Raw genomic sequence first — 144,179 nt, 5'->3', positions numbered from 1 at the left:
ATTCTTTGTGGCTGAGTAATATTCCATTGTATATATATACCACAGTTTCTTTATCCACTCATCAATTGAAGGGCATCTAGGTTGATTCCACAGTCTGGCTATTGTGAATTGAGCAGCTATGAACATTGATGTGGCTGTATCTCTGTAGTATGCTGATTTTAAGTCCTTTGGGTATAGGCCAAGGAGTGGGATAGCTGGGTCAAATGGTGGTTCCATTCCAAGCTTTCTGAGGAATCTCCATACTGCTTTCCAGAGTAGCTGCACTAATTTGCAGTCTCACCAGCAATGTATGAGTGTACCTTGGTCCCCACGTCCTTGCCAACACCTATTGTTGCTTGTGTTCTTGATAATCGCCATTCTAATTGGGGTGAGATGGAATCTTAGGGTGGTTTTGATTTGCATTTCTCTTATTACTAGAGATGTTGAGCATTTTTCCATATGTTTGTTGATTGCTTGTAGATCTTCTTCTGTGAAGTGTCTATTCATTTCCTTAGCCCATTTGTCGACTGGATTATTTGCATTCTTGGTGTAGAGTTTTTTGAGTTCTTTATAGATTCTGGAGATTAGTGCTCTATCTGAAGTATGATTGGCAAAGATATTCTCCCACTCTGTAGGCTCTTTCTTCGCATTGCTGATAGTTTCCTTTGCTGAGAGAAAGCTTTTTAGTTTGAATCTATCCCAGTGGTTGATTCTAGCTTTTATTTCTTGTGCTATGGGAGTCCTGTTAAGAAAGTCTGATCCTAGACCAACAAGGTGAAGATTTGGACCTCTTTTTCTTCTATAATCTGCAGGGTCTCTGGTCTGATTCCGAGGTCCTTAATCCATTTTGAGTTTAGTTTCGTGCATGGTGAGAGATATGGGTTTAGTTCCATTCTGTTGCATATGGATTTCCAATTCTCCCAGCACCATTTGTTGAAGAGGCTATCTTTTCTCCATTGCATATTTTTGGCCCCTTTGTCTAGTATGAGAAAATTGTATTTATTTGGGTTTGTGTCCGTGTCCTCTATTCTGTACCATTGATCTACCTTTCTATTTTTGTATCAATACCATGCCGTTTTTGTTACTATTGCTTTGTAGTAGAGTTGAAGATCTGCTATTGCAATACCCCCTGTTTCACTCTTCCTGCTAAGGATTGCTTTAGCTATTCTGGGTTTCTTATTCTTCCAGATGAATTTCATAATTGCTTGCTCTATTTCTGTAAGGTACGTCATTGGGATTTTAATTGGAATTGCATTGAATTCGTATAGCACTTTAGGTAGTATGGTCATTTTGACAATATTAATTCTTCCTATCCAAGAACATGGAAGATCTTTCCATCTTCTAAGGTGTTCTTTAATTTCTTTCTGTAGTGTTGTATAGTTCTCATTGTAGAGGTCTTTCACCTCTTTTGTGAGATTGATTCCCAAGTATTTTATTTTTTTCGATGCTATTGTGAATGGGGTAGTTTTCCTAATTTCTCTTTCTGAAGATTCATCACTTATGTATAAAAATGAGTTGGATTTATGGGCATTGATCTTGTAACCTGCTACTTTACTGAATTCACTTATGAGTTCTAAGAGTTTTCTGGTGGAATTTCCAGGTTCCTCTAAATATATAATCATGTCATCAGCGAACAGGGATAGTTTGAGTTCTTCTTTTCCAATTCGTATCCCTTTAATTTCTTTGGTTTGTCTAATTGCTCTGGCCAGAGTCTCAAGAACAATGTTGAATAGAAGTGGTGAAAGAGGGCATCCCTGCCTTGTTCCAGTTTTTAGGGGGAATGCTTTCAGTTTTTCACCATTTAGAATGATATTAGCCATGGGCTTAGCGTAGATGGCCTTTACAATGTTAAGGAATGTTCCCACTATCCCTATTTTTTCTAGTGTTTTGAGAATGAAGGGGTGCTGTATTTTATCAAATGCTTTTTCTGCATCTATTGAAATAATCATGTGATTCTTGACTTTAAGTCTATTAATATGGTGAATTACGTTTATTGATTTCCTGATGTTGAACCAACCTTGCATCCCTGGGATGAAACCCACTTGATCATGGTGCACTATCTTTTTAATATGTTTTTATATGCGATTTGCTAAAATTTTGTTGAGAATTTTTGCGTCGATGTTCATTAAGGATATTGGTCTGAAATTTTCTTTCCTTGATGAGTCTCTGTCTGGTTTAGGTATCAGTGTGATATTGGCTCCATAGAATGAGTTTGGGAGGGTTCCCTCCTCTTCTATTTTATGGAATACTTTGAGAAGTATTGGAATGAGCTCTTCTTTAAAGGTTTTGTAGAACTCGGCTGAGAACCCACCTGGTCCCGGACTTTTCTTTGTTGGTAGGCTTTTGATGACTTCTTCTATTTCAATACTTGAAATTGGTCTATTTAAATTGTTTATGACCTCCTTGTTCAGTTTAGGCAATTCATATGTCTCTAGAAACCTGTTGATGTCTTCGAAATTTTCTATTTTGTTGGAGTATAGATTTTCAAAATAGCTTCTAATTATGTTTTGTATTTCAATCCTGTCTGTTGTGATTTTTCCTTGTTCATTCCGAATTTTAGTGATTTGGGTTTTCTCTCGTCTTCTCTTTGTTAGTGTGGCTAAAGGTTTATCAATTTTGTTTATTTTTTCCAAGAACCAACTATTTATTTTGTCAATTTTTTGTATTGTTTCTTTTGTTTCATTTCATTGATTTCAGCTCTGAGTTTAACTATTTCCTGTCTTCTACTACTTTTGGTGCTGTTCTGTTCTTCTTTTTCTAGGGCTTTGAGCTGTAGTGTTAGGTCGTTTATTTGTTGATTTCTACTTCTTTTGTTGAATGCGCCCCATGAAATAAATCTTCCCTCTAAGTACTGCTTTCATAGTGTCCCAGAGATTTTGATATGATGTTTCTTTGTTCTCATTTACCTCTAAGAATTTTTTAATTTCCTTCCTAATATCTTCTGTTATCCATTCATCATATAATAGCATATTGTTTAATCTCCAGGTGTTGGAATAGTTTCTGTGTTTTACTCTTTCATTTATTTCTAACTTCAATCCATTATGATCTGATAGAATACATGCTAGTGTCTCTATCTTCTTGTATTTGCTAACATTAGCTTTGTGGCATAATATATGGTCTATTTTAGAGAAGGATCCATGTGCTGCTGAGAAGAAAGTGTATTCGCTCTTGGTTGGATGGTATATTCTATAAATGTCCATTAAGTCTAAATTATTGATTGTGTTATTGAGATCTATGGTTTCTTTGTTCAATTTTTGTCTGGAAGATCTGTCCAGTGGTGAGAGAGGCGTGTTAAAATCACCTAGTATTATTGTATTATGGTCTATTTGGTTTCTGAAATTGAGAAGGATTTGTTTGACATACATGGATGAGCCACTGTTTGGGGCATAGATGTTTATGATTGTTATATCTTGCTGATTTATGCTTCCCTTAAGCAGTATGAAATGACCTTCTTTATCCCTTCTGACTAACTTTGGCTTGAAATCCACATTATCTGAAATAAGGATGGATACTCCAGCTTTTTTGCTGAGGCCATGTGCATGGTATGTTTTTCCCCATCCTTTCACCTTTAGTCTATGGGTATCTTTTTCTATGAGGTGAGTCTCTTGCAGGCAACATATTGTTGGATCTTTCTTTTTAATCCAGTCTGCCAGTCTATGTCTTTTGATTGATGAATTCAGGCCATTAACATTCAGGGTTATTATAGAGAAATGATTTGGTTTCCTGGTCATTTGGTTCATTTTTAAAATTTTATTTATTTATTTGTTTGACACAACTTGTTTCCTCCTTTATTTGACAATTCCTTTAGGATAATTCCTCCCTTTGCTGATTTGCTTCTTTGTTTTTCATCTCTTCCTCATGGAATATTTTGCTGAGAATGTTCTGTAATGCTGGCTTTCTTTTTGTAAATTCTTTTAGCTTTTGTTTATCATGGAAGGATTTTATTTCATCGTCAAATTTGAAGGTAAGTTTTGCTGGGTATAAGATTCTTGGTTGGCATCCATTTTCTTTCAGGGCTTGAAAAATGTTGTTCCAGGCCCTTCGAGCTTTTAGGGTCTGGATTGAAAAATCTGCTGATATCCGTATTGGTTTCCCCCTGAATGTAATTTGGTTCTTTTCTCTCACAGCCTTTAAAATTCTGTCTTTATTTTGTATGTTAGGTATTTTCATTATAATGTGCCTTGGTGTGGGTCTGTTGTAATTTTGTGTATTTGGAGTCCTATAAGCCTCTTGAACTTGATTTTCCATTTCATTCTTCAGATTTGGGAAATTTTCTGATATTATTTCATTGAATAAATTGTTCATTCCTTTGGCTTGTTTCTCTAGGCCTTCCTCAATCCCAATAATTCTTAAATTTGGCCTTTTCATGATATCCCATAGTTCTTGTAGATTCTGTTCATGATTTCTTACCATCTTCTCTGTTTGTTCAACTTTGCTTTCAAGGTTAAGTATTTTGTCTTCAATGTCTGAGGTTCTGTCTTCCAGGTGTTCTATCCTATTGGATATGCTTTCTATGGAGTTCTTAATTTGGTTTATTGTTTCCTTCATGTCAAGGATTTCTGTTTGTTTTTTTTTCAGTATCTCTAACTCTTTATTGAAATGATCTTTTGCTTCCTGTATTTGCTCTTTTAACTGTCGATTGGTGCGATCATTCAATGCTTGCATTTGCTCTTTCATCTCATCGTTTGCTTCCCTGATTGTTTTAATTATGTACATTCTGAACTCCTTTTCTGTCATTTCTTCTGCCATGCTGTCATTGGGTTTTATTGATGTAACATCTAGATTTGTTTGCAGCATTTTCTTTCCTTGTTTTCTCATATTGTTCAGGTATCAGTGGACCGCTGAGATATTGCAGATTTCCTCTATTGACTTACAATGTCCCTGAAGATTTCTATATATATCCCCTCTTAGCCTTCAGTAGGCTAAGGTCTTGGAGGAAGTTGATAATGCGGTGCTCCACAAGGAAGCTGCCTCTCTAGGAGTGGTGGCCTTCAGGTGGGGTATAATCCCTGCTAGTGGGCAGAGGTGCCTCCACTTGTTGACCAATGGTCCTCTAAAGGGGACCTAGGCTGCGGGCTGAGGCAAGGCCTGTTTAGGCCTGAGTCTCTGGTTTTACCATCCTTGTGGGGAAACCTCACCCAGCAGGGAAGACTCACCCGGTGGGGAGGTCTCGCTGGTCAGTTCCCTCCTAGAGGTTCCCCTCAATTTATAGCTACCGCCTGGGCTGGGCTGCCTTCCTCTGCAAAGTTCCCAGGGGCCCGGCCCTACCTCCTGGGCCTGGGAGCCTCACCCTTCGCAGATGAATCTCCTTAGGCTGCCCCTCCTCAGAGATCTGCCCGCAGGCCTGGAACCTTCTCTCCGCCCTAAGCCTGTCTCTGTGCGGCTCTTCCACCCAGAAGCCTCCTAGATCCTGGGACCCTGCTCTGCACTAAATCGCCTGGCTATGCGGCCCCTCCTCTGAGCAGCCACCTGGGGCCCTGAACAATCGCTCTGAGTCCCAGAGACCCGCCACAGGCCTCTTCCTCCAGACAGCCACCCAGTAGTCCGGTGCGGTCACTAGGAGTCCAAGCAACTCACTGCGTGCCTCCACCTCCACCAACCACCTGTAGCCCTGGGCAATCAATCACTCCGAGTCGAAGTGACCCTCCCCGTTCCTCCTCCTTCTCCAGATAACCCCCCGGGTGTTCAGGAGCGGTCGCTCTAAGTGGCTCTGAATCCACGTGACCCGCTGCACGGGTCCTCTGGGCAACCGCCCGGAGCTCTGGTGCGGCCACTCAAGACCAAGCGTCCCACCACACTTCTCCTCCAGGCAGCCCCCCTGTGTTCAGGAGCTGTCACTTTAAGTCCAAACAACTCACCACTCGCCTTCACCTCTGAGCAGCCGCTTGGAGCGCTAATGCAGTCACTGCAAGTCCAAACGACCTGCCGCGCTCCTCCTCCTCCTACTCCTACTCCTCCGGGCAGGCCCTGGGGTTCAGAAGTGGTCTGAGTCCAAACAGCTCGCCATGCAGCCCCTTCTCTGGCAACCGCCTGTAGCTCTGGTGTAGTCACCCCGAATCCAAGCGGCCGCGCTCCTCTTCCTCCTCCTCCTCCTCAGGGCACGTCCCGGTGTCCTGAGTCCACACGGCTCTCCTCGCCACTCCTCCCCTGGGCAGCCACCGGAGCCCCAGTGGTTGCTCCGAGTCCCAGCGCTGTGCCGAGCGGCCTCCTTTACGGCGCTCCCCGTTGTCCGAGTTCACTGCTCCAGTGGGGGGAGGGGTGTCTCGCCGGCAGCTCTACTTCACAAAGTTCCCTGCGTTCCGGGACCACCGTCCCATCCGGGATGCCTTCCCAACGGGTGAGAGTCACCCGGCTGAGATGGGCCTTTGTACTTTCAAGAAGCAGCACCTGTGATTTGCTTGTGCGTGTTATTGCCAGGCAGAAATAGAGCCCTATATTATTACTTACAGATTTTCCAACAGAAGTTTGGAGTCTAGATTTTTATGAGAAATCTGCCTATTTTTAAATGTTGGTAATTAATGCAAAAAAAAAAAAAAACTAAAAACAAAAACTAAATTAAAACATTGGTCCAGTAAAAATGGTCTGCCAGCTGAATCCAACCAACAGTAATTTGTTCATAATCTTTTATCTAGAGCAGTCATTCTCGAAGTGTGGCTCAGAGGCCAGCCTTAGCATCACTCTCATTTTTCTTTTTTATGTTTTTTATGTCTCTTGGTATATATTGACACCTATCTTCATGCTCACGGAATTTGTTGCTATCTCTAATTTACTGTTAAAAGCATACCTCAAATTAATAATATAATTGATTATACTTCTGGTTCTGGAATTTTCCTTTTTTAATTTGTTCTTTTTATTTATACATGACAAAATGCATTTTGACATGTCATACATACATGGAGTATAACTTCCTATTCTTACAGTTGTACATAATGTGGAGCTACCCTGGTTATGGATTCATATATGAAATATGAAAGTTAAATCCAATTCACAGAATTTTCATTTTTTTTTATTTTTACAGAATGAATTTTGATTCATTGTACACAAATAGGGTACATCATTTCATTTCTATGGTTGTGCACGATATAGATTCACATCATTCGTGTAACCATACATGTACATAGGGTAATGATGTCTGTCTCATTCTACCATCTTTCATACCTGCTCCCTTGCATTTCCCTCTACATAATCTAAAGTTCTTCATTTTTCATAGCATATGTTTCTTTGCTGTGGTGTATGACCCATGTCATTAAGAACATATGTTCATGTAGTTCAGGGGTCAGGACACTTCTGAAAAGTCAGACAGTAAATGTTTAAGGCTTTGTATGTCACATGCCTTCTCTGTTATATATTCTTATCTCTTTTTAAAATCCTTTAAAAAAATACAGAAACTATTCTTAGTTCATGGTGAGAAAACTGGCCACAGGTGGGTATTGGCTTCTGGGTAATAGTCTTCTAGTCCTTTTTTAGTTTCTTCTGTCAGGGCCCTGGATGAAATCTCTGGTCAGTAGACACCCTCAATCCACATGTGAGTCCATATTACCATAAGTAATCAGGAAAAGGAACTCAGATTCTGTTGAATGACATAAAAATTTCCTGAACAGGCTATGTGCTGTGGCACATACCTGTAACCCCAGCAGCTTGGGAGGTCGAGGCAGGTGAATCACTAGCTGAAAGCTAGCCTCAACAACTTAGTGAGGCACTTAGCAACTCAGGGAGACCCTGTCTCTAAAAACAAAACAAAACAAAACAAAACAAAACAAAAAAAAATATATATATATATATATTAAAAGGTCTCAGTGGTTAAGCATCCCTGGGTTCAATCCCTAAACAGATTAGAAACATTTGATCATAGAGAGATTAGAATTAATGATAGGTATGATTAAGAAATTTCAACCCATAATATTAAAATTACTTTGTTAAGGAATTTTTGTATATTTGGTATTTTATTTATGCATAATTTTAAAGAGAATTTAACTTTTGAAATAAAAGTTCAACTTGTGATTTTGTGTTAAAGTTTTACTGTTTGAAATGCAACATATCTGTGAATATATAACAGCTATGACACAGGTAAAACATACATAAAAATAGTTTCCAGTGTATTTGAGTAACTATAAGTTGAATTTTTAATTTTGCCAATTTCTTTTTATCTCTTATTTAATTTTCATAGACAGCCTATTGAGTTTTTGTATCCTTGACCTCCACCCTCTTCTTACATAACACACACACATACACACACACACACACACACATCTCATTAGGACCCTTAAGGTAATTTAGGATTAATGCCCCTGTGAGTTTAATTTACTAGACTGAAATTTTTTAGGTACTTGAGAAGTTTTGTTTTGTTCTGGCAGAAAACTGAAGTATTTAAAGCATGGTACATTTACAATGCAGTTAAAAATGTTGGAGGTATACAATTAAGTTTGCAAATTGGGCTAAATTTATTCTGAACACTGAAACTTTGTTAAATTCATAAATAAAATAAGGATAATCGGCTGAGCTGAAAGCTTAAGCATGTGTGAGTTTAATTTACAGAATGTTCATTTATTATCCTAAGTGTAACCCTGAATGGTCTTTTCTGTGCACAAACCTGCTCTTGAGGGCATGTGTTGCTTACGTTGTTTCCAGATGCTGTTTTTTGCAGGCATCCTGGTCATTTGGTTGGTATTCTGCAGCTGGACATTCTGTTAGGAAAGAAAAATTAGCCTCAGTTTGTTGGAGCCACTGTAAATTGTGTTTTTATTGTACTGGCTTTTTCTTGTTCATATTTTTTAATTTTTAGATATGGACTATTCATCCCTGTGGTCCAGTATATCAAAACTTACCCTATTAGGCACTGCAGAATTTTAGAAGCAGGGCAGAAAGAGACCCAGGAATAGTTAGCTCCACCTTCAAGATCTGTGTGCAAATTTCCTAACAGCACCTCAGGCAAGAGATTGCACCGTTGCCATTGGAACAGCTTTGGTAATGGCAACCACAATCCTTGATAGAATCTTCTCATTTGTGGACAACTCCAAAAGTCAGGAAGTGCTTCCTTTGATCGTACTGAGATACGCCTTCCCATATTTTGCCTGCAATGGGATTCTGTCTGTGGTTATTTCTTTTCCAGATTTAATTTACTGGATTTAATTTTCCAGATTTTAATTTACTGGATTTTTTTTTTGGCAGGGGAGGGAAAATTTGAGGTGCTCTGCATGACATTGGGCAGACCTTTCTCCATGGGCAGTGTCCAGAATGGAACAGCATCGGCAGTGTGATCGGAGCAGCCTGGTCTAGAACCAGCTGCTGCCTTTCAGCTCGTCCCTCACCTCCCTCCTCACGCTGTGCTTCTGAGAGATCCCACCTGGCCCATCTTTCCTGGGGAAAGCTCCTACTAACCAAATGTTCCCAATTTCCTAAGTGGACTCTTCCCTCACTTTAAATCGGTTTTTTAGACCTAATGTTATCATTATTTCTATGCAGAATTTGTGGTTAAAATTGAGATTAAGTCTTTCAAATCAACACATCTGTGGGCTATTTAAGGGTTGAGTCTGCATAGGTCTTAAGATTTCAAGGCAGGGGAAAAAGAAACCACTCTTTTTCCCGACTCTTAAATATAAAAAACTCAGAAATATCTTTACTACATTAAAAATTCCCTGCTTCAGGGGACATGAGGTTCAGACCTAAGCATCACTTGGGCGATCTTTGTCAAGTAAGTAACTCCCCTGAGGCTAGATTTGCTGTGCAACAGGGCATTTACCACACTCATTTACATCCAGAAGGACTTAATACTGATTTAAAAAGTTAAATATGCAAAAATATGCAAAATTGAAAAGATACACAGGAAAGTTGAAGTTTTACCTGTAAAAGAAGGCAGATGGTGGGCCCCCAGGTGGTGACATGCTTTACCTACTTCTTCTGGGTACAGTTTTCTAATTGAGGTCGGAAGCCTGCTCAAGGAATTGATGCTGTGGATTTGTTCTGGATCGACTCTCCCAGTATTTTGGTTAAGATTATGTCCTTGCCTGTTTCAACTGTCCCTCTTAGCTCATCATCATTCGGATCCTTCAGGAAATGAGATCTTTCTAGGGAGGGATGTAATGACCACATCCACTAAAGGGAAAGCAATAGAATTTTTGCTGACTGATTATTTTTCCCTCTTACCATTAATGCTTCCTTAGGATGGTAATGAAAACCTTGAAATATGAACTCGATTACATGTTTTATAGTGAAGAAGGAGCTGCTATTTTATAGAAGTTGAATTTCTGGCCCGACAGGGTTTTAGTAGGTTGGCAAAAGTAAGAAAGGTGGTAAAAGAATCAATGAATGAGACACAAATCTCAAAGTGTGGACTCGGGAGAGATTTTTAACAGTCATATTTTGTTCTGATGGACTCTCCGTTTCCCAGAAGCAATGAGGATGTCCTCTGCTGGAGCAAGGCACAGAGGACCATCTGTCATCTTTAATAGCACCACTGTAAGGAGAAAGCCATTTCGGGCTCTTTTGTTTTAATTAGATGCTGGATAACTATCATCATTGTGCCTTCATTCTTTCTTCAAGAGCTTATATATTACAGCTTTTGTGGAAGTCTTATTTTATAGATAACTGCTTAAAGTCATTCTGGCTAAAGCAAGTAACTTTTATATATTATTCAGCAGAGGAAGAATTTTTTATTTTCTATTTTTTGATGTAATTAGAGGCGAGATCAGACCTATAATAACCTGACCTGTCACAAACAGAAAGCTTATCATGGTAAGTAACAGAAGCCTTCAATGGTTTGAGGTGGGTGAAGGCTGAAGGCTTCTTTCCCTCCAGCTTTGTCTCTAGGTGCTGTTATCATAAAAACATGTCCATTTTCCATCTCCCACTCATGCAAGCCATTATCAGCAAGCAGCCACAAAGCCACGGTCCAGCCTGTTCTTGTAAAGCCACTAAGATCCCCTTCTTTGTCCTTCAGACCCTGTCTTTCATTGCTTCATACCAACCAATAGCGAGTTCTCTGCATAAAAATTTGTCTGGAGACGACTCAACATGACTCACCAAGAGGCTGTCTCTGGGGAATAAGGGGATGGAATCGTCCATCATGCTGCAGGGCTGAATTCAAGGCCAAGTGCACCACTTGGAAAGGGAGGCCCCCAATGGGCTTGCTGAATTCCTCAACTCAGCCCACTGTGGGTAGACATTGCTAATTTCATCTCTAAAATATGATTTCTAATATTCTTTATGTAAATGATCCATCTCTGCAGTGTGAGTCTAGGTATAGTTGGAGCACTTACAGTTCAAATGCTATGTAACCATTCAGGATTAGAGAGGAACCCTAAAATACAAACTAAATGTATACCTCCCACTTTGAATAAATTGTAATTAGTACAACAGGAATATTCCCGAGATATTCAGTGGCCATGGAGCTTCACGTCCCTCCGTTCCCTTCATTCTCCTTTGGCCTTCTTTTTCTTCTTCCTTCCTTCCCCTTTTTGGTTCCTCCAATGTCTCCCCAACTCCCTATTTAAAATAGCAAGTGTTCATTGAACAGCTACTTGGACAATCAGAAGATCAGGGTTGGAAACCAACCACTACTGCCTTATTAGTGTTAGGGTGGCCAATGGAGACCATGACCTTAAATTTTCTCTATTTAAAATATAGATAATCCTCATCATAGAGCTGAAGCCTCTGATCTTCAGAATAGGAAATGATAATACCAACTCCATAATGTCATGGTAAGAAGTCAGTAACAGCCCCTGCAAAGTCCACGGAGCATGACGTGATGACAGGGCAGACACTTCACTTCCTTGATAATAGATTTCTCCTCAAGGAAAAGACCCAAAGATTGAGTGAAAAATCTGATCAGCAGAGGTAGAGGTAAGTAACCCGGAAGCACCTGTGCTGATCCTGAACTGCTTTCTGTGGGCTAGGGTTAGAGTTTGTTTTCCTGAGTGGACTCCAAACAGAGGGCCTGGTAAGGTAAGAAGTGGGTGGTGTGATGAGAACTGAGATGTCTAATATGGAAACGGATGAAGCCTTGTGTGACACGGACATATTCTTCCAACTTCTTGTGAAATTCTTTCTGAAAAATGTACATTGCTTTCATGTGTTTGCGGTTATCTCTTATTTTAGAGTACGGTGAAAAACAGAGGCAAGCATCATGGAAGACACAGGGCAAGAGCAGAGACAGGCCTCTGAAGGAGAGTAATGGCACCTACTCCAGCTTGCTCCTCGGATAAGTGCCTTGATGTCTGTAGGAAACTCATAGGACACTCCTGGGACATGTTCAGTACCTTGTATGTGCTGGTGTTTTGCTTTATCATTATCATTTTATTATTGTTAGAATAGTCTGCTCTCAACAAATGCTCATTTCCTTTCTCTTTTCTCATACTTGGGGCTTTCTCATACTCCGAACCCTCCCTGTTTTTAATTAGCTCTCAGGGATGAACATCCAGACATTGGGGTTACAAGGATTTCAGAAGTCCCTGCTAATGCAAGCCTGGCCCATACTGGAGACGCTGCTTTTCCTTGGCCCTTCAGGGCCCTGACAAAGTCTTTTTCCCAGGAGGACCAAGCTGGAAGCCCATGTTCACTTTCTCAGAATTCCCAAGGCATGGTCTTAGAGAGAGTTGAATCCAATAATGTTTTTAAAATAGCTACTTGGTTTGTTCTTTCTGAGTTTGAGGAGAGGAGGTAAAAACAAGCTTGGGAAAGACACCCACGACGGATATTTAGAGCAGAAAAAATAAGTAATTTTTGGTACTTAGTAGAGGCTTAGGTAGAAACAAAATCCTTTGGCCTCTAAGAATTTTACAGGTCAAGTTTCCATATTCAAAGCCTCATGAATAAATGAAGTACACGGATAGTTCTGTGTACCCAGAATTTATGATTTATTCAGCTTCTGTTTTTCTCAAGTTTGGGTTTTTCATTCAGAACTGCTTCTAGGTAAACCTGACAGTTTCAATTACCCAAACCCCAGATTTGTGTACTGAGGCCTGTAACTTCAAGTAATTGAAGCAGCAGTTCTTTGAGTTAAATCCAGACAATATTGTGATCCTTTGGGAATCTCAAATGTTTTATGTCTTACCTCAAACTATTCTTGTACATTGGCCAAGTTAGCCGTAGATAGTTTCAGAATGCCTGCTTTGCAGAGCCCAAACACTGGTGAGTAAACTGTGCACTATCAACAACACAAAGGCAAGTTGGACCTTCTGTGGAACCTGTGTTAGTCAGCTTTTCACTCTGATCAAAAGACTGACCTGAAGAACTTGGAGGAGGAAAGGTGTATCGTGGACCTTGGTTGGCTGACTCCACAGCTCTGGGCCTGCGGTGAAGCAGAACATCATAGAAGGGTGCAGAGGAGGGAAGCTGCTCAGTTCATGACAGCCAGGAAGCAGAGAAAATCTCAAGTGCCAGGAGCCAGGGATAACATAATCCTCAAGGCCATGCCCCCAGTGAACTTCTTCCTCCAGCCACCCCCTACCTGCCGACAGGTACCACCCATTAATCCGTTCACTTTATTAATCTGTCAAATGGATTAAGCCACCAATTAGGTTATAGTTCTCATAACCTACTCATTTCACCTTTGAACATTCCTGCATTGTCTCACACGTGGGCTTTTGAGTGATACCTCATATTCCAACAGAATATGAAGACCAGCACAGGTAGATATGACCCCTTAGAACAGCAGGCATACACCATCAGGAGGAACTTAAGCTAACATTAGAAAAGAAATCTATCCAAACAATGATCCCTACTGAGTATTTCTTATTTTTGGTATGTAGAATTTCATAAGATTATTCACCAATTCACATTTTTTTTCAGAGTTTAATGTAGATGATATATTTTGGAGCCATGAAACTCTTCTTTATATATTAAACTTAATTTAACCATCCAGATAGTTTCCTTTGCTGTGCTGAAAAATCAACCTGACTATTTATGCATACCTAAAGTCAGAATTTGTGACATTCCAGATAAACATGGAAATGAAATCTCTTAAGTACTTCTTTATGCTTATATACATAAAAACAGATATAAGTTTTTAAAATACTTTTTATATGAAGTTATAAGAAGAATGGAGTTAATATTTTTCATGTGTAGAAATGTATCTCTACTCAAATAGAAGAATTTATTCATTATTTGCAACCTCTTTTTAATAAAGTCAGCTCTGCCAGTTTTGTCTTATAGTTCTAAAGCTAATATCTTTTCTTTTATTGAAAACACATTTTTGTTGCATATACCCTCCTCCAAAGACAAACAATTTGTATGTGATGAGATTTTACTGGCTATGAGAAACTAAATGTCTTTAAAAAGGCAAATTGAAGGTGATAACAAAATGTATTTTTCTGAGGCTACCTTTCAATCCTGAAAGGAACATAATTTTTCAAAGGCCCCATAATCAGTTATGATAAAAGCAAAACACCAGAAATTAATTTACTTGACAATTCAATCTGGAAACTAGATAAACTTTTCTCTTTTCTTTAGGAAGCTATATAACTCAACATGTTTGGGAATGACCAAAACTACCAACAATAAAGAAAATGAGAAAATAAGTCAGACTGTGAGAAAATATTTGCAAAAACATCTGATAAAGGATTGTGATCTAAAATATACAAAGAATACCTAAAACTCAACAATAAGAAAATAGAACCAAATTACAAAGTGGACAGAAGTTCTGAGCAGACACCTTGCTAAAGAAGATAGAAGAATAGCGAGTAAGCCAATGAAAAGATGTTCAAAACCATAAGCCATTAGGGAATTGCCAATCAAAACAGCAATGAGGTACCACTTTAAACCTATCAAGTGGCCCAAATCCCAAACACTGAAAATTCCAAATGTCGGCAAGGATGTGAAGCAACAGGAACACTCAACAATCCTAGGGAGAATGCAAAATGGTACATCACTTTGGAAGATAGTTTGGCAGTCTCTTCCCGAAACTAAACCTACTCTCACCAGACTACACAACAATCACACTCTGGTTATTTATGTAAATGAATTGAGAGTTTATGTTTACACAAAACCCATAGGTGTATGTTCATAGCAGCTTTGTTCACAACTGCTAAAACTCGGCAGCACCCAACAGGTCTTTTGGCAGATGAATGGGTAAACTGTGGTACACCTGTCAGTGGAATAGGACTCCGTGCTAAAAAGAAAGGAACTGCAGATGAAAACATAGGAAGACATGGAGGAAGCACACCCGCATGTTTCTAAGTGAAAGCAGGCCATCTGCACAGGCTGTGTGCTCACGGGCCATGTGACCTTCTGGAGAAGGCAAAAATGGAGTCAGTAAAAGGATCAGGGGCTGCTCAGGGTGAGAAAGAGGTGGGGTACAGAGGCATCTGGGGGCAGTGGAACCATTCTATGAGATGGCACTGAGGTGGCACATATGCTGAGTCCTGGCTGAAACCTGTAGGATGCACAGACAGCACCAGGAATGAGCCCCCAGGACAACGACAGGCGGGGATGATACTGAGCCGTCAGAGTGGGTTCTCCCGCTATGACCAAGGAATCTCTGTGGCGTGGGCTCTCAGCAGCGGGGAGTCTGTGTTCAGGGTCAGGGATGTGGCACGTGGGAACTGTACTATGCCCTCACTTCTGTGAACCTAAAACTGGTCTAAAAATGAAGTTTAGTAATTAAACAACAAAAGAAAACTACCAAGCTTATCTTGTTCTAAATCCTCTGTTTTTGAGGAATAAAAGAACTTATGAAGCAGGGAGCAGCATGTAAACATGTCATGAATTCTATTACAATAATATTCCTAGAATTACAACGAGGGTTACTAAGGTAACCAACCACCCCCGTTTGCCTGGGACTATCCCCATTTGAATTCTGTTAAAAGCAGCATTCCCTTTACTAAGTTATAATTTAACTAGCATTATGCTGTAAGTCTAGGATATTTGATTAATATTAATTACCCTAATATGTTGAAAAAGATTTATAAGCAACAAATTGTATTCTAAGTCTGGATCTTTTCCCTTCTCATTTGACTACTTCTTCTTTTTTTTTTCTTTCTCCCCTGCTTACTCATTTCTTTTCCTTCTTCATAATAATGCAAAAATGTCAATGCCTTCAAATGAGAACATGCATGTTTGCATTTTCTCTTAAGAAATAAGCTCTTCCAAATTCTCAAGAGAAAAATCTGCTCGCTCAAGATTTCTTAAGCAGGAGTACATGTAAATATGCATACTTTTCAGAAGGCTCATGTTTTGTGGTTTTGTATTCCTAAAATAAAACAACATATTGAGAAGGGATGGAAATATTTCATCTCAACTCTGTTCTCTTTCAGTATAATGAGGGCAATCAGGAAAGTGATCAATGATTCTGGATTAGTCTTACTTAATCTGAAAAGGACGGGTGGTTTTTGAGTATACAGATACATGTTTGTAGATATAATATAGAAGGAAATATGTATGATGTGAGCCTAATCTGCTTTTTTCTAAAGGATACAAATATGTGTTTTAGATTTTTCAACAGTGATTTACAAACTGAAAGTCATAACTTATTAGCAGGCCATAAGGTCAATGAATAGATTGCAAATAGTAATTTTTTTAAAATAGAATAGAATGCTTTTTAAAAATAGAATAGAAATTCTCAGAGCATAAGGCACTTAGGGAAACTAAGTACCATTGAATAAAACTTTAGTCTTAGGAGTAGTTGCTAGGTTAAGATCCAAATTTTATTTTTAATTACAGTTAGAAAGAGAAATAGTTTGAGAATCACTGCATTAGCCCACTCATCTGCTTCTTTTGCCATTGGGAGAATAAGGTAGCAACAATACCAACTCCCCTGAATTTACCCTGTCTCCTTCCCTCCTAAGCACTTGAAATACTTAATGAATGATGTGATTGATCTCTTGTAAAGCACCAGTGTTCTTGTGTACTTTGCAGAGAGAAGTCACTGCAGATGGTAAACAGGAGCATGGGAGCGACTCACAGGGGGATACGAGGGAGCAGACCACCAAGCCCTTAGTGGATGTGCATGAGAGGGAGGGTGGAGAGGGAGCTGAGTTTTCCCGCCTCTGCCTCCTCCTTAATTGCATCCAGGGCTCTCTACCATTGCTCTCCACTGCCTGTCCTGAGCATGCATTCAATGTTTTAAATAAATCCCAACATCTGGGACAGAGAAGAAATATGCAAACCTCTTCCCGAAGCCGCAGAAAAGGCTGGAGAGTCAAGTTTGCATAAGCATACAGTAGACTTGGATTCTGACCCAGCAGTTCTTAGAACGGGCTTTTCCTCTGAAAGTCCTAAGGTCTGATGCTTACAGGGGTGTGGTCTTCCTGGGACGCCCTTTTAGCAAGTGAGGAGGAAGATACCCTGTGGGATTCTGCAGGCTCTTGATCGGAGTGTCCCACGGGAGCATGAACTTCTCAGCAAAAATCAGGAGAGTGCATCTACCTTGGGCAATCATTTCTTAATGGCTCAGTGACTCACTGCCTCCCCTTCGCCTATTGTGTGAATATTAGTGTTGATCCCCCAAATGGATGGTTTGCTCATTAAGGTTTCACAGCTCATACTTTATTGATAGCATTCCACTTGACAAGCTCTGGCACATTTAAAAACAGGTGGTTGGTGGCCCATGTTCAAAGAACACTCGGGATTGATGAGGAACTGAGCCTCCTTGGTAGGTACTGAACAGAAAAGAGGAGCAAAACACAATGAGAGTAATTCAACCAGCTAATATTAGTCCAGTTCTTGTTATGTTCCAGGACTTGCCACACCATTTAATATGGTTACTACAATTATCTCCACTTTCCAGAGAAAGAAATTGAGGCTCAGAGGAGTGAAGTCATTTGCTCAAGGTCACACAATGGCACAGCGGTCAACCTGGGATTCTGGGTACATTTTGCTCCAGAGCTGAGCACTTATTTCTTTGTTCAAAATATAGGTCAAAGTCTGCGTTCTGTCTGCTGCAATGAGCAGCATCAGATCACGTAGAGACCCACGACTTAACCAACATGTCACATGAGATGGTCTTTTCCTCTCTTGAAACCTGGTTTCTCCGATCAATTAGCGATGATGGCTCCTCCATCATTGATATGTGAGAATTCACTAGCATGAGAAAGTGCACAGGCTGCACGGAGTCTGTGCGCGGTGCACAGGCACGCCATGGGCTGTTTGCTCTCCGGAGCAAGCCTTGTCTATGGGAAGCACAGCACGGCAGTCTGCATTTACCGACCTGGGACTGCAGCCCTGGGCTCGTCAGAAGCACACTGGATGGAGTTTTCCACTGTTAGCAAAGACTGTTGGAGGCCTACAGTGGGCCTTGGCCCCACCGCTGTGGACCTCCAACCTGAGAGGACACCCCTTCAGTCTGCCTCACCTCGATGACATGCCCATTGGAAGATACCCCGTGGCACAGACTCCAGGCTGGACCAAGCTCAGAAAGAGTCCTTGACAAGTCAGTGCCTTTCCTTCCATGGCTGCTACTCTACTTTTAGGGTCCTCATTGGTTGCTTTTTTGTGACTTTCACAAAACACAAGAATAAGGGACTTAGCAGTGGCACACAAGAGTAGAACCTTGGTTGCCTCCCTCTGAAGGCCCAGTGACATTCAACAACTGGTTCATAACGCTCCACCACATGTCTGTTTGAGCACCTCCTAAGAACAACATCTGGGCACCAGGACACAGACAGGCACGACCCCAGAGGCTAGCCATGGAGGAACACAAAGATTTTAGGATGAGCTAAGTGAAGATTTGTTGCATGCTTTGCTAGGTTCATGCCCGCATCCTTTGCTATTTATTATTTTATAAATAAAACCTTGAAAATATTTTACCTTAACTCCTAAAAGACTTTAGATGTGAAAGAATGGGTAGGAGGTATAGTTAAAAGGAGTAATTTAACTTTTAAAGTTAAGATTCTACCAATGAAAATATTGAGTCTCTTTCATTTTTATTAATTTGACTTAAAGGGTCTTAAAAAATGCATTAAGGTTCCACACTGGTTCACTATAATTGTAATTTATGTTTCTTTCCTCCCCTAACCTCTCTCTTTCAGGCTTTTTTTTTTCACCCTTTATGTTCATTTGACTTCCTAGCAGCGTTACAAGCCAACACCTTTCTCAGTAACAGGGCCTGTGATAAGTCAATAATTATGTGATTTTTAAAAATGATAAGTTCTTCTAATTGCTTCAGCTAATAAAATGATAAAGAACTGATAAGCCTGAATAATGCTACTTAATTGCTTTTACAAAAGATAGAGTTGGCTGACATTAGCTATAGTCTTCTAACTTTGAAAAAGCAATACAGATGTTAAAGAAAATGACTCCAAATCCTTGGGAGGAAATCTTGTTAGCAGGAAAAAAAAAAATACATAAAAGCAATGTTTAACTCAACTCACTTGTATGATCCCAGATCTCCTCAAAGTTATTCTTCTCTAAAAGGCAATAAAGCACAGCAACAGAGGACAAAGTCAATAAACTAGACAATGATCAAAAATTTTAAAAATTGTTTGGTTCTTTAATGTACACCATCAAGAAAGTAAAAAATAAAACACAACCCACAGAAGGAAAGAAAACTGGGTTTCATCATATATCTGATAAAGGACTTGCATCTAGAATCTATGAAGCACATTACAACACTACAATAAAAAGATGACCAAAATTTTAAGAAGGGGCAAAGGATTCGAGTAGGCATTTCCCTGAAGAAGACGTACGAATGGCTTGCTAATGAAGGAAAAGGTGTGCAATAGCATTAGCTACCAGGGAAATGTAAATCAAAGCAAAGTGAGATCCCCTTCAGACCCACTAGGATAGCTGAAAGAAAGAAGACAGATACTTCTTCTTTTTTTGTATGGACTGGAACCATCACATGCTGCTGATGCAAATAAACGTGGAGCAGCTGCTTTGAGAAACAGTTTGGCATTCCTCAAATGATAAACATTGTTACCATATGACCCCTCAGCTCCACTCCTAGGCATGTGACCAAGATAAAGGAAAACATATTTCACCACAACTGTTCATAGTAGCACCATATAGCTGGAAACATAGAAAGTGGATTATAATAGAAACAACCCAAGTATCCATCGCCTGATAACTAGATAAGTAAATGTGGCTTGTCCACACCACAGAATATTATCTGGTGACAAAAAGGAAGCTCTGACACATATTTTAAAATGAATGAGCCTCAAAAACATCATGCTAAGGGAAAGATGTCACAAGGCCCAATATAGTATAATTTCATTTATGCATGTCCAGAGTAGGAGGTCTGATAAATACCTAAGGTACACTAGTGGTGGCATAGACTTGGTGTATGTGGAAAAAAGTAGTCATAAACGACTAATGGGAATGGAGTTCTTTGGGGGGATGATGAAAATGTTCTAGAATCAGCTGGTGAAAGTTACGCAACTATGTGAATAACTAAAACCACCGATTGTAAACTTAAATGGGAAATTATATGTTGTGGGAAGTGTATTGCCAAAAATCGTTATAAAATAAGACAATGGTTGGCTATTAAGGTTTTGTAAACTTTATTTCTTCATTTCAGAGCTTCCTTGGAACTCTCGAAGGTAACAGATGCTCTTTTAACTAGATAGCTTAACAGAGATAGTTTTACTGTTCCCTCTGTATTATGATATATAATTTCATCCTTTGCTTTCTCCTACATAGTAAAATTTAACCAATTTCATTTTAACTACTTTATTTTATTATATGCTCCACAGAGTAATCATAATTTTAAGATGACACCTTCTTTTATGCACCTGAGTATTTAAGGTGAACGCTTAATCTGTTTGGTTCTTAGAGTTTGGGAAAGAATTTCAATGGAACCACCCAGATTCTCCCCTATTCCACCTTCCATTATCCCTTGTTTCTAACACTCTCCCAGGAAGTTCCTCACATCCCCACTGGTCTTGTTCTAATTTATGCTCCACACTGAATCTAAGTTGTTTTCAAATGCAAATAGAAGCATGAAATTCCCCAGAGACAAAACTCTTCAGCACCTTTTGATTGTTCTTAAGACACAGAGGAGTCTCTCGGGCCTTACCTACCTCTCCAGCCCACCCCACACTTCTCTCTCCCCCTTGCTCACCCACCCCAGCCACATGGGCCTCTTTCTGTTTTCGGAGAGTACACACTTCTGTCAAGGAGCTTCTGCATACATGGCTCCCTACTCTGGCCTCTCTGGTCCTCACCACCTTGCTTCCTGGTTGTACCCCTGTGGTGTGCCGGATCTCAGCACCACTTAGGTTTGGTTCCATGGCACTGTTTCTTCCCGCCTTAACTCTTCCCTAGGACTGTAATTACATATTCATTACTGATTGAACAGCAGGTGGTGAGTCAGAGGTGACCTCCATCGCCATATCTTGCTACCTCCCTCGTCCAGGCAAGGGTGTCCAAGACGGGCAGCAATGGACTCGGGGTGGCAGAAAGGGAGGGCTCTGCAAGGGAGATGACAGAGCTCAGGAGAGTGAGCTTTGCTAACAGAGCATGGCGGTGAGACGCAAGGGCCACAGCGCCCAGGAGCAGAAAACAATGTGTTAGGCAAAAAGCTGGTGTCCAGCATGGTTGCCACGGGGACACCATGGGGCAAGAGGTGTGTCCTGGGTGAGGTGAGAAATAACACAGAGCAGCCTCTGAAAACCTGGCTGGGTCCCCTGTTGCAAAAGGTCTTTTGGATTATAGAAAGCCCCTGAGGATTTCTAACAGGAAAAAGATTGCAATAGGCCTTTATTGTAGAAGAATGACCTGGGGACAAGGGTAGAGGACAGATCAAAGGGAAAGAGACCTAACGCAAGGTGGCTGGTCCCCACAGGGGGACATGTCAGAGACTTGAAGCCAGAGAGCAGGGCTTATTGGCCTCCACAGGAGGCACAGTGAGTCAGGGCTCAATTATTCAAGAACAAAGTGAATCCAGCTCAGAGAGCAAATACCCAGGTGCCTCTTGCTCATCCTGTGACTAAAAAGAAGGGAAACGGTCTCTATTGTTGCTAGGTGTTCAGAAATGTCTATCTCGATTCTAAAGAGGATTATGTTTACACCCAAGGGTTAAATGATACAGACACTTGGTCTGTACACTTGGTCACCTTTTCTGTCTTTCCAGAATGCTGTAAACAGTGTGGCGGGATTAGCCACTATTAAAACTACACCAAGTTTCTTTCACAAGTCGCCTCATTTGTGGTCATCGTTGTGCTGACCTATGCATGCATGTACATGTATGTACGTGTGTATGTGTGTGTGTGCACAGGTGAACTTACATTCATATGTGTATATGATTAGCTGGAAGAGTCTCAAATCACAAGATAAAACACGAAACGCTTCCCTTTTCCCCATAGTTTCCTCCAGCAGGTTCCTTTAGCCCATCTTTCCCACTGGGTAGAAGGTACAAAATTCAAATTAGCATAATTTCATACTTTTAATCATGTTCAGTGATTTAAAAAGCCTACTCTGAGATATTAAAATTTATAGCCAGCTTACAATCCTTCTTTGTTTTCCAGCACAGGCTGGATTTGTGGTTATAGAAGTTAGTCAACCAGTCAGAGTTGCTGAGGGTCCCTCTTTCCCATTCCTCAGCTCCTTCTGTTGCTCTGGGGTGTTGGGGAGGACTAGGAAAGGGATGTGGTCATCGTTGGCATTACTCATGGCCTATGGGTTCACTGTGGATGGGTGCAGGCCCAGAAAATTTCCTTGAAGAGGAAACAAGTTCCCTGGGTGGGCTTGTCAAGCTCAGCCCTACGTTTCCTTTGACATCTACGTTGGCTTCCGACGCAGCCCTCTGCTACTTTGATCCATGTGGTGGCGTCTTTATCAGGTTTTCCTCACTTGGTCTAATTCTGGAAGCTGAAGATGAGTTGATAGACTGGGAAGTAACACAGGGGTCCTGGTCCCTTCTTGCCCACGTTGTCTTTTCATTCCACAGATCCAGGGCAGGAGACGCAAGCCTGTCATTGAATAAACTTCCAGTCAAGTAACAGAGTATCATTGTCCCCTTCTGGCAGCTACAAATGGATGCTGGAGATGATGATGCTTGGGACTCCCTTCCCTGACCCTGGGGAAGGGTGCTCCTCACCTCCCGGGAAGGTAGGAATCTCACTCAGTGAGCCTTCCCATGTTGCCACGTTTGGGAAGTGTCACCAACTTTGATGGGAAAGCTGTCAAACTCATCCAGCACTTTCCTCTCCAGGCCTTTGGGAAGCTCATGCACAGAGTGGGCCTGTTGGGAACTAGTCAGCAACTCTATTCCTGATGGGCCCCATCTCCAGAGTGGTCCTGCTGATTGCAGAGGCCTCAGAAGTCCGTTCTCACACCATGTGTAGGTATTCCTGCCCCTCCCCTTTCCTTACAAACGCCATTTCTTTCCAAATTGCTCTTTTGAGCAGGCGGATTCCTAACTCTTCCAACACAGAGGCAAACTTATTCATTTTTAGTCCTCTCTCTCTTCTATTTTCAACCCCAATCTTTACTACAACTTACAAATATTCTCAAATCACTTGTAGCCTAAAAAGGAGATAAAAAAGAGAAAGTCGTTTTCAACCTTATATATCCTTTTATCCACTTTATTATTTCATTCCTTTCTTATTTAGTGAAGTTCCTATAATAATAGTTTATATGTTGTTTATATTATTTTATTATTGTATCACATGTACTATATTATATATTAATCCTGTTATATTATTTTTATGATATAAAATAATCTGTCACAATAATCTATATATTGTATGCAATTTTCTTCTCGCTTAACTCATTTTTATTCTTTAATATATAATTTTTAATTCTTTTATGCTATCTTCCCAGTTTTTTCAAAAATACATTTTCATCAAGAAATTTGGGGAAAATAAAACTTTCTCAGAATTGTATCATCACATTTTTCCATTTTGAAATACTTCCTATTAGCCCGTTTTCTTTAGTCATCTTCCAGGAACTCTCCAGGAAATCTCTCTATGACCCATTCTTCTGTGCTTTAGCTGGGCCCAGCACACATACCTGGGCACATACCGACCTCGCTTTTTCCTTGATCCCACTGTCCCACCAGTTTGTACGCTCCTCTGGGGGAGAGAGTGTGCTTAGTTCACATCTCCACCATCTGACACGATGACTGAAACACAAGAAATCCTTAAAATTCCAAACTGTCAAGTATATGAAGATGTATATAACAGATTAAAAACTTTATTCATCCTAATGATACAGGAAGGGTAAACAGTGATCAATTTGGGATGACTTTCCCAGGCAGCATGCTGAGAGCCAAGGTGTCAGCCTTTGAGAGTGATCAGCAGTCTCTGAGTCTGGGTGGCAGAGGGGCAGGTCTCAAAACAGTATGAAATTAGGACTGTATACATTTTTGTTTAAAGATATGCAGTTCTATTATTTTAGTGGATACTATCACCATAGATGAATAGTGTGGCCTGGTAGAGACTGACATCAATAACCAGATGAAGCATTTGCTCTTCGCATCTAAGCAAGGTTGGGCTTTACGTGGATGGTGGCTGGATTGTGTAGAAGTGGGCATTTTCATGTTTTCCTGAGTACTTAAGTATCCTTTGGGAACCTATTTATATTGTCGCTTCACAGATTTTTTTTTTTTTAAATTGGTAATAGTAGACAAATCAGTGTTGGCCTGACTCCTTCTGGAATTATGGCAAATATAAATTCATAAAGTCAGAATTGCTGAGCCTTATTGTTTGCCATTGTAAAAAAACAGAATTTCATATCCTTTGGCTGGTTGAACAATTGTCTTTGTGCTTGGTGCTTGCGTTTTTGTTTGGTGAATGCCTTTGTTAGTGTTGCCTATTTTGGAAAGAAAATCCTAGTGGTCACAGATGTCATGTTTTAATTTCATCTACTGTTGTGGAAGAAAATTATGGGCTCTGGAGTAAAGCCCCTGGGCATGAAGCTCCATTCTATTACTGTTTTAGTCAGTTTTTTTACTTCTGTGACCAAAGAACTGATGAGAACAATTTTAGAGGAAAAAGAGTTTATTTGGGGGCTCACAGTTTCAGAGGTCTCAGTCCATAGTTGACCGAATCCATTCCTTGGGGCCTGTGAGGTGAAGCAGGTCATGAAGTCAGAAGGGTGTGGCAGAGAAATGTGGCTCAGGACATGACATTCAGGAAGGAAAGACAGAGAAAGAGAGAGAGAGAGAGAGAGAGAGAGAGAGAGAGAGAGAGAGAGAGAAGAGAGAGAGAGAGAAAAGGAGAGAGAGAGATTTTCCTCACTATGAACAAAATATAAACCCAAAGGCATGCTCCCAGGGACCCAGCTTCTCCAGCCCAGCCTACCTGCCTACACTTGCCATCCATTTAATTCCTATTGGAGGATTAATTCACTGATTGGGTTAAAGTTCTCATAATCCAATCATTTCATCTCAAAACGTTCTTGCATTGTCTCACACTTGAGCTTTTGGGGGACACCTCACATCTAACCATAATAACCACAGTCTGCCTTGGACAAGTTTTCTAATCTTTCTAAGCTTGACTGTAGAAAAAAGAAAAAGGAGTTAATAAGGATGACTAAACAACATCAGCTATATAAGGTGATTTTTTTCCCCTTTCTTAAACTCATGTACTGACATAATACTAGATGTATGCAGTAGAAGCATCAGATGAACCCATTATAATGATATGCATATGAGCATTTGGTAAGTATAATATTAACAGGATGAAATAGTGGGAGACAGCAATTCTCAACTGGGGTTGATTTTTCCCACCAGGGGACTCTCTGTCATATGTGAGAAATTTTGATTGTACATCTGGAGGGCCAGGAGGCTGTTAGCTGGCACTCTAAGTGGAGGCTGGGGTGATGGAGGGTGCTCAATATCCTGCAGAGTGCCCAGATGGCCTCCAGCAGCAGACACTTATTCTGCCCCCAAATGTCAAAAGTGCCAAGATTGGAAAGTCTGCAGTTAAGGAGGGTATCACCCATGGGAGGTACTACGGGAATCCAAAAACATGCAAATACAACCTACAATAAAGCGTTTTGATTGTCTGGGTTAGTTTTACAGGGTTAGCAACTATTTCTTCATCTACATGGCTATTTCTTGCTAGTAGGCCTCATGGGGGGTTTTGTTCCAAAGAAAGATTTGCTCCTTTGTTTATGGTATGAAATGTGCTTCTTAGCCATTCTGCTGAACTTGTTCAGGTGCGGCAAAAATTTTACGTTAAGTAACTGGGCATAGAATATGACTTGCTTTCACATTTGTTGAAAATTTTTGGTAATCACCCAATTTCCTGCTTCTAGTGCCATGCAATCAAACAAGATAAAAAGTTAGGCCTATTCCTGGTTTGTTTTTTCTTTCTTACTGGGTCCCAAGTCAAAATTGTGTTTCTTAAAGTGTGTCCTTGTTGAACAAGGAAATGATTCTGAGGATAATCCAAAATTCCAGGGCCAGGAGATCTCCTCTGTCCCATCTGCAGTGTAGTATCTGGAATCCTGCGGGGTAAGTCCAGGGAATCTGTATTTTCCAAAAGATTGCAAGTGGTTTGAAACCTTTGGATGTTTGAGAACCACTGGACTCTGATATATAAGAACTGTCACAGGGCAGTAGGCAGAGCTGTGGTCCTACGGTTTTATTTTTTGGATCAGACATTCTGTGAACCTGGAGTAGAAAGGATGGATCCCTAGAGCTCTTTGGTGTAGCAATTTCTTTATATTTTTTTGTCCTGAAAAGGCCTTCAAAATATTCTCCAACTGAAGATACAGTTCCATTTTCAACAAAGGAACCTGCTGTCTGAGCTGCTGGTCAAGCTATTAGAATGGAAGAGCCGTGCACAAAGGTAGGGCTCATTCTATATTTAGAATGTTCCGTGGAGCTGAATCTAGGGCCAATCCATTCTTATTCCTCTTAGAAATGCCTGGGTTTGTACAGCAGAGAACAGTTTCCGACATTCTTGCTGGGTAAAATTTTGTGTTATTTACGTGTCCCTTGGGAATGAGGGACACATCTAAAATCATATTTCCTTCTTCATATATCAGTTCGTTAAGTTAAATAACATGGCACCTTGGGTTCTTATTTTATGAGTGGGCACACCTTTCCAAGTGCCAGTGTAAAGTCTACTGATGCTAATTGCTATAGGAATTACATGTTTTGAGGAAAGAACGGGAGGAGGGGAGTAAATTAATTTGAACCTAATTTGCATTCCTTTGCCAACTTTGACTTGGGACCAATTTGCAAACTGAATTATCTCTCTAGCCTTGATGGAATTTATAATAACGCTGAAAGTTTCTTAACTCATGGCGGTGCCTTTTTAATAAAGATACATTCACAGCTGCAGTCTCAGTGCCTTGTAACATTTTGCTAATAATTGGGCTAATAAGATTTTAAGGTTAATTAAAAGAAAAGGAAAACCCATAAAGTCAGATGTGGCTCACACTGGTTGATGTGTAACAGTCTGACCAAGCAAAACTGTCAAGAGGGAAGAAGGAGGAAATTTATTTATTTATTTATTTGGATTTCTAGTAAATTTATTGAATTGTCCACCTGTGATGATTTTTTTGATAAAGTTATCACTTTTGCATTTCTCCTAAAATAATTGATTACCATGTAACAAGAATGATCGAATGCCTGTTATCTTGCTCCTTCTTACAGGATTCCTTAATACAGCCAAGGAGGTGGCACTTAGGTAACTATTCCACTAAATTGAGGGTGTGTGGGAACATAGAGTAAGTTCAACATCACTTCACGCTCCAGAGGAAACATGAATGCCCTGCTCTGGCTGACAGGGTCCAGTTCCCATGCTCAGTCTCAAGACCATAACTAGCAAGGTGAACCTCAAAACTGATTGCTGTCAGTTTTCAAAAGTTTGCTCAAAGCTTCCCTCTTCTGAACGTGCCTTCTTGCAATTCTGGTGTTGTCGTAGAAGGAGATTTTCCTGCAGCCTTGTAGAGTGGGGACCCTGGTCACGATGGTGGGCTAAGGTGCTTATGTTTCACGGCTAAGTGGGGGAAGCGTGTTTGTGATGCATGCTGATTTCAAGAGGGTACTTCAAGGTAGGATAACAGAAGGGAACAGTCTCAGCTGCAATGCTGTCTGTCCCTTTGTAATTAAAAAAAAATAAAGTTATACCTTCAGAAAAATGTAATTCAAAGCAAACATTCACCTAGTCTAACATGATGGTATAAAAATAAAGTCATTTAATTCTTAAAAAAAAAAGAAGAAGAAAATTCTGGTGCCTCTGCCAGGCTTTTAGCTGATTTGAATGACTGCTGATCTTCAAGTCCCTTCTGAAGATGATCTCCCAACCTGCTATAACCCAGCATGCAATTTGAATTCCTGAAGTTCTTGTCTTTTTGGAATGTTCTAGATAATTCTTTTGAGCATTCCACCCAGACTGTCTTCCCACATATCACACTAGGTTTCAGTTCTGATAGTTTCTAGTTTGGGTATCCTTTTCTTAGTAATTGGTGTCATCAGAAGAAGTTCACAGGCTTTCTAGTATGAACTTAAATTGGACTTCCATTATCCACTTCACAATCCTATCTTCGTCCCCTCCCCCATCCTCATCCTGTGACTGAAATTGTTGGTGGGCCAATGAAGGCAAAATACTTCTCAGTTATTATACACACATTCTACTCCTCAGCATCACGTTCTGCTTTGGGCAGGTTTGCTGTCTTTCTGGGGACATGTCAGTTGTGGCAGAGGCAAGTAGTTGTCTTCCAATGACTGTTCTCCTCCACACTATGAAGCTATCTGTGATGCAGTCTCTAGTTTTTAACTTGGCTGGGGATGCTTGGAATAAAACTTCCCTACAGTTAAGATGGCTTTTGTTGGGCTGGGGTCGTGGCTCAGTGGTAGAGTGCTTGCCTAGAGTGTGAGGCACTGGGTTCCATCCTCAGCACCACATAAAAATAAATAAAATAAAGTCCATCAACAATTAATATACATACAAACATATATACATATACACACATATATAACATATAAACACACATATATAAACATATACACACATATATATAAAGAAAGAATGACTTTAGGACTTCTCTTTGACTTCTGGAACGTGTCCTTACAGGGAATTGTCGTTTCTTTCCTCTCTCATTTTTGCTTCCCTCCCACCTGGATGCAATTGCTGGAGCTTGAACAACCATTTTAGTAGAGGTGACCAATATTTGCCAAGTCACATGAGAGCTCTATTATTGATAGGTGAATTTCAGATAGTTGTTGAGTACTGTCATTATCTCTCTTAAGAGTCCATGTAAGGATCTGTACAGGGAACTTAGACAGGAGATCTGTTTTAAAGAATAAAACTCATCAGGTCATGTCTTAGCTTGCATTCTGTAAAAAAAAAACAGGTTCTGAGATGAGGATTTAGATACTAGTGGGTTTATTTCTGAAATGAACCCAGGAAACACAGAGGGAAGGTATCTAGTCTGTTTCTGCTGCTATAACAGAATACTTATAAATAACTGTATTATTTATAAATGGCACAAATTTATTTCTGAGGAGTCCAAGATCAAGGTATTGGCAGAGATGGCTCCCCATGAAGGCTGCTGTCTGCCTCCAAGGTACTGCCTTGTTGCTGTGTCCTCCAGAGGGGACAGACTCTGTGTCCTTGCATGAAGAAGGGACAGGGGTAAACAGGACTACAAAGCTCCCTTTGACTTCTTTTATAAAGTCATGGATCCCATGTATGGCAGCTTCTCAAGCTGACTACTCACTAGAGCTCCCACATTTGAATACTATCACATTGGTGACTAAGTTTTAAACCATGGGTTTTGAGGACTCATTCAGAACATAGTAAAAAGGAAGGGAGACAATCTAAACCTAAGAGAGGTCATAGTTCTGGGATTCTGGGGTTCAGGGGTGTTAGGGATCTATGAGCGACAATATGAAGCACACCTCAGGATTTTCCCACCTTGTGGCGAGGAGGCTGGGGTGTTGATCTGCCAACTCATCCTTCAAGGATCAAGCTGCTCTTCAGAGGGTCACTCATTGACACTTTTGGCCCATCCATTTGGTTCTTGGGCTGAGAACACTCCGGTGAACAGGCTGAGAGGTGAGTTTGAGATAGGAAACCCTTAGCATCTGTGAACTGTTCTGTCAAGTTCAAAGTGCCCTCTGGAGGCAGCCCGATGGCTGTGAAGAAGCCACCAGTAACATCTGCAGCCTTATACACCTCAGATGTGCTGGGGCCTCACATTAGTCCCACTGTGTCCCATCTGCCACATGAAGAGAGAGCTGCCAATGTGAGGCCACGTGACCTGCACTTGACACTGGCGAGATCCTGGAGTCTCTAAGGCAGGCAGAGCCATGGACCACAGTGCTCAAGGAAGGGCCGGTATTTGAAGTGAAAATCACTCCAGTCTTGAAGGCTGGCCAGGATTTAAATAAGAGAGGGGGCAGCGGGGGCCAGGTGTGAGGCAAACACACAAGGGCAGAGACGTGGATATAAACGGTGGCAGGTACAGTGGGGGAGCTGTTGGAGGAAATCAGAAGTCTTGCATGGGAGGCAAAGTTGGAAAGTTTTAAGGGATTTTTTTTTTTTTTTTTCAGAGACCTTCTAGTTCAGGCTAAGTGTTCTGCCTTGACTTCCTGCCAAGACATTTCTTTCTATTTAATGGGACTAAAATTTATATATAATTAAAAATTCTAGTCCCGATTTAATGGAAAATATTACATGCTCTTACAGGGATAATTTTAAAGCAACTGTTCTCAACCTTTTCAATTCTATCAAGGTGGACATGAAAAATGATGTTAGCATGCAGCAGATGCTCCGGATAGGATATGTCTAATTTCCTGTACGTTAGCTCCACCCTTCGCGCCAGTTCAAAGAGGCTCTCAGAATGCAGGCACACAACAATAGAGGCGCTGTCACCATTGAAAAAGATATAATTAGTTAAAGAGAAAAGAATTTGCAAATATTAAATATTTAATACCATGGAGTTACAAATTATTTGTGATATGATTCAAAAGAGGTCGTGACGGGACCGCGTCTCTAACACAGAGACTGACAGCTAGTGCTTTAAAGCCAAGGTTGCAAATGGTGACCTGCAGGCAGAAGCCACAGCATGACATACTGTGATTGTCCCTCAGGGTTGGCCTCAAGGGTGAGGGTACCAGGGAGCTCCCTTTGACACTAAAACAAAGGACAGCAAACACTCTGTAGAACTCGGAGTCAAAAGGAGATTGAAACCCAGGGAGTTTGGTCAACGGGGTTGCCAGTGTCCAGCCCCCAGGACATTCTCTCATGGAAGTGGTTGGAGCTGAGGAGCTGCTGCCCACCCCTGGAAGTCTCCAGTTTATTTCCTCCAGCTTCCTTCTACTTCTTGCTGTTTTCTAATGGTCTGTAGGCATTTGAGTGAAAAACGCTACCTTTCGAGCATAAAGAGAACATCTGTTTGCTGGAGGCTCCCAAGGCTACTTGGTGCTTGACCTTAAGAGTCTGAGAACGTGACTCCTTTAGATAATTGCTAGCTAATCTTAATTAAGACTTCTCTAATTGCAATAGACTTCAATACCTAAGAAGAGTTAGCTTCTATCCTAGTTGGGAAAGTCTGACAACAAGGAGATTAGGTATTCATGTGTCAGATGGTGAAAGATCAGGAAGAAAATGTTTGCAGGATGAGAGACCAGCAGGATGTGCTGGTCCCCAGAGGGGAGGGAAGGCTTTCTGAAGGGGTGTTTAACCAGAGGCCTGAGAGGCCAAGGAGGAGAAGGAGGGCGGGCGGGGAGTCTTAAGTGCAGAGTTCTGGGCTGATGATGTGCTTGGTTTTGGCTTTTCTTCCCCACCTCACTTTTTTTTTTTTTTAATTGGAGAAAGGCCAGTGTGGGTGGAGCTCACTGCAAAGCTTATGGCAGATTAGTCAGAAGACTGGTTGGGTGTCACCTCATGTGGTACATGTAGTCAAGAAGATTGATTTTGTATTCTGAGTGGTCTGGGTTTTGAGCAGAGAAAGTGACATAATTTGAATGACTACTTAAGAAGATCACTCAGCCTGTGATCGTGAGAACAGTCCACAGCAAGGGGGAGAGTGGATGCCAGGCCCATTGGAAAGTCATGGCGATATGGCAGGTTGGTTTGGGTGGTAACATGGAAGTGGTGAGACGTGGGTAGACTCAAGGTAGAGGTAGAGCTGGAGAGGTTCATGGGTGTGAAGTGTGGCATAGAGAAGCTTCAAGGATGGCTCGAAGCTTTGGCTGAGCATCTTCATTCCTGGAATTCCTGGACTCCGAGATGGCAGAAGATCACAGGGGAGAAGTTTAGGGATATGGTGGCAGTTGAATAAAGACATTGGATTTAGAAGTGTTTACTCTTAGATGCCCATTCAATGTCCTAGTGGAGACATGACATGTGAATGAATTTTGATATGTGAATCTGGTGTTTTGGGAAAGACTAAAAAAGAAGAATTAAATTGGGGAGTCTTCAATATGTCTAAAGCTCACAGAACTGAGTAAGATCACTTTTCAGTGAGTGTGCATGGAGAGTAGGCCAGACACATTTTGGAGTGGTCTAGAGGGCAGGAAAATGGCAGGGTACATTAAAGCGGACGAGGATGCACAGGCCAGAGGAAGTGGAGACAGTGAAGTGTTGGAGACCAAATGAGGCGTTCATCAGGAAGGAGAGGGGCTTTGTAAAGATCAGGGCTGAGATGGGGGGAGGTGAATGAGCCTTACAGTCAACGACTGGCTTGATCCATCGCTGGCTGGGGCCAGTGCATGTTCAGTGGACAAGCACAGCTCAGCTGAGAGGAGAACCAAATGGGAGAGGGGGACGTGGAAGCAGCTGGGTGGACTATTGTATAATAGGGGACAGAGAAATGAAAGAGGAAGAGATGGTCATGTGCCCCATGAGACGGTGTCTCGCTGACCCCTTCTTCGGTTCTCTCACCGATTCTAAGGCACGTTGCTGTGACTCGTCTGTGAGTCACAGTCTGCTTCTGCTTTGCCTTCGTTCTGCTCACTCTTAGGCTTGTCCCTCTGACTTGAGGCTGTGGTCACTGTGTTCTGTACTTTGCTCGAGTGCCGTTTTCACCAGCCGCTGGCTCTGCTCACACACAGCGCGGAGCCACACTGGTTGAACATCCGCTCTTGTGTCCATCACTACCACCTGGGGCTTCTCATCATTAGCAGCCTGTCCCTGTAACACAGGCAACAATTAGTCTGTTAGGTTGAAGGAAAACAACTTTCTCTTTTCCTCTTTTTTCCCTCCCGTCCTTCCTTTCCTTTCAGTTCTGGAAATCAAACCCAGGACCTCAGACATAGTACGCAGAAACTCTACAACTGAACTGTCTGTATCTCCAGCATGGAAATGGCTTTTCCATCTCATACTCATGTCTTATGTCCCATCTCATGTCATACTGGAAGGCACTGTGTGTGGACGGAGGGGGAGAGGGCTTGATGGTCAAGAGTATCCCCTTGCACATTAGAATGCTGGACAGGGTGGGGTGTTGTCCACTCTTAGTCACCGGCTGATTCATGAAGTCTTGTCTCAGTCCAAAGTTGGTGCCCCTGGTGGAGCTGACACTTACCTTGTTAATCTTTGTAAATTTAGTGAATCCAATCAATTTTAAAAAGATCCGTTAAAAATGTTTGAGGCAAATAATTGTTATCTTCTGTATTCAGCAGGGATCCTGAGTCCTTTTCATATGGTTTATGGTTTTGCCACTCTTTAATTTCTAGGAAGGAGAAAACTTGCCTACATGCAAAAAGTCCTTGGGTTGGATCACTTACCTCTCCTGTCTGGGACCCCTTTCTGGTTTGAAGCTAGGCCTGTCCTTGGAAATGAAGTTAGCTAAGCAAGAATATTTTGAAACTGTTGGATGACTGAGATGTCTCCTCTCTTTTCTTTTCTCATTTCCTTCCTCTCCAGAGAATATTCTCAGGAGGTAGTTCCAAGTCTAAAGCAGAAACAGCTTTCCTTATTTGTCATGCTGATCAATCCACAGGAGTGATTTACCAAAGCCAGTGCATAGGCCTTCAAGTAGGGTCAAATAGCCACTCTCATAAAGGTGGCATTTTACATTCTCTTAGGATTACTGGCAAAATTTCAGTGTGGTTTTCCCAATTCACAGAGCCTTGAACTTGAGTGGGTGTGTGTGGGGGGGTTATACCTGTTAACTGTTTACTCTGATTCATCTCTAGTTCTCCTGGCTTTGCAGTGTTTTTTTTTATTTTTTAATTTTTTAATAATCATTAGCTCAAATTTGCCCCACAGGACAGGGTGCTCAGAGGAATTAAGAAATCTGGTAGCTTATGATCAATTAAAATTAATAGTCTTTAAATAATTTTTGTAAATGGCAATTATGTTAATTTTGATTATACCCTTTGGAAAAAGAATACTCACAGAATCAGATTTCCCAAATTCTTCTGGGATTATAGATTAAATTGTGAACTCAGCTACTCTTTGCAAGTTATATTAGTTATTTTTGGGCCCATTATCTACAGAGTAATAGTCGTGCCTGCTCAAAATAAATAAATAAAAAGAACAGTCTGTTTCAGAGGCAAATCAATCATAATTCTGGCTTTTTAGAAACACCAAGACTATTTAGTTTCCCTTCAGTTAAACCACTTTTCTGTCTATATTTACCTTTGCATGTCATCTAATTACCATCTTTGATATAATTAGGTGGCTGTTTGTAAGAAATGTGTAAATGAGAGTTGCCATGTTGACCTCCGTACCCTGCTCGCCACCATCTTAACTGAAACACTGGTCTTGTCACAGGGAAAAGGCCCCTAGGACATGCAGAGCACAGCCTGGACTTTGGAGGCTCACCTCTGAGCCACGCAGAAGCCCAAGACAACCTGTCCTGGCCAGTGAGAAAGTGGTCACTACATTGCTCAGGGAAAAGAAAGTGTTAACACATGTCTGAGGCTTTAATCAGAAACCAACTTAATGGACGAATGATAACCAAATAGGAAAGCATCCTCTCTCAACCCAGACTTGAAGAAACTTGAACCGCTCGGCCAGTTCATAATGATAATGTGTGCAGTAATAAGATGAGTGATTTATCAGAACTTCACAAATCCAAGTTTCAGTGCAGAGGCTTAGAAGGGAATTTTCCAAGTCTTTGGATCTGGCTTAACTTTCCTTGCCGAATTTCATTTGCGTTTGAGGTGCATTGACGAAACCAATGCTTTCATTCTCTCTTTCCAGGTAACTGATTAGTAATGGATCAGCTGCAGTTGGCTTTGATATAAATCAAAACCTTTGGAACCAAGATTAGGAGACGGAATTTATTTCCCCAAGTTTGCTTCCTTTTGTGCCTATCACCTGTGCGGGGAAGGAGGATTCTGGCCTACTCTGAACCTGATTTTTCAGCAACATTTTAAATGCTACTCATGATGATTTTCTTTCTCATTTTCCAAAAATAAAGGTATTCACCATGTAGTATCATGTAAGTGTGTATTTTATGCTACATGTCACGTTGAAGACAGAAAAGAAGATGGAAAACCAAGGCAAAGTGGGATAATTGGTTCAGCCGAGTGTTTAATCTAAGGCTTGAAACTTTTCCAGTTTGTAGCGTGTCCCTGTTATAAACTATCGCTTTGTGTAATTCCTCAGGACATTTCCAGGTACTTTCTCAAGATTGAGGGATTGATTATCAGTCCTCCCGATCTTCTTGGGACTTATTCAGCAAACAGGCAGAGTAAGGACGGACAGAAATATGGTTGAACTCCTGCTGGGATCTCCACAACATCACTCACACGCTGATACAATCAGAGACCCTAAAGTAAAGAGGTCCTATCCCACCATGGTTAAGATCAGCCCCATTTTCAAAGACACAGTTAGGAAGATGTTAACAAATCAAAGTGGGAAACTAGGAGCACATGTATTCTAAGTTAAATTCATCTAATTGAATCTTACTTAAGCTAGAATGAAATTGGAATCTCCAACCAGCTTTAGATGCAAATTTCATTTTATGATAAGAAGTTATTTTCAAAGTAATCTTGATGAGACTATATAATAACATTAAAATGTAAACCACAACTTGAAAGTGAGGTGATTAACTTATAAAAATTAAATTGCACACATTTACCCAGTTATAACAAGAATGCACATGCCCACTTGCTATGGGACCCACAAAGTCTATTCATTTCCTAGTGTTCTCATGAAGTGATTTGCCAAACCATTTTTTTCCAGGCTTTTTATTTTCTAGCCTTTTTCTGTGACTCTTTTTGGGGCCTTTCTTTTTGCATGGAATGAATGCAGTGACCAGTCCACTGAAAATTCTGACAAATTTTCAGAAATTCTGAAAAATTCTGACAAATTCTGACAAAAAAAAAGCATAGAACACAGACTCTCTCTTGAAATTTACTTTCTGTTGGAAAGACGAAGCACACCACAAGAAACATTTGAGGTGAGTGTGTGATCAGGTGTCTTGATCCTATAGGTTCTGGGAGATGACTTTACAAGAGCACTCTCTAATGAAGAATTTGGAGGGTCTCCTAGCCAGCTGGCATGTGCTTTCCTGATACAATTAGGTAAATGCTCAAAGTTTGTATGAAGTTGAGATTTGATAAATGGATAAGTCTGAAAAGGAGGTAAGGAGGTGAGAAAGCAAGATGGATTAGAAATGCATAAATGAAAGTGAGAACAAGGGAATAAGTCCTGAATTTACTAATTCAACAATTAAGCAAGTGCCTACTAGAAAAACGTGGCACTATATGACAGATCTTGGCTCTCATGAAGCTAACATTCCAATGTGATGTGGTGGACGAAAGAAAGAAAGAGAGAAAGAGAGAAAGAAGAGAGAGAGAGAGAGAGAGAGAGAGAGAAAGAAAGAAGGAAGGAAGGAAGGAAGGAAGGAAGGAAGGAAGGAAAGGAAGGAAGAAGGAAGGAAGGAAGGAAGGAGACAAGTTAGATTGTGACTTGCAATAAGGCAATAGTGGAATGTTAGGGAAAGACAGGAAGGAGGTGTATTCAATATTTCTCAAACTGTAATATGCATATTAATTGCTCATAATCTTATTAAGATTTAGACTCTGAATCTGATTCAGAAGTACAATATGGGGCCTGAAGTTTGCATTTTCCTTCCTCCCTCCCCCCCCCCCCCTCATTCTGTGTGTGTGTGTGTGTGTGTGTGTGTGGACTGGGGATTGAGCCCAGGGTGCTTACCACTGAGCTACACTCCCAGTCATTATTTTTATTATTATTATTTTTTTTAATTTTGAGACAGGGTTTCACTAAGTTGCCCGGGTGGACCTTGAACTTTTGATCCTCCTGCCTCAGCCTACCGAGTCTCTTGGATTACAGGCATGTGCCACCATGTCTGGCTGAAAATTTGCATTTTCAAAAAGTAATCTCAGCCTTGTAAGCACGAGGCCCTGGATTTCTATTCCCCAGCACCTGCAAAAACAAACAAAACAAAACAAAACTCTCAGGTGATGTCACTGCTATCTGTTCACAGACCACATTTTGAGCACAAGGCATTAGATGGTCTGAGGATCTGGGGAACAGGTTGGTTGTAGCACAGAAATCCTGGTAGTGGCAGGGTGGGAAGAAGGAGGAGAAGATCAGGAGAAAGAATTTGACCTTGTTGGAAGACCTAGAATACCCAAATGAACTGTTAGAACTTCAGCAACGAGGCCAGTAAACTGAAGCTGTGTAATTTGTCAGGCACATGCCGGACGGAGGCTGGCAGGGCTTAGCAACCGTTCTCACGTTGGGGCACACACCAAAAACCGTGCCTGGGCTGCACAGTGGGGGAAAGTAGGCTTCTGCTGGTGGGGAGTGGGAAGATCTGGATTAAAAGAACAAAATGCTAAAGAAATAGGATTACAGCCATCCAGCCTTGCCACGTGGAGACCCTGTCGACAGAGAGAAAACGGTGAGCAGGAAACCCAGCTGCACTGCAAGCTGGCAGTAGCTGGTGTCTGGCCTCACACCGCGAGGGAGGGTGGATCCACGAATGGGAAATCCCATCAGAAATACTAGCAGGCAGATGAACACACGCACCCAGCATTGAAGCCAGAGTTCCGCCCCAGTGAAGTACTTTTGAATCAACCCCAGGAGTTTAAAATGTATGAACAAGTATTCCTCGGAGGGCAAGAGCGTTAGGAGAGAGGAGCAAACGACAGACTGTGCTTTGGGGGAGCATTTGCAACCCAGGGAGGGGTGAAAGGAGGCGGATTGGGCTGCTAGAAAACATGGGAGGAGCAGGAAGCCAGCCTTAGGGAGTGTGCATGTCCGTGGGGACCCCAGAGGCTGCGTGACGATGGGACTGTGGCTACACAGTCACCATGGACAGGCTGGTCCTTAGTTCCCACCGCCTTGTGTCCCTCCCCCATCCTCCCAAAGCTCTCCATTAGACCACAGGTCTGTGGGGTGTGGGCAAGCATTCCACCTGAGGTGTGCCTTCCATCTCCACGGGCAGTGTGGCCAGGAGAGGTGACCAGAGACCTGAGTGCAAAGTCACCTCACAGGCAGCTGCACCCCGGACACGTCCTGTTCTCTGAGAACCAGCACCCCTTCCCTGCAGGAGGCGAGCCAGATGACAGCTTTCCTTTGTCTTTCCTTCTATCTTATAGGAAACGGAGTTCTGGGGACTCTCCAAGCCCTGTGTTAGCACTGCGCTCCGAGTGAGTTTTCTTGAGGGCTGCTCTTTTTCTTCACTCAAGGTGAACAGAGTGAGTGTGAACTACAGAGGATACAGAGCGCATTCCTGACACTCTTGGCTTTTGCATTCATTGACCTTCCTCTTGAGCCTTATCTGGATGCGGGACATAAGGCGACATTTTTGTGTTTACTGTTAGCAGTATGTTAAGAATATGGGAAAACCTGGAAGGAAGTGGTGGGCAGTACCACACTGCAATGCTAGGTGGCAGCCCAACACCACCTTTGGGGAGTCAGAGCGCCAGTCTGGGTCTCTACCTGGCCTTTGAACACACATGTTTAGACATTTTAAAAAGAACTTTAAGAGGAAGCTTTATGGAACTAAGTAAATGATAACGGTGACACATTTGTAAACTGCTCTTCCCCAAACCGTATTTTGGTTACAAATTACACATGCAGCTGAATGAGATATTAAAAACTCAAGACAACAGAAAAATAAGCAAAGGATATACGTAGATATTTCACAGGAGAAGAAATACATGTGGCAACTACCGTATGCAAAATGCTTCACTTCTAATAAGAATGAAAACTCAAATTAAGTGAGAACATTTTTATTACCTCTCAGTTTGACAGAATTATTTCCAGAAGTTTCTTCCTGGAGAAAAATTAGAGATACGGTCAAAGATTTATGCACAAGCATCTTTCGCAATGTTTTATTTATGATAGTCTGAAGACATTAATTCTTAGGAGATGCTATTTCAGAAGATGGAATATTATGCATTCTTAATTGATATGACTTTATATTTTAGTCAGCCTCTAACAAAATTATATTAATTATAACCACTTAATGTAAAAAATACAGACACATGATTTATAAAAACATACAGAGAAGAGGTGTAGGTTAACCCTCACTGGAGGGACAGGATTTGCGGTGCAGATTTTGGGTCTTCAGGAAGTTGGATCTCAGTGTCTACAATTAGCCCAGAGCTTGGGTTGATGGTCAGGCAGCAGGACAGTAATCAAATGGATCTCCAGTGGCTTCACCAAGCTATGGATCTGAAGATCCAGGGATAGAAATCCAAATTCCTTCTTGAGACATTTTTCTAGAATCCCCTGATGGTGTGTGTGCCTTAATGCCTCACTCAGGACTGCCATCAGGATGTCGATTTCTGTGACAGCTAAGAAGGAAAGAATTCAATACCCTAGAAAGAACCCAATCACCCTCCTGAGTGATTAGTGAACTAATATCATCTGTAACTATTTTGCTACATCGACAAATGTATAAATCTGCTCTTAATTTCTTTCTTAGCACATCCTTTCCTACCCAACACATGATTTCTTTTATCAGAAAAGTAGATTATAACTGCTTAGTTTATATGGCTTAAATAAGGACATGGAATAAACAAGACTGAGGGGAAAAAAATCAATAGAATTGTCTGCTCCAAAAGGTTGCTTGCTGCATTCTGCTAGAAATGTATGGATCAAATGTTCAATTTATTTATTTACTTAATTTATTGATTCAATTACCCATCACTTTCACTGCAGAAATAGCAGATAAAAATGAAAGAAGTCTTTGGCAATATGGCCTGACACTTTTGGCAACTGTAAAGTACAAAGAATATAGTGATCCAATCTTGTAATTCAATATCCAGTAAAAATTTTTTTCATTTTTAGAAGAGCATGTTTTAAGATAAGAGCAAGGTATGGCTCCCAAATAAAGATATAATTGTAATGTAAATATAATCAAAGTCCTGGTGCTTTCATGTCACATGCCTGCAATATGGTTTCCTGAAACACTGGTGGAGAGAGAATGTGTGTAATGGTCTTCTGCTCTCAGCAATTTGTACTTTTATTTTTTATGTAAACAACAAAAAATGACATCAAAATACTCTGTTAGAGGATTTTTCTAGATTCTCTACATTGACAAGGAAACAGACTTTGGGACCTCTAAGTTCTTTCTTAAAATTTTGTCATGATTATGAAAAGATGCAACTAACCAGGAGATTTTTCTGCACTCACTGAGATCTTTGGGTGCACACTATTTCTGAGCTCCTAGCTTGCTGAAGAGGTCCTACCCTTTGTGCAAAATGACAGGGCTGTTGACCTATTATAACTATTTCCATGGAGAATCATATAATATTGGTTGGGGGAGGAAACAGTAGCAATTGTCCCCTGAGTCCTCTCATTTCACAGATGAGCTTGAACATTTGAGTGGTTTTTCCAGTATAGGTCAAAACCTACTCCAATGAGCCTGATGAAACAATAGTTTTATTACAATGGAACACAAAAGAAGCACATAATATTCATTATTTTAAAAATTTGTGTACTTGGAATAAATGTTCAGTGTGCCTCTTAATTTGTACAATTAATAAAGTGGAAGAAAGAAGAAAGCATATGGATTCGAGCAAATGCAAATTTGAGGGGATACAGAACATTGGGTAAATTGAATTTCTGTGTTCCTTTCATAGTTCCCTTTCAGTGCTATTTAAGATTATCTTAATAAAAATCCACCCATTTCGTAAAGTGTTGCAGAATAACTCTTGTTTGTTTGAACCTACTTCTGTAACCCGTGCATCGGGGATTCCTGGACTGTGAAGGGTGTGGGTCATCTCTCTCTCAGGTCCCTGATTCTGCTTTTCAAAAACATGGAAGATGAGCCATGTTTCGTCCTGGTGTCTTAGTAACTTCAGAGTCTGCGGGAGCCTGCGGGGATCTCTTGTTCTAACCCTCTGATTTTAAGGGCAAGAGAATCAAGCATCCCAAATCTGGGGATGTTAAGTGTCTGTCTGAGGTCAACTCAAGGGCAGATCTGCAGCCAAGACCCATGTCTGTGGCCTGGCGGAGGGTGGTGATCTTCCTACTCAGCACATCGGTCTTGCAGGCATCTCAGCAACTGAATGCTTATGCTGTCTGGTTCTCAAAGACAGAAACTGGGTCATGTGCGGGGGATTTGCACTGGGCTACAGGCTCACTGTCAATCTCACAGTCCTTTCCTTGGATTGGGCAAACGCACCCTAATCCATTTGACCTTACTACCTCCTTCCAGCCGACTGGAACAAGGCATTCTCATCTCTCATTAAGCTCTGATCAAGAACACCTGCACTCATTGGCATTGATAGGGACAGTTAGTTCCTGGTCACCAACCAGCCTTTTCCCAGGAAAAGCTATTGAGGATGTTCCAAAAACTACCTAACTCAGAAGCAGGTGGAAAGAGCCGTCTTCAGCACTTCCTTATGCGTCTAAGGAAATAGGATTATGAGGCTCAGGATACTTGTTTCAAGTCTTGGCTCTACCACGGAGGCAAACGACTTCTCTCTCCGTGTCTCAATGTCCTCATCTACAGACAGGGATGTAGGAATATCTCCAAAATAGAATTGCTGGGAGGATTCAATGAGTTAATACATATAAAATATTTAAAACAATGGCCAGGATAGAGAGCAAACGTACACATGAAAGAATTAATGAACAAAGGCTTTTATCTTGACAACTGGGTAAAAAATATTGAGTTCTCAGAGAAGGGCAGGACAAGCAGAGAGTTGGAATGAGAGGGACACCATCACTGTATTTGGAACAACCTGCCATGGGAAATAAGTCTCTAAACACATGAAGCCCAAAGTCTGTCTCTCTCTCTCTCTTTCTCTCTGTAGTAGAGGAAAAGCTAATTTCATAATTTTAGAATATTTTAAATCCAGCAGGTAATATAATTCATGACCTTAAGTTCAATAAGTTTTGATAAATATCTAACACCTGCGACCAGCACTAGCACCCATTGGACCACGTCTGTCCATAGCTCCTGTGACTGTCCTTATTAGTTTGTGTTCAGTCCTTGCTGGTCTTCTATTCCATCTGTATCCCACCCTGATCCATTCTCTTCCAGAAACCAGTCTGAGTTAATTACTATATGACCTCAGTCACTTGATCCACTCTTTGAAAGCCCCCAGTGGCTCCAAACGCTAAACAGCATAAACTTGAATTCCTCACCATGGCCCTGCTCCACCCTTGGCCTGGTCCCATGTTATTCTCCCCCTTACATTCTGTACTCCTGCAATACTGATCTTCCTTCGGTTCCTTGATTTGCCAAATTCTTTCTTATTATTCTTTCTTATTATTGATGGAGATACTCTTTCTCTACTTCTTATCATTCAAGTCAGTGATAGGCAGCCAGAGGCCTCTCAAAGATGTCCGATCTTTGTCCCAAGGAGTCTGTGAATGTTTTACCTTACATGGCAAAAGGGTCTTTGCAAATGTGAGTAAGGAACTTGAGATGGGGAGAGGCTTCTGTCCCCGCCAGGTGAGACCAATGTGATAACAACAGTCCTTATGAGAGAGCCGGAGAGGCAGGAGAACCAGAATCCAAGGAGGAGACGTGAGGTTGGAGGTGGGCGACAGGATTGGCAGATTGAAGATGAAGGAGCCCTTGGGCAGAGGAAAGTGGATACAACGTCTAGAAGTTGAATTTTTTTTTCCCTAGAGCCTCTAAAAGGGACACAGCTTGGCCAACATCTTGTTTTTAGCCCCACGGGATCCATGTCACACTTCCAGCCTCCAGAACGGTAGGGTCATAAATTTATGTTGTTTTAAGCTATGAAATTTGTGGCTATAGCCGTGATAGGAAACAAATACAAGCTCTCTGCTGAAAATGTCACGCTCTCCGAGACACCTTCCTCTCACCTCCCTGTTAGAAGAGAACCCCGTCTGCCTTCCTGCAACCTGCCCTCTCTCATTCCCACCCAGTACCCACCCCCATAGTGACGCTCCTCATTTGCAACTAACTTAGGTGTTCTTTGCTATCTTTCCTAGAATATGTGCCCTGCCAGGACAGGGCTAGTACCTCATGTCTTCAGGGACTCATGCAGCAACTGCAGCTTTGTTACTGTGTGCTCAAGAAACATTTGTTAGAGACTCAGTTCTGTGTTGTTTGGTACAATGGCCATTAGTCCACATGTGGCTCTTGATCATTGCAGTGTGGCTAGTCCTGCTGAGAGGTGCTGTGAGTTCAGAGTCTTCTTATGATGACAGACCTAAACTATCTCACTTGTACTTCTTAGGTTGATTACATGTTGAAATGATGAGATTTTAGACTTACTGGATTAAATAAGTATGTTATAGAAATCAATACTAAATTATTAAGATTAATGTCATTTATTTATTTTTCCTTTTATTAATACAACTACCAGGACAGTTAAAATTATGGATGTGATTTACATTATTTTTCTATCAGACAACATTTATTTGGACTGTGGATATCTTGAAGGAAAGCCTCATATTTTATTCCTCCTTGAATGACCCTAAATGATTTGTACCTAGTAGCTTCTCAATAATATTTGCTGCATGAGTGCTTGTTAAATCATTTTATTGACTATGTGACATTGTATCAATGCCTAAAATTGAACCCAAAGAAAAGATTTGCATTCCGTGGTTTTTACCAATTATATATTTGTGTCTGTGTGTGATATTTTTCACCTAGCTGACCTTGTAGTTGGTTTAAAATCCATCCACATATTAATATGTAGAATCAATCGGCAAGTGGGAGTGGGGCTCGTTGGCAAATGTTACTTGGAAGGAGACTTTTTTTTTTTTAGTGATTATTATTTTTTTATTTTATTAGTTTTACAGACTGTGTTTTGATTCATTGTACACAAATGGGGTACATCAGTTCGTTTCTATGGTTGTGCACGATGTAGATTCATACCACTGGTGTAATCATACATGTATGCTACTCAGTGCAATGGAATTCTAGCCTCAGAGACAGCAACTTCCTAAGAACACCCACTTCCTTATCAGACATTTAGAGCCATCTCCAAGGAAATCCACTAAGAACTGCTTCTTAGTCTTTGTTTACAAATTACTCTGAATGGCTGAGGCAGGGGAAGGATACTCAGGAGTTGGGTGGAGGAACCTGTTAGGGCCTAGCCTAGGATCCTGCTCTCTTCCAGCTTGCTTCAATTTTCTTTAACAGTCACGTTGTTTTGGCCTTAAATAATTCATGAGCCTATCACTTTCTCCTCCATCATACGTCTGCATTTGTCTTAGTCTATAAAAATATGACCCTGTAGCACCGAATCCTAAAGTGAAGTAGCTCCTCCATGGTTTTCTCTGAGGCTGTTGGTGGCCCAATGAGCAAGTACAACCAGGGGCCCTGGGACCCCACTCTGGAAGAATGGAGTAGAACCCGTGTTCTGAGCCTTGAGTTTGGCAGAACCTTATATGGCTGTAAGGACTTTGGTGAAGAGGCCAGCTGGGCAGCACCAATGGGGAGAGGAGGAAGTGGTTCCCCAGCTAGCCAGAGGGCAGAGAGTGAGACAAGAAGCCATCAGCCAAAATGGAGAAGCCAGCCCCAGGCCTGTGTTATTGCCAAGACAAATGGACAGATCAGCCTCTTCTCTACCCACCCTCCGTTTCCTTCTAGCTTCAGGCTGCCTTTGAGATCTCACGTGCACATGTGCATGATTGTGCTTGTGCGGGTGTCTATTAAAGCAACCCTTGGAATCCACTGGCCTGTGTCAATGTCAGGGGAGGGAAAGACCAAGTGTCATTTTTCCAGATCATTCTCTCTCTTAGTGATAGCCCCTTATCTAAATCTATTTAGAGAAAGTCTGGCCCATCCTGCTTGTTAGGGTAACTGGCAATTTGCATAGACCTTACGATTGAACCTCCACTTTGGCCCTGTAAGGTAGAGATTTGTTATCACCATTTGATAGATGAGCAAACTGAGTGTCACAGGTTGCAAAGCTTGTCCTTAACAAACCTGTGAGAGGTGGAGTCAGAATTGAGAGCTTGTGGATGTGGCTGGTCCCATCGCAGCCTGCTGCCTCTCCAGTTGGTGCAAAGGACCTTGCTACTCGATTCTACAGTTTCTTTTTCAGAGCCTCTGGTGTCCCAGGGTCCATGGTAGACTTGAGAGAGAGTATTCTAAGATGAATATGCCATGCTTCCTTCTGGCTCCCAGGCCAGAAACTTTCGCCTGCATAATACTTGGGAGCAGCATGTAAGAAAGATAGTAACCATTCAATTATGTTCTTGGGGCAATTCATTGCGAGTAGCCCAGAGTTAAACATTTCTTATCAGCATTAGCAGTGGTGAAGAGTAGGCAACAATATCTGCACTAGAAACAAAACAAAAGTCATAAAAGAATTGGCACTTGAACAGAAAAGATGAACCGCCATTCCTGCGGGTCCTTTTGTCTCAATCATTCCATAGAACGGAAAAATCACTTCATAAATCAGTTGAAGCTGGTCTCATTCTGCCATTCACAGAACGGGGAATTACTGCTTAGACTGATAAATGGCTGTCTTTGCGGGAGTACTGTCACCCAGGCTTGTATAACTTACGGTGCAATTATTACTTATGTCCTAGAAAGGACTTATTATTTTAGCTTATATCAGCCTTTCGTTCTGAAACACGTCCTTATGTATTTGTTTTCGAAAAGCAGAAGAGATGCCAGGGTAGGAAGAAGCTTTTCCATTATTGAAACTGAAATATAATTTTGAAGGTGGGTGATATGAAACAATGTGTTGATTCTTTGCATTTTATCACCAGATGCCAAAGTCAAAGAAAATAGCAGCTGCATTTTTATAAAATTAGGGCTAATGTGAAATTATGGTTGGATCATAAGAAGTGCTAAAATCACGGTGTTCAGAATGTGGAAGCCTTAAATTGGTGAGTACATAGCAGGTTGATTTATTACATTTAGGTGTTAGGGTCCTAAAAGGACAGTCACAACTTATCTACATTTAATAAATAAACATATATGCAATATATGTGTACATAATATATATATGATGCACACACATATATACACATACAAGCTTACCTAAAAATTTTATTTTAATCTTCTTAAAATGGTACAAAGGCAAGTTTCCAGTTTTGCTCTATGTATTCTATAGTCTCAGTTAATGTTTCTAGAGAAGAGAACCGAATTTAGGTAACAGTATGTAACCAGGTCATTTCTGAGGATTCCCAAGACTTTGATGAAAGTTGAAAGTTACTCTTTAAACCATTAATTTTTATATTTTTAACTTATTCATTGTGTTTTTCTTCTTCCTAGCTTATCTAATTTTAAAACTGAAATCAGGAACAGTAACTTTTCATTGGCTAATCATTCCACTTTTGATATGCAACCTGGAATTGCCCAACATATATTTAATTCTCAAAGTCAACAATACATTGTCCAAATGAGTAGCAAATATCCATACCCATCTGGCTTGTAACCAAGCAGGCAGATTTATAACAACTTGAAGCTAGAATAATTGTTTGATATTTTTGTGCAAAGCATCAATTACTCCAATTGCCTTGGCCGGCATTATAGGTATCATGAATGTCTAGAATTAGATTGGTTAAAACAAGAAACTCCTGGGTGAGATGAGGAATGGAGAGATGAAACAGGAAAAGTGTTTTGCGTACACAGGGTGAAAGGAGTCAGGTAAAGGTTGACAACATTGATACATTACTTTTTGTCTCCATTACATCAAAATGGAGACAATTTCCATATGTTTCTGTAGACTTATTTTTCTCATTCTTTTGATTCTGATTCTGGAGTTGAAAACTGAGGTTCTAAATCTCCTAAAGGGGATTCGCCTACAGCATTTGAACAGAAACACTGAATAGTCACTTACTGTATAAATGTATAAATCTATACATATAAATGTACAGACACTTATAACAGTTATGGGCCATGTGACCAGGCAAACCTACAACAGGAAGAAGACACATCCATCCTGTGGAGAGTACCTTGGAGACAAGCCTTTGAAACCAGTTATTCTTTTTTATTTTTGCTTCCACAGTTGAGTGAGAACATGTAATATTTGTCTTTCTTGATCTGGCTTATTTCTTTTTTATTTATTTTTTCACTTAACATAATTTCCTCCAGTTCTGTCCTACTACTGAAAATGACAAGATTTCTTTTTATGACTGTGTAATATTCCATTATGCATATATACCACATTTTATTTGTCCATTCTTCCACTGATGGACACCTAGGTTGATCTCATTTCCTGACTGTTGTGAATGATGCTGCAGTGATGTTCTATATAACATCTGTAGGTTTGAAAGTCTTCAAACATTGAGGCTAATGTCTCTTTGAGGACTTAAATATTTCCTAAAGTATTCTTAGAGAAAAAAATAGCCACACACAAAGAAATGAAAATAAGTTTTAAATACATTTCTTGAACATACAAAAAATCCACAAATTTTATAAAATCTGAGACACCGTAGTACAAAAAATGTACCATTACCTTCTCTCTATTCTCTCTTTCCCTTTCTTTCTTTCTCTCTCTCGCATGCAGACACACACCCCCAATGCAAAACTTATGTTTTTATTTTATACATTTTGGAAATTTTTTTGAAACCTCATTAGGATGTATTTTTTAGAAATCATACTTCTGTCTTTTACACATATCAAAGGAAAAAAGTAAAAGTAGCAAGGGCATTCATTAAATTTGTTCACTCACATCCGTATTCCAACTCTGTGAAATCATTGACTCAGAATTGCTTGGTGTCTATGATTTTACATTCAGACTACTTATTGAGGAGAATTCCTTCTTCTTTCATTTTTGTCCTTTTCTTTTTCTTTTGGTACTGGGGATAGAACCCAGGGGTCCTTTACCACTGAGCTATAATCTCAGCCCTTTTTACTTTCTATTTTGAGACAGGGTCTTGCTAAGTTGCCTGGGCTGATCTCAAATTTATGACTCTCCTTCCTTGATCTCCTGAGTAACTGGCATTACGGGCATGTGTCTCAATACTTGGCTAATTATGCAGAATTTCTTGAAAAGATTGCTCTTATTGTCTCTGGGATCTTATTCGAAGCAGTTTATCTTTATTTTCAAGTTTGAAAAATTTTAAATTGATACATGATAATTGTATTCATTTATGGGACTCACTGTGATAATCCAATGTGTACATATGATATATGATAATCCAATCAGGGTAATTTAGCATTTCCATCTCCTTACATATTGGTCATTTGTTTGTGTTAGTAACCTTTGAACTCTTCTCTTTTAGTTCTCTGTAAAATATACAGTAAAGTTTTGTAAACTATAACCACTCTGCTCTGCTATAGAACACAAACTTATTCTTCCTATTCAACCGTATTTTGGAATCCATTTTCAACCTCCCTTTATCACTCCTTCCCACTGCCCTTTCCAGTCTCTGTTAACCTCTATTCTTTTCTCCACTTCTGTGAAATCAACTTTTTTAGTTTAGCTTCCACATTTGAGTGAGAACAGGTAATATTTGTCTTTCTTGGTCTGGCTTATTTCACTTAATGTAGTTTCATCCAGCTCGGATTTTGTCCAGTTCTATCCACACTACTGAAAATGACAAGGTTTCATTCCTTATTATGACTGACTAGTATAGTATATTCCATTATGCATATATACCACATTTTCTTTGTCCCCTCATCTGTTGATGGATACTGAGGCTGATTCCATTTCTTGGCTGTTGTGAATAATGCCACAGTAGACTTGGGAGTGCCGGTATCTCCTTCGTGTACCGATGTCATTTCCTTTGGATATATGCTCAGTAGTGGGAGTGCTGGATCATACAGTAGCTCTATTTTCAGTTTTCTCAGGCTCTTCCATCCTGTTTTCCATGATGACTGTACTAATTTATATTCCCACCAGCAGCATGAGAGTTATCCTCTCTCCACAATCTAGTCAACATTTGTCATTTTGCCTTTTTTGAATTCAGCCTTTCTACTGGTTGAAAAAATATCTCATTGTAGTTTTGATTTGTGTTTCCCTGATGATCAGTGGTGTTGAGATTTTTTTTTAAATATACTTGTTAGTCATTGTATACCTTCTTTTCAGAAATGTCTATTCAGTCATATGCCAACTTTTAAATGGGATTATTTGTTTTACTGCTGTTATTTTGTTTGAATTCTTTGTGTAGTCTGGGTAGTAATCTCTTGTTGGATGAATAGTTTCTTTTAAAAATTGTGTTTAATATCATACATATTTATGGAGTAGAGTGTGAAAACTTGATAAATGTAAGTGATGCGTAATGATTCCATCAGCGCAATTGACATTTCTTTGTGTTGGAAAACTTTTGAACTCTTCTCATCTTGTTCTTTATAAAAGAAGCAACAAACCATGGTAAATTTTCCTTCTATGCTGCTGTATGTTGGTTATTACATGAAGAGCTTCTTATTTGTAGGTTTTGATGTCTGTGTCTACTGGATTGTACCAGAAGGTGTCAATAGAATATTTTCAGATAATAGCCACAACTCAAATTCCATCCTCAAGTGGACCTAAAATTGGTTTGTTGACTGAAACACTGAGTGATTGTGACTAACAAACTGAGACTCTGGGAGTCACATGTGAGTTCAGACATGGGTGGGTGATAACTACTCTGTAATTCCCACCGCTGACAACACTTGTGAGATGCACTCCTTTCAGAGGTGTGAACATATGAGAGGGTGTTCACTCAGAATTGATGAGAATGAAGAACATTTTATTAGATTCCAGATATTGAATTAGACTATTGCATTGGTCTATTCCAGATATTACATTTGATTATTCTACAAAGATAAATTACCGAACTAGTCACTCATTTTATCATTATGTATCATTAAACACAGCAGTATTCTAAAGTTCGTTGACGATATTTTCAATTCTCTTACTTTTTGGTTGATTCCAGAATTTAGGGAAATTAAGAAGGATTGAAACATTTTCTGGTTAGATTTCAGGTTTGTTCTTTAAGTAAGAAGTAGCATAAACACCCAATAATAGACAATGCTAAGGTCAGTCTCTGGGAATTGAAACTTCCTCTTGGGGGCAGACAGTTTGGAAGTGGGCAACAGCATGAACTTTGAAGTCAATAGTTTGGGTCTAAATTCTGACTCTGTCAGCAGTTACCAGAAGACTCTGATGACTCTCTTATTTCTCTAAAATCTGGCTTCCTTTCCTATATAAAGAAGGATATTAATAATTATCTGTAGGATCATTTTAAAGATTAGAATTGTTGAAATCTGGTAGTTGTTCAATGAAGGATTAACTGCTATCATATGTGGTCTGTTCCTCTCTGGGTATCAGAATAAACTTTAAAACTCTCATTTGGCTATGTTGAGTCCAGTAATTTTGTTTAACATTTACTTTCAATGATCTTTAATTTGTGATGTTATGAAGACTAAAATGTTAGTAACAGATCAGAGTAAACCTTGCAATATTTTGAAAATGGCTTATACTTAGAAATACGTAGATGCATGAACTTCAAATTGTATTATGCAGCAATTACGATGCAGTTCCTTCTCATCAAACCGAATGGGTTCAGCCTTGAGCCAAGATATGACAATGACCTGATTTTACATTGGGTCCTGCTGAGCGCCCCCTTCTATCAGTATCAGGCTCGGCAGCATCTTCTGCTCAGTGTAGTGACTCTGTGTGGAGCCCTGCCCGTCTCTGACGGACTGGTCATTTCTTTCTGTCATTGGTCATGAACTGAAGGCCGAGTTTTCGGTCTGTAGTATGTAAAACCAGGGCCTTGAACTTGTCAGGATTTATCCATACATGTGCTGCTAGTCCTGCCCATTAGTTCATGGTTCCTTCTCACACATACAGGTCCACCAACACCTCCATAAGCTGAATGCAAGCTGTCTTCCATTGTTCAGTAACAGGGTTTTTGTAAGATTCTCTCTTTTCATTGCATTTTACTCTATTCTTCTCCCCATCCTTACAAGTCCCACTGGCTGCAGCAGCTGGATTCACATCCAGCTTGTCTCCTTGGGTTTTTTCTTAAAGCTTGCTTTAAAAAAAGGATCACATTTCCAGAGTGGTTCTCTTTGATGAGTACCATGAGCTGAAATAGTTGTCTCCATAAGTCCCAGGGGACAGGATAGTACCCAATGACTATTAATCCCATCACCTCCAATAGGGAAGCAGCATTGAACAGCGAAAGGAAGGTGCAACTGGGACTTGGTTTGAATTTTCACTCTGCCAGTTACTTGGAGAGTGACCTTGGCCGTTTCACATAATGTCTCTGAACCTCAGTTTTCTCATTGATAAAATGGAGGCAATCTTTCCTTTGAGTTCACACGAATGTTAAATAGGATGACATTTGTAAAGTAATTGGCACACAGCCCCTCAATAAATGATTTCCATAATTAAGTGCACCGTTATCTTGCGTTCATTGAAGGAGTTGGCATCGAGACCTCCTCTTTGGAAGTAATTTCACTATCTTTAGACTGATGAACTTTTTGGACTGTCCTTGGGGAGAGTTCACAGCTGGAGGGGGAGGAACAGTTGCCTTTTATAGTGTGAATGGTGCAGCAGCTCCGGTACATATATTTTTAACACAGTAAAGCCCTACTGAATCTCAGCAATCACCTTCCTCTACTACTCGAAATTAACATTTGCTTTTAGTGAGGAGGACAGTGCTGAAATATTGGTTTGAGCCCCTTGTCTACGTTCCCTGGAAGACCAGCGTTTTGCTGCATGGACTGCAGGTCACTGTGGTCAGATTCCTCACTAGTGCTGGATGCTCTGTTTAATGGGCCCTTCATTTCCACCGCCTCTGTTCAACGTACAGCATGCGGCTAACACGTGTCTTCCTTACAGTCCGCTGGTGCCTGAGGCCCTTACCCTGGCCAAGGCTTCCATTCATGGAACCACAATGGGGTTATAACAGGAATGGGCAAACCTTCCCACTCTCTCAGATTTTCTCCTCTGAAGACAGAAGAAATATGTCGGGAAAACGTGCCTTTAAAGGACAGAACAGTCTATCAAACCTGTGAACATGTTGGCACTTGGTCTAGGAATGAACATGGTCCTATGGTTTCTGCCAAGCATTATTCAATTGTTTATTCCAGAAAGTCTTCATACCATGCACCCCTTCTCCATCCCAGTGTGGAAAGATCTCAGCAACACTGTAGAGTTTATGGTACCAGGAGCTTGATTTTTTTAGAACTAATTTTGCTGATATATAATCGCTGGTATAAATGTTGGCACTTCCTTAACTAAAGTTGTGATAACGAGCATCGCTATAATGAAAACAAATGAGATTAATGGTCTTTTCTAGGTTTTTATCTGGCAGTGGCTGCAAGATTGAAATTCCTTTTGCTTTGCCTCAGACAGGGTTGTATTTCCCCCCAGTCGAAAGAAAGCATTGCAGAATTTACCTGCTTGGTCCTTTCTTAAAAGACACAAGTGATCTCAGGAACAACACAGTGTGTGTTCAGGTGAGGAGAACCGTTCAAACGTCACATGGTTTTCAAAGAAAGGTCTTGCAACCTTCGATCAACAAAAGGGTGTAGATTTCTTTTTTAAAAAAAATTATATAGTATAAATAATAAATAGGCAAAAAATCATCTCCTTTCTCCACATACGATGTATGTTATAGAGAGGCTAATTCAGTTTTAAATGCCAAAGCACAAAGTTATTTTAGAGAAATGTCTTGACTGACGAGTGTTTTCTTTTCTAGCATCTTAGTCGATAAACTTATGGTGTACAGCTGAAGTCATTGCTTTATTAAAGAATCACACTTTTCCTGTTATCCTGTTGCTTATTTGTAGAATTACTGCAGTTAATTCACTTAGTAAGCATTAGCATCCAACTAAACAGAATTGGTCTGCCTAAAGGATTTACTTAACCAGAATTTTAATCAAATAACAGACCGCAATGAAAGATTACAATTCCCCTGTGTTAAGAAAAGCACAACCCTCAGATTCTTCCAAGGACATATAAGAGAGTTCCCATATTTTCCTTATTGTATTCAGTAACAATATTGTTGAGTAAATATTTGCACTAATATGTTGCCATTTTAGGATTTCCTGGGTGTATGTAGTCTCACAAGGTAAATAATTAAAGGTTCTGCCTTCTTGGGTAGCACAAAGCCGTGCTTGATATAGGTTTGATTATTTCACTTGTCTCTTTGATAATCCATAACTGTCTTCTGTAATTATTTTCTTCGTCCAGCCAAGCAAAGATAAAAGATGGAACACGTCTCTTTTGCCTACTCCCAAGGAAACTCCATTATCCTTGAAAGGGCACGTGACTACATCAAGTCCAATCTGGGTTGAAAGACGCAGTCCACAAGGACAAGTCGAGTGTGAGCCGAAAATGAAGTTGTTACCAGACAGCAAACTGCAGTCCTCGCTCCTTATGAATATTTGAATGAGTAACTAAAAACAGCTCAGTAAACTCTAAGCAACTGTGACAGCTGAAACTGCCTGGAAACCAGGAGTCTACCAGGACTACGATGAAAAGATCACTAGTTACCTTGTACCTGGTGCTGCCTTGGGTCTACGCAGGGGCGGGTCAGATCTCTTCCTCTCAAATAGAAGTTATGGAAAATCTGATTAATCTCTGCACTTTCAGAAGTCAGACAGCCCCCAAATCTCCCGTGTTATTTGGAATGCATTAAAATGCAATGGTTTCTAACCATCTTTGCAAGGCAAGAGAATGACCATGTTTTTTCAGATCCTGAAATATTGATGTTGCTGTTGTTTTTACTCATAGAAACTTGGCCCTCGTCAATCTTTCATGACAATACTCCTGCTCATTCCAATGAGAAACAGCGTCCCTAAAACGAGAGACTAATTCTTCCAAAGCCTCTCATAAAAAGTTACCAGGTACACACGGCTTTACTTATCTAAGCTCACATAGTGTTACTGCATTGTTTTTTTAAAGAGTCAGATAAATAGCTGGTTTTGTTGAAGCAGGAAATTTGGAACAGATTTTGCCAAGTAGAAGAATTCTAGAAAATAGTTGTAGAGGATAATTTCAAAAGAAAATTGAAAGTGTGCGTACTTTTCTTTGGCCTCCTTGAATGTGTAGACAAAAGATCACCACTTCAATTATCTTCTCCAATTTGCTGGGAAATAATGTAGTGCATAATTTTCAAGTTGGTGCCTTTAACTGGAAGAAGAGAGCCGGTTATTTAGTTCCTTTAAGTGTGTACAATAAATTCCACTTAATTCCACTTAGTTCTGTGCATTTTGATGAATAGTTTAAATAAAATGTGAGCCCTCTTATAATCCATAAATTCCTAGCAAGGACGGAGAAACTGTGCAGTATGTATATCTAATGTAGAAATTGCCGTGGTTCAAATCCAGTTGCTAACTGAAGATAAAATCACACTGAGGTGAATCTTGTTGAGGTTACCATTGATTCAGTGGTTATTTTTAATAGCTCTATGAAATATGAAGTTTCAGGCAAAAAGCCTTTCCAGAAAGTCCCAGAAGACAGTGACTGTAGCTTTTATTGCTGATGACATTGAGTAATTCAGTGACAGTGGGGACCACGGAGGCTGTCCAAGAGGCCTCTGCAGGACCTCTGTCCTCAGTGCTGGAACTGAGCCTGTTCAAGTCCCCTGTGAGGCCACTGCTTCAGCTCCTGGTAGTATCTGAGCAGCTACAGCCACACCACAGTTGTCCGGTTTCTCCTTTCTTTTTAGTCATATGTGGGGTTTAGACTGCCGTTAGCTCTTGCCTGATTTCTAATTCAGCAGTAAAAATGGAATGAGGTATGCAAAATAGAAATCTGGTTTATTTTCACAGAGACGAGAGCCTGGAGAGAGGAAGGAACTAGACAGAGAATGTTGGTCACGTCCACATTAGAAACCAGCCCCTTGAGGTGGATAGGGACACAGTCACTCTGAAGTGAAGCAGCATGAGGAGACAGGAATCCATTTTGATATTGAGAGTTAGTCCTATTTAATGCCGGCGGCAAAATCTCACTAAACCCAAGATCTCTCTAAACCAGATGTTGAAGTGGAGGTTGGAAGTATAGCTATGTGGGCTTCAGAAAACCATTTATACTCTCCGGGCTGTTCTCTCATCTGTGTGGTGCAGTGAGACTGGATGGACAACCCCAGAGGCAGCTCTGGGAACTGCCTAAGCAGAGATTTCAGAGCCAGAAGATCTGGGTTTGCATTTCCAATCCATCACTTACCAGCTGTGGAAGCTCTCTGAGCAGTCTTCATTTGGGATGAATTGTGGCCAGGTCCCCCTGGGAGGGCTGGCTATGGACAGAAGAGGTGACCTACATGAAGTGTCCCGCCTGGCGGAAGCTCTGATAAATACTGGTTTGCTTCCTCGCTTTGCAGTCTTTCTGCACAGTACTAATTTAATAAGATAAAGTTTTCCTGCCGTGTATTTGCATAGAAGTGGGTGAGGTTTGTGACTGGTGCTGTCTCAGGGGTATTATGGTGTACATGGCACAGGTAAAAGAGTTTACAGTTTAATGTTAGTGTCTCCCAGGAAATGCCAAGAGAGAAGGAGGTGAAGAGCCTGCTGGTATTACCAAATATCTCTGATACTTTTTCTTTTGTTTTACAGGCTGTGATATAAACTGCTTTATGTCACCATGTAATATTTTAATTCTGAAGGTCATAACTAGGTCAGAGTTTTAAGATAGAAGTCAGCTCCAAACACTTGTACTGGGGACCATGAATATTCATTGACATGTGCTCATTTGTCATTCAAGATACATGGGTTTTCAAGATAAATGGGAAAAAAAAAAAAAAACCCCACAATCCTATAACCAAGTAATCTTAAAGTGGCCTCAGAAGACAAGCGAATACTCCACCAAGGGTACAATTCAGGTTCTGGTTCAAGTAGTTTATTAAAAGTTTTACTTGAATGTGTGGAAAAAATCTCCACTCTGTTAGATGTCCTAGCACGATGACTTAATTGTAAAAGCCAGAAAATCCACTTTAGATATTTGGTTTAAAGCAAATCATCACCCTTGGGGTCTGCATGTTTGAGGTAGCATTCCTTCTAAGGATAACTAACTGGAAATGGCCTAACTTTCCCTCAATAGAGCGAATAACAGCAATGCTTACCGTGGAATATGATATTGTCATTCAAAAGAGCAAAGTAGCTGGGCCCTGCGGTGCGCACTGAAATCCCGGTGACTTGGGAGGAAGGAGGATTCCAAGTTTGAGGCCAGCCTCAGCAATTTGCTGAGACAATCTCAAAATAAAAAATAAGATGGGCTGGGGATGAAGCTCAGTGCTACAGTACCCCTGGGTTCAATCCCCAGTACCAAAAAACAAACCCAAAACCCCAAACCAAAACCCAAAAACCACAGCAGATCTATGCATGCTGCTACAAGAAGGCATCTGTGGTTCATTCTTAGGGAAAGATGAATCACTGAACAGTGAAACCAGAAGGCAGTAATATGCATGTATTTTTGAAACATGTATTTATAAATGCATATATCATACAAACGTATGTATTAAGCTAATAGAAAAATATCTGAAATAATATGTGGGTAGCTGTTTATAGCAACTAATAGGTTAGTTTAAAAAAATCAGTTCTCTAGTGGTGTAACTAGTTATCACAAATGCAATACTTTTGCAATCAAAAATCAAATTTAAATCTAATGAGTCTAGGTTTTGAAATGACTTAGAAAATGACCATATATTCCTTCTGGTCCTATTCTCAACTCCCTGCCTCCCCAGCTATTTAAAATCTATATACTTCAAAAACTTCAGGGCTTAATATGTCAAATAAAGTAGTTCTTGGTGTTGGCTCTTGTGCTTTTTGGCCCTGAACCTAATTATGATTCTTCTATTAGCTATGTGCGTATTTCTCTGCTTTCTCACCTATAGAAATAGAAAAGTATTTGATAAAAACAAAGAGACTGGGTAGAGAAATTTTCTTCTAGCTCTGAGATACTGGGCTTCTGTTGAAACCGAGTGAGATTCAGAGTCCCCTGCAGTGTAAGACTTGCCCCCACAAACTGCATCCTTTATGGTAGCGAGCTCCTTACTTTACTGGAGCCATGACCAATGGTGGTATCATGTCTCATTCATCATGCTCTGTATAGTTCTGATGGTTTTGTTCTGAGCACCTTGAATGTGACTCTGTCGGCCCACAATATCTTTAGACCTGCACAACCCAGCATAAGGAAAGTTCAGAGCTGCCCACCCTCCACTTGGAAAATGACGGTCAGCTGTACCCCATATCAGTGTTGACAAGTACCGAGAGTACCTTCTGCTCTCCCCCACACTCCTGGGCTGCTTGTATTTGAAGTTAAGTCTTTGTCCCACCTGGTGGGGACTCAGGGATGTGGTCAGAAGACGGTGGAGCTTTGTGTCACGGAGCCCATTGATCTCATTGTTCAGCGGGTCTGTGGCTATGTTTGCAGCAAGCTGGCCTTTCCAGCAAATGCATTATGAATAAAGGCCACCCCGATTTGTTTGTCACCATTAAAGTTATTTTGGTGACCAGAGTGAGGTCGTGAATTATTCTCCTCTGATGAATCCGGTAAACACGGCTCCAAGGATCCCCCACTGCACGTAGAGGAATGAGAACACAAGTCCCTGTGTCTGCCCTTGGAAGATTAAATTTCTATTGCAGGAGAAAGAATGAAAACAAAATAAAGCCGCAAAAGTAGAACATTGTGTGGCATTACAAAAAAGCATCGAAGCTAAGTGTAGCGAATGGAGAGATCCACAGCCGTCCTCCAAGGAAGCACTCAAGTGGGTTCTTGAGGGCTTTAGAAAATCTCTCACTTAGAAACATATAAGGGAGGAGACTCAGAGATTGTTCCCATATCCCTATTACATCTCTATGACAATCGTTCACACTGATCAGCTAGGCCCCATCAGACTGATTCGTACCTAGCAAGCTAAAATAAGGTTATCACTTTTACATTTCCAGTTGATTAATATTAGGCAGGAGCTCAGACAGCCAGAAATTGAAGAGGTGCTCTCTGCAACCGTGGTTCCCCAAGCAGGGTCTATACCAGATGAACTCTTGTAAAAAAGAAAGAAAATACTAGCTTTTTAAGAAATTTACTTTTACACTTTCCTTTAAAATTTTCTACTCTTATATTTGTTTTATGAGACCTGCAAAATATTAGCAAATATTGCAAGTATGTGAGTTATAAATAAGCATTCCCTCTTGTGGCTGCACACATGGACATGTTAATTTTGAAAGATGTATTTGTTAACTCATCTCAGTTGTTTTGTACATTCTGATGAACAATTTCATCAGAATGCTTATAGGAATGCATTAGCCAAAAGATTTGGAAATCAGTATTTCTGGAAAAATTAACTTATTTATTTATTTATTTATTGTAAACAAATGGGATACATGTTGTTGCTCTGTACATGGCGTAAAGGCATACCATTTGTGTAATCATAAATTTACATAGAGTAATGTTGTTTGATTCATTCTGTTATTTTTTCCCTTTCCCCCACCCCTCTTTTCCCTCTATACAGTGCTTCCTTCCTCCATACTTGGCCCCCCTCCCTAACCCTAACTCTAACCCTAACACTAACCCTTCCCTCCCCCCATTATGAGTCATCATCCACTTATTAGCGATATCATTCATCCTTTGGCTTTTTGAGATTGGCTTATCTCAATTAGCATGATATTCTCCAATTTCATCCATTTGCCTGCAAATGCCATAATTTTATCATTCTTTGTGGCTAATATTCCATTGTGTGTATATATATATATACATATATATATATATATATATATATATATATATATATATACCAAGTTTCTTTATCCATTCATCAATTGAAGGACATCAAGGTTGGTTCCACAGTCTGGCTATTGTGAATTGAGCAGCTATGAACATTGATGTGGCTGTATCTCTGTGGTATGCTGATTTTAAGTCCTTTGGGTATAGGCCAAGGAGTGGGATAGCTGGGTCAAATGGTGGTTGCATTCCAAGTTTTCTAAGGAATCTCCACACTGCTTTCCAGAGTGGCTGCACTAATTTGCAGCCCCACCAGCAATATATGAGTGTACCTTTCTCCCCACATCCTTGCCAACACCTGTTGTTGCTTGTGTTCTTGATAATCGCCATTCTAATTGGGGTGAGATGGAATCTTAGGGTGGTTTTGATTTGCATTTCTCTTATTACTAGAGATGTTGAACATTTTTTCATATGTTTGTTGATTGCTTGTAGATCTTCTTCTGTGAAGTGTCTATTCATTTCCTTAGCCCATTTGTCAACTGGATTATTAGAATTCTTGGTATAGAGTTTTTTGAGTTCTTTATAGATTCTGGAGATTAGTGCTCTATCTGAAGTATGATTGGCAAAGATATTCTCCCACTCTGTAGGCTCTTTCTTCGCATTGCTATAGTTTCCTTTGCTGAGAGAAAGCTTTTTAGTTTGAATCTATCCCAGTTATTGATTCTTGCTTTTATTTCTTGTGCTATGGGAGTCCTGTTAAGGAAGTCTGGTCCTAAGCCAACATGTTGAAGATCTGGACCTACTTTTTCTTCTATAATCTGCAGGGTCTCTGGTCTGATTCCGAGGTCCTTAATCCATTTTGAGTTTAGTTTCGTGCATGGTGAGAGATATGGGTTTAGTTTCATTCTGTTGCATATGGATTTCCAATTCTCCCAGCACCATTTGTTGAAGAGGCTATCTTTTCTCCATTGCATATTTTTGGCACCGTTGTCTAGTATGAGAAAATTGTATTTATTTGGGTTTGTGTCCGTGTCCTCTATTCTGTACCATTGATCTACCTTTCTATTTTGGTACCAATACCATGCCGTTTTTGTTACTATTGCTTTGTAGTAGAGTTGAAGATCTGCTATTGCAATACCCCCTGTTTCACTCTTCCTGCTAAGGATTGCTTTAGCTATTCTAGGTTTCTTATTCTTCCAGATGAATTTCATAATTGCTTGCTCTATTTCTGTAAGGTACATCATTGGGATTTTAATTGGAATTGCATTGAATCTGTATAGCACTTTAGGTAGTATGGCCATTTTGACAATATTAATTCTTCCTATCCAAGAACATGGAAGATCTTTCCATCTTCTAAGGTGTTCTTTAATTTCTTTCTTTAGTGTTGTATAGTTCTCATTGTAGAGGTCTTTCACCTCTTTTGTGAGATTGATTCCCAAGTATTTTATTTTTTTCAAGGCTATTGTGAATGGGGAAGTTTTCCTAATTTCTCTTTCTGAAGATTCATCATTTATGTATAAAAATGTGTTGGATTTATGAGCATTGATCTTGTAATCTGCTACTTTACTGAATTCACTTATGAGTTCTAAGAGTTTTCTGGTGGAATTTCCAGATGCCTCTAAATATATAATCATGTCATCAGCGAACAGGGATAGTTTGAGTTCTTCTTTTCCAATTCGTATCCCTTTAATTTCTTTGGTTTGTCTAATCGCTCTGGCTAGAGTCTCAAGAACGATGTTGAATAGAAGTGGTGAAAGAGGGCATCCCTGCCTTGTTCCAGTTTTTAGGGGGAATGCTTTCAGTTTTTCACCATTTAGAATGATATTAGCCATGGGCTTAGCATAAATGGCCTTTACAATGTTAAGGAATGTTCCCACTATCCCCATTTTTTCTAGTGTTTTGAGCATGAAAGGGTGCTGTATTTTATCAAATGCTTTTTCTGCATCTATTGAAATAATCATGTGATTTTTGACTTTAAGTCTATTGATATGGTGAATTACATTTATTGATTTCCTGATGTTGAACCAACCTTGAATCCCTGGGATGAAACCCACTTGATCATGGTGCACTATCTTTTTAATATATTTTTGTATGCGATTTGCTAAAATTTTGTTGAGAATTTTTGCGTCGATGTTCATTAAGGATATTGGTCTGAAATTTTCTTTCCTTGATGAGTCTCTGTCTGTTTTAGGTATCAGTGTGATATTGGCTTCATAGAATGAGTTTGGGAGGGTTCCCTCCTCTTCTATTTTATGGAATACTTTGAGAAGTATTGGAATGAGCTCTTCTTTAAAGGTTTTGTAGAACTCGGCTGAGAACCCACCTGGTCCCGGACTTTTCTTTGTTGGTAGGCTTTTGATGACTTCTTCTATTTCAGTACTTGAAATTGGTCTATTTAAATTGTGTATGTCCTCCTTGTTCAGTTTAGGCAATTCATATGTCTCTAGAAACCTGTTGATGTCTTCGAAATTTTCTATTTTGTTGGAGTATAGCTTTTCAAAATAGCTTCTAATTATGTTTTGTATTTCAATCCTGTCTGTTGTGATATTTCCTTGTTCATTCCGAATTTTAGTGATTTTGGGTTTTCTCTCGTCTTCTTTGTTAGTGTGGCTGAAGGTATCAATTTTGTTTATTTTTTCAAAGAACCAACTATTTATTTTGTCAATTTTTTGTATTGTTTCTTTTGTTTCAATTTCATTGATTTCAGCTCTAAATTTAACTATTTCCTGTCTTCTACTACTTTTGGTGCTGGTCTCTTCTTCTTTTTCTAGGGCTTTGAGCTGTAGTGTTAGGTCGTTTATTTGTTGAATTTTACTTCTTTTATTAAATGCGCTCCATGAAATAAATTTCCCTCTAAGTACTGCTTTCATAGTGTCCCAGTGATTTTGATATGATATTTCTTGGTTCACATTTACCTCTAAGAATTTTTTAATTTCTTTCCTAATATCTTCTGTTATCCATTCATCATATAAATAGCATATTGTTTACTCTCCAGATGTTGGAATAGTTTCTGTGTTTTACTCTTTCATTTATTTCTAACTTCAATCCATTATGATCTGATAGAATACAAGATAGTGTCTCTATCTTCTTGTATTTGCTAACATTAGCTTTGTGGCATAATATGTTCTATTTTAGAGAAGGATCCATGTGCTGCTGAGAAGAAAGTGTATTCGCTCTTGGTTGGATGGTATATTCTATAAATGTCCATTAAGTCTAAATTATTGATTGTGTTATTGAGATCTATGGTTTCTTTGTTCAATTTTTGTCTGGAAGATCTGTCCAGTGGTGAGAGAGGCGTGTTAAAATCACCTAGTATTATTGTGTTATGGTCTATTTGGTTTCTGAAATTGAGAAGGATTTGTTTGACATACATGGATGAGCCACTGTTTGGGGCATAGATGTTTATGATTGTTATATCTTGCTGATTTATGCTTCCCTTAAGCAGTATGAAATGACCTTCTTTATCCCTTCTGACTAACTTTGGCTTGAAGTCCACATTATCTGAAATGAGGATGGATACTCCAGCTTTTTTGCTGAGTCCATGTGCATGGTATGTTTTTCCCATCCTTTCACTTTTAGTCTATGGGTATCTTTTTCTATGAGGTGAGTCTCTTGTAGGCAACATATTGTTGCATCTTTCTTTTTAATCCAGTCTGCCAGTCTATGTCTTTTGATTGATGAATTCAGGCCATTAACATTCAGGGTTATTATTGAGATATGATTTGGTTTCCCGGTCATTTGGTTCATTTTTTAAATTTTATTTATTTATTTGTTTGACACAACTTGTTTCCTCCTTTATTTGACAATTCCTTTAGGATAATTCCTCCCTTTGCTGATTTGCTTCTTTGTTTTTCATCTCTTCCTCATGGAATATTTTGCTGAGAATGTTCTGTAATGCTGGCTTTCTTTTTGTAAATTCTTTTAGCTTTTGTTTATCATGGAAGGATTTTATTTCATCGTCAAATTTGAAGGTAAGTTTTGCTGGGTATAAGATTCTTGGTTGGCATTCATTTTCTTTCAGGGCTTGAAAAATGTTGTTCCAGGCCCTTCTAGCTTTTAGGGTCTGGATTGAAAAACCTGCTGATATCCGTATTGGTTTCCCCCTGAATGTAATTTGGTTCTTTTCTCTCACAGCCTTTAAAATTCTGGCTTTATTTTGTATGTTAGGTATTTTCATTATAATGTGCTTTGGTGTGGGTCTTTTGTAGTTTTGTGTATTTGGAGTCCTATAAGCCTCTCGAACTTGATTTTCCATTTCATTCTTTGGATTTGGGAAATTTTCTGATATTATTTCATTGAATAGATTGTTCATTCCTTTGGTTTGTTTCTCTAGGCCTTCCTCAATCCCAATAATTCTTAAATTTGGCCTTTTCATGATATCCCATAGTTCTTGTAGATTCTGTTCATGATTTCTTACCATCTTCTCTGTTCAACTTGGTTCAAGGTTAAATATTTTGTCTTCAATGTCTGAGGTTCTGTCTTCCAGGTGTTCTATCCTATTGGATATGCTTTCTATGGCGTTCTTAATTTGGTTTATTGTTTCCTTCATGTCAAGGATTTCTGTTTGTTTTTTTTTTCAATATCTCTTACTATTGAAATGATCTTTTGCTTCCTGTATTTGCTCTTTTAACTGTCGATTGGTGCGATCATTCAATGCCTGCATTTGCTCTTTCATCTCATCATTTGCTTCCCTGATCATTTTAATTATGTACATTCTGAACTCCTTCTCTGTCATGTCTTCTGCCATGCTGTCATTGGGTTTTATTGATGTAACATCTAGATTTATTTGCGGCATTTTCTTTCCTTGTTTTCTCATATTGTTCAGGTATCAGTGGACCGCTGAGATATTGCAGATTTCCTCTATTGACTTACAATGTCCTTGAAGATTTCTATATATATCCCCTCTTAGCCTTCAGTAGGCTGAAGTCTTGGAGGAAGTTGATAGCACGGTGCTCCACAAGGAAGCTGCCTCTCTAGGAGTGGTGGCCTTCAGGTGGGGTATAATCCCTGCTAGTGGGCAGAGGTGCCTCCACTTGTTGACCAATGGTCATCCAAAGGGGAACTAGACTGTGGGCTGAGGCAAGGCCTGTTTGGGCCTGTGTCTCTGGTTTTACCGTCCTTGTGGGGAAACCTCACCTGGCAGGGAAGACTCACCCAGTGGGGAGGTCTCGCTGGTCAGTTCCCCTCCTAGCGGTTCCCCTCAATTTACAGCTACTGCCTGGGCTGGGCTGCCTTCCTCTGCAAAGTTTCCAGGGGCTCGGCCCTACCTCCTGGGCCTGGGAGCCTCACCCTTCGCAGATGAGTCTCCTTAGGCTGCCCCTCCTCAGAGAATCTGCCCGCAGTCCTGGAACCTTGGCTCTGCCCCTAAGCATGTCTCTGTGTGGCTCTTCCACCAAGAAGCCTCCTAGGTCCTGGACCCTGCTCTGCACCTAATCGCCTGGCTATGTGGCCCTTCCTCTGAGCAGCCACCTGGGGCCCCGTACAATCGCTCTGAGTCCCAGAGACCCACCACACGCCTCTTCCTCCAGACAGCTGCCGGTGTTCCGGTGCGGTCACTGGGAGTCCAAGCAACTCACTGCATGCCTCCTCCTCCCACCAACCACCTGTAGCCCTGGGCAGTCACTCCGAGTTGAAGTGACCCGCCCTGTTCCTCCTCCTCCTCCAGGTAACCTCCCAGGTGTTCAGGAGTGGTCACTCTGAGTGGCTCTGAATCCATGTGACCAGCTGCACGCGTCCTCTGGGCAGCCGCCTGGAGCTCTGGTGCAACCACTCGAGATCAAGCGACCCACCGCGCTTCTCCTCCAGGCAGCTCCCCGGTGTTCAGGAGCGGTCGCTTTAAGTCCAAACCACTCACCAATTGCCTCCTCCTCTGAGCAGCTGCCTGGAGCTTTGGTGCAGTCACTGCGAGACCAAACGACCCGCCGCGCTCCTCTTCCTCCTCCTCCTATTCCTCCAGGCAGGCCCCGATGTTCAGAAGTGGTCTGAGTCCAAACAGCTCGCCGCACAGCTCCTCCTCTGAGCAGCCGCCTGTTGCTCTGGTGCAGTCACTCCGAATCCAAGCAGCTGCGCTCCTCCTCCTCCTCCTACTCCTCAGGGCAGGCCCCGGTTTTCTGAGTCCACACAGCTCTCCTCGCCGCTCCTCCCCTGGGCAGCCGCCGGAGCCCCAGTGGTGGCTCCGAGTCTCAGTGCTGTGCTGAGCGGCCTCCTCTACATCGCTCCCAGTTGTCCGAGTTCACTGCTCCAGCAGGGGGAGGGGTGTCTCGCCGGCAGCTCTACTTCACAAAGTTCCCTGCGTTCCGGGACTACCGCCCCATCCGGGACGCCTCCCCAACGGGAGAGACTCACCCGGCTGCTTTGAGTTGGTCCCAAGTCTCTCAATATCTCCTCTTTTGAATCCTGAGTCCTGGAGCAACATGAAATGCAGCCACCCTGTAGTCCGCCATCTTGAAAAAAACCCGGAAAAATTAACTTCTAATTTGTGCTATGAATGGTCATCTTTTTATAAGAAATCTTACAAAATCTTACAAAAAGCAAATCCAGAATTTCTCCTGGATTTCTTACTTATCAGTGAACTTCTTTGGTCTGAAAAGTCTGGTGGGAAGACAGTCTTCCTTCAAAGTCTCTGGCTTTTAAGCTAAGCTGTCAGGGATCGTCCATAGTGAAGTGTTCTGAAGGTGAGCGGTTTCTCTCAGACTCTATGGCTTGACTGTGCGATGCTTTCGGGTTTCTGTGATTGATGGTGGTGCGGTGACTTGGGTGGGATGACCTCACCATGTGCCATTGCGTGGGCCTGTTCTGCCCCCAGTGTCTAAACCCTATACCAGGTGGTCTGTGTTATTCTGTACCAGGGCTTTCTCTCCCCTTTATTCTCTGAGAGTATTCTGGGGGAGGTGGGGTTCCTCTTTCTGAATTCCCATCTAATTATGTGCAATGTCTTCAATGCCAATTGATATTTCATTCTGATCAAGGGATTGTCTACTGATGGTGTGGTTCATGGAAGGAATGTAGATTTATGTCTTATTTCAAGGGTACCTTTTCAAAAGATGAGTTGGTATTCAGAGAAAAACTGTCACAACTCTAGATTGGTACATCCTTCTGATTTATAAAATGGCATTTTCTCAATTACATAAAAATGAAAATAGAATTTTATCAGTGGGATTACCATAGTCAGGGCATTCTTAATATCTGTACTAGGGTTCTCCAGAGAAGCAGAACCAGGGGTATGTATATGTCTGTGTGTGTGCACGAGAGAGAGAGAGAGAGAGAGAGAGAGAGAGAGAGAAAGAAAGAAAAGAATGAAGGAATTGGCTAATGGAGGCTACCAGTTCAAAAAATGTAGGGTAGGCCAGGTGATTGCTTAACTTACTGGTTGCTTACTGATTTAAATGTTAATCTCATGATGAAAACCTTTCCAGAAACATCTAGAATAATGATGAACTATACATATCAGGGTACCATGGCCCAGCTAAATGAAACATAAAATAAACCTCCACAATAATGTCTTGGGGAAACTCCACTCTTGGACTTGGTGACTACTTTGGGGTTGTGCTTCTGTTCTAGAGCATAATTATAGTTCAGTGATTTCACTTTCAACAAAAGCATGATGGTATTTCCTTTTCAGAGAAGTCAGGAATAAGCTTTGATGACTGAAGTCATAAACTTGCTGTCAGAAACCAAATTGTTCGCCAGGTCCTATCCAAAGAGACCAAAGGAGGGACGTCTGATATAGATCATATGTTAGACACTCACTTCCACATGGAGTTGAGAAAGAACAGCAGGTGATGTGAAGTTCAGGAAGGCTCCCCGGGCACCTCCCCAGCGAGGAAAGTAGCCACCATCATTTCCACCAGATCCATACCCTTCTAAATCCATACATTTTATAAGTGTTAGTCCTTCTAATATAGGAAAACATGGAACTAGTGTGAGAAATTATACATGGACGAGTCCATGTCACTAGACTCAAATGGTCTCAGGGACTGATAATCAGGAGGGATGTAATGCAGAGGGGAGAAACATGAGGGAAACCAAGTCCCTTCCAATCCAAAGCCTGCCCTGGCTCCATCTCCCCCAGTCTTCCTTTCTCCTCCTCTGAGCAGATTGTTTTCCATTAGAGCCTCCTTCATCTCCAGCTTCATCTATCTTTTGAAAATACCTTTTACCAATGAGGGCTTTGTCTCATCCCAGGAGTGAGTCCCTCTCTCAGCCATCTATCTCTTCAAGTTTGAGGTCCCCAAACTTCCACAGGACAAGATTCATAATCTTTGATACCATGAGCCTCTCCCCACAGTCCAGGTGAGTGTGGACCTTTAAGTCAAGTCTCCTTTAAGAGCTTTCCAGCTGTGCGAGTGAGTTACAGATATAACTCCTAATTCTTCTGGTGTCCAAGTGGGTAACTACTGGATCAGGCATACACACACACACACATACACACACAGACACACACACTCACACACATGTCAAGGGTGAACTTAATTCTTACAGACAGTGAACTCTAAATATATATGGCAACGACATTTTTCTAACTGTTGCATACCACAGCTCTGCCCACTAATGATGCCACATGTTTACATATTATGCAGAATGGTCACAGCTATTCTTCATTTTCAATTTCACACTGTGGCCGTGGGCTTCTTGAGCCAAGGAGTGATGGAGAGATGGAGGTCATTACCGAGCATTTTCCATTTGAGGACAACTCTTAGCACACAGAAGTCCCAGCTTTGAAATTTCCTTCATTTTAAGTTTGGTCAAATCTAATTTAAAGAAATGCATTGCCATTCCAGTTTTCCTGGTAAACTACGGAAACATGATATGAAAATATACAGCTGTCTGTTATTAAAATGCCACATTGGTGGTGGTGGGGATGGTGATGGTGAGACCCAGCATGCTTTTCTGCTTAAGCAAGAAAAGGAGAGATTAGGTTGAGAGGGCTACAAGCTTTTACCCAAAAGAGCTCAGATTTTTCAGTTTCTCTCTGTATGGAAGTTATAAAAGTATTTTACTGACTGTTAATTTCTTCCCCAAGGAAAGAAATTTGATTTGTGTGGGGAAATATCTTGATAAATTGCTTGGAAGTATAAGGGAAAGCATTTAGAACAAAGTTTCAAGGAGAAATAGATAAACTTTTCTTCAAATAAATAATTAAAATTAATAGGGAGACTGGGCAATGGAGAGCAGGGGGCATAAAATAGGATAGGAAGGGAAAGTGGGGATCATGGATCAAATTATCAAAGTGTGGAACCAAATTAGACAATAATTATTATAGGACTAGTTAAGAATCTTGTCATAGTTTTCCAATGTTCATATATGAATACACAAATGGTTAACTCCACATCATGTGCAGCCACAAGACTGGTATCCTAATTTAGAATAGGCTATACTTCATGTATGCATAATATGTTAAATTGCACTCTACTGTTATGTGTATCTAAAAAGAACAAATTAAAATATTTTTTTGAAACTTTTAAGTTCTCAATGAACCTTTATTTTAGTTATTTATATGCAGTGCTGAGAATTGAACCTAGCGCCTCACACATACTAGGCAAGTGCTCTACCACTGAGCTACAACCCCAGTCCCCAGAATATTTTTTAAAAAGACAAAAAAAAAAAAAAAAAAAAAAAAAAAAAAAAAAACAGAGATTGCTGAAACATCTCATCTCCATAGGTGTTGCTCATCAAGAGCTGATTTGTAGGATGGAGGGTGGGTTTGTATTGAGAGGCTGGATGAGTGATTAAGAGAAGGCATCAGGCAAAGAATAAAGGCACAGTCACAAGACACAAAACAGAAAGGGGAAATTTAGTGGGACCTGAAAAGTGGAGCTGGGTAACTAAAGAGCAGTAGATACCCCCCCCCCCATCTTTGGGTTTCCCACAGGAAGTAAGATGGTAACTATAAGGTTTGGATGTGAGGTGTGCCCAAAAAGCTCACGTGTGATACAGTGCAAGGAGGTTTAGAGGAGACATGATTGGTTTATGAGAATCTTAACCCAATGAGTGAATTAATCCCTTGTGGGATTAATTGAAGGGTAACTTCAGAGTGGTAGGGTGTGGTGGGTATTTGGGGGCATGCCTTTGGGGTATATATTTTGTATCTGGGGGAGGAGTCTCTCTCTGCTTCCTGATCTCCATATGAGCTGCTTCTCTCTGCCACACTCTTCCACCATGATGTTCTGCCTCACCTTGAGCCCTGAGAAATGGAGCAGGCTGTCTATGGACTAAGACCTCTGAAATTGTGAACCCCAAAATAAACTTTTCCTCCTCTATGATTATTCTGGTCAGTTTTTTAGTCACAACAGTGAAAAACCTGACTAAAATAGTATCTGAAACTTATTTTATTCAGATTTTAAGTGGTAGAGTAATCCAAAGTAATACACTGGTTAAATTTTTGTAACTTAGAAGGAATAATTTAGAATGATGGATTGAAAAAAAAGGAAAGATTTCAATAGCAATATAAGACAAAAGAGGTGGTTTGCAGATATTGCTTAAGTATACATTTTTTATTAGTACATTTTAATCTCATGGAATAACTGGCTTCTTTGTGGCATGTTCATGCATGCATATAGCATTCTTTGGTCATGTTGATCTCCCTATTACCCTTTCCGACCCCTTCCCAGGTCCCCTTCCTCTTCTTTAATAGTTTCCCTTCTAATTTCATGCCATTTTTTTTCTTTGATTCTACACATGAAATAAAACATCCAATACTTGTCTTTCCAAGACTAACATTTCACTTAGCATGATGACGTCCAGTTCCAAGCATTTTCTGCAAATAACATGATTTTGTTCTTTTTTTAATGGCTGAATAATAGTCCATGTGTATATATACCACAATTTCTTTATCTATTCATCTGTTGAGGACATCTAGGTAAATTCTATAACTTGGATATTGAGAATTTTGCCTCGATAAACATGGGTGGGCAGTTATCTCTACAGTGTGTTGACATTAACTCTTTGGGGTATATACCAGGAGTGGTATAGCTGAATCATACGGTAGCTCTTTTCTTTAGTTTTTTGAGGAATCTCTGTTCTTATAGTGTGGAAGATTCCTTTTCCCCTGCATCCTTACCACCATTTATTATTGTTTTTGTATTCTTGTTGATAGCTGTTCTGACTGGAATAATATGGAATTGATGTAGCTCTGATTTCCATTTCCTCATGGGTAACCATGGGGATCATAGGCGTGGGTCACCATCCCCAGCTTATTTTCCCATTTGTGCATTAAGTTATTATTAGTTTTTGGAGTTGAGTTTTTTGAGTTCTTTATATATTCTGGACATTAATCCTCTGTTGGAAGACTAGCTGGTAAGAATTTTCTCCCTGTCTGTAGACTTTATATGCACGCTGGTAAATGAGTTGTTTCCTTTCTGTGCAGAAGCTTTATAATTTGATGCAATCTCATTATTATTTCCTGAGCTCTTACAGTCTATTCAGGTAGTGATTCCTGTGCCTATATCTGAAGTGTTTCCTCTGTTTTCTTCTAGCAATTTCAAAGATTTGGTTTTTACATTTAGGTCTTTGACCAATTTTGAATTTTGTATGGTGTGAAAGATAGGGATATAATTTCAGTCTTCTCCACCTGCATATCTAGTTTGCCCAGCATCGTTTATTAAAGAGGCTGTCTTTTTTCCCAACATTTGTTTTTGATACCCTTGCCAAGAATTAGATGGCTGTAGCTTCATGGGTTTATTTCTGTGTCCTTTGCACTATTTGATTGATGTATGTGCCTGTTTTATGTCAGCACACCATGCTGTTTTTGTTACTATAGCTCTGTAGAGCATTTTGCAATTGGGTATTGTGATAGTGCTAATATCATTCTTTTTGCTCAGGAAAGCTTTGGTTCTTCAGGGTCTTTTATGCTTCCATATAAATTTTTGAATTTTTTTTCCTAATTCTGTGAAAAAATTCTTTGGTATTTTGCTGGGGATTGCATTAAATATGAAGACAAATATGTAATCTGACCATTTTAACAATATGAATTCTGCTGTTCCATGAACAACAGAGGTATTTTCAACTTCTAGGGTCCTCTTCAATTTCTTTCTTGAGCGTTCTACAATTTTCATTGTAGAGATCTTTCACCTTTTTGATTAGGTTTATTTCTGTGTACTTATTATTTTTGACATTGTTGTGAATGAAATTGTTTTCTTGATTTCTTTTTTAGTCTGTTCATTATTGATGTATCAAAATGTTATTGATTTTTTTGTGTTGATTTTGTATCTTTTTATTTGTTGAGTTTGTTGATAAGATCTGAAAGTCTTTTGGTAAAATCTTTTTTTAAATTTATTTTTATTGTATATAAAGAACTCAAAAAACTCTACACCAAGAATACAAATAACCCAATCAACAAATGGGCTAAGGAAATGAACAGACACTTCACAGAAGAAGATCTACAAGCAATCAACAAACATATGAAAAAATGTTCAACATCTCTAGTAATAAGAGAAATGCAAATCAAAACTACCCTAAAATTCCATCTCACCACAATTAGAATGGCAATTATCAAGAATACAAGCAACAACAGGTGTTGGCGAGGATGTGGGGAAAAAGGTACACTCATACATTGCTGGTGGGGTTGCAAATTTCCAGAGTGGCTACTCTGGAAAGCAGTGTGGAGATTCCTTAGAAAACTTGGAATGGACTCACCATTTGACCCAGCTATCCCACTCCTTGGTAAAGTCTTTAGGGTCTTCTAAGTATAGAATCTTACAATCTGCAAGTAGTGATAATTTAACTTCTTCCGTTTCTATTTGTTTACACTTTCTCTTTCTTAGTTACTCTGCTAAAATTGCAAATACTATATTGAATTTGAATGGTGAGACTGAACATCCTTATTTCATTCCTGATTTTAGAGGAAATGCTTTCAGTTTTTACCGTTCAGTAGGATATTGGTTATGGGTTTGTTATATGACAACTACATATAACAATATGTTACAATGTTGAGGTAAGATCCTTCTATCCCTGGTTTATTCAGGGCTTTATCATGAAGGGATGTTGAATTTTGTCAAAGGATTTTTCTGGATCTATTGGGAGAATTATGGGATTTGTATCCTTGACTTTATTTATTTGGTGTATTATGTTTATTGATTTGCATATGTTGAATCAGTCTCACATCCCTGGCATGAAACCAGCTCTCTCATGGTGCACGATCTCTTTACTGTGTCTTTTGTTGTTGTTGTTGTAATTAATTATACATGACAGTAGAATGCATTTTGACATACTGTACATAAATGGAGCATAACTTCTCATTCTTCTGGTTGTACATGATGTAGAATCACACCAGTCATGTAGTCATATGTGTACATAGGGTAATAATGATAATAATGTCAGATTCATTGTATTGTGTGTTTAATTTGGTTTGCAAGTATTTGGTTTACATTTTGCCTTTAATAATTATTATTGTGTCCTTATCCAGTTTTGTTCTCAAGGTGATATTGGCTTGGATTGGTCGGATGAGTTTGGAGGTATTTTCCTTTCTATGTCATCAAATAGTTTGAGGAGCATTAGGGTTAGGTTAGGGTTAGTTATTTCTCAAAACTCTGGTAAAATTCAGTGTGAGTCCAACTGGTTTGGGGCCTTTTTGTTTCTTTTTTCTTTTTTCTTTAGACCTTTTATTACTGCTTCAATCTCTTTGCTTTATATTGATCTGTTCAGTTTTTTTAATATTCTCTTGGTTCAATTTTTGTACATCATATTGCCTAGAAATCCTTCCATTTCTTTCTAGATTTTCCAATTTATTTTAATATAAGTTTTCAAAATACTCCCTAATGATCCTCTGGATTTTAGCGGTATCTGGTGTAGTATCTGACTTGGGTATACATTTTTTTTCTTAGGCTAATTTGATTGAACAGATCAAAGAGGTACCCAGTCATCTTTCCCCAAAATTCCCATCGAATTGCTCTTAATTACAGAGGAGAGTAAATGCACTCCCTTAGGGTTCTGCACCTCAGTCTCTTGGAGTGTTGTCATTCCCCCACCCTCCCTAAGCCTTTGAACTTGAATTCTTTTTTATTCTGAGTAGTCATTAGATATTTGGTATAACACTAGATACTACATCCTTTAGTTTTCATATTAGAATTTATACCCATCATATTTTGGGGTAAATCCAGCACTCTATGGAAATTCTGCACAACCCCTTGTTCCCATGCATATTCTAGATCCCCCTTTCCAGCTCCAGTACCTGTTTTACATAATTATTTATTGACTATCTTTTCAGTATATTAAAGCCAAGAGAACAAGGAGTCTTTGTTCTATTTATTGCTATAACCAGATCGGGAGTTTAGTACACAGTCACTGAATGCTTGAATAGTTTTTTGCTTGCCTATCTGTGCCACACTTTATATTATATTCCCAAGAATATAAACTAGTCACGAATGTCTTTGATGGTGGGATTTGTTGGGAAAAAACAAAAAACAAAAAAATCTTCTGTCGTAGAGCTCAACTATTCTGTTTTCTCTCCTAGGCCATGGTTGGCATACAGGAGTCCTGGTCCAAATCAGGAAAGGGGCTCACCAAGCAGGTAGGTAAATCTCATTGTGATGTCCCTTCATCAGGTGATAGGGTTCACACTAGGACTCATGACTTGGAGTGCTGAACTTGTTCTGCAGGGTGCTACCCAATGGTATGACCCCTTCTGACTTCTCAAGGTGTCTGTGATGTCTCTGCTTCCTACCTCTAAGAACTGGACTGGTCCACTCAGCCAACATGTGATGAGGCATCTCTTAATTGGGCTACTCCTGGTTCAGGATCTACTCTGTGGGCCAGTGAACTAAGGCATCTTGGCAGAATTGCCTATTTTCTCAGAAAAGATGATAACGGGCTGCATAATTTCCAAGATCAGTCAGCCATGGCTTTCTGAAATAGAAGGGAGAAAACTTTTTAAATAGCAAGCTTATGTCCACGGGTAAGGAAAACAACCATAGATGTCATCAAATCTTGATTGTGGAAAGAAAAGACTGTCATGGACATTTGTTGGTAAATGGATGGATCTGGAGACTACCATGCTAAATGAAACTAGCCAATGCCAAAACCAAAATTTGAATGTTTTCTCTGATTTGTGGAAGTTAATCCATGATAAGGAGAGAGGGGAAGAATAGAAGTTCAATGAATCAGACAAAGGGGAATGAAAGGAAGGGAGGGAGGAAGGGAAAAGGAAAGACAGTGAAATGAATTGGTATAACTTTCCTGTGTACATACATGAATACACCGTAGTGAATCCCACCACCAGGTACGTCCATGAAAGGGGATCCTAATTAGAATAAGATATATTCCATGCTTCTATAATCATATCAAAATGGATTCTACTCTAATGCATAGCTAAAAAGAACCAATAAAAAAAAAAAAAAAAAAGATTGTCCTGGAGATAACAACAAAGGGGGCTGTAAAGGTGGGTGGGCTGCTGGAGTATGTTGTACTTGAACCATGTCTTCAAAGTCGTTTCCGTTTTATGTCTGCATCCCTGTGTTGTGCCATCACCTGTATTTCACGGCCAAGGAAAGATCAACCCACCTCAAGTCACACGTGATGGACTTGAGACTCAGAACCCAAATGTCTTGCTTTCTCCTTTTATTCTGTTAATTCCTTTAACCACAGTGCCTTCATCTCAGGAACAGCCTCGCTGGGTGAGGTCTTCAGGGAGAGTGACTTGGATAGTTTAGTATTAGTATTTAGTATTTTATACACCATTGTGCTTTAATTTTTGAAATATACAAACAGCCACCTAAGAGTATTTAATGACACAAGCATGCTTCAAATTCAAGTATTCATTTATTTTTATTTCTTTAGTAGTCACCGAATTCCTTCTTGTAGTGGATCCACCTTGCAGTCTTGTGAAACCATTGGATTTATTTTCTTACAATTCTCTCTAAAACTGCTTTGCTTTATATCAAATATCAATATGTCAAATATCAGCCCTGTTGATATATTTATGTATGTGTCACTGTCATCTCTTCGTTCAACTCCTAATATCAGAATAACCACTAGTTAGAAATACAAAGTATCTCTCACTCTTAGTTCTCAAGGATCAAAGGGAAGTAAAATATGGCTGGTATATTTTTAAGAAAAGATTTGTGGACAGTGCCACAGGCCCATAGGGATATCTTTCTGACCCTGGTGCAAAAGTCCAGCTGTTCATTTAGAGCAACTTGTTCATGAGGTGCAGAATAATTAGATGCAGAAAACGATCCCAGTCCTACGGTTTTCAATTCTTCAAATAACATACAGCATGCATACTACATTCATAGTGTGCACACCATACATATCTTTGTTTGTATTAACTAATTTATTCATTAGCTAGTTTTAGTTTTTCAGTATGAGCATTTTGTTGTTGTTAAGAAATTGTCCCTTTGTCCCAGGGACACAGCATAATGAAAGGCTTGCCCCAGAGACAGGGCCCTCCACAGTCTGTTTCAGGTGATCCATTCTCCTTCCTTTGCCAACTGGAAGAGGGAAACTGAGGACACTGGAGGTGACCATGGCAGTGGTGTGCTCCTTGGAAACCATGCTGCTCAGGAAACATCATTTGTGATTCTGCTGATAATCCCGGATAACACTGATGCAGAAGAGTTGTATTTTCCTGTAAATTGCTGAACACTGAGTTTTCACTTGTAGAAAGTGAAGGCATCTTTTGACTTGTCAACCTGATCCTACAAACACATTTCAGACAACTGCTATACGGAGTAAATTATTTTCTAGCTTTTGCCTTGTCGAGGGGCCATTGTTTCAGAGAATGTTTAATTTAGGTTGCTCAATGAATGTCAATCAGCAAATTGGCCAGTGTGCTTTGTTTTTCTTCAGATAATTCCTGTAGTTCCAGGGTCCTGGAGAGAGCCTTGCTGAGAGATGAAATCGGAGTTTGATGGGGTGAGGGAATTAAGATTTGGGTGAGAATCTGTTAAGGATCGTGTGTTTTTTGTCTCTCCAAAATTCATACGTTGGAATTCTAACCTGCTACGTGACTTAATTAGGAGATGAATCTTTTAAAGAAATAATTAAGGTCAAATGGGGCCCCATGGGTGGGACCTCGATCTGAGAGGATTAGTGCCCTATGAGAGGAGGTGACAGAGACACAATGCTCTCTGCACTCCCCATGCGCTGTCTGAGAAAAGGCCACGTGAGGACACTGAGGAGGCAGAAGAGACACTCGTCAGGAACCAAATCCTGTGGGGAAGCTGGTCTTGGACTTTTCAACTTCCAGAATTCTGAGAAAATAAATTTCAGCGGTGTAAGCCATCTAGGCTGTGGTATTTTGTTAATGGCAGCCCCGGGTGACGGTGAGAGTCGGCTGGTGTTAATACTGGAAGACAAAAGTGAAGTGTGCCAGGGAACTCGCAAAAAGAGTAACAAGTCTGGTCTTTGGCCTCAAGGCCAGTGACACTTGATTGAAGCAACATTAGCACCATCGGTAGCGTAGTTATTCGGTTTACTTAGCACCTACTACACATACCGGCATAAAGCCAGGCACGTTATAAGCATTAAATCATTTAGTCATCCTACAGTTCTCTTCATAAGTTTTTTTTTTTAAATCTGTGCCTTTTCAGAGTTACCATAGACTTTTGGAGCTGTGAAGTAATGTTCAAGCTCACTTCAGGAAGAAAGAAGCCAAACCTGGACTGTCTGATGCCAGATCTCAAGTGCTTAACCAACCATGTCCACACTGCAAGTGGATGGGATGCATTTAATACCGAAGGAAAGAGCGTGTCTGTCAAAGAGTGGTTACTCAGCACCAAAGCCCAGAAAATCAAAATGATAGAAACAACAGCGGGTAGAGTCATTCCTGGGACGTCTGAGTGACTAATTCCCTCTCGATGTTGTTCAAATCAGCTTCCCAAACTGCAAAGCAGACGGCCGGACATAGACTTCAGCTTTGCAAGAGCAAGCCTGCCACCCACTCGGCCATTGGTGTCTTCATCCAGATAATGAGCTCCTCAAGACTCGGAGCTGCAGTTTGACTTGAGCAGCATCAGAAATCATCCTCAGCCAGCATCGACAGTAACAGTAAGTGCCCGGGGGATGCTGGCTGAATCCCATTAATTGACAACATCAGGTCTGTTGAAGGGGGACTAGGGATACAGGATTGCCTTGTTTCCTGTTGCTGGAACTATCTCTGGTCTGCGGCTCAGCCAGTCAGGTTGACCTCGATCCTTCCATACTAAATAGTTCCTGTGTTTCTGTAGGCAACCTTCAGTCAAAAAATGAGCAATTATTTATTATTTGAAAACATTACAATAAATAAATTTTAGGTTTTTAAAAATGTACGACCCTCCCCCCAAAAACCCCCATATAACCCAACCAATAAATGGGCAAAAGAAGGAAACAGAAACTTCTCAATAGAAAAAACACAGAAGGTCAATAAATATATGAAAAAATGTTCACAACATCTCTAGCAATCAGGGAAATGCAAATCAAAACTATACTAAGAGTCCATCTCACTCTGGTCAAAATGGCAATGATTAAGGATACAAACAACAATAAATGCTGTCAAGGGTGTGGGGAGAGAGAACACATATATTGTTGGTAAGTATACTAGTATACTTACCAACTAAGTATACTAGTATAACCACCTTGGAGGTTCCTCAAAAAACTAGGGATGGAACCACCATATGACCCAGCTATCCCACTCCTGGGTATTTTCCTAAAAGATCTAAAATCAGCATACTACAACAACCTATCCATCTCAATGTTTATAGCACAACGATTCAATAGCTAAATTATGGAATCAACCCAGATGCCCATCAATAGATGAATTGATTAAGAAATTGTGATTAACTATTATCTATCATCTGTCTATCCATCCATCCACACACACACATACATACAATGGAGTTCTCCTCAGCCACTAAAAAGAATGAAATTATGGCATTTGCAGGTAAACAGATGGAAATAGAGACTATCATGCTAAGTGAAATGAGCCAAACTCAGAAACTCAAAGGTTTAATGTGTTCTCTCATATGTGGAAGCTAAAGTAAAATAAAGCAAAGGTAAGGGAAAGATGAGATTACATAATGAACAAGTAAAATACAAACTAATAGAGGAGGGAAAGGAAATTAGTAGAGTGGAGGCCAGAGAAGTGAAAGGGGAGGACAGGAGGAAACTGAAATTGATTTCCATGTATGTGTGAGTTTGTCGGGATGAACCCAACCAACTACTGTGTCTAACCAACTACTATGTATAAAGAAAAAAAATACAGGAAAAAAGTTTGACCCACAAAGATCCCTATTGACATCATGTTCTACCTCACTTTTACCAACCCTTTTCTCCAAACTGACCCTTGCTCCTCCTTTCTCCACTCCCAGTCAAAATAGAGGGTCCCATAAGCACCACCTTGTTCAGAATCCCCATTTTAAAAGATCAAAAGCACCTATTTCGTTTATTCAGTAGGCTTTTAAGTAAATATGCTCATGATTTCATTCTGATAAACAGAGCTAGTCTTTGAAAGATATGCCAGAAATATGCAAAGCAATCTCAAAGGCAGGAAGTTTTCTACGTCAAGAAAGTGCCAGAGGGTACTGGCACATCTTCATGAGAACTTGCAGCACCTACAAAGGGAAACATTCTTCTACGCGCAGATTGCAGTCTGGTCTAGAATGTCAACAGGCCAATGCTCAGTTGCTTCATGTTAGAGATTTGGAATTTACAAGGCAATTGGATAAACTTAATCTCCCTTTGACTGTCATTTTGTCATACCGTTGAAGAGATGAAAATTCCTGGTGGGAACAGCCAGGTTTTTCTCTTTAATGAATTGGTGGGTGAGAGATAGGCACTGATCTGTGATGATGCTTTTGGAAACAGTCAGGGGCCTATTTCATTTGCAGCTGTGGCGGACGGTTCTGATACGTGCGGACCATTTTCTGCTTTTAGTGCCTGTGTCTCATTTTCTATGCTAAGGCTCTTTCCAGAACCACAGGAGCTGTCCAGTCTGTCTGGTTGGCAGCACCCGTGGGGGTGGGGTCGGGTTCCTCAGTGGGAGAATCCTGCAGCGCAGAATGCTTGCCCCAGGGGCCTGGGCGTGCAGCCTCCGCCCCTTGGTGATGCACGGTGCCTGGTTTTCCTCGCGTGAAGACGGGATGAATCCATAGAGAACACGTCCGGTCTGATTCGGGCTGTTGGTCTGTTTGGAAGCTCTTGTGGTTGTCCCTCAACCAATGCAACTGCTTGCTCTTTGTTTTGCCCTTGCTCCTTGCATTCTCCTTTGGCAGACTGGACCATACATTCCATGAGGGAACGGGCCATAGATGTTTCTGCATCTGTAACTCCAGCAGGTCACACGAGACTTTGTACTTGGTAAGCCCTTAATACGTCTTCCAAATGGACTCACTTTTCCTTCCTTTCTTGCTTTCCTCCCTCCTTCCCTCCTTCCCTCCTTCCCTCCTTCCTTCCTTCCTTCCTTCCTTCCTTCCTTCCTTCCTTCCTTCCTTCCTTCCTTCCTTCCTTCCTTCCATCCATAATCTTACTGAACTATTTAGTGTGCAATTTAATCAATTTTATTATATTCACAAAATTATGTACCATCCCTATGATCTAATTCCAGAATATTTCCATCACACCAAAGAGAAGCCCTCTATCTCCAACTTGCTCCTTCTCCTCATTCCCTGGCAGGTACTTTCTGCCTATTGATTTTCCTATTCAAATCACTTACCATAATGTCATTGTTTTAGTCAGTTTTTTTTTTTTCTTCTGTGACGAAAAGGGTCTGACCAGCACAATTATATTGGAGGAAAAGTTTATTTGGGGGCTCACAGTTTCAGAGGTCTTAGTCCATAGAAGGCTGGCTCCGTTCCTTGGAGCTGGAGGTATGACTGGACCTCATGATAGAGTGTGTGGCAGAGGGAAGCAGTGCACATGATTTCAGGAAGTGGAGAGTCTCCACTCTCCAGACATAAAATATGTACACCAAAGTCACACCCCAATTCCCACCTCCTCCAGTCACACCCCACCACTTCAGTTACTACTCAGTTAATCCCTATCAAGGGATTAAATCACTGATTGGATTAAGAATCTTACAACCCAATCATTTCTCCTCTGAACCTTCTTGCATTATCTCACACACTAGAGCTTCTGGGGGACACCTCACATCCAAACCATAACAGTCATCATATAATATGTGGCCTTGTGTCTGGCTTCTTTCACTTAGCATAATATTTTTAAGGTCTGTCCATATCGTAGCATGTAATGGTATTTCATTGTTTTTTCATAGTTGAATAATATTCCTCTTCATGGACATACCACACTTTATACATTCTTCAGTTAATGGACATTTGGATTGCTTCAACTTGCTTACTTGAACAACGCTGCTGTGAACATTCGTGTGTAAGTAGGTGTAAGCTGATTAACTACTTTACATTGCCATCAGCTGTATTTGAAAGTTCCAATTTCTCTACATTTTTATCACATATTATCATCTTTCTTTTTTTATATAGTTATGTTAGTGTCAGATTAAATTTGATTTGAAGGGCATGGTCTTTGGAGAACATGCTAGCTTTCCTTTTCATCTGGCAATTTGCTTTCTCTTGAGACTGCTCTCATTGAGCAGCAATAGGAAAGGAAAGTCTATAAAGCTGATAGTGTTGACTTATATAAAGACCATGACCATCTTCATGTTCTCTGATAATCGCTTTCTCAAACTCAATAAAATCAGAGGCAGTTCAGCATAAAATAATGCACAGCTCTGACTCTATCCTGTTGTGTGGTCTCAGGAAAAATCAGTTCTCTCTGGATCTCAGGTATCTTGTCCATATTGTATAAGTCATGCCCAGTGACTTACTGGGATATTGGAATAAGTTCTTTTAAAGCCTGCTTTCAAAGTTCACTGCATGCATTAGTAGATGTGTTCTCCCTCCCTCCCTCCCTCCCTCCCTCCCTCCCTCCCTCCCTCCCTTCCTTCCTTCCTTCCTTCCTTCCTTCCTTCCTTCCTTCCTTCCTTCCTTTCTTTTGTTTTCTTTACTTGCTTTTTTCCCCGCTGGCCCATGCCCCTTCCTTTTGAGAACTGTTTCTCATTTTTGGCCACCGATTCTGATGGAGATCTGAGTTGATTACCCTTCATTCCAGGAGTACGGCTAACTGAAATAGCCTTCTTCCTGGGCAGAGTGACCACTTCGAAGACAGGTATGTGACTCAAACTGGGCAAAGTACAGTCCTTTCTGATATCTCTCAGCCAGAGGCATCAGGAAGGATGCCATCTGTTACTGGGGCTATTATGATAAAAAAAAATATATGAATCTCAGGTTGCTGGTGGCTGTCATGCTCATCACATAGAAAGTACTTGTCTCAGAAATAGTGAGAGGAATGTCATTGTTAAAACTCCTGTATCCAGCTGGGCCTGAAACTAGGTCTACTCCTCCATATTTTGCACTCCTCTCTTGTGCATAACTCATTTTGAATACCAGTCTCTTCTATTAATCAGAAAGTCTCTGACTAATATCCCCATGTTTGTATAGATACATATGGACATTTACTGAATGCTTTTGGAAACAAGCATTAGTGCTACTCTCAAAGAGGTTATAGGCTAGTTTAGTGGCCAAGACACTGCAGGAAGAAATAAGGAAACCAGCTTCACCGTGTCCCTTTTCTATGCCCATTTCAGAGACTGTAGCTCACGACATGGCCTCTCACATGGTGAGTGGTGTCTGACTGCCCAGCACGCTTTGGGCATATTAACTGCATGCCTTGCATGTGTTTTCTTAGTGATCACAGCATCATTTTTTGTCATCCATAATACAGAGACAATATTTAGTCCATAAGTTACTTTGGAGATTCAATAAAACAATCCCGGCAACACAGTGCCTGATATCTAGTATATCTTGGCTAAATATATCTACTATCCTTTTCTGTCTAGAACCCTTTCCACTCTTGAAAAATCAATGTCAGAATTTATCTTTGAAAACCACATATAAGGAGAATAAAGCTTTTTTATTTTTTGAAACTGTCATATAAGATAGTTTTCAGTTCCTCTTTAAAATATGCATTTACTTGGAATAAAGAATTCACAAACACATCCGAACGACATGATTTGAGAGTTAGCCCAGATGTTGGTGGCTTAGCTTGTAGCTAGAGATGGCTATTTACTGCCTGTCACAAATTCCCAGAAAGAATCAAGGGAGGACACCTAGAAATTTCAACAACCACCAAAATTTATTTATTAAACATTGTTTTGCCAGAAGGCCTGGATTTTCTAATTATGAATTCTGTTATAATAATCTCTGTATCACAAGGGTAACACAACCAAACCAATAAATCCATTTGTCATTGACCCCAGGACAGGTTGGACATAAATATGATATTAAAATAATACAGGAACCCAAAGGGCATATTAGTGAATCACTCCCATATTGTTATTCTTGTTTAATGGACACACATAACAAATTAATGTCATGTTAATGGATAATCATTTTATCTTCTATTGGCCCAGGACATGAATAAAGTGTTCATTTGATTCTAGGTTGCATTTCAAGTCCTTCCAAACCTGAGTTACTCTTAGTTGTCCATGCTTTTACGGGTCTGACCCTAACTGCAAGGTGACTGAAATGTGCTGAACCAGTAAGGAAGCAATTGAAAATATTTTAAAATATTTCCTGAAAATAATTGTTCATCTGCCTACATGTACAAACCAAAAACTTTAAATGGGAAGAGAATTGCTATTCCCCTCTAAAACAGTGGCAAGTCTGTTTATTGAACAATCCTCCTATGAATCAATTATTTTCCTGATTAGATTATACTCATAGAGAAATGAATACAGTGCCCTTTAGAAACGCAATATAGTTATGAAAAAAAAAAAGCCCACCCTCTCCCTGTACATTTTAATGATTAGCAGAGCTATCTCATGGTTTGGATAGAGGCCCAGGAAATGATCCAAATGGGATTATACTCTCCTAATCTATTAGGATAATGTACAACTTGCTTTCTTACTCCACCCTACCCCATCTAGCTTGGCAGGTATTGTTAGCAGACCCTGAAATAGAGAGATTCCGGGGACAGACTCCCCCCTAGTTTATCATCTGCAGACACTGTCAGAGCCTGAAATCTTAAGAAGAAGGTATTGCTGACCAGAAGAGAATTGGTGTGTTTTAGAATTTGATTGATTATGGACACCCAGTTAATAGTCAGTGTGATCAGCATTATGCAAACACATAAATTTGTAGTCCTGTTTCAATAGCAGAGATTGTCTCTCTCTCGCTCTCTCTCTCACACACACATACGCTCACTACCTTCAACTTAAAAGAAAAAAGAAAAGGAAGTACTAAGTTTCAAATTCATAATAAAAATGTGGAAAACCCAAAGTGACTTGAAGAAGTCATTGCTACTTAGCACCTGTGCTTAATCCACATCTTAGGCTGATAATCACAAGCACCAAAGAGAGAGATGCTGTTTCACAAAGGTGTAGAGGCCCCAGCAGACAACTACCTGAGCCACTTTCAGTTTCCATGAGCTCAGAATGAAGAATTGAGTCCTGCTCAGAGAGGACCTCAAGATGATTTTGCCTGAACATAATGATGACAGGTGAGAGATCCAAGGGCAAGAGCAAAGTCACAGTAACACCAGAGAGAACATGGATGCTGTTTTCTTCTCCCTGCAAATATCTCACCCAAGAGGCACTGGAGGGCCTTGGGTGCTGGGACAGGACTGTGAGCTAGGAAAAGCTCTGATTTGCTGCCTTGTCAGAACAGCAGCTGAGAAGTCCAGGCTGGCTAACAAAGAGGAGCCCTAGCCCAGCTTCCCTTCCTGTGGACCATGCTGAGTCAGTGTGACTGGCAAAGATGCTGGGGATCACAGCGAGGAAGACCCTTCACCAGCATTAGGCCATTTCAGGTCCTGTGATCTTCCTAGATACTGTGATACTTTTGGTAACTAAAATATACCATTAATTTTCTGACTGTACTTTTTCTTAGTTTAAGACACTTGTAAAATTCTTTGCTCAGAGAATTGACAGTTGTGACCATGTGCCAGTCCATTGGAGCATTTATTATCTGTTTTCTGGCTGGGACTCTAAATGGATGGGAATCTGGTTCTTCCTTGCTCCTTTATCCCTCAAAAGAGTGACTGCATCTTTCATGATATGCAAGTTGTGGTTGAATTATGCCCAAATAGAATCTTATTTTGAGTGTTAGCTGGCTTTCTGTTATTGTGACAATATACCTGAGAGAATGGACTGAAAAAGAGAAAAGGTTTACTTTTTCTCACGGTTTTGGAGGTTGCAGTCCAGAGTCCGCTGGCTCCCTTATGTTTGGGCCTGTGAGGAGAACATCATGGGGAGGAGAGCATGGGGATCAGAGCTGCTCACTCATGGCAGGTAGAAAGGAAGGAGAGAAAGGGGGTGGGAGAGAGAGAGGCAGGAGGATCCCCTTTAAGACCCCCAAATTTAGCTTCCTGCCAGTAGACCCCAATTCCTAAAGGTTACATCACTGCCCAATAGTGTCACAGGTGAGTAGCCCTTTGGGGGACATTTAAGGTCTAAACCCTGACATTTCATCTGCTCACTTTGTGACAATGAGGACAGTTCCAGAGATTTGTTAGGGGTATGGGTGAAAAGAGCACTTTTCCTTTTATGTTAAATACCTCCGTATTTTATTAAAAATAAGCAAGTACTAGCTTGCATTAGGATTTTAAAATGAAGAAATGGAGAAAAATGAACTCCACTGTAGAGTAAGAGTTTTTTCTCATCTGTGATAAAGAAACTGTATGTGTAGAAGACCTACAGGGGAAGATCTCTGGAGACTGGCCTCATGAAAATATACTGAAATTATTATTCTTATTTTTTGGTACCTCAAATTAAATGTGGACACTCAACCACTGAGCCCCATCCCCATGTTCGTATATCTTTTAGAGACAGGGTGTCACTGAGTTGCTTAGGGCCTCACTAAGTTGCTGAGGCTGGCTTTGAACTTGAGTTCCTCCTACCTCAACCTCTAGAGCCACTAGAATTATAGGTGTGCAACAACCTGGTTGGGTCTTGAAAATATACTAAAATTAGTAAGCCTACTGAACTTAGTAAGTAGGAATTATTTCAATGGATGAAAAAAGGTGCCCTGGGCATCCATTGACTCATTAACTTATTTGTTCTATAAGTATTTATAGAGCAGCTACTACATGCCTGACTGAGTTGGCAATGAAGTCCACGCAGCTTACAGCTGGCAGATTAGCAGACGTGGACTGAGCACCACGCATGTGCACAGCAAGAGTTCTGGGCATGGTGTGCAGGTGAATGAACAGTACCTCATCCTCAACACGTTTATACTTCAGCAGTGAAAGTTGTATCTAAACATCAATTATACTCCAGGTGGTGTGTGATTAGGGCTAACGTGGAGTTACTGGTCAATGGCTGGAGTGCATAAAGTTCCTTTCATCCATTTTTTGTACTAATCTTTTTATTTTTGTACAGCTTTCCTTTGGAAGATGAGTTTTATAAGTATTAAGTCTGTCAAAAAGGAGCTACAGAATAGAATGGAAAAAGACGTTGACTTTAGTTATTATATTTCTTAACGGAGGCGTAGCTCCACTGTGTTCATGCGACACTTCCCTCTGCATAGGATCTCCCAGGTCTTCTTTCGATAGTCAACACTGAAGCAGAGCATACTTACCTGCTTATGGTGCTGGCTTTACGTGGTCCAGTGATCGCAGGCCCCTGGGACCCTGGAATGGCTGCTGAGCGGAACAGGCAGTGCAGTAGCTCACTGGGCTCCGAGACTCCTCCGTGGCCTCTGGGACCCCACCCACTGCTTGTGGGCTACCTCTTGTCCTGTGTGCCATCCCAACAGTCATGACCGAGTTATCTAGAAATTCCTAGAACGTTACTCGAATGCCACTTCTGGAGCCTATTCATTTATTCGTAGGGTTTCTCTAGTATGAAGATCCAAATTCAAAGCCAGTCTGGAGGCACCCTGCAGAATATTGAAAGCACCAGCAAAGCTAAAAGTTTCTAACAAAGACATTTTTCATGTGCTGCTCCATTCGACATTGTCGCTTTTCTGGAAATGTATGTAGCTAGCTAACATGGCTCTTCACCAGTCCAGCAGTGGGGATATTTCAATTATTACTCTATGAGGGGTGATTTGTGCTTTCCACTATGTGTGTATCCTTTAGATCCTTAATCTTTAGCCAATTCTATGCTCATCACGATTTATTTTCTATGCGTTTTTGACCTTCTCTTGGCAGATGGATTTGACATTATATTCATCGAGAACAATTTGGACACTGGCTAGAGAGACACGATTGTATTCTGTTTATGTAAAAGAGACAACCCGAGCACTATGTTTTTTTTTTTTTTTTTTTTTTTAAGCTGTCGTCATACATCACTGTCAGTATTTTGAACCACTAAATTGTTATTAAAAATTCAGGGACAATAAATCCATTTTGAGAATACCACCAGAGAAGCAAATGCTGTAATGACTGATTGGCATTTCAGGAGTAACATCATTCAAGACATGCTAATTTCCCTGCAGCCCATTTCCTTGGATAAGCATCTATTGTATAAATCAGTTTGGTTTCCAAACCCTTCCCAGCATTGGCTTTTGATGATGAAGCCTTAGTTTTAAAAAAGAAAATCAGCTGACATAAGATTTGCTCATCATCTGTATGATCCTACTGCCAAAAAACATTTTTTGAATTAAAAAATAGTCTGCTTCAGAGCTACAGTGACTTTCTTTACTAGTAAAGGTTTTTTTTTTTTTTTTGTATCACATGATTTCCACTTTTCATGGAACAAACCGTCATAGTAAGTACCTGAACAGGTTGTCCAATGGTTCAGCTGCATCGAGAATGTACTACAAGCAGTCAGGAGACCGAGAGCTCTGGTCCCCATTCTGCTGCGATGAAGCTGTCAGGGTGACCTTGAACAGGGTGTAGTTTCTTAGAATTAGAGTGAACATTATGGTTGTGTTTCCTTGCTGATTCTGTGCTTCTATTGAGCACGTTCGGGTATTTTCTAGCTCTGTTGGAATATGATATAATGACTAGACAGAAATGTAAGAAAGAAGGCCTCATTGGATGCCCTGTGTTTATATTCTTTATGAAAGGATAACTCTATTTTTTTTTTTTTTCAGCCAAGAGAGGGAAGTTGACCTTCCCATCTTGTGGTTTTTCAAATGTCTTCATCCTAGGAACTGTCTCGGTAGGACAAAAGGCTCACAGGCCATTTACCCAGAGTGCTCTTGTCACGACAAAAGAAAGGAAAGAAATGGAAGGGCTTGTTAATGGACAATATGTTGCTTCTTTCAATCAGACGCTGTTGAGAATGATGATAAACACATTGTTAATGCAGTTTGTACCGGAGAGCACAGATTTCACGATTGTAAAAGAATTAATAGCAAAAATTTGCATTTATGTAGTAGATAGAGTTTTAAAAAAATCACCTGCATTTAAAATTTTTCACTCTCAGAACTCAGAGCATTATTTTATGTGATAGATGAGAAAATCGAGACTGAATTATAGGGGCATAGCCAGAGCAAAGCTCCCTGCCTCACATTCATAATTGGGTTTCCTTTTCATTATATCACGTTGTCTCCATAGCCGCACAGGGGAGTAGTACCAACTGCTATTTATTGAGTGCCCCACCATTATTTAAGGATATCAAGACGACACTTATTCTTCATGCTAAAATGTCCATTTGAGAAAAGAACTATGAGAAAAGATGGTGATAACACTGGAGCCATTGCTGTGATAATAAAGGGCACCTGGTATCTGTTTAGAAATGCGTGGTTAACTGGGTACTTATTTCAAGGGGTCCTTCAGGCAGCAATTTGTTACGAGCTCACTACATTTGGTTGCTCCTGGGGAAATCTGTGCTGGGAGACTGAGTACCTCTTGCAACTGGTACAGGGCAGTGTAGGCTCAATCCTGCTTTCCTGGCTCCAGGCCAGTGACATCTGCACAGTACTATACTGTCATTGGAGACCCATGAGCTGTCCTCAATGATTGGGACTCCTCAAAGCACAATTAGCTCTTTTTACCATTAGTCACTCCTTGACGGAGGGTAGACAGTACGTAAGAGGCGAGAAATATAAATCACTTTTAAACACATGGGCTCTGGAATGAGGTGATGTTCCAGTCCTCACGGACAACTAATGACAGGATAAAGCACAAGAGTACCCATCTGTGTCCTTTCTGGGATCTCTAGAATGGCTGTCCCTTCTTGTCTTTTACCTAATTGCAATGGAATCAAGTTCTGATCCTAGCAATCCCCTTTTCAATGAAAGTGACTTCTTGTTTATAGAGCCACCAAAAGCAAAAGTCACAACCATTTGTCATTTAAGCAAAAGTTTTTTGACATTAACATTATATCAATATCAGAAATGATGAAGCCTCATTGGGGGGGTCCTGCACTCTCTTCGGTCACTGCTCAATCAGAACTAGGACAGAATCCCAGTGCAGCTGACAGGGGACTCAGGGCAGAACTCTGATGGGTTGACCAGACCTCTGTGAGTTGTGAAGACTCTTACCATTTTCAACGTTTTAGGAAGGTTTTGGTGTTATTTTATGTAACTGAAAGACTTTCATTCAAAATGACAGATGAAATTACTCATTGGTAGGTCAAAGATGGACTCATTACTCCAATTGTGTGGTAACAGAGAAGGTCGGGGATGGGCTGTTCCCTTTGTATCTTGAGAGAATAAGGTAAAAAAAGGAAGTCAAGAAATGTCCAAAGGATGTTAGAAGACTGAAGCCAACCTCTGGCTCATCCTTTCCTAAGGCAGGCTTCCTATCTCTTGACTGAAAATCAAAATGTTTTCTTGTTCTCAACCAACCCCCTAGGATGATGCCCAGGAAGTTCATGCATGTGTCATTCATGTGACATGCACTAGCCGACTGTAGACATGCACGCAGGGTGTGTGAGCGTTAAAAGAAACATCAGCTCTAAGGTATTAAATATTGCATATCACTGGAACTTCTCGTATCACAGTGATCATAAAAATAAAAGCATAATAATAACTACTATTATAGCATATAATAACTATTGTTTAGAAATTGACACCTTTAGGTCAAAGGTAGGAAGATACCATGCCCAGGAACGCTTTCAGGCAGAAGGGGAAGAAGGGGCGTTGCTCTCTGCTTCAAATTCTGTTCCCAATTTGGCATGAGGTCTGCGCTCTCTCTCCTTGACTGCCAATGTTAGGCTTTGTGATTCAATGTTTGTGCAGTTTCACGGCCTCACATGAAAACCAGAATAATATCTGCTCCCACTAGATGCCAGAGGATCTGTTGAACGAGAGGAGCACGGTGAGATCAGATCTGGTGCCCAGTTATACAAATCGTGATGGCTGGCTTCACGAAGACTGAAAATGCAGAACTGAAAATCAGATGCTTTCTTGGAACCGGAATCAAAGGCATTAGCTTTGCTATTGACTTCCACGACCTCTTCAGCTGCAGACTCGGTGTTTAATACCAGTGGCCTGGAGACAAATATCTTGGTCCTTGGAACCAATGGTCCTTCCCTAATGGGCCATCAATACAAAGGAATGCTTGTCATTTGGGGTCTGCAGTGAAGGTTCACTGGTACATGCTTGTTAAACCTTCCATAAAGAGAGATATGGAGACGGAAAGTATTCTTAAAAATATTCTGCCCCAGCCAAATAACTATGCCCACCTTGAACTCATTTGTTTTAGGTACAGTAGGTTGGGAGCTTCCTAGTTGATTAATTTAGGTAAGAACAGAAGCTATTTTTTCGTAACTCCCCCCACCTCAGGGAAAAATGCTTTTCAAATCACCATCTGCTGATCTGCCTCTCTGTGCTTACTATGCTGAAACATGATGTCAGCCAAATCCAACAGGAGGGCAGAGGCTCAGAGGTAGGTAGGTGTGTGACAGCTGCCACGGAGTCAGGACAAATGAAGGTGCTTTCCAATGCCTAGAGCCAGCATGTTCCCACTGGTTCAACGCAGACCACGTGCAAAGATGGCATCCGTCACCTTCCACCCAAGGGGTCCAGGAATTGATCTCTTGAAGATTATTTTTCTTGCCCAAAATTGAAGCATGCCCAGGATGAAAACCCTTTTTTTCCTTCCTTTTCTCCTAAATACAACTTGGTGAATGGGGTGATTTCATAAGTGCTGAGGAAAATAAATCAATTCTTCTCGGTTTTTAAAAACTAACAAGAAATGCTGAGTGAGGAAAAGGCAGGAAGGCAGCCCTCACTAAATGCAGCAGCATTGGGAGGGAGGGCAATTCCAGACTGTGTGTGACTGTCGGAGTTTACTAAAAAATTCTAAGTACCGCTGCTGGAGACAAAATATTGCATATGTGCATTAGCTCTTGGCTAGAGAGCCAATAGTTGTGCACATGATATAACTTTCTATATATAAATGAATGCACTGCAAATCGGTGCTCTCTAATCACAGCTGCAACCTCGGTACTGCTAGAAAGTCTGTCATTCATCCATTTCCCCTGAAGGCTGGCACGAGTCTTTGCAACTCTGACTGCCACCCTCTTGTTGATGACCTCTTTCCCCAAGAAGCAAGACCCCTCATGTGGCTTTGTTTTTGTCCTTTTCTGTCTTTGTAGGACTTTAGGATCTGAAACGACTCTGTTCAGCCCTCCAGCATTAGGTTTGGAACTTTGCAAGGTCCCTGCTCTCCTTAGCTTCTAAGTCATAGATTTTTGGCTTGACCAAAGTGCTTTGCTGGGCTCCATAGACTTCCTTACAAAAGCCAGAGTTGGGCTCAGGACAGGCCTTTGTTCAAGAGAGACCACAGGGCTTGATGGCCTCACGGTGGGATGAGACTCAGTCTTGTGCGGGTACATGGCAGAGCATGGCCTAGCTGCCTGCTGCTGTCCATGGTCCCCTTTTGCATCTTTGGTGACATTATTTTTATGGAATTCTCCTTTTCCAAAATGCCTACCCCCAAAATACTTTCCCTGGAACCTGTTACTCCTTCCATCCACTGACCACCTCTTTCATCTTCCACCAAAAACTTAGGAAACATGAATTTTTGTATGGATGTATTTTTGTATGCCTTTCCACCTTCCATTCACACCCAAAGCCCCCACACACCGGCAAAAAGGAAAAATCCTCCTTTGGCCTCTGGGCACTGCATTTTTCTTTTTTTCCTGATGGATTCTTCTCATGCTCTTCACCCGTCTCCCATCTCCTAAAGGTAGGCATTTCACACGATCGAGTAGCAGGAAACATTGAAAATGTGTTTTATTTCTCCATTGCACTAATATTCTCACGCCAGCAATTCCAAACTCGACGTCCCCATCCCACCCTCTCTGTAGAACTTGAGTCACCTTTGCACAGTTCTGTTGCTGCTTCCCACTTGGATGTCACTCATCCTCCAACCTCATGTTACTAACTGTCCATGATCTCCTTCCTATTCCAAACCGCTCCTCCTCTTTTCTTCCTTAATTTTGTTAAAGATGTCGTGTCCAAGTCACCATTACAATCTTAGTGCTGTTTTCCCTTTCCCTGCGCCACCTGCTATTCACCGCTGTGCTCCCCGGAGCCACTTTCCTCCCAGCGACCTTGGGCTCCAGCCTGCCCATCCCGCCTCTGGCTGCCGTAGCCGCGGCCTGCCCCTGTCTGCCTGAACCACTGAAGTTCTCCACGCTGGCTCCCTGACTCCTGGCGTTTCTCCCTCTAATCTGTCCTCCATCACGCTCTTGGAATTTTCTTTCTCAAACTCGGTTACCATCATACCACGTTTCTGTGTTTAAGAAGTTCGGTACCCTTGTGTTGAGAGGGTCAGATTCAAACACGATTTTTGTCATTTAAAGCCTTCTGCCACATGACCAGAGTCCTTTCCCATCTATTACCATTTGTTTCCCTTTGCTCATCTTATGATCAGCGTTTCCCTCCCCTGCTGCTTCTCTCTGTTGACATCAGACCCCTAATTCAAAGGCTACTTCAATACTTATAAGATAGTCCTGTTCAAAACCTTCTCTGGATGCCCTGTTGTTAATGGCTTCTCTCTGTGCTTGTAGCTTCCTTGTCTTGGGTGGCCTGTGACCCTTTCTCTGCCTTACACTACCATCTGGTGAACATCTTGGGGGGCTCCTTAGCTGGCAGGTAGCACCCAAGCCTTCGTGGGTTAAACCCAAGCCAGACCTGATAATGAGGGAACCAAGACCCTAATATTTATTATTTTGAAGTAGTTTTAAAATAGAGTCTTTTTCCAAGATTTTTATTCAACAAAATCCACACAGGGGAATTGATCATTTTTCACGGTTTCAAATTTATCCTATTAGACAGGTGTACAATGGCTAAAGAAAAGCAGAGATGCAAATTAATTATCCATGTAACCTCTGACAAAAGAAGATAATCTGACACCTTTTCAAGAACCTTCCTTTTTTCTTCTCAATCAGGGTAAAAATGTCAAATTTTACTGATATCTTTCAAGGAAAGCGTCATGTTTGTGGCTCTTTGTCACAGTCTCCTGGTGGAGCAGACTGTGGGTAGGTGATAAGGGTGGGCCAACAGAACTCTTCTCCCAGGAAGGCGCGTGTGTATGCCTGCATCTTGTTTAAGGGGAAAGGCAGTCACACTCGGTGGGACTTACCTGTGCATTAACAGAAAGGGAAGGGGGCAGGGCTAATGACCCCATGAGAAGATATAGATCAGCAATGTGTTCCTGGAAGCAAAAATGTAAAATGAACCAAGGCAACCCTGTGCCCAGTTCCAAAGAATTTCCTTACTGAATTGCAGAAGTTTTTGTCTGATGGAGGGACACCCAGAGGACTGTGGGAGTTCTCTTTCCAACGTTTTCAGCTTCTTTGCTGAAAGAAAAAGTCGTTCACATCATTCAGACATGTTAGGATGGCTTTATCAATATTTAGTATCAAGTACCATTTTCTTCCTATATGGTAACATTTTTCAGAATGTGTTTTTAAAGAATTGACAGGAAGAAGAAAGCTGTGCTTGTCTCCTAAATGGGCTTTTGAAGCTTTATGAAAACCTAGCATATTCAGATATCTGTATACAAATTCAAGCACTTAAAAAAGCTGAGAGTGACTGACTTCAAATTCAGCATCTTAATAAATAGTTCCCTAAAGGAGTAGCTTTAAGCCTACATTAACTTTAAAGATAATCGTTTATTTGGCAGGAAAGCAGCGGTAGTTTTTCTTTTTAAAGATAAAAAATTATATGTAAATCAGCTATTTTTTGTGGTAGTAATTAAACACTTTTAAAATGGATGTTCTATTTATTTTTCTATTGAGTCTGCACCAGCCAATGGAAAGATCGGGATATTCCCAAGCATCCTGAATTCAAGCAATGAACTGAGCCACAGTCTGATGTAATGAGAGCAAGGACTCTGGAAGTGGTAGTCAGACTGGGATGTGGCACTCACTGCCTCTGTACCCAGGCACTGGTCCTCCTAAGACACCACTGTTACACACAGACCTTTAGAGGGAAAGAACAGGGACCAACTTCCAGGTCCACCCCAGGCGGGCCTCTGGGTCTGAGTTGGAGAGGTCGGCCTTAGCTGTCAGGCATAAAGCCAAGCAGCCGCCTGGTCCCCTGGTCCCCTGGGAAGACATTGTTCCATTACTCCCTTCGCCTGCCCTGTTGTGGAAGGAACTGCCACAACATTGCTTGTGTTTTCTCACCACCACGTAGACTCAAGCTTCAGACTCCACCAATTTACTGAGCTATGTCTCAGACCATTCCCAGCATCCTCCCAATCACCCCATCCCAGGGCTGCTTCCCTACTACCCATCCTGGGCCATCTCTCTGTCACATTTGACAAAACTGGGTTAGCAGCTAGTCCTGTGGGAACCTTCCCCAGGGGTAAAAAGCTAAGATATAGTGATCACTCCAATGAGTGAGGTTTCTTTGCGCCTTTTTAAATTACAAAAGCCATTCTATTTATTATGATAGGCATAGTGTATATGAATGCATATATAGGTATACATAAATTTATAAAAATATTCCAAATGTCAGAAAACCCAGTTAAACAAAACGTATGGAAAGCAGCTATAATCTTACTTGCCTACCACTATTTTTAAACATTTTGGTGTGTGTACCACCTGGCCATTGAAGAGGAACGAATATATACATGTATTCGGTAAATGGAATTACACTCTTTCATGTTCTGTATAGCTTTACAAATTCTGATGTATTTGACACCTGTCTGAGTGTGCACAGGCACCTACCTTGGTATGCTGGTTATTTCCTGCTGGTGCCCAGATCCTCCCTCGACTGTCCCCAGCTTTGTCCTGTTTCTCAGGGCCAGCCCTGTAACCTATATTTTCCCCCTAAGAGCCTTCATTTAAGTTAGGCCAGTCAGAGGCAGTGGGAGAATGAAGGGTAAGAAAGATGGAAGGGCCTGGATATTTCTTTCCGTGTCTTCCTACGCTCTGGTCACAGTCCCTGGTGGGGCTGGCCACATAGTTCCTTGGGGCCCTGTGCAAAAATGAAAATGAGGGCTTCTCACCCCAAATTCTGAAACACTTCAAGCTGGAGGTGCAGAGCACCCACCCAAGCGTGGCCTTCTGTGCTTGTTTACTCTGCAGCTCTGGGTGCATTAAACTTAACTAATTAGCATGTTTTAAATTTTTAACCAGTTCAGCAATAGGTTTGCCTATGCTTCTTTGTCTACCTCTCCAGGAATCTTTAGGACAAGGTCCTTGAAGTGAAGTTGGTTGGTCAAAGGGCAGGCACATTTTATATTTCATATTTTGTTCTGTATGGCCATTTTCAGAATGTTTGCATGAGCGTCACATTGTTTAAGTGTGAAACATGGCTGTAATAGCCTGAGATGGGTATGTTTTCTCTTTAACATGACTGTGAGTCCTTCCTCTTATTTCAACAAATCACTTCTGTAACTCCTTGAAAATTTTTCTCCAGATTCAGTTTCAAAGGCACTTCAAAGTCACCTCATTTTATTCAATTGATAATGTACTTTAAAATAAAACCAGGATTACTCAACTTAATCACCTACCTCAGTCTCCAGACTTGCTTTCATTGGACTTTGGATTATTTTTCAAAAATAAAAATCTATTTTCATGTGTTGAAGCTCTTTTATTTTTGAAGATAGTCACAACAATGGACTGCCATCCCTGGAGACTGACTGGAAAAGCTGGAAGGCCTTCTAAGGAATTGCTGCAGCCTCGTTTAAGCTTATGGCTTCCCCAGGTAACCCCTTTGGGGGCGATAACACTCACCAAGATGTATGAGGTTGGTATATTTGTTTTAAAGCTCAGTTGCTTTATGTTATCAACTTCATTAGCAGCAAGTGATGTTCACCTCTAATTCCTTTAATCACAAACTTTTGTGAAAAGGACTATAAAACAGTTATTCAGCTTGGTTTCAATGGAGCAGCAGAAACATCCTCTGTAAGTACCTCATCTTTCACCCAGAACTGTTCTGCCTAAAAACAATGTTTTCTTTTTCTTTTCTTTTTTTCCCCTAAGTGTGCAGTAAATCATGCTGCATCACTTTAAAAGATAGACCATCCTTCAAAGAACTTTGGCTCATTCCATCTTCCATACTCCACCCAAAGTAATTTCTAATTTGCCCTTTTCAGGGAGATCAGGAGGAAATGTTCACACGAGAGGTAAGGTTTTCTCATTCTTTCCTTATCGAGAATATCATGCAGCTTTCTAATTATCACAGAGGAAACAAAAACCCCCTCCTCTCTCCCCTCCAGTTACAATCTATGGCTGGAGAGCCCAATGTCTGGATGTAGTAATATGGAATTCTTTGCTAGCTTTAGAAGTGAGAGATCAATGGCTTATTCTTCTAATCCCTTAACTATTAAACAGTCTACCAGAAGCTGGTTTCAAAAAATAAGACCAGGCTTTGCATTTAGATAGAGACTCAAATGAGTCACAGGGAATGTGTGTGCTCCTTTTGGTACTGTTTCCATCCCGTCAGACCAATAAATTCCTACAGGTCTCAGCTCTTTAATTCCCTTTAGGGAGGACTGGGATAAAGAATATCAGCCCATTCTAAAAAATCCTGCTGTTTTTATGACACACAGAAATAGCTACAAGAAATACCTCAATCATTTTTCCTTGCAAGGCTGTGTAGCATTTTTTTCTACAAAAGTTAATGATCAGTAGAGGCCCGCACACATGCACACAGGACCTGGCCCTTGGGTCTACCTAAGTCACCTTTACTGTACAGTCCCAAAATAAAACTACACTTAGTTTTCTGAATTTGCATTCCGTCGTACACTTTGTAGTTTATAGGCTTCCATGTCATTTCCGTTGCTGGCCATGCCACACTGGTAATATTTCAGTTCCTAAACAAGGTACTTAGCAGGGCTCGACTAATCCAGCTTAGTTTTTAACTCATGGGGTGAAATTGATGGGGCCTGTCTCCATCAACCAGAATCATGTAGACTCTTTGGACTCCTCATTCTTCCATCTCCTCTTTTCTCTGTTCTTGTGCCTGGAATGATCTTTGCCAGTCCATCTAATGACATGCTTCTCAGATCAAGACCTATGTCCTTCCATGAGGCTTGGCCAATTTTTAAAATTATTAGAGCTATAGAATTCTCTTAGTCTCTGAAATCCTAATATATAAAATGATTTTTGAACTCTTTTTGATTGTTGTTTCCTAAAAGGGACAGCAGAATGCTTAAGGATGCTTGGCTTTGCCTGTCCCTGGCAAGGGCCAGGGCAAGAGGTAAACTGAGGCTCATTTATTTATCATCTGGACTGACAACCAACATTCATGAAGCAAAAGATGTCAAGATGCCTGGATTGTGTTTTACCAATTCAAACTGAGGGCTGAAGGACAGTAAAAGTTTTGCTCATTTTCACTGTTTTTTATAAGTAATTATGTAAAATGTATAATATCCATGAATTTTACGTGGGTTGTGTTTAATGCAAATCTACTTTCTTTAATTGCTTTCAGAGTTCAAACATTTAGAGAGCAAACCACCTCTTGGGAAATTTATGCTCAACATTTGATTCTTTTGTGAAGTTCACTCTTACTGTTCCCACTTTATCACCCTTCCCATTTGCATTCATTCTCAAGAACCTAAAGGCCTAAAGAAGAAAATATATTTGTAGTCAAAGCTTACAACTCTGGGAAAAACTTCTACTGAATATATATACTCCAGTAAATGTATCTTGAAATTAAAAGTAATACTTTTTTTCTTTACAGAAAGTTAAAATTATCCTTTAGTTTATTCAAAATTATTTACTAGGGTTAATAGAAACTTAAGCATAATAAATACATGATTTTTAAATAACATCATTAACTTCAATTTAAATGTTACTTAAAAATTTTTTCCTTTAAAATCTTTTATGATAGAGAATTTCAATCATATAAAAATAAAAATGGCATGATGAACCTCCATAGGTCTATTTTCTAGCTTCAATAATTGGTCAGCTCAGGTGCAATCTCATTTCATCTCATCTTTCTAGCCCACCACATTATTTTTGAAATAAATTCCATCTACTGAGTAATTTGATCTGGAAATGTATTTGTAAATATCTTTCACAGCAATTTTTTAAGAAAACCACACTATCATTGTCACCCCTAAATCATGACTGCAATTCCTGATATAGACACATATCCACCAAATGTTTTCTATTCTAATGGTCTCCAATGTTACATTAAAATGTGTGTATGTGTGCATGTACACGCACCTGTGTGCACATATACATACACATTAGGTTAGTTTGAAAAATCAAGAGCCAAATAAATCTCTGTATCAGTTTAGTCAGAACTCTTTATAGAAAGAGTGCGTGTGTACATACACACATACATATACGCATGTGTCTATATATATATATATGAACTTTATATATATCTATATATGCATATGTGTATATACATACATATACACAAATGTATGAAAAAAAATGAGAACTGGCTCACACAACTATGGCAGCTAAGAAGTCTCATACCTACCATTTGAAAACTGAAGATCTAGAAAATACCGTGATCCTGAGCAGCAGGGGAGCCCAGTCCTGTCTGAAGACAGGAGAAGATGCCCTGTCCCAGCTCATGCAGCAATGCAAGAGGAAGGGGTGAGCTCTTCCTTCTTGTCTTTTGTTCTGTTCAGAACCTCCATGGATTAGATGATGTCTGCTCACGCTGGGGAAGGAAATCTGTTTTACTGTGTCCATAGATGCAAATGGTAATCTCACTCAGAAATACTCTCACAGACAGACCCAGAAGAAATGTTTCAATTGGTCACACTGAGGACCACTCAAGTTGACATATAATTAACAATGAGAAAGTCACACATTCAAGTTGTGGAAATGTCCTTCAGTTTCGTTTGGTCTATGGTTAAATCTCTTATCTCTTTTTTGCCCTGTCTCTTTCTCTCTGCCTCTTTGTGATTTGTTTTGTTGAAGAAATCTCATTGTCTGTTCCACTGAATTTTTGTTTATTGAATCCCTATTGTGTTATTTAACACTTGACATTTTAAATATTTAATTAAACCCTATTCAATGTTTTGCAAAATTACAATTATTTGCAATTTTAGCATCCGGTGTCCAATTAGTTGCCAATGTAAAGAATTGGTGTGTTATGTGTTTGCATGTGTACACACACATTTAAGAATAAAATGAGCTGTTTAATATTGCAAAAATTTCATCAGCTACTATGTATACCTACTTATCCATCAATTTCCTAGTACTCCACAGAAGCATAAATTGGAACCTGAAGAGAAGCAAGAAAAGATGCTTTACCCTACTGGGAAACTATACTTCCTTATGCAATAAGCTGTTGTGTTCATGCTGAGAGGAAGATTTTACAAGTGATTTGATTTGTCTCTTAAGCTTCTCCCCTCCCCCTCTCAAATCCTTGCATGCCAGAGCGTTGTCTATTTCTGCTGTCAGGGGCAGAGGAAGGGACAAAGTCTTGCAGTCCTCAGTTTGGTTTCAAGGACTTGTGGTCTGCTGGTGTACCCCCGATATTCACACATTGAAATCTTAAGCCCCTGAGGTGATGGTATTAGGAGGTGGGGTCTTTGGGAGGAAACTAGGTCATGCGGCTAGAGCCCACATCAAGGGGGTTAGTGCCCTTACAAAAGAGATCCAGAGAGCTCATTTGCTTCTTCAGTCACATAGTTGCAGTGAGAAGACAGTCATCTATGAATAAGCAGGTCCTGAAGAGACAAAATCTGTTGGCACCTTGATGTTTTATTTCCCACTCTAGAACTCTGAGAAAGAAATTTCCATTGCTCCCAAGTGACCCGGTTTACGGAATTTTGTTAGAGCACCCCATTTGATTAAGGGGAGACACTGATTGAGAAACAGGTAGAAGCAAGTTCCTGTGGCCTCAACGGTGCTAGCCATGACCATGGGTGTTCAGGCTTCTGATTGCTCTGTGCCAGGGCTGAAGGCGGGACCAGAGGCACAACCACATATGTGCTCATTTTGTGTGTATGTATGTGCTGGGTTGGATGCTCTCTAGTGTGCAGGACCCAAGGCGAGGGCTCTCTGCCTGGGTCTGAGTTGCTGTGTCTCCTGGGGTGGGGCGAGTTCTTCAAACTCCAGCTATTTGCATTACAAATTCCCGACTTGTGCGATTGGTCCATACCACTGTTCTAGTATCTGCTCTTGTCCTTTTCTACTGTCCTGTAGCAAACCAGCGCACATTTAGAGGACTCGGCTTAGGTAGATTCTTTGCTCAGGGTCTCACAAGGCTGAAACCAAGGTGTCACTAGGCATTGGTGTCTCAACTGCAGACTTCTTCTCTTCCAAGCACATGGGAAAAATTCAATTCCCCGCCCCCCAAATCCCCTGGTCTACTCTGACATTGTTGTGTATAAAACTTAATCATGGAAATGATTGTCCCATCACATCCAATTTCCTCCCATACCCAAGAGAGGTTGTAAGGTCATACACACCAGAGGGTATGAATTTTGGGGGGCCGTCTAAGAATTCTGCCTACCACACTGACTTAATGTTTTTCTTTGAATCAACTCATCTAAAACTTAAATATATTGGCTAAAATAAAAGTTTTCATCATGAATTCAATACTCTAGGGGTATGTGTGTGTATATATTTACATTTTTTCTCTCTATATAGAGATATGCATATAAGCTCATTAAAATAAATATATACCCAATAAAATAAAGAGCACTTATCAATGTAGCTGCTAAAATTACCTCACCTCCCTAAGGCTCATAGACCATGCTGGGAAACAAGATCTGTGAGGAATAGTACTTGACGATCACTTTTGATTTAAATAGTTTTAGTTTCCAAACAGAGAAACAACATGTATCCCATTTGTTTACAATAAAAAAAAAAAAAAGAAAAGAGGAAAGAAAAAAAAAATTAAAAAAAAAAAAAAAGATAAAAAAAATAAATAAATAAATAAATAGTTTTAGTTTCAATGAAATCAAATTAAGTATTGGTATTTCCGTAACTGTGTTAGGTTTATTTCTCTCTAGGGATCACATATGGTGTGCATCACACTCGTCAAAACACATCACTTTATTGACAAGTGGGACTTGGAGGTACATTGGTGCCCATCAGTACCAGGCAAGTTCTGTCTTTTAGGACTTGGGAACAAAAGTGAAAGAGACGGGTAGACCAGATACTCCTGTATGTGTCTCAGTATTTACCGCAGTGTTCTTTATTTCAAAAAAGGATGAACCAACTGAGTTCCACATGACCACAAAGAAGCAAAGATAAGGGAAAAAACACATGTATTTCTCTCGAAGAGAAAGGAAAACAGTGATGATAGGAATATTGCTAAGGATTTGACCAGTCTGTCGTGCAATCTTTGTGGCACTGCAATACATCCTATCCCAACAGATGATCTACTGGTCTGATCATTTTCATAATCTAACTCTCAGTCACTGCCTGAAGGCTTTGGCTTCACATGGAATTAGCAGATAAGCATGTTGGAAAGAAGCCACATTTCTCTGATTTCTCTGTTTAGACTGCTCTGTGGATTTATTTGGAGAGCTGTAGTTCGCTTATCTGATGGCTGATTGGAGATATTCTTACTTTTGAATGTTTGCCTGGTTTTACCCAACCAGGTGATGACTAGTTAGAGGGGTACAATTCTCCATTTGAATTGAACTGCTGTATCTTTTCTGTCTTTGAATGTTTTCCTCCCCACACATAAAACCTCTTGGCCATGTATTTCCACTGCCTAACCAACAGGAGGGTCACCTTTGACCTAAATTTGTAATTATCTGTGCATTCAACAGAGGTGGTAGGGAGGAGGTCAACATGTCCTAGGCCTAAGGAATCTGAAGTCATCCTCTGAGAGTTATGATGTCTCTGGTGATCTGTTACCTGCTAGTAGATATAACTAATCCTTCCAACCCAGAATAGTCTCCACTTTTTCATCATCTTTCAGAGATGTTGGCCTTTGCTACTTAGCTATTTCTAATAATTATTCCTTAGTGCTGCAAATGCATTCTGATTTCCTTCAATGAAGGGATCATTGCTTGCATTTATTTTCCCAGTGTCCCCAACACCACAGGTTATGAAATGTAGGCTGAGTAGCTGCTCAGCTTTCTCAGTAGCCAGGGCATGATTGTGGGGTGGAAGGCAGTGCCAGACAGGGCACCTTCCTAAATAGAGTTCCGGAAATTGTTAAATTTTTTTTGTCTTTTTTTTTGTTGTAAACAAATGGGATGCATGTTGTTTCTGTTTGTACATAGAGTAACAGCATACCATTTGTGTAATCATATATTTACATAGGGTGATGATGTTTGATTCATTGTTATTTTTTCCTTCCCCCCACCCCTCCCACCCCTCTTTTCCCTCTATACAGTCCCTCCTTCCTCCATTCTTGCCCCCCTCCCACCCCTCATTATGTGTCATCATCCGCTTATCAGTGAGATCATTCGGCTTTTTGACTTTTGAGATTGGCTTATCTCACTTAGCATGATATTCTCCAATTTCATCCATTTGCCTGCAAATGCCATAATTTTATTATTCTTTATAGCTGACTAATATTCCATTATATATACACACCACAGTTTCTTTATCCATTCATCAATTGAAGGGCATCTAGGTTGGTTCCACAGTCTGGCTATTGTGAATTGAGCAGCTATGAACACTGATGTGGCTGTATCTCTGTAGTACGCTGATTTTAAGTCCTTTGGGTATAGGCCAAGGAGTGGGATAGCTGGGTCAAATGGTGGGTCCATTCCAAGTTTTCTAAGGAATCTTCACACTGCTTTCCAGAGTGGCTGCACTAATTTGCAGCCCCACCAGCAATGTATGAGTGTACCTTTTTCCCCATATCCTCTCCAACACCTATTGTTGCTTGTATTGGAACTTGTTAATTTTAAAAGGAAGCCTACCTTCTCTGATTATCTTTTAATTTTTTTTTAGATCTATTTCAACTGGAAGTTTTATTTTCCTATTTGTTTTGCAAACTATCAGAAACTAAGTTGACAAAGCCATTGCATATGTTTAGAAGACATCCTTCACAAAAATTTACTTTATGTCTCAATTGAAATACTTTATTTCCCCCAACTTGAATATACATCATAGTATTGGGGAATATGAAATGTATAATCAAAAGAGGTAAAAAATCTCATTTTAAGTAATACCACATTGACATCATTGAAATCCAAAAGCAGATAAGCAGAATAGACGAGAGCCCTGTTTTATTCTTTTTTTTAATATTCATGTTCTCTACATTTTGTGTATGTGTATGTGTTTATATATATATATATATATGTACATTTTTGAACAGTGTTCTAGACAGTACACAAAATGCTGTTAATTTAGACATAAAATATATAGTAAATTATGCATAATGTTCTATATAATAGATTTATTCACGTTTGTGTCAATTTATTAAGTTATTTATAAGTTCTAGGACCAGGCATATTATCCTTTCAATTTACAATCCCTCTATGTGGTAAATATTACATAAACAATTTTATCAGATTGTTTTTGGAAGCAAGTGAGGAGAAAAATGGATCAAACGGGCCTAAGCAATAAGTAAAATATCATCTCACGTAAGAAATCCAGAGAGCAGGCTTGGGCACAGCACAAACCTTGGTGAGAATGCTGTCCTGTTCCCAGGGACTTGCTGTCAAGTACCTGCTCTGTCTTCCACAGTCTGCCAGCTCCGCCCCTTCTCAGGCTGGCCTTCCCTGGGTCCCAGGATGACTACAGGAGATCCATCATCACATTCAGATATGATAAAACCCAGAGGAGCAAAGACCATCCGTCCCTGGGTGCCTCCCGGCACACTCCCCTGTCTCGACCACCATGTGAGGCCCCCACGTCTACAGCAAATTCAAGAGAGGGGACAGCAACCCTGCCACAGTGTAATCCAGAGCCAAGCTAGGATGTAGCGCCTTTTTCTTAACTCCTTCCAGGAAGACGTGATGGGAAACACAATTAGATTTCTGCTAAAGAAGGAAGAAGTGGGAAGACTACCAAAAGTATCTGCCACAACCATTTGGTGAAATGAGAAAAGTTAGATAAGGAAGAAGAGGTCAACTGCTCAGAGACACAAAGCGGAGAGATGTATCCAAATCTAGAAGGCAGAACTTCTGGAACATCCTTAGAGGTTACATGGTTCGCCTCCGCAGTTTACAACTTGAGAACCTGCAGGCCTGGATGCTTGGTCGTGGGATCAGCATCACAGAGATGTAATCAGAAGCTGAGGCAAGACCGGTCTCAGTTCTGCTGGGTCCCAGTCTTGTTTTTTCCTATCTCCTCACCCTGGTTCCAATTGTGTTCCTGTCTATTTAGCCCAGGTGAAATTATGCAGCAATAAAGCACCTAAAACAGTACCTACCCCATAGCAGGTTCTAATATTTATTTGTCAATGGCATAATAATTGACATCATAATTTTGAATCAGTTTTTCAAAATACTTCCTGTAACTGTAGTCTCGTGGTCTATAGATTTTCTCCATGTGGTTATTATCATTTTGAGGCTAGGAGGAGAATGGCTTAGTCAAGGGAAAAGGAAGCACTTTGTAAAGAGTATCTTCAAATAACACAGACATTAATTATCATGCAAAGTAGAATGCAAGTATAGTTGAAGGGACATCATAATAGTGGCTTTCCTATTTTCATTCATATCATCCGACAAAAAGTGGAGAGAAGTGAGGTGCTAATGTTGATCTGTGCGAGGTTTTTCAGATAAAAATCATAGCTATTAACCTATTGAAAAGTTTTTATGCAAACAAAAAAGCAACAGCATGCTACCTGTTTCCCATGAATAATGGAAATTTAATAATCACAGAAATATTTTGGTAAATTTATTTGTTTCTTCTATGTCAAAATAAGTGTATTTTATTATCTTCATATTTCACTATAGTCTAAAAGCCATTATTTCCTTGGACTTTTGTTCTCTGTATTTATATGCCATCTATTCCTGTTAATACCTTTATCTAACCCTACTAATTTTTTTTAAAGTAACATGTTTTTTTTTTTTTTCTGTACTGTAGCATACATATATAAAACTGTGCAAACCTTAGTAAAGAGCTTAAAGTATTTTTACAAAGTAAATATTTACATAACCACCCCCCAGGTCCTTAGGTGCAGGTGACAGCGACCCACCTGGTGGCCCCTCCCAGGATTATGTTCTGGTCAAAGGTAATCCTCGTTGTGCCTACCACTGTGAATTGTTGTTCAACTATCTCTGAATTCATGTAATAAGCACTCCTTTGGGCCTGGGCTCTTTTGCTCAATATTTTAATCGTAAGATTTTTGTTGTGTTTTGCAGTAGTTTGCTTGGGTTTTGGTTTTACAGTGTTCCACTGTAGGGAGCCATGTAAGGAGCAGCCTGGAGCCGTGCGGTTAGCTGGCAGCCTCTAGGCACAGAGCTTTGGGATGCGCTGGGGCATTCAAGTCCAGGTTATGTTCTGTGGGCAGCTTTGAGCCAGCAGCCATTCACAGCAGGAGAAAGAGAAGACTGGGCTACTTCCATTCCACGTGGACTCCTCCATGGACAGTACTGCACTGGAGCTCTGGTAAACTCAGCAGCCATGCTGGACGTAGCCTGAGGCTCCTCCCTACCCCAACCTCATTCCCACTCCCTCTTTCACAAAGGTCAGATGTGCATTGTTTGTCGGAGCCTCATCCTGCCTAATTCTGTGCCATTTATTTCACAGGTTTCACTCTCAATAAGTATCTTTCATTACTAACTTTTTCAATCATTTGCTTATCAGAGGACCTGAGCTGAGACACGTCATGGAACACTAAAGTTTTATCCATTCCCTTATTGATGAGCATTTTGGATTCAGTCATGGGACACTGTGAAAATTGCTGTTGTGAACATTCCTGAATATGCATTTTGGTGGACGTTTGTCTGCGTATCAGTTGAAACAGTGTGGAAGGTCCAGTCATAGGTCACATGGAAGCTCCACTTTAGTAGATCTGCCAGTTTCACTAAATGCTCGTACCCGTCTACATTGCCACCAAAAAGACTTGACAGTTCCGATTTCTTCCCACACCTTGCCATGTTTGCCATTGTCATGTTGCTATTTAGAAAATTTGCCTTTTCAAAGCTATGATCTTAATAATGTCGAACATGCTTTATTTATTCGTTTCTTGGTACTGGAAATTGAACTCAGGGATGCTAAACACTGAACCACATCCCAGCCCTTTAAATTTTTTTTTTAACTTCAAGACAGAATCTAGCTAAGTTTCTTAGGGCCTCTCTAAGTTGTTGAGGCTGACTTTGAACTTGCCATCCTCCTGCCTCAGCCTCCTGAGCCACTGGAATTACCGGCATGCATCACTGCACCTGGCTCTGAACATGCTTTTAATATGTTTATCACTCATTTGTTCTTTTATGTGGAGTGTCTATTTGTATGTGGCTATTTTTCTATTTACCTTCCTTTATTTTTGCTTATTGATTTGGTTATGAATCATGAATATTATTCCCCAATCTGTCCTATGCTTTTAAGCTTTCTTACTGATAACTTTTGATCTTAATTTTAACACAGCATCCATTACCAATCTTTAAGAACTCTTTAAAGAACAATCTTTTAAGAACTCTTTTGATTGTTTCAGAAATTTTTGTACTTGTAGAGAACATAAAAATAGTTGTCATTATTTTCTTTTAGAGGTTTGTATTGTTTTACTTTCCACATTTTAGATCCACATTATATCTAGAATTGGTATTTATCTTCATCTCATTATTTTGTTGACATAAAGTTGTTGGAATAGAGAAAATTTTTACTCAGGATGAATACATTCTTTTCCCACTAAGTAGAGTGTATCTACTCATTCATTCATTATTTAACGAATATTTATTGAGCATACTTAATATGCTCATATGAAATGCAAAATGTGATAGATTATAAGGAGATAGAAATAAGCTTAACTATGGTTGCTGGATTTGAGGAACTTGAAGTCTAATGGGTGCATGAGTGGAAAGATTAGAAAGTAGAACGATTTCAGGTTTTGCACTTAGATGGACCAGGGTTATTTATTGGTTGTGATCTTGAACAAGTTATTCAGATAATTCTGAGCTTTAGCTAGGGAAAATACTGAGTGCTATGGAGATTAGATATAAAGTATGTAACATGCTTATCACTATCACTCCACAGTAAGAGCTAAATAATTCATATTTTTTAGAGTTAGTCTACATGGAAAAACTTACAAAGTGCAAAGTCCCCGAGAGCGCTCGTGAAGGATGAGGGAAGATTTTGCAGAGGTTAAAAATATGCAAGGAATATATAAGATCACAAATCAAGGTCATTGGTACTGGATGGAGCATGTGAGAGAGAGAGAGAGAGAGAGAGAGAAGAAAGGAGGGAAAGAAAGCGAGCAACATAGCTAGGAAGCAGTCACTGATGTGGTGGTAATTATACAGGCCATTCTTCTGTATTACGAATTGACAAATTGAGCATTTTTATGTGTCTGGCCATTTCATGAGGATACAATGGTGATAAAATAGGCATGGTTGGATTGACCTACTTTTAGAAAGCTTGCTGATGGTGAGGGATACAGACACACACCAGGCAATTACAAACACTATTGTACTGTGCATCTTTGGGGTAATAATTCATCCCAAAGATGAATTATTTCATCTTTGAGAGTCATTGCTCCCTTCTCTAAAATGGGCCCTTCTTCAGATGCCTAACGTAAATGGAACCAATTAGATTATGGCGGAAAGTTGGGAGTGTCATTTCAGGATATTCTGTTCTCTGCTTATTGCTGAAGCTGTGGCCTGTCACATTCTTCCATATGGTTAGGAAGCAGAGAAATCTGGTTTGTAAAGAGACGAGGGAAGTGGATATGCAGAAATTTGCAAAAAATACGAAGAGAGAATTCTGTGGACTTTCGATTCTTGGTTTTAGTCCTTTCTCGTGGCCCCGTTTCGGTCCTGTTCTTCACTACATATCTGATTACTTCTCACAGTTTGGGATTAAGAAGTACAATTCTGTGTCTTACATACCTTCTCTCAGGCTGATTTTCACATCTTGCAACCAAACAGTCTTAACTTACGGATTTATGAGCCCTGCTAAAATGGGGGTTGCGTATTTGCCAGAGACTCACACAAGAATGGCACAATCCCAATTAATTGTAGGCCAAGGATGAATTTTGGAAGAAGGTGACAATAAAGCATCAGTGGAAGCTCTCTAGGCGGAAGAGGAAATGAGATTGTCCTAAGCAAGAGGAAAGGCATGTGTGAGCAGGAGAGGAGGGGGGAGGGTGGAAGCGCAAAGGCACCAGAGCTGTCCACTGGCTGCAGAATGGTGCTGGGGGGCCGGGAGGGAGAGAGCAGAGAGCTCCAGGTGGAGAAGTGAACAGCTTCCACCTCTCAGGCTTGGTTTCTTGGGAGGAGTCTGATAGGGGTCTCCACTCCTCATACTTCTTTGTGGAGAACCTTTCCTGCAAATGCTAGTCCCTTTACCTTCTCCCTCTCTCACTTCTTCACAGAGGAGAGCTGAGCATCTGCTGGGTGACCAATGACCACTGTCTCATACATCTCCGTTGCTTTGAACTATATGGCATTGGTCTCATTTCTTCTCTTCCTCTGCAACTTGTTCTTCAAAAAATATAGTTTGTGATAACAGAATAGTGGGTGACCACCACCAAAATGACTAATGCAAGAAGGGACAAAGGGATCAATAATGGGCGGGAAATACAAACCCTGTGAATGTGTTAGGACTTCAATGAAGGATTCTATCAGGCCCCCAGTGACATTAAGTATTGATTTATTCTAGATGCCAAATCAACCAAGGGAGTTAAAAGCAGTGAAATGCTTGGGTTTATTTGAGTCAACTGTTCTAGTTGGTGTTCTTTAAGTGTGTTTATAAGCAGCTTGAGTTGGAGAAATATGGTAACTAAGAATGCAGTTGCTAAAGACTTCATTTTTGTAATTGATCACTCTTGCAGTTGGAATTAGAGTATGACTTGACTTTAGTAATGTTGAACGTGGGACAAAGCAGGTTTGTAAGGTGCATCGCTTCCCCAGGCCACAGAGCAGATCTCTTTCTGAAACAGGAATGCAACACGGAGGAGCGTTGAAGACTGCCTCCCCATTTTCCTTCCCCTTCAACAGGATGTTCCATATTTCCCCGTCAGTTGTTCCAGACCTCCCTCTCTAGGCTGCTTAATCAGAGGTGGGATGAGACTGGATCTGGTGTGTTTCTGTCTTATCTTAGGACTGCGTATCTGACTAGACTCAAAGCCAGACGATCCATCAGTCATTACAGATGGACTCATTGCTTATCTCAGGCTAATACTGGTCTATCTGAGCAGCCACTTTCTCTCCAATCAACATCTAATATCGAGTGACAGCTAGCCTGAGAAGGATTTAGAGGATAATAAATGAAATGGAAAAATCAATGCTAGGGAATACGGAATCCATTGTGCTCCTTGCAGGTGCCTGGGAATGCTAACAGGTATGTTCAAGAATATCCCAAATAGGTGGGAGTAAGAGCCTATGGAAACCTAAGCATTTAGAAGTGGTGTTGGTAACCCAAGCTCTTGGCAGGGGGAGGTTAACAGACTGCTTAACACACAAAATAATGACTGCTTCCATTTTTAAAGTGTTTACTTTATAACGAGCACTGGGTTCAGCCTTTTACCTGGATTTTTCTATATTCAGGCAGCCTTCTGAGCTGGATGCTACGATTGGCTCCATTGAACATAGTAACTCAATGTGGAGGAAGGTCACGAAGCCTGCTCTGTGTGATTCCAGGTTACATTGTCACTTCCACATAGGGTGACCACTTTCTTTGCTTCTTCCTTTAGCATCATGACATTTTTTACCTCTTCTCTCTTTATCTGGGCTAAATGGACATTTTTCACCTTATGACTTTCTCCAGGTGCAGCCTGGTCACACTTGCTTCCTCGCTGTTTCCTGGGATCATCGCCATCTGCATGGTCACTATTGCTATGGACGGTGGTCAGTGTGAAGAGTCACCCCCAGGAAGCAGAGAGCCTGGACTGTTCTTTGCAGCACTGCATGGCGGCTGCTCCCAACACTTCCTTCTCTTAATAAAACAGTGTTAACATCGCCCACATTTGTTTTTGGCTTTGGCTACCAAGCAGCCTGGCACCTCCCCCTCCCCCCAGCAGCAGACTCTCAGCCAGGCTGTTCCTAATGCCAGCTCTCCCTGCCCCTGTGACTTCTTCCCACACCCGCTTCTGGGTGGGGTTGAGCAGTTCACCCTGACTGGCCCTGTGAAGGGCCCGTGGTGGGGCCGGCGAGCCAGGAGGGGCTGCGGGAAATGTGTGAACTGTCAATCTTTGTTCCTTCCTCTGGTTACCATTTCAACATCTTGACTGAAATGGAATTTGAATTTCAAAAGGTTTAAAGAACATTTCTCAAGCCCACAATTTCCCAGCAGCTTGAAAACCTCTTAAAACATTACCTTCAATCTGCTGCTAGTGATGAGTGGATGCTGGGTACTTATGTGCACAGTGTCACGCCAGCTAGTCCTGTGCTGGTCTCCCTGGCTCACCCAGAAGTGAGCATTCAAACCAGCTTGGCTCCCTTTGGTTTCTGGGAAGAACAATCCAATTCTCAGCAAGCTGATACCTACAGAGTCTCTGCTGAAGAATAATTCCCTCAATGTGTAAAGGATGTTCATATAAATAAGGAAATGGGGAGTTGAGTGAGAGGGTGCAGAGAGGTTTATTCCCCGAGCATAGGGAGGGGCCCCCTCTCCTCGCTCCCTGCTCAGGGGTGGCCTCCAAGGTGGATATCTCAGTTCTGACCAATCTCTGCAACATGGTCATTTCTATTTAGGGTGACCCAGGCTGCTGGGAGGGCCTCCGCGGGAATTCCATTGTCAATTCTGCATTAAAACCATTAAAATAAAGTGTTACTGTAAGCAGCTCTGTCTGCTGGACAGTTCTCAGAAGAGCTGTGTGCTTTTTCTGAGAGCTGCTTGCTTCTTTCCATTTTCAGGAGGGAGGGGAAAAAATGCGTCTAATGAACTGAACCTTTTTAATTGATTATAAAAACAGAAGAGAACACAGCAGCCGGGACTGCTGGCCAGGCTCTACCCAAGTGGCAAATGACTGCATATTCATTGGCTTCTCATTGGCCCAGATGAATCCTCTTTTGGTACGAAAGCAACTGTGCTGTGAAGCTGCACAGGACAGGGTTTAGCGACTTTTCCTGGCTGCAGGCCTGAGCAGCTTTTTTTTTTTTTTTTTTTTTTGGTGGAATGGTGGGAGGACCAGGAAGTGGTGGGGGTGGAGGGCCTGGCCAAGGGGAGGGCCCTGCAGCAGGGGCTGCTTCGGAGAAGGCAGAGGCTGTGCAGCCCCGAGATATTACCAGAAGGAGCTGAAAAGAATGGTGGTATTCGTGCAGGTGGGAAAGGGGGGTGGTTGACCGTGTTGGAACCACAGGGACAGCTCACTGCACAGGGGCGGCGTTGCCATCCGTGGGGCCTGGTGCCAGGACTCCCCTGGATACCAAGATCTGCAGAGGCAGACACTGAGGTCCTGGATGTAAAATGGTGACCCTCACAAGTCCTCCTGTAGACTTTAGACCTTCACTGCACCTCACAGAATTACCAATGCCAGGAAAATGGTCCTATTTGTTTAATCGTTGGTATTGTTCAACTGCTGAATTGTTTTCTACTGGTTTTAGATTTTTTAAAATTTTGCATTTTGAATCATTATACACAAATGGGGTACAACATTTCATTTCTATGGTTGTACACAATGTAGAGTCACACCATTCATGTAATCATACATGTACTAGGGTAGTGATGTCTGTCTCATTCCACCATCTTTCACACCCACCCTCCCTCTCATGTCCCTCTATGTAATCTAAAGTTCCTCCATTCTTCTCTTACTCCCCCACCCCACCCCCATTATATATCATCATCCACTTATCAGGGAAAACATTTGACCTTTGGTTTTTTGGGATTGGTTTGTTTCACTTAGCATGATATTCTCCAATTCCATCCATTTATCTGTAAATGCCATATTATTATTCAACTTTATGGCTGAATAAAATTCCTTTGTGTGTATATATACCACAGTTTCTTTATCCATTCATCTGTTGAAGGGCATCTAGGTTCGTTCCACATCTAGCGATTATGTATAGCACTACTATAAACATTGATGTGACTGCATTACTGCAGTATGCTAATTTTAAGTCCTTTGGGTATAAGCTGAGGAGTGGGATAACTGGGTTAAAAGGTGGGTCTATCTCCATACTGCTTTCCAGAGTTGCTGCACCAATTTGCAACTCCACCAGCAAAGTAAAAGTGTGCCTTTTCCCCCATCCATGCCAACATCTATTATTGTTTGTGTTCTTGATAATAGTCATTCTAATTGTAGTAAGATGAAATCTTAGCGTTGTTTTAATTTGCATTTTTTGTCCTTCTTTGGTTGATTGCAGGGATGTGGAATCTGCACATAAGAAGAGCCGAATGTAATACAAATATATCGTTAGTCCAGGAAATAGGAACAAATTGAATTCTTTGTGACAGAAGCGAGAAAGCAGTTCATCAGGCCTTGGTTTCACTGTCTGACTGCGTTCCAAACCAGCGGGAGGCGAAGCTGGCCCCACCTTAGAGAATCAAGGAGCAGAGCCTGCTTCCTGCTGTCCCACCCCACACTGCCTCTGCACAGGCTCTTGGGAATGCTCTCTTCCATCCCACCATGGTTGCCTCTCTAAGGCTCACCCTCGGGTCCTGTCAATTTCGGCTCTTCGGTGTAAGGAGCCAGGTTCTTCCTGCCTCAGGCCCAGAATGATGCTTTTCTTTCCACCTGAGCTGCCCTTTCCTGGCCCCTGACTCTTCCCACATGAACCTGGAGGCTCTCCGCACCTTGGAAGCCCCGATTTAACAACGCCCCCTCCAGGCAACCTTGCGGGAACACCCTGGCCAGTGAGCCCTAGGTTAGGGGCTCCGCACTCTGCACTTTCCATGGGGCAGGTATCACAGCTGTAATTAAACAATTACCAGCTGCACCCAGCATGACATTGGTATTTCAGATAAATTCTTAATAGTTATTAATGAAAAATTAACCAATTGTACACTTTTATTTATACCTTCCTTCATGAAAAAAAAAAAATGATGCTGTTTTGTCACTAGTCACTTACACATCTGCAAACAAGCTCAGTGTCTGTCTGGGGAAAAACCATAACCCGTCAAATTCCAGGGACTTGTGCTCTAAGCTGCTGTGCTCAGAGGGACACTCTTACCTGAATAGCCCATGACCAGCAGTTGGTTAATCAAATATTTAAAGCAGTGAATTAGGGGGAAACAAAACATATAAACATTTTATTTAAAGTTGAAGCACCAGTATACATCTATTTTCCAATCTGTGGTGTAGAATGAGGCCTTTTGCTGGAGTTCAGAGTCTGCTGACTAGAATCTTCCATCATCTTTGTTGTGTCTTTCACACATTTTTCGTTTTTTCACAAGTTAAGAGATCAAAAAGACATTGGGGAGGCAATCTAGAAGCAGAATCCTTTATATTTTATGTTTTTTCCTCCCCAATCTTCTACAACAATTGTCTTGCCCTGAATTTAATGGCCTTTTAATAGCTTGCCTCGATCACATCTCTCTCTAACATTCACATGGTTTTCATAGAAACAACTCTTTCCACAGTCATATTTCATCCATTCATATAGTATATTAGATATATATTATTTAATATATTCAATGACTTAGATAGTCATTGAATTACAATAATTTATACAACTGGCAACTATGGACTTGAGGACAAACACTCTGGAGTCTTGGAAAGCATATCATGGGAACAGAGGAGCTGAGGATCCTGGCAAAAAGTGCTCAGCAGACTATCAGCATCAGCCAAGAAGTTTACAGAGTGAACAGAGTGTTGCTTCCTCCTTCCAACTGTTGGGCAGTAGTTAGTTAAAGGAATTTCTTCTATGTCTAAAGATGTTTCATATTTTATTAACACCAGTCTCTCTTGTCTGATAGAATGTTCCACAGAGGAAAGAGGAGTTTCTGCAGGAGCAGTTCCTGCCACTGTGGTGTTCAGCAATAACCTGCTAAATGAATGAACGCGTGGGCTCTTTGGGGCTCGCTCTGCAGCCTGTGCTTTTGCCGGCCATTTCCTTGAGGTCATTTACTTCCTTCAACAATTTTTTTAAATACTGACTTTATGGAGTATGAGTAGAAAAGTGTGGTACCTTTTTTTCCCTTCCATAAGGGTCACGGCCAACACCCTTAGGACACAAGGCAGGTTAATGAGGGAAAAGCAGGACAGAGTGACATCATCAAAGATCTACACAACGATGAAGTCTTTAGCAATGAAGACCTACTGGCCCAGGGAGAGATCTCTCTTTCTGGGCTTAGATGTGATGAAGAATGAGCAACTGTGTACAAATGCTATTGAATGACAAGGGTCTGACCCAACTGTAAGACTCTGGAAGAGAAAACCTAGCAAGGTCTATTTGCTTAGAATCTTCCTTGCCTTTCTGTGTAAGGTTTCTCCCTCCCTGGTATAGGACATATTGCTCCTGGAAATGAGGGTTTTATAATTCACCATCAAACAAAGGAGGTCAGCTCTTACACAGAAAGGCCAGAGTGATGTTTCTAGTTTCTCTGACTCACATAGAAGAAGAGGAATTCTGGTTTCTATGAGTTGCTTTGGAGGAGAAAGATGGGTGAGGACAGGAGGATGGAAGAAGACCAGAGAGTGACTTTGCTCCTGCGGTCCTCCCAGCGTCCTTCGGTACAAAGAACTCAGCATGCTAATTCCCTGTACTTTTGGAGTATAATTTTCTGAGCCCTAACAGCAGTTTGACCCATTCATTGATAAGACCAAAAACCACAGGAACAGCTGTAGCAGTGTGACAATAAGGCAAGAAATTTCAACTTTGCTTTCTCCACCAAGTAAACTAAGAGATAAAGATGGTTTGCCAACCCAGGGATTTTCATTTTGGAAACAGTGTCAAATAGTCCCCAGTATGAGCAACTATATCATAAAAAATGTGACAAACAAAAACGTAATCACACGTAAAGCCACAGAAATATTGGCATGTGAGGTAGATATTTATAACAGAACTAGAAATACCTGAATCAGAAGTAGAGGGATTTTTATAGGACTTGGTCTTCTCCCAGTCCCTTTGCAGCTCTAAATAAGACCAGAGATATGATCCTGATGCAGATGCTGGAAATATGTGCAGATATTTTATGGGAACTCATGGCTTGCCAAATGTTTGGCCACGTGGAGGCTGTGATGGATTCAGATGAGTAAGGTTCATCTCTTCTTTGAGAAAATTGCCCTCCAGTGGACCAGGCTGGCTGGAAAATCATAATTTTTATAATACAGAGTGAAGAACAATGTTATCTATGATGAATGAACGTGAGAGTCAGCCTTCTTGGAGAAATTTAGAAAGAGAACTTCTGAAGTTACACAATGGTTCACAGTAACGACAGGAAAACGCCATGCTCCCAGACTGGGGATGTTGCCTGGAGATGTTGTCTCTTGAACAAACTGGAAGCTCTCCTTCTCTTCCAGTGGAGTCTATTTCTCTCAGTGAAGAATAACAACGTCAAGAAAATCACCGTCTGCTCCTGAGATGCACAGTCACGCTGGATTCGTAGTAAAGGCTGATGTGTGAACCGGTGGAGAGTAGGAGACTTCAGCACAAAAGCAGGGATGGTGGCTTTAAACCTGCCACACCTCATGAGCACAGGCATTAGCTGAGGCCTGTAGGTTCCTTCAGGCCATGTGTGGAAATTATATTCACCGAGTCTCCTTCCTCGTGGTCTGAGGGGGTGCGTGGACGACAGATAACAGCAGGTTCCACCAGTCTGTGAGGTGACAAATGTATCCTCCGGAAACCCCTGGGAAATGTCAGAGAGGCGTGTGGGGGAGGGACATGGATATGACCACAAGTCCTGTTGACAGGAAGGCAAGACTTTAGGCTGGAGGTAAAATGGCAGCAGTTCCCTAGCTCCCTGTATAATTTCAGAATGAATGCCAGTGGTGACAGAAAAGTCAGGTTGTGTCATTCAAGCCTGGAGCTTGTTGGACTATGGTATTGATTTTGATCCCAGAGCATCAACAGCTGGTTTTCATGTTACTTTCCAAAGATCCCTGAGTGTAGAAGGGAGACAACCAGGAAACTCTCCCTTTACTGTTATGGTTTGGATATGAAGTGTCCCTGCAAAGCTGCTGTGTGTATGTCCAGAGCTGAGATAATTAGATCAGGAGAGCCGAGACCCTTTCCAGTCCATCCTAGCTTGAATGGATGAACTGGGTGGTAACCGTAGGCTGGTGGAGTGTGGCAGGAGGGGCAGGTCACTGGGGGCATGCCCGGGAAGGGTTGTTCTTCCCTGTGGCCCTTCCCCCTTCTCTTTCTTGGTCTCTTAGTCACCATAAGGTCTGCTTTCCTTCGCCCTGCCCTGTGGATATGATGTTCTTCTGCCTCACCTTGGTCCTAGAGCAATGTAGTCTACGGACTGAGACCTCTGAAACCGTGAGCCCCAAATAAACTTTCCTGCTCTACATAGTTCTTGTCAGGTATTTTGGTCACAGTGATGTAAGGCTGACCAATACGCTTAGTGTTTGGATATATGCCACTCAGTTGCTTTCAGCGTATTGTTGGTAAACAAAGTAAACAACTCAGCTTGTAGGAGGAATAAGCCTATTTTGAGTTGCTGATGTCAAATCTCTCCATTGTTGTGAGAAATTACTTCGGAATATTTTCTAGGATCATAGAGGAATCTTTAAGACACTCAGTGGTGTAAAATGGGTAATACAAAGAATCTATTGCTATCCTGGGTCAAGGTTTCCTGTAGAAAATGTGCCGGTTGGGCAGCAATAGTTAATTGTCTTGAGACTACAGATATGGCCAATTGCCAAGCTTAAAATAGATATATCTATCAAAATTCTTCAAATGAAGTCCCCATAGGTTGGTAAATTGCCAGAGCATTCAGGCAAATTTACTTTACCTTTTAAGAGTAATCCAATTTTTATGAAACACCTAGAGGAAAATTTCAAGGAACCACAAACCTCAGGTTTATTAATATTTCACTTCCAGAAAACTCTGCCTATATTTCTGATTAACTAATGGCCATGTGGATCATGAAAAGGCCCCAAAGAAATGGTATCTTTGTGATTAATAGCCCACAAATTATGATTATTTTAAAGATATATCATGAAGATTATTCTAAAGGCTATATGAAGATGGTAAGGTTCCCTATGGAACCTCAGTTTCTCCCCCACTTTTCTTGTAAAAATGTGAAGTTCTCTTATCTTGCCTCTTTAGTCTTTCAGAATTCTCAAGACTCGTTATATCTGATCCCTCTGCCTTTGCTTCTGCTTCTCAAAGACTGCTTTTATGAAAGGATCTGCTATTATGAATATCTTGGCGAAAATTTAAATCAGGGTGTTACCTGGGACTAAGGCACAGGGAACAAGGGTAATTAGTGGGTAAGTTCCTTACATTTTAAACAAATGTGGAAAGAGATAGTGTTTTTAATTTGATTTTTGATTAGGTAACACACTTATAGAATTTAAAAATCGTTTTTAATATTGTTTGAGAATTTTTATAAAAGAATAAGTAAATAAAAAAACAAACATGAATTCTGACACCCTCTTTTACTCAAAAGTTAGCATGTTATAATAGAGTGTTCACATTTTACTATGTTCTTTATGCAAGTGAAGCTCTTTATCGATACACGGAAAATATATTCATTCTCTTTTATTTTCATATCCATATAGAATTTTTGTGGATATACTGAATTATTTCCTCTATTTAAGGCTCATTTGAGTTATTTTAATCTTCTTCTGTTAAAAACAAGGATGCAATGAAAAATACTTTTGCAAGGGATCTTGAACATGAGCAAATAAATCTGTAGGAAATGTCCCTGGAAATGGGCCTGCTGGGCCCAAGGGTGTTCACATTTGTAATGTTAATAGATATTGCTTATCAGCCTCCACATAGATATTGCTTATCAGCCTCCACTCTTTGTACGCCTGGACTCTCCCACTGGGAATGTGTGGGAGGCCATCTCCCCACACCCTTAACAACAAAGTGTGTTATAAAGGAAGGCTTTTCATTCTTCTAAACAAGTTTCCAGGATTAAGAAGCTTTGGAGAAAGGAATTTGTTTTATATCTAAATACCTTCTCAACCTTCTGAAACCACTTCCCCTGGGCAGGGGCAACGAAGCAACCCTTGCTATGTTCCAGGCGCTGGGCCAAGGATTAGGGATACGAAGGAAGGGGTGTGAGATTCTATTTTGGCTTTTCCTTCCCTGCCTCCCTCCCTTCAGAGTATCCGAGGCCTACTGATTTTGCGCGCCAGGTAGGAAGCTTTTCAACCAACCTTCTCTCCACCCTTCCACGTGGGATGGCAAAGGTGTCCAGACTGCTGTCCTGTGCCCTGTTCCTCCCAGCTCCTCTCCGTGATCTCTCTTTGCCTAACTGATCTTTCCCAGGCACGGACTGAATCTTGCCACTCTCGCTTGTCCCTTTATGACTCCTCTAGGCTCACACCACACTGGATTCCTTAGTCCGGCACCCCAGGCCTCCCCCAGACTCATGGTATCCTGCCTCTTCAGCTGCCCCCAGGGCTCAATGTTGAAGGTCTGGATTTCCTTATGTAGTTCTCTTCCTTTTCTTTCCTACCTGCAAATGTCTCTCTGGATTTGTTTTTTTTTTTTTTTTTTTTCCCATTTTAAGCACCTCCTTTTTGATGCTTTCCCAGAACCTTGTGCTAAACTCTGCCCCATCGACTGGAGTTCATTTTCACACCTTCCTCTGATATTTGTAATATTGGTCCACATTTTTTCCTCTAGTTAACCATGAGTTCACTGAAGAAGAGATTATGTCCTATTCCTTTTTAGATATGCACTGTACAGAACTATGTCTGGTCAGGGATGCCAATCACTTTGTTCAATTATGTAACAATAAACAGGGGATAAAAGTTCTGAGTGGGTCTCAAGATCATATTCTGAAGAGAAATTGCCTCAGTTTTCCCTTGGTGGGAATGGAAATGAATAACCTCAGACTGAGTGAGCCTTCTCTCTGGGTCTGTTTTCTCAACAGAGAAATATGAATCTGCCCAAATCTGGGTATGACTGCAAACATTCTCTCAGAGACAGAGACTGGCTAAACACTCCCCCTGGCTATTTCTTTTCGTCCTGCACATAGCTGCTTTCAGTCCCCTTGAAGTTAGAGGAGATCATGGACTGAGCTTAGGATAATGGAACATGGGATGGAAGCAATGAATGCCACTTCTAGGTCTAATAACTAAAAATCTCCTATGACATTTTGACGTTTTCCATGCTGACTCTCTTTATCTCATCCAAGCCTGGATGCAGAAGTTCTACCGAAAAGCTCTGAGACCCCAGAAAATGATGGAGTTAAAGTATCAGCATCATAACATGGAAGGCCACTCCTTAAATACCCAATTGGATTGTAATAGGATTAAGAAATCAATCCGCTTGTATTCTGCCACAAGGGTAACAAGGTTGTTTACTACAGCAGTTCGTTTATCCTAAAAACACGCAGCTGCAAACAAACGCACACGTATCCATATTATTCGATGTAATGGCTTCTTTCCCAAAAGGATAAGGGTGGCAAGTCTGTTTGCAAGCAGAATCAAATCAGAGTGAAGACATCACCCGTTTCCCTACAGAGACAGCACTAGAGAAGCGTGCGGAGCGTCTCACACATGACTGTGTGGCCAGCAGGTGGCAAGGTGACTGGTAATGCTGGTTCAGGGGCCAAGATGGCCCCTTGTAAGGGATCCTGCCATTCCAAGCAAGGCCTTCCCTTCCAGTTGGTAAGGGCTGCGTTGTGTGCAGAAACCACTTGAACTCCGTTCGCTCTGCCCACAGGGCTCCTCCCGCAGGTGCTGCAAGCAAGCCTCAAACGCCCCCTGGCCCCATCAGACCGTGGCGGGCAATCCTGCTGCCGCTCTTGCCCAGCTTTTTAGATCCGGCTTCCTTGCGGGTACTCTGCCCGCTTCGTTGTACAGGCATCATTTAACACAGACATTTTGCTTACTTTTGTTGTACATGAATTATCTCTTCCACCCACCAGAATATAAACTCTTGGCGAGAACTAGTTCCAGCATCTAGAAAGACCCTGGTACGAAATTGCCGTGCAAATGTCCTTTCAATAAATCACCAGATCACGCCTTTGTAAACCATCTCATCCTTCTCAATGATTCCTCTGCTTTCCCTCAATGATCCAATTCTTTTTTGTTTTTTAAACATCAGTAACTGTTTAGATTTACCACCCCACGTGACCAATCCTTTGTAAAAATGTTTTTAGTTGCAGGTAGGCACAGTGTCTTTCTTCATTTATGTCATACTGAGACTCGAACCCAGTGCCTTTCGTGTGCCAGGCAAGTACTCTACCACTGTGCTACAACCCCAGCCCCAAGGGTCTAATTCTTCTAGACCCCTAAATTGAGTTCCCTTCAATCCAAACACAAGTAAACTCCTTTCAACACACGTGGGTGAGGAAAGCCCTGTAAGGACGAATTTTACCGACATGCCTGTGCCTGAGGAAGCAGCCCAGTACATACAGACGGCTTCATCTTGAACTAGCGCTGTGTATCTATCTCCATGGAATGTTAAAGCTCCCAGCAAAAGACTTTCCATCCTATATTTAACCCACATCTGATTTAGATATTTTTCTGGTTTGCTCCTATGCAGAATAGAATGCACTCTGTGTGTGTGTCTGTCTGCCGCCTGCCTGTCTCTCTCCCTCTTTCTCAGCAGTCACCTAAACCCCTGATGAATGAGAAGTCTCTCCACCTTGTAGCTCTGCATTATGCTACACGACTACTCTGACCTTCCTTAGAGGTACAATTTCATGTTCATAAAATTATTTTTAATCATTTCTGCTGCTTGTTATTGGAGAATAAAGGCATACATGTGGACAGAGCCAGCTGGAGGTAGGAAGTGAAATCATGGTCTAGGTTCTTCCACAAAAAGGATTAGTCTGCTGGGAGCTGCCCTCATTTAGTGAGGGACGGTTAGCACCTACCACTGGTTTCCTAGCAACACAAAGCTTTCCTGCTGCTAGGACAGAGGGTCATTTTTGCATCTTCTCTTCATTTTCTCTTGGACACTGTGAAGAGAAATTACTCTGAAAAATTCTCCGAACAGAGGATACATTGAAAAAGGTGTAGGTCAGGTGGGGGTGGAAGACAGAGGGGTATGCGTGTGCACGGGGACGCGAGGGAAAAGAGAGGCGGGAAGAGAGGTGACATCAAGGCATTAGCGAAAGGTGTCTTAATCAAAGTGTCAGAGGGACCAGACGACTTGGAAGACAGCATATTCCCATGCCAGCCCAAATGATGCTCCTTCTCATGGAGGCCAAGGAAATGAGGTCCATCTGCCAACGTCGAGTTTATTTTGTTTTGCCACATCAGTTGAGACACAAGCCCCATAGACCTCTACTTCCCCTTCCTTTATGAGCTGAACCCACAGACTGTCCCTAAGTTCTGTAGGTCTTTTGAGAGATGACTCTGTTTTCGTGTGGTTTCCCAGCTGTCTCTGATTCCCGCCCAGAGCAACTGTCTTCTGAAGGAAAGGGCACAGGTTTTGAGATCCCAGACAGGTCTGAGTGTGTTCCCAGCATCCTCCTATCAGCTGTGACATTTCAGTCCTGAAGTCTCATTCTTCTGATGGAAACAGGGACCAGGCCACAGCAGCCACAATAAAACTGCCCCTCGCCCCTCCTCAGGGTCCCTGACCCCCATGAGCAGCAGCCTTGGCTTGTTTGGAGCTGAGATATGCCCAGCTTCCAGAAGAGAAAAGCTCCTGCCTTCTCCCAGGTTTCAGGATGGATGTGGGATAGTGGTGCCAATTAGATCTGAACACGAGCCTGCTTTGAGGAACTCCCAGGAAAGAGAGTGTTTTTCTGATGATAAAAAAAAAGAACTGATTTGATTTGTCTCCCTTGTCAGCCTTCAAAACAGGAACTCAGATGAAATGCCCAGAGACATGGCAGTGATTTTGAGACCATGAAGACGAGAACTGTTCACTGAGGCTGGTGGACTGAGCACGGAGAGCCCAAATTCTTGAATTCCTCCTGTTGCTATCTTCAGGTAGGTTTTAATGACCAAATTAAACCCTTTATTTTGAAGACACCATTTGCTTAAAACAAAACAAAGCAACAATGCTGAAATCTCACCACTCTGGTGGTTCCCTTATCAACAGGTAGAAGTCTTGCAGAACAAATAATGCATTGATTTAGTAAAATCCGATTCACTTACATTAGGGTTCCTTTAAAATGTCCACCTTCATATTTAGTTGTTTGAAAAGAATCTTGTTTTAAAAATCAGTATTTAAAAATGCTTTACTTAAATATTCTAAGTCAGGGATTTTAATTGTTACATTACCAATGCAAATATGTCCTTTTAAAAAACTTCAGGACCTTTTTCTGCTCATGTATTTCTACTCTTATTTAATGTGATGTGTGCATTGGATTTAATTCAATACCTCTATGATATTTCAGTTCCTTCCTTTTCTTAGCCCACATTAAAGCAAATAATAATGATTTATGAGGGATGCGGGTTTCCATAAAAGTAAGAGAAACGTTCTCAGGTGCAGAGGGGGCTGTTGTAAAATATTTTGAGTGAAGCTCTGTTCAAAGAGCAGCTTTCAGCTCAGAGTGTTTTAGTCTGTTAATCCTTTACTGCTTTTCTTTTATAGCTTGGGTTTTATTAATTTTTTAAAATCATAATATTTTTGTGTTTGTGCTTGATAACTTATCTGGGGAATTATTTGCATCTTATCAGAAAATTCTCTGTTAATGCTATAGAAGGACTTCTTATATTCATAGTTGGTTGTATTTCATATCATTGATGTCACCTGCATGTTAATGTCTCTTACAAGTAAATGAAACTTAGTAGACAACTGGACTCTTGTAGAATAATTCTCCGTTTAGACAATTTGCAGGAGTACCTATATTCTTTAAATTAGATAAATTAGATACATATTATTCCTAAATTAATAATCACAAGCAGAAAAGATTCACATTTGGGGGGATATTTTCAAAAATCAAACATAGAATTTTTATTTTATTTATTTATTTATTTATTTTACTTATTTACTTTTTATTTTTTGCAGACAACATTTTGATTCTTTGTACACCAATGGAGTACATCTTTTCATTTCTATGGTTGTGCACGATGCAGATTCATACCATTCATGTAATCATACATGTACATACGGTAGTGATGTCCTTCTCATTCCACCATCTTTCATACCCCCGCCCCCTCCTCCCTTGCATTTCCTGCTACGTAATCTAAAGTTCCTTCATTCTTCTCTCACCCCCCCACCCAATTATATATCTTCATTCACTTATCAGAGAAAACATTCGGACTTTGGGTATTTTAGGGATTGGCTTATTTCACTAAGCATGATATTCTCCAATTCCATCCATTTAACTGCAAATGTCATAATATTATTCTTCCTTATGGATGAATAATATTCCATTGTGTATGTACATCACAGTTTCTTTATCCATTCATCAACTGAAGGGCATCTAGGTTGGTTCCACAATCTAGCTATTGTGAATTGAGCTGCTATAAACATGAATGTGGCTGCATCACTGTAGTATGCTAATTTTAAGTCCTTTGGGTATAAAACCAAGGAGTGGGATAACTGGGTCAAAAGGTGGGTCTATTCCAAGTTTTCTGAGGAATCTCCACACTGCTTTCCAGAGTGGCTGCACCAATTTGCAACTCCACCAGCAATGTAAAAGTGTGCCTTTCCCCCTACATCCATGCCAATATCTATCATTGTTTGTGTTCTTGACAATAGCCATTCTAATTAGAGTAAGATGAGATCTTAGAGTTGTTTTAATTTGCATTTCTCTAATTACTAGAGATGTTGAACATTTTTCATATATTTATTAATCACCTATATATCTTCTGTAAAGTGTCCAGTTCTGTGGTATATACACACAATGGAATATCATTCAGCTATAAAGAAGAGTAATATTATGGCATTTGCAGATAAATGGATGGAATTGAAGAACATCATGCTAAGTGAAATAAGCCAATCCCTAAAAATCCAAAGGCTGAATTTTTTCTCTGATAAGTGGATGATAATACATGATGGTGGTGGGGGTGAGAGAAGAATGAAGGAACTTTAGATTATGTAGCAGGAAATGCGAGGGAGGTGGGGGCGGGGGTATGAAAGATGGTGGAATGAGACAGACATCACTACCCTATGTACATGTATGATTACATGAATGGTATGAATCTGCTTCGTGCACAACCATAGAAATGAAAAGATGTACTCCATTAGTGTACAATGAATCAAAATGCAGTCTGCAAAAATAAAAAAATTTAGTTCAACATGAACCCTTCTGCAAGATGCAATCAAATTGCATCACTAGATAAAAGAAGTAGAAAATCCAGATGCACTAAATGCAAGCCCTAATATTTTATTTAGAACCAATAGACAGAAAATTACTATGTAAATTGCTTAATTTTTTTTCTCTGAATGCTTTCTCTTGCTCTCTATACTTATCTAATTAAGTGCTCGTAACAATTTGAAGAGCATATCCTAGTTTGTGGATTGCACATTCGATTGCATTGATAAAAACTAAGAGATTCTCACACCAGTTTAATTGAAGAGAGAAAAGTCGGTGAATGAGACCTCCTAATACACTGGTCATACAAGAGTTTATTAATTCCTTGCTCAGTCCACCTTTGGACGTTTTCTTAGCCTTTGGAGGTAAACGTTATTGTGTGGCATGCTCTCGTGTCAGCCACGAGTGCTCTCTACCGTCTACACTTTGACAAAGCTTAGTAACTCTTCTCCGGAGCACATTCTCCTTATTCACTTAGGTTCCTCCCGGTGACACTGAGTTTTCTATCACCAAGGATCATGTTTTGTCCTTATTCAGATCTTACTTGATCCATGGTAGACAGAATTGGGTCAGATCCTCCAGGTTATATTATAGCAAGGAATCATAATAATAATGATAATGATAATAATAATAATATTAATAAATGCCATTTCAACCAAACGAGGGACATTCTCATGGGCTCTTCTGAAGCATCCTGAAGTCGGTGGAGAATTTCCTGGGCCTGTGTGCATCTTCTTGCTCGGCTTCATTTTGTTGTCTTCCCCTCATAAGCATCTTGTGCCTCAAGCTATGCTTGAGTCCTTTAGTCCTGCTTCTGGTGAGCCCAACGTCCCGCTCAGTCTTTAACACAGTCGACCCGCAAGTAAATAGGACTCCAGCCTCAGCCTCCGCAGTCTGGTTGTTGAGAACTTCCGGCGGAGTTGAGTGGAGAGGGGTCGCGGGGTGAGAGGGGCTGGAGCTCTGACTGATGCCGACGATGGCAGCTCTTGCTCTATGATCGCCACACCCTGTGGTGACGTTGACACAGGTACGGTTGTCACCTCAGTGTACAAGTGAGAAGGCTGAACCACAGAGTCAGAAGTGTGTCCCTCACCCAGCAGGGGGCGGAGCCAGGTATCACACCAGAGGAACCATTGCGTACTTTGCTTCTCTGCACTGCACACTCCGTGGGGGTAGGGATTTGTCACCCTGCTCACCGCTGATGCCCCAGAGCTGAGTGCCATGTATATAGTTAGATCCTGGTAAATATTTATCGAATAAATAACCATTAATTGGGGCTTCCTGGTCAAACAGAAATTTTTGTTTGGAGGATAAGGATATTTCTTTTCTCCCCTTTTTTGTTGACCAATATTATATAACGTAGAGTTTTGTACACTGCAAATGCCCTATTGAAGTTTGTTGAATTAAATTACAGTAGTTCCTTCTATTCATTGAGGCCAAGGCTTAAACAGCCCCTTTGTCCTTGCCTGTGTGGGGTTTGCATACTGAACTGAAGGTGTCTCTTGCAGCTTCAGGAGATATGGCACGGAACCTACCTTTATGAAACCCCCCTTTTGGAAACTTCCTGGGACCACAGCAACTGTCCCTCTTTAGAGTACGGCTCCCGGTATTCCACGCTGGACTCCTGATGGTTACACCTGGACTCAGTGTCCCTGGGCAAGATGGTGGGACCCAGGGAGTCACCCGGGTCAAGCTGCACTCAGATATTCTATCCTAGGAAAGTAAATATTGGACAAAGAGGTACCAAATATGAAAGCCTTTGAATCTTAGTCATCCTAAATACAGAGTAGAAATTATAAAGGCTGTGGAATTGGCCTCTGCTGTCCCTGGATCCTCTTTGTGTCTTACCTTGGCTTCATTATGGGAGATACCCTTGGATCACTTGGGGTGGCTTCTGCAACTGGCAATACACAGAACCACCAGACACACCCTTTGCTGAGGGTGTCCTTGCTCATGTTGCTGTGGGACACAGCATCAAGGACCAGGAACGTTTGTCTGGCTCAGTGGAGATGCTCACAAGACCTGGGATGGAGGTGGAAACGGTTATGGTTATTTGGGGTCTTATTTGTAACTTCAACTGGTTAATTCCAGAGTGGATTCAGGGAAAGGCTGAGTTTCTTATATCACCATAGGCTCCTAGGGTTTGCTTGATAGGATTTTGAAAGTCCCACTGAATTTTTTGTCTTTTGTTGTCTGTAGAAAGATCATTAAAGTGAGCTCTCTCCCTCTCTCTCTCTCTCTCTCTCTCTCCCTCTCGCTCTCTCCCTCTCGCTCTCTCTCTCTCTCTCTCTCTCTCTCTCTCTCTCTCTCTCTCTCTCTTTCTCTCTTGCCACATTGGCATTCCCAAGGAAGATTCATGGTTGGATTATGTTCCTAGGCAATATAAATCAAACCTGATGGCAGGGATATGTTGATGGCTTGAAGTAAGTAAAAAATAAATTAGGAAACGAGAAAGCCTGGAGTACAAAGACATAAATTTAAAATTTAAATCTCAAAAGATGAAAAACTGCAAAAAGTCATTTTGAAAACCCGGCTTAGACTCTTAAATGAATCAAATGAGGAGTAAAGGGAATAAGGAGGATGTGAATGGATTTTGATTACAAATAAGTCCTTACAACTTTGAAGGAGAAGGGCCACAAGTGGTAAGCGAGGCAGGAAGGTCCTTTTGCAAGGTGTTATTATAACCTCAAAGAAATTACTTGGAATGTTTCAAAATGTTTAAATAATGAGAGGGATTGCTTATGGCATCCCCAAAGAGAAACTTAAAATGAATGAGTACAGGCCTCAGATTAAGCCAAGCCAATAGGAAGGGCTTCTAGTCATTGGACTTACTTTTCTTTATTATCCGCCTTCACTTCTTCATGAGGCTAAATGCACACAATTCTGAACTTACATCAGTTATTGGAGCTTATGGAAATAAATACACTTTGGAATTGTGCAGAAGAAAAGAATTGATGACTTTGGGCTTGAGTAGACTTTAAATTTGAGCTTGCCTCTTCACTAGCTATAAGATCTTGGGCAAGTTATTTGGCCTCTGCATCTCCGTATTGCCAACTCAGTATATTTTGCAAAAAAATAAAGTGAGATAGGTACCTAAATGAAATCCCACAATGCCCACCTCTCAGCAGGAACCTGTTCATCCTCTGTTATTAGTAGATACCCCTTTCTTTCCCTCTGTAACTTCATACTTAGAGCACGATTTTAATTTATGTAAATTTGTCCTAGTGTAAAGAGACACAACTCTTTTGACAGAGATAAGAGGATGATCATAAAGTTCTACCTACCCAATACCAAGGGCTTATTTTTCTTCTGCAGCAGTTTCATTCTCTCCAATCTCACTCAAGGTAAGGTTACCTGGAGAGCACCTGTTGCTCTTCCTCACATTCCTTTCCAGGGAGTGAGGTTAGTGCACTGCACAATGAGAAGTGAGATAAATTGCATTTGGAATGCTTTGGATGTGGGAAACTTGCCTATATTCTGAATGAATATTTTTCAAATTAATTTTTAAGTATTGGACTATTTAAATGTCATTTCTAGATCCTTTATTTCATCTGCTTTTTCTCAAGTCCACATAACATGAAGATTAAAAGGTTTCCTTCACACCATTGGGTCAAGTCTTGTATATAAGTGAATGACAGAGGGACAAAATCAAGGGCTGGGTCCCCACGGGGCTGGGCATTGCCAGCCAGGGAGTGAGGAAATTGGGTGAGGTGTGAGACAAGGAGCTCTGATTGTCTGGGAGGTCTGGACTGCTCTAATGAAGGCCCTGGCTGGGTAGCTGGCGCACCCCAGGAGTTCCTTCACAGATCTGAAGGCTGAGAAGTCCAAGGCCAAGTCATCAGCAGACTTGGTGTTGAGTGAGGGCCTACATTTGGGTTCACAGATGTCCCCATTTTTTTCTGTGACCTTATGTGGTAGAAATGGGCTCATGAGCGCCTTAGAATTTCTTTTATGCGCTCACTAATTGCATTCGTGAGGCGTGACCTCTCTAACCACCCTTCAGAGTCTCCATCCATTCCTATGATGATCACCTTGGAGGTTGAGATTTCAGCAAAGGAATTTTAAGGGGATAAAAACATACAAACCATAGTAATTTGATTTACATGTAAGCTTTTTTTCCCTTCTTTACAAGGCAAGATGTCTAAATATTTCAAATGATACTGTAAGATTCTTCTGGAAGGTGCTGGTGCTGATGGTGATGTGTTCTTTCATGTTTTTTTTTTTTTTTTTTTTTCGTGTGCTGGGAGCATGTCAGCACCCACTAACAGACTTCTCTGTAGGGGTCATAAACTCAAGAAAACAAGAAGCTGTTACAGAGCCACAACTCCTATTGACCCAACTGGGTCAGAAGTTGCTAGAGGATTTTCAATTGCGCTCCATGTTATAGATAAGATAATTTATAATTACCAAGTTTTAAGCTAAGGGGAATGAAGTTTAGATGAGCCTATTTGTTAAAAAATACATACATGTTGATTATAGAAAAACCAGGAATTTAGAAAGGAGAACAAATATAAATCTCTACGAGTGGACTACTCATAGATAGCCACTAATTTAATAATAAAAATCATTGTGAGTTTTTTCCCAGAGCATTCACAGGTGCCCCACATCACCGTCCCAGAGATGGCGGGAGGAGGGGCTCGGAGCTGTTCAGAAATCTGCGCAAGATTCAGAATAGGAAATGGGCCAGGGGCCCTATGAAGGCCTTGGGACCCATCACAGGCTGTGAGATTCAATTCCTCTCTTCCACATGATTCTGGGTCACACTGCTTGTCATCATGACTCAGAGTGACGAGTGACGCTCTTCTTGCCTGTTACCTTATGGCTCTCGTCTCTTGAGCACATGTGTCTCCTGCTTGTCAGCTGGTCCCTGTCAGTTTTGCGTGTGGTGGCAGGAGCTTGCCAGTCCCCTGAGGGCTTGCCGGCTCACACGTGGTCTGCGTGGATTCTTGGATAAGTCTCCAAAGGCGGAGTGTGACGGTGCAGGGCTGAGCTCAGGCGTGCCAGCGCTTCAGGAAACGTTTGCCAATCCCTTTCATTAGGTTGGCTGAGCTGATGTTTATCTCAGAACATCCCAGGATTTCCCAAGTAGCTGGCCATACTTCCATGAGAACTGGTGTTTCACAGGGAAAGTCCCTTGTCACTATGCCAGGGAGGGCACTGTGCTGGCTCCCTATAATTATAGGAAAGACAAACCACTAAAATTCACTGAAGGGCTGTGGCTAATGGTATAGCCTTTAAAGTAAATTAATCATGTGGGGTTGGGGGCGTGGACAGATCTTCAAAGTGTATTTTTCCCAGTAAGCTTCCTGCTGCAGAGGATTCTGGATGTGAGTGCAGAGAACAAGCACAAATGAATAAATTGCAGTAAGAGTGTGAATAAATCTTAGAGCTCTTATATCTCTCCTCCTCGATTCACAATCTTCCTAAAACATAACCCCCAACAAGCCCACGAACTTATCATGCATGCCAGCTCAGGAATGAAATAATTCAAAGGAAGAATCCACTGTGAATAGAGTGTGTGCGTCCTTTTTGTCTTCCTGAATTGGAGAGCTTAGCAGTGCTCATGGAATCTCGCCTGCCTGAATATTGGGGCTGGCAATTTTATGGGATTCCTTCTAACTAAATAATCCATAAAATTAAAGGACAAGGCTGTCAGATGACTGCCAAGCCAGGAGATGGGGAATGAATAAACCCGAGGCTTTACCCTCAGCTGCCCCAAGACCTTAAGTTCCCCAAATTTCACCATCTTTTGAAACTCTTTCAGCATCCTTGTAGGCATCTAATCTAACAATTTGGACTCTCAAGGTGTGGAATCCCCCTCTCCAGCTGACCGATACCTTTGGTTCTCTTTACCCTTTCACAGGAGGGCCAAAAAATGCAGCTTGGTGATCTTATGTTTTCCAATGCATTTGCTTATCAAAACCCCATATCTGTAACTCCATTTTATTAGTGCCCATTCCCAGATGGGAGAGACTGGGGAGAGAAAATCCACACAGCTTCCCAATCTGCGTCCGCACATTCATAGTCATAAGCTCAGCCTGTGAGGGCCAGTGTCGAGGCTAAGGACTTGAACTCTGAAATCAGGGGGATTCCAGATCATCATTCACCAAAAGTGAGATCTGGGGCAAGATACTCAACATGCAAAAAGGAGATGTTCAGTGAGGAAAATCTACAACTTCATGCCACAGAGTCCATGAACTTAAGTGTTAGAATGTGTCCCTTCCTTCCTGCCTTGTCGGAGTTGTTTCTCTTCCTACTTATGAGCTCTCAACATCCTGAGCTGTTCACAGTGTATCACAGTGATTGACTGAGCTACTGGACTCACCTCTCTTCACAGACAAAATCAATTCTTCACCTGTCAATTATGCCCCAACCCTCTGTAATCTGACTTTTGTCCCCCTCAAAATGACTCTTGGTAAGGCCACTAATGAACACTGGGTGGCTAAATCCAGTAAGTTTGGATTAGTCACAAGGAGAATTGACCAGTTTTTCCTTTTCAAATCTTTTTGGTTCCCTGGGGAATGAATGACACCAACTGCCCAGTAGCTCAAGTGAGAAAATTGGGAGTTAGTTATTCCTGATGTGCACCCTCCCTGCCACACAGAGCTAAGTGATCGCCAAGGACAGCAGACACTTCTGAAATACCTGACAAATCAGCTCCCCTGTATGTGAGTTTCCTGGGGTAACTGTAAGAATAACCTCACGTGGGTGGTTTAAAGAAACAGAATTTTTATATTTTTGTTGTTTTAGAAGTCAGAAGTCCACAATAAAGGGTTCTAGAAGGCCATGCTCCTTCTGACAACTCTGGGCATTATCCACTCTTGCCTTTTCCAGCACGGGAAGTCCCAGGTATTCCCTGGCTTGTGGTAGTGTTGTTCCAACGTCTGCTACAGGACTTCTTGCCAGTGTGCCTCTGTGTCCTCACATGGCCTTGCAAGGACATGAAACATTGGTTTGGGGGCTACCCTAATACAGCAGGACCTCTTTTTAATTTAAATAATTAGGAAAGAGACTATATTTAATATTTTTTTTCTTTCTTCCCACACTTGAACCTAGGCCTGGAGCATGCTAGGTAAATGCTCTACCACTGAGCTATATCCCCAGCCTTGACTCTATATTCAAAGTCACATTCTGAAGTTTTGAATAGATATGAATTTTTCTTTGGGGGGGACATGCTTCGACCCCATACATAGGCAAATCATAATTCATTCTACCGTCTCTTGCCTAGATTGCTTCAACACCAGCCTACTGATGATCTTTCTGTCTGTGGCCTTGTCCCCATCCCCTGCTATATATTTATTTTTTCTACAGCAACCACAAAGCTCTTTCTAAGATAAAAATCAGGCCACGTGGCTCCCTGCTCAAAACACACCTGCAGTTTCCCTGCGAGCCTCAGAATGAAGTCTGAATTCTGCAGCAGAGCCTTAAAGTACTTTCGACATGCTTGTTCTCGGATCTCTTTCTGGCCACATGGGCCCTGGGCTCCTGTCACTCTGAAGTGTGGAGCAGATTCTCCAGGAGTCTCAGTGGGTCACGCGCTTCCTTTCCTTGAAACCTTCACGCATGCTCTTTCCTCCATCAGCAATCCTGCCCATCCACACAGCTCTGCTCACACGGCTGCCTCCTAGAGCTTGCAGGTCTCTGAATAGACACCTCTTCTTCCTGAGAGCCACCCAGAGCCTCCATCTCTGCTCAGTTTGGCTCATCCTTTGTCTTCAGTACTTTGGCCCTGAAGCACTTTTCTACCCGATACAACACAAATTGCCTGTTTCCATGTCCTAATTTCCCACTCATCGCTAATGTCCCTGTGAGGACAGGGATCACAGCGACTATGTATTGAATGCACCCACACAATGCACAGCAGCACTGATCAGTATTCATGGAACAAATGAGTTAAGAAGATTAAATTCTGTTGCATTAAAGGTACGTGATGTTGGATCAGCCTCACGGTGATATTCTTCATCGTTACTTCAAATATTTCTTTTTCTTACAAAGAACTTCAAAAGTGAAAATGTACTATTCTTTTTTAAAAGGAAGAGGGAGTGGATATTTAATCCTTACGTTTTGTAAGCTCAAGGAGATGCTAAGTCCTTAACCTGCCGGGTTTGTGATGATATTTCAGACACGCAGAAGAGTCTTGAAATTGTTCTCTTCCATATCTGGGAGTGATGGTGGAGAACCTTACCCTCTGACCTTGGTATTCCTGACATTAACTTGACAAATATGTATTGAGTGAATATTTGGTTGCAGACACATTTGGTGAAATGAAGAATAAATGGTTACTTGCGTTAAGTGCCATAAGGGAGAACTGGAATTTTCTCGAATTCCAAATCTAAATCTTGTCAGTGACTTGGCCAAGAATCTCACATGCTTTCTTTCCTTTTCTATTCAGAGGAAAATTATCCCTCATATTCATAGCTTCATGTGAGAGGCCACCAGGGCATCTGTTATCTACACCTAATCAAATATGTCTGGATAGCAGGTGGAAATGTGCACTCAACTGGACCACAGCTTCCTAATTTCTTTTTAAAACTCAGGGGTTTGAACCACGGATGTGGCATCCATGGGACTAGAACATTTCCACTTTGGGCAAACCCCTTGACACACTTTCCTCAGCAGTAAAACCTCAATGTCACCTGAAATGTAAGAGCTAACCGTGAACAACACTTAGAAACAAGCACATCTTGACTTTGGCTTTGGCAATGACTGCTTACGAATGAAACCCAAAGCACAAGGAATGAAATAACAAGTGGATCAGCTGGACCTCATTAACATCACAGTAGTTTGTGCCTCAAGGGACACTACCCAGACAGTAGAGAGCCAGATCACAGAAAGTGGAGGAAATATTTGCAAACTGTAAACCTGGTAAAAACCTAATATCTAGAACAACTCGTATAGATGAGCAACAAAAATATTTTTAAAATTCAATTTAAAAAATGGGCAAAGGGGGGCTGGGGAGATAGCTCAGTCGGTAGAGTGCTTGCCTTGTAAACACAAGGCCCTGGGTTCGATCCCTATCACCCAAAAAAAAAAAAAAAAAAAGTGCAAAGGACTGGAATAGCTGTTTCTCCACAGAAGACAGACAAATGATGGTGATGCTGTGAAGAGACGCTCAATGTCCCTAGTCACTGGGGCGATGGAAATCAAAACCACAACCAGGTAGCAATTAACGCCCACCGGGGAGGTGGCAGTAATAATGATTCTGGAAGGACAAGAGCAAGAACTTTAAATGTAGAGAAATAGAAACCTTCATCTGTCACTGCTAGGAGCATAAAGTGGTGTAGCCACTGCGGATAGCAATTCGGTGGTTCCTGAAATGTTAAAACACAATTCTTAGGTCCGCACTAAAGACAAATGAAAACAGATGTTCAAACAAAACTTGGTTCATCCCAACATTATTCACAATAGCAAAAAGTGGAATTAACTCCAACACCCAAATGAAGAATAAACAAATTCTATTGCACCGTTCGATAGAATATTCTTCAGCCATAAAGTGAATGAGGTGCTGATGAATGCTGCAATCTGATTGAATCTTCAAGTCATTATGCAAAATGAATGAAACCAGACACAAAATGCCACATCTTGTAATTCCACTTTTGGTGAGTGATTTCTTTTTGGTACAGAATTCCTTCTGTGGGTGACGAACATAGCCCGGAATGAGGTATCAGTGGTGGTTGTACACTTCTGATGTACTAGAAACCACTGAAATGAACACTGCACTATGGTCAAAATACAAAATGTTATAGGAAATTTACCTCAATAAAAAGCAATCAGGAACCATTAAAAAAGGAATTCTTCAAAAGAGCAAAAATAAAATAGTGACTTAAAAAAGGCCTAAAATCGACTGGCCTCTTTCTTGAATGACAGTCTCCTCCCACCCCTCCTCTCTCAACAGTGCAGCCTTGCAGCGAGGGGCAGATGCATGATTGCAGTGATCATTAGAACGACTTCCTTGTGAAACTGCATTTGTAAAGCGATAGATGTGTTTTCCAGTCGCCTTGTATTCCTTCCAGATAGTACACCACCACCGTGCATTATGCCAGGAACTGCCATAATTTAATCAATATTATAATTAAACTGTCCCACTCTAAGTATATATTTATATACTGTGGTGTCGACCACTGGCTTTAAGGGAGCCTAGAGTTTAATAGTTTTGTGCATCATTTTCAGTTCCCCTGCACCACTGACATGATTGATCAGGCACCACAATTAGAAATTATGTCCTCTGCAGAGCCATTTCGTATTGGGAAAATTGATTATATTTCTCTGGGGAGGTCAAGTCTCATAATGTAAATGTTAATTAATTTTTTATATTAGAAGCTAAATACAAAGATTGAATCACTTTTATTAGGAACTTCTTTTAATGAATTCCCTGACCCTTGAACCCATACAAGTTTATCTTTGGACACATGCATTCAATTAACGAACAAAAACAATTGATTGTGAAACATGGCGTGGAGTCTTCCCGCCAGGTTACGTACGTGTGCAGAGATGTCCTCACAGTGGCTGCTCAGGGTCCTCTGAGGCTGCCAACAGGTTCCATTCCACCTGCTCTTCTCTCTTCCTCTCGATTACTCTTTGAAAAATAATTGGAAAAATAAGCCAGGGAGTTAAAACAAATAGCATTGTTTTATCTTTTGCTATGAGGAATTCGAGGGGAATGGGATTTACGCATGTTGCTTGTATCAAATAGATTGTGCTAGAAAAGCATCCTGTCAAAAATCATTGTGGCACCGGGTGAGGAGGTGCACACCTGTAATCCCAGCGACTCAGGGAAGAGGACTTCGAGTTCTAGACCAGATTCAGAAACTTAGCGACGCCCCAAGTAATTAGCAAGACCCTTCTAAAGAAGGGGCTATGGAAGTGAGTCAGGGGTTGAGCATCCCTGGGTTAAATTCCCAGTAAGCATCCTCTGGGGAAATAAAAAGTCATTATGGGAATGTAAAAGGAGTTTGCAAATTAGCTGGAGAAATGCTGGGAGGTGTTGCATAGGCTTTATGGATAGTGAAAGTTCATGACTCTAGTAGAGTCGTAAACATATTTTAGTAGAAATTTCACTGGCAATTTAAATTCAAGTATGTCCAGCAGTGGTTTGCTGTTGACTTGTCTTTGTAATAGTTGGGTCTATCTGCAAAGCTTTCAGAATTTTGAAACTGTTATGATCTAATGTCTCTGTATTAAAGACTTTCTTTATTAATCTGATGAAGCATATTTTGGTTACCATCTCAATGAAGACCAGATTTCTGAGACCAAGAGTGTCTTTTTCAATTCTTTTTACCATAGCATCATTGATATGGTTTGTTTTTTAAAATATTGTTCCTGTCTTTCAAAAAGTTAAAGGAAGCCTGTCAATAGTTTTAAAACTTTCTTTAGGTATCAAGTGAGAAACTTTTTAAATGTACTCCACTGAAGACAGCATGGCACACTTTGAAACCTACCCTGCTTGAAGTGTGTCACTTCAGAGACCCTTGCTAACTGAGCTCGCAACATGGGGAGATTTCAGAGAGATTTCCATTAGCAGAGATTTCATCAAAGGACCGTCTCTCACTCCTGAAGATAAGTGGTCTTGGGCTCGTTTGTGTACATTGATGGCAATAAATATTTTGGACTCTCAATTTTGGATTAATTATCTCTAGGCAGTTTTCCTGGACTGCATTAATTATTCACAGCTCGTAGATCTTCCTCTCTGATATCTCATGCCAGCCTAGCTGGAGAGAAGTGGTAACACGGATAGGTTGTCTTCAGTGCTATTCTTTCCACCTACCAAGATCCTCTCTTCAGGCATCTGCTCTGACTTCTTATCTTGGTGCCTAGCATCTCTTGTTTCTTTCCAGCTCCCAAAATTCTTCAATACAATGTCCTACTCAGACACATTCCATCTAAAGGGTGCACGATTCAAGAGAACCAGGAGGTCTATAGCACCTGGCCCCTTCAATCTCACAAGGCCTGAAAAGGTGGGGTGGGGGGTGGGATTCCAACCTTCTAAAACGTAAAATGATTAAAATATTCCTCATAAATTGTGAAATATAAGTCAGGTTTCCGTTGCATAATTGCTTTGATACTTCTAATGAGTTTCAAATCCTTTCTCCTTGATCAAAACTCTTTAATATGTTTGCTTCCACCCGCTTTTCCTGTTTGTTATTGAAATTTGTTTTCCTTTTTATTTATGAATTAGACTTTTTAATTAAAGTCAAAGAAAGAAACAAATACATGGTCAAAATGTTTGGTAAACATGGTATTTTGCTAAGCACTGGGATTCTAGTGGAATATACCAAAGGACAGGGCTCCTCTCCTCAGGTAATTGGCAGTCAAATCAGAGTGGCAAGCAATAGTCAAATAACCACACATGTGAAGGTGTACTTATGTCAAGTGCAATAAAGAAAGAGAGAGGATGCTCTGAGAACATATAGCAGGAGACTTTTCCTAGGGTTGGATGAAGAAAGACCTCCCCAAGGAAGTAATAACAAAGGCCAGATTTTATTTGCAGGCATTCACTAAATAAAAGGGATGGAGAAAAGGTGGTCCAGCCAGCCAGGGAACAAAAGCATATGCAAGGGTACTGGGGCAGGTCAGAGCATGGAACATTTGTTTAAGAAGTTATTGTGTCTAAAAGACTAAGAAGGAGGTAGGGAAGACACAATTTGAGACTGAAGAGACAGAGGGAGAAACATCATGTTGGGTCTTGTGGGTTCTACTAAAGATTTTTTTTTTTTTCTAAGTAAGAACCATCGACAGCCGTAGAGATGTTTTAAGCCTCTCCAGGAAGAAGAGAGATCAAATTTGCTTTAAGAACATTGAGTGAAGATGAGCGAATTCCAGGGAAGGAGTAGGGAAATATTGTCAAGGTTCAAATCATGTACGAGGGCAGTGTGGTCTGGTTTTGTAATGCAGGTGACAGAACTAAGCAAAGACTTGCCAGATGTGTGAGAGACATATATTTGTGATGCTGAACAGTGAACATAGGGGTCAGGGAGAAAAGGAGGGAGAGGATAACTCCCTAGTTTCTGGCTTCTGCAGCTGGAGAGAAAGTGGGGCCATGCACTAATGTTGTAAACGACTGGAAAGATTAGACTGGGGTGGCAGAGGGTCCTTGAGGGGGAGAGATCATAGCCATGACCATTTGTACTAGAGTGCCAATGTCTTTGAGATACCCAAGTGGCCATTATGCATCTCTAAGGTGAAGCTGATGATACGTGACGACAGCGTGGCTCTGTGGGCTACAGAGATGACGTTTGCAAAGAGCATCTCCTCCACATGAAGGACCTTAAGTAAAAGCCAGGAGACCGCCCTGTGCATGCGTGCACACAACAGCTTCAGTGCCTGTGCAAATAAGCAAGTTAATCCCGCTCCATTTGTATTTAAATTCTCCAACGTAAAGCTACTGTTATACAGAGGGTAGTTCTTGTGTTTCTTATTAACCTCTGAACTCCTAAGTAATTCAATTCCAAATACAAGATAGACAAGATAATATATAGCCAACTTGTGTTATGCTATTTTATCTCTGCATTCATCGAGCCTATAAGTTCACAGAGTCAGTAAGAAAAAAAAATGGAGGCTGGTTCTAAATAATTACAGTGTTTTAACTTTAATTTAATTATGGTGCATTGAAGAGTAGACCTTTTAAAACTATGTCGTGATTTGCCTCCGTGAGTTAGACTCATCAGTATACCTCATTATACTCGGCACAGAAAAGAAATATATGTCTCCTACTTTATAACACGTTCCCTAAGTGTGCTCCCACAGTGCCATCAAAACGGATGCCCCCGTCTTTGCAGAGCTGCTAGCTTTTCTTTTAAAATAAAAGTCCGTGAGGGGGGGGATGACTGTGGGGAAAGAAAGTTGGCAAACCCTAAAACCAGTCTCTGTGTTGGCAGCATCCAGACCGTATGAGCCACGAAGCACTGGTGACTTAATATTGTTCTGACAGGTGACATAAAGATGATCTACGGAGTCATCACTGTCTATACGTGGATGGAAAGAGAGAATATTCAGAGCCTCTAAATGAAATGAGCATTGCACAGGTCTATGGAAAAGATTTTTGCGTGGAGGGGTTACTTGATATATCACCTTTGAAAAGACCCTGATCAAATCAGTGTGATGGGAAGAGTGATCAAGCATCCGCCAACTGAATTGGCATTTAAAAAAGTGAACAAAGAGCATTATTCCAAAGAAAAACTGTTACCAAAAATAAAAAGGAGTTTTTGACCTCGTCCTCAAATTCTCCATCACTCTAACTAATTGTACAAATGCGGAGTGGGGAATAGGCTAAGCAGATGGGGGAGGGAGGGCTGGGACCCCAGCTATGGAGAGAAGTTTGAAGAAGATAAATTAGGTTAAGTAATTGGACAGTGGGAACGGTCATATAATTCTCATCTTTATTGACTTGACTTAATCACGGGTACAGAAGATGAAATATTTGGGGCAGTGAAACTATAAGCTGTGACTTGAAAGGAGGCCAAGCTGAGAAGGCTTCAGACCCAAATGGCCCCAGCCCGCCCACAAGATGGTATGGAATAAGTCTGCAGTGTTCAAACGGGTGACGTCTCAGAGTAACTGGGTCATGGGGATCAAATAACGGTCCTCTAATCCCTGGAATATTAACCAGCACTATGGCTTTATTTATTTACCATTGAATTGCAGGAGGTGGTGGGGCATCTGTGGTTTGGATGAAAATACATGGTTTCTTTTTTCCCATCCTGCTTCTAACATCCCACATCATTAGACTTTGGTTTGAGCTTGCAGTAGCTACAGGCTTCCAAAGTTGCTGTAATGAAAAAAAAAATCCTGGTCCTAGAGTCACAGAGGTGGGATGGTGGTGGAAGAGGCCCAGACGCCCCACAAGGAAGGTCCCTCAGCCTTTGCTGCTGGGCTTTATACAAGACCACCCCTCGAGGACTCTTCTACAACCAGAACTTGGAAACATTTTTCAGCAATTAAGAGAATTTGCAATAGGAGTTGACTTCATCTTTCTATTTTTCTTTTACTTGGCCTCTCTTGACTCAGTGGGCTGTTGGAACAGCACACATAGCTGAACAGAGACTGCAGCTAGATTTCTCCAGAATTAAACAAAGTGAGGACTCTCCTAAATCAGTAAGACTAGATCCCAGTATGTCTGCCATTCGTTAATTCAACTTGCCCGGATTTCCAAAGTTTTACTCCCTGGCTTCTTCCTAGATGTGTCTCCAAGCCAGGGAGAGACCCTTCTCCAAAACCTCTACTCTCTCTGAGTCCTTGTTCTCTGTCAGCTCTCTGGTCTCCTTTCATTCTCTTTGTTTCCAAGATCCTTTCTATCTGGTTTCTCCAGCCTTCCCTGGATTCAGCATGTGTTGTCTTTTGGGTAGAATTCTGACTGACCACAGGATCATGGTTCTCCTAACACCTCACCGAAGGTCTCACTTTCTTTGGACGCTTTCTGTTGACCTGGAACATTTTCCTGTACAGACAATCCCTGCCTTATAATGGTCCCACATACAAGTCTTCAGCTTTATGATTGTGTGAGAGCAATATGCATTCCTGAGAAAATGTATTTTGAATGTTCATCCTTTTCCACGGCTGGCGGCCTGTGGTACGATTCTTCTTTGCAATGCTGGATGGTGGCAGAGAGCCATGGCTCTCAGAAGCTAGAAGATCACAAGGGGAAAAACCAAACCAACACTCTGCAGTGTGCTGTGCTGCCAGCATTTCTTTTGGACACAGCGATCTGATAAACTGCATGAGACATTCAACAACACTTCATTATAAAATAAGCTCTGTGTTAGATGTTTTTTTCCTAACCATAAAATAATGTGTGTTCTGAGCACATTTAAGGTAGGCTGGTTAAGCTATGGTGTCTGGTTAGGTGTACAAAATGTAATCTCAACATATTTCCAACTTACCGTGGATGCACCGGGACATGGCTCCTTGGTAGGTGCAGGAACATACATATTTTAGCCTTTCTTGCTGACTCTTCCTGATTCTGTTGACCAGTTAAAACACTCCTGGTTATTCTTGCAGCCTTTCAAAGTAGATCAACTTTTATTTCTTGGTCTGTAAACAATTTTTGCTCTATTTTTCATTGTTCACCAATACCTCTTCCTCTCTCTTACACACACACACACACACACACACACACACACACACACACACTCTCACAGTAATCAGCATCCCTGCCCTCCCTCTGCTGACACTTTAAAATTCCCGAGTCAAGGCTTTTTTTACCTGGTTCTGCCCTGGCAATTCTAAAGTTATTTGGCATTGGATCATTTCTTACACACCCAATGGAACACAAGGAGCATGCGGATGAGAGAGTGGGATCCCCCTGCTGCTGACCGGGTGTGATTTGCTGTCTACCCTAGACGCAGGCTGGGTGCAGCAGGTACAGCTAGAGGCACCACCAGCATATGTGAGTGAACTCACTCCAAGCCGCAGGGCACCTGTCAGGGACATAAACATTGGGAAAACGTAGTTCCTTGATTTTTATGATTATTTTGAGTGCTTCGTGGCTGTCTCTATCAAGTCAGAGTAGCAATGACTTGTTAACACTGCGTGAATATGACTAGATAAGGAAGCTAAAATGAAATTTGTCATCCTGTGCAGAGATAATGACACTTTCATACCAAAGTGATGACTGTTTTTAAAAACACCTACACAAATAGAGATAGAAGTCATTTTCTTTTTTATTTTTTCTATTCCTCACCTTAAAAATGTTCAGGTTTATGTGACAGAGAGATAGCTATTTCTATTCCAAATTTAGAAATCAAAGCTCAGAGGATAAGTTTATAGAAAAGTGAATTCTCCTTTTTAAACTTCTGCTAAAGAAACAATGTTATTTTTTTCTGTCTCCAAAATAAAAATGTTCAAACATCATTCAGTCATATTATGTGTTTTAAGGGCTTGCCTTGGTAGATTTTATGTCTTATTCTAGGTACAGATTTTTTTCCCTTAATAGCTTCAGTGTTGATACAGAAACATTCTATTTTGAAAAATGGTGCATTCAAGTCCCAGAGAAAATCTTCTGGGCAAAACAGGGCTCTGACCTGTGAGTCCTGTGAGCGGCAGAGCTGTCTCCAGTGAAACGTGGCTTCCTTTGCCCCTGGGCGGGAGCAGACCAGAATACAGGTGCTCGGGGACAGAAGAAGAGCAAGGAAGCTGGGATCCAGACCCAGGAGCGGGAAACAAGGAAACAGGGAGTCTGCCTCCTCAAACATGCCTCTTCACCCATGTCACCCTGTCCCTTAATCAAGCATTTTAATGTGTATCTCTCAATGCTAAGGTGGGGTGACCATCATAAGTGGCTGTCAATATCTGTAAGACTAACAAACTATCTCTCACTAGCCCTAACTTCTCACATGATATAACACAGATGCTAAAGCCACCCTTTCTACCAAGCATGAGAATAAGAAGGAACTGAGAGAGTCATTTCAGGCATTGACTCTCATTCTAAGGTCATTGAATTTGAGTTGATACTTTTCAAATTAAAAGTAATTATAATCCATCTGTTTTAGCTAGTTTTTTTGTTTGTTTTTTGTTTTTTGCTGCTGTGACTAAAAGGACCCAACCAGAACAACTGTGGAGGAGGAAAGGTTTATTTGAGGGTTCACAATTTCAGAGGTCTTCATCCACAGAAGGTGGGTTCCATTCCTTAGATGAAGCAGAACATCATGGTGGAGGAGTGAGGTAGAGGGAAGCAACTCACATGGTGATCAGGAAGCAGAGAGAGAGAATGCACTCTCCAGATACAAAATAAATCCCCTATAACCACACCCCAGTAAACCATTTCCTCCAGCCACATCCCACCTGCCTTCATTTACCACTCAGTTAATCCCCTCAGGGATCAATTCATTGATTAGATTTAAGACTCGGGCAACCCAATCATTTCTCCTTCGAACCTTCTTGCATTGTCTCACATGTGAACTTTGAGGGGACACGTCACATCCAAACCATAACACCATCTCTTTGGTCTTGTCTTAGCTCACGTTCTGTTGTTATAACAGAATACCTGAGATGGGATAGTTTATAAAGAAGAGGGTTCATTTTGGCTCATGGTTGTGGAGGCTGGAAAATCCAGGATTGAGATGCTCTATCTGACCTCACGCTGCTTCAACTCATGACAAAAAAGCAAAAGAACAACCAGGAGTATGTGGAATAGGCAAAACACAAGGGACAGTCTGACTTTATGACAATTCACTACCTCTATAGCTAATCCAGACCCTGTGAGGGAATCTCGCTTGCTACCATGAGGGTTAACTCCATCACTTGAGAGAGGCATTGAGCTCTTTGCCACCACCACCTCCAATACTCCGCCAATCAAAAGCATATTTGAACCACAGCAAGTCTTCTTGGGCCTTCTCTCAGTCTGTTTAATTTTCTTTTTTTTTTTTTTTTTTGATACCTGTTTCATCACTGGAAAGCCGCAGTTACTTCTTCACACATGAGGAAGCAGACAGAGTTAAAAGAGATTGAACCTTTACTTAAATCCCTATCATGAAGCATTTGCAGAATAGGGTTAGGTTTCGAAATCCCCGGTGTATGCCAGGCATTAGCCCAAGCAACCCTAATTTCAGAAAGATCTCTTCAAGTATAGCTACATTTTTTGCTAATTCTCATGGCATCTATTTTGTGAACAGCCCAAGAAGATGAGGAAAAGTCCTTGACCCACTTAACAAACCCAAGGAACTCACTCGATTAGCCGTGGATGCCCTGCTCTCTGTCTTGTGTGGAACTGAACATTACTCAGGTGAGCGGCCAAATTCAACTCAACAGCAGCTCCAAAGAGCAAGTGTGATCCAGAACTTGGACCCCTGGCTTCGGGCAAGATGGATACCTGAGGAGTCACAGAAACAACTCTGGGTAGAGTAAATGGATCTCAGAGCATGGCTTATAGGTTTCTGTGGGTCTTGCAGTCTGTAGCAGACTAGAGTTTCAAAAGTAATGCAAAGTCTGCTAAATTTGAAGGCTATGATAAAGGATCTATCCCGGAAGACCTCACTCATTCTACAAGTACAGGCATGGCCCTTTGCCCCCTGACAGTCCTTTCTGTGAACAGGGTGTGGTATACCTGGACTCCCTCATTCTGGCCTCATTTGCATATTTTTGTTTACATTGTTAGATTTCCACATTTCATTGTTACTCTTCTAAGGTGTTATATTCTTGATTCACAGAAATGAATCCTTGGCCCTGAAGTTGTTAACTGAAGCATCAGAATAGTGAGGAAAATAGTAAAGCGAATACACAACTTTGAATAACATTGCAAATAAAAATCGTGACTGCGACTTGGATGTGAATCCAGGCTGTGATTCTGTAAATGCTGAGATAACTGAATTTCTTAAGGGGATGTGTTTTCACAGGCTGAAAAGGAAAGTGCAAATAAGAACAATGGGTGTCTGAAAATCTGATTTTGTTGTATCAAACTTTCATTTTCCTTTCAGATTTCAGTGATTTGATAGGGAGCTTGGAGAAACAGTGCCACTGAACCAACAATTTGCAGATCATTCTGAAGTATGATCACCATGCTGGAAAGTTTATCAATCATTTTTTTCAGAATGACAATAAAACAATGCTTTCTAGCATTAGATGGATAAATTTTGTTTCTGTAGGCTGAGAAAAGGTCATTCAGAGTTGCCCTGTTGGTAGGAGTAAAAAAGCAAATCAAAATAAAGAACAAAACCCGGTTCCACTCACAGTACACTGGAGTTGACAAGCTTAGAAAATTTAGTGGCAAATATTGTGCTTGGAAAGGAAACAATATTAGCTATTAAAGAAATCTTTTTATCAAAGGAAACTGTTGGATATCTATGGAATGGAAGCAGATATTTTGCTCCATCATACTTGACACCATTAATGTGCAGAGTATCTGGATCAGTTCTTGCCAAATAAGCAAAAGATAAGCCAGTGTTTACTGAGAACCCCTTTGTAGTCTGCACATTAGGTGTTCTATCTCATTTAACCCGCACCCCAAATCCTATGAAGCAGGCACTATTCTTATATTCACTTGACAGCCGAAAATCAGGGATTGATGGAAAAGGTGAGAAGCCCACACTAGAAGCTCAGCCTCAGGGAGCCATCTCCAGCCCTCTGCCCTCACACTCCACTGCTTATGTGGGAGAAAAACTTGATGACTTTTCATTTTATTTATCACCAAAAAATATGCTAAAGGAGCAGAATTATTTATGTAATCAGAATGGCTTGGAAAAGTGCATCGGAGTCAGAGCTGATAAAAAGAAACTTCAGAACCAATCTCAGTTCTAAAGTGCATTGTCCAGCTTGGGTTCCCGGGGAAGCAATTCTAAGAAGGTAAAGAACATTCAGGATATCTATGAGTGAGCGTTCTTGGGATTGGTACCTGTGACATGGAAGGGAAAGAGGTAGCATGGGACAGAGGGACAAGCTGAGCAGCACCATCGAAGGCCTTAGTCAACTTCCTGAAACCCTCTGGGACAGGGATGGTCCCTCAGAATTATCCTAAATTTGAATAGGGAGATGGGGTCTTTAAAGCCCCATGAAGATCATGCACTGGATGTGGGCTGCCCTAGAAAGGAGGAGTTTCCTTTAGCAATGCAGCGGGCTGACAGCTGAGGGCCATCTTCCAACAAGGTGCCTAGTAGGTTCATGAGATAGCCTTCTTCTCCAGGGTATCTAAGAGCATCCACCACACACTCTATATAGTGATGGACAGCGAATCCAGCACCTTGATTTTCTACTCGAGAGTCTTCAGATAGTTGAGGAAAAGGCACACAAACATTTAAGAAAATTTATAATGTCAGTTGAGCCAGTTACTATGCTAGTTCTCTAGCCAGGTGTGATGGTGCATGCTTGTAATCCAGAGGTGCAGGCTGAGACCTGAGGATTGTAAATTCAAGACCAGCCTGGGCAACTTAGAGGAACTCTGTCTCAAAATAA

Source organism: Sciurus vulgaris, assembly GCF_902686455.1.
Source record: "Sciurus vulgaris genome assembly, chromosome: 3".
In the NCBI taxonomy this organism is placed as follows: Eukaryota; Metazoa; Chordata; class Mammalia; order Rodentia; family Sciuridae; genus Sciurus; species Sciurus vulgaris.
This window is presented reverse-complemented; position numbering follows the sequence as displayed.